Consider the following 134873-nt stretch of genomic DNA (forward strand, 5'->3'; position numbering starts at 1 on the left):
CTTCACGGATCCACTTCCATGTGCAGGTATCCTCATGGTGGGAGTCCAGGTGTGTATCTCCTCCTACGACCAGCCGCTGTGATCCGAGCAGCTCAAGAGCTCCGAGCTCACCGCTGTGACTGAAATCCTGGCGCAGTAGAAAGTGCGGAGTTCGGTCACCACGGTGATTCCAGCGAGTCTGCTTTGACGCACTAAGACACAGGATGACAGAAAACAACCTCTGCTGCGCCCCCTACCGGTACTAATCCTAATAATACTCTCCCTCTCTGTCTCTCTTCCAATGTGTGAGACACTCAGCGAGTGTGTGTCAGAGAGAGTGAAAGTGCAACAATAGTTAAGTCTCTCTCTCTCTCTCTCTCTCTCTCTCTCTCTCTCGTGTGTGTGTGTGTGTGTGTGTGTGTGTATGGGTGTGTGTGTGTGTGTGTGTGTGTGTGTGTGTCTGCGTGTGTGTGTGTGTGTGTGTTTAGCAGTCAGGGAGTGTTTGTGGAAGAGAGAGAGTTAAAGATGAAAGAGGGGGTTGGACAGCTAGAGTTAAACAGTTTTTCAGAGCCTCGCACACACACACACAGACACACACACAGACACAGTGACTTGTTCAGATTGGAGTCACCTAAGCCGACCTAAGTTATTTAATGTATTACCTTGAGTGAGGACAATGTGGACAGCTCCAGGCAGCAGCTACGAATGTGGACACTAAAGGGACAAAATCCCAATTATATCACTATTGTCCATATTTTATAAAATCAAAGTTGGGAGGCTAACAAAGGTGACTGGAGTGAGTCCAAGTCATACGGGTGACACAAAGTTAAAGGCGTTGGTAAAAAAATCACTCAAACTTCTGAGTTTACCTTATCACATGAATCACCTGTTAGTGGGAAGCATTCCTCGCAAAAGAAGAAAAGAGATTTTTAGCATTCAAAAGGACAACAGAACAATGAACCCTAAACATTTAAGTAAATCTACTGCATGGCCTCATCCTAAGAAAAGCCACCTTCTGGAGTGGGCGTGTCAAGAGCCTAAACCCATAGAGATGCTGGGGTACTAAAGAGAGCCGAGACATTTGAAGACTATTACAACATAGGTCATTTTTATTGCCTTCATTTATTTCATGTTGTGCAGGTCTGATCCACAGTTAGAGAAAGTGCTTGTTTGAGGTGGTTCGACCAATTATCAAATTCAAAGGGGTTGCTAATTTTTTCTACTGCCACCGTGAATGTTAAGGATGTCTATTCAATACAAATACGAAAGATATAAACATTATTGTTCATCATAAAGGTTTTTCACATGATGGCTTTATAATGGCTGATGAAATTAGCCCACTGACAATAATCTCCTGGAAAGACCTGATGTAGGAAGGTAGTCTACAATGTTCTATGTAGTGGTTTTTAATCTACAACCTAAAGTCCAGGCTAAGTTCACAAAGGTACATTTAATTAAGTGGGTGCATATCACTCAACAGGGACAAAATTGGATAAGGTAAAGGCTTTTCTTTTATAATAGAAAGTGGAACATGGTTTGTTTGAAAGCCTCCTAATTTAAAAAAGTGGTCTGAATGTTCTGCATGTACAGCCTAGAGCAGCGGAGTGTAATTATATGTATAGGCTGAGATTTTTGACAAAATTAATTAACGGGAAGAGTTGGTGCATTGTTCTCTTTCGCCTCTTTGTTTCATTCAACAGAACAAAACAGATATATGTGTAGTGCAGGGGTTCAAGCAATGCCATGATGCATACAGTGTCGCACTGCAGCTCATTATAGCCATTGTCTAATTCTGGCTTGACAGTGGGTTCATTATGAATCTATCATCATTGTAAAACCTGTGTGTGTCAATATGTTTCCAAATGTGAGTGTGTGTACTAACTTATAATACAGAGGGTATTTTATATAGCGTATATGTGTGTCTGCATGTATCTGTAGACAACTGGTCCCTCACGGATCATCCTAACTGGTTTAACCCCAATGTCGTCAAACAAATCTCAAATCTCAGAATTCATTACAACGTTAAAGTGTGTTATGAACTCTGCTTCATTACATGATGAATGAACTATGGTCTCACACTGGACATCAGACGAGATATGCATTGATCTGTCACTGGACGTCTCACACAGGACAAACTATCCATCTATAAGTCACTTCAGCTGAATAAGGTCATTTTCACCAGTGCTATTATTGAAAGAGGATCAGCACTGCTGCCTAATCTGATGGTATCTTATCAACACTCATTCCTAGAATTGGCTGTTTTATTAATAAGGACATTATAATGGCCAGGGTCAAAGGTCAACTTCAGTTTGAGCGCGTATTATTCTGTAAAAAATCTCTTCTGGCCACAATTCAACACCATAGTTTAGAAACAGAAGAGGTGATTGTGACTGGTTGGCAGAGGTGTACGACCGCAAGGCAGTAATTACATTTTTATGTTAAATAAAATCCAGATTTTGAAACCAGGAAAATAAATCCAGTTTCAGGTGGTTATGTTTTTTTTTTTTTTTTGGAGGGCATGACTCACAATAAACAATGCACTCTGTTCATTCCAGGAGAAAGTAATAGTTGGTCCTGTGAGGTGGAACGAACTGGCAGCCACATCTCACTCAGGTTTATCAGAGGGGCGAGCACGTCAACACTGCAGCCTCCAAACCAGTGCTTGGGTTTATTGCTTCTCCTTCAACCAAACACAAATTGTGAAGATAATATTGCTCAGCCATCATCACTTGGTAAGTGAGTATTATTATATTATAATAAAGCTGCTCTCACACACTAACCTCCTCTATGTGAACACAGTTTATAAAACAGCTCTTATCTGTCTGCCAGCTCCTCTACCAATCTGCTCATTGGCCCGCTTTGTTCATTAATGGTCGTGCCTTCAGTGTACGTGTGTGTAGGGTTGCAAAATTCCGGGAATATTAAAAGTTGGAAACTTTCCATGGGAATTAATGGGAATATATGGGAATAACGGGAATAAACTGGACATTTTTTGGGTAATTTATACTAACTGTATTTACCTTGTCATATACAGACATTAATATAAACATTTTATTTGTCATAGGCTGATTTGAGCCCTGAGGAAACTTTAGGCACTTGACTATATGCTTCTGCATCTTAGTGTCATTCTTAACACAGGTCTTTGCATCGTATTTGCAAATGTATACAGCCTTTCCTTCTACATTGGCTGGGGCGAAATGTCTCCACACATGAGAGGCACGTGGAATTGTTCTGTAGAATAAATTGAGCAAAAATCTTGTAAAAAAACATTAATGCAATGCCAGTAGATAAATAGTGGGCAAAACAATTGGAATGGTCTTATATTTTACAATTGATGGATAAATTAATATAAATAGGCTAGATGGACAGATGAACAGTCCTCAATCAGCATGTTAATATATTTTCACCAGTAATACCATCAAAACTTTGACCAGACTAGTCCTGCACACTACAGCAGCCCTCAATAGCTCTGCTGAAGTGTGCAGGATGCTGGGAATTATCTGCACATGTGATGGAGAATTGCACAGTGTAGGGTTTAAATTCACAGAGCAGTGTGTGCTGCATTCCATACATCTTTAATATAGAGTTTTGAATGATGTTTTTATTACTCAGCGTTTAATTAGCGTATTATTTTCTTTTTTTTATTATTTCCAAAATTCCCAAGCTTAATATTCTCATGGAAAGTTTCCGCGGCCAATTAATCACTACATTGCATGAACCATGTAGACAGCAATATTTTGCAAACTACAATATTTAAAGATAGTCAAAATATCCATTCTTTGAAATTGTTGAATATTTGTTACCATACAGTAACTGAATTAAGATCTCAGGATCACAAAATCCTGATCATTATCTGGGTCTGCACCAGAAGTCAACTGTTTCCATACACATGCTTTATTATTTCCATAAGGATCTTTGCATTATATCTTAATTAATCAAATAATCAAATCAGCATGGTAACATGCTTGATTTTGCAGTGTCCATGTAAAGTATGAAAGGTTATATATATTTAATAACTTAACAAATATGTAAGGTAGAGAAATAGATCATAAGCCGAGATATTCTCATGCACCTAGATCACTGCCCTCCCTCTTTATAATGAACTAAAACAAATATTATAAACTATAATTGAGCAGTAGCTTTATGGTGGACTACTACTACTACTGCTCGCCAAGACATAAGGATTTCCTGTTGAAGTGTTTAGCTTTGTGGTTTCACACTGTCCAGACTTCTTGACTTCTTTCCAGCGATGAGACACATTGTTCTTGCGCTCTCCTTCTCTGCTTCTGCAGGCAGTCACCAGTTCACGGAGTCCTTTGAGACCAGACTCCCCCCCCCCCCCCCCCCCACGATGTTGACAGCCACAAAACAACAACATGTGTCAGCACTAAGCAATGCTGTTTATGAGAGCTGCTAAAAATACATTTGTCAAAGTGTTTTTGCACGAGATCTTCAGGGGAAACAACCTCCATATAAGCTGACTTCTGCAGTAATGCTCTCTGTACTGCATTCAGCTTTTTGTCCTCTAATTCAGATAAACTGGTTTGATGAAGAGATATGGTTTTTAGCTGTTTTGCAGGAGCAAAAAACATATTTTGTTGTGGGAAGACCTGCGAGATTATGGCCAACACATTTCCAAAAGATTGAATTTTCTAATGACAACCACCATCCAACTGAAATAGGTTGATATTGTGGTGTAGTGCTAATGTCTGAGCAAACTGCTGAAAATACTGAAATAAGGAAGGGGACCATCCAAAAGTCTGGTTTGGGTTTATCGTTTGAATTTTCTTGAGTTGTTCTTGAGTTCTTTAAGTTGATGTCTTTAACAAAACATTCACTTATTAATGGAAAAATACATTGAGAGTTACTGGTCACTGATGCTATTGAAAACTAGAAGAGTAGAAAAAGAAGAAAGAAAAACTTTTAACATACAACCTGATGTTCTTGTCTTCTTCGAGTTTAGATTCCCTCGAGCAAGGCATTGATCTCCAGTGGAGTGGATGACATTGGACAGAAGTACCTGTCAACCCCTGAGCATTTGTGCATGTGTGTGTAGCCACGTAACACTTCATCCCTCTGCGGTTACTCGTCCAGGCCGGTGCTGTGTTCTCATGCCTGACTAAATAAGGGTTAAGAAATTCTTTTCCGGTTGGTTTGAGTGAGGGCAACAGGGACAGGTGGTGAGGAACTGGTGCAGCGTCTTTGCCTTCAGGGACATTCCAGTCTGAGCTCACGCCCCCCCAGAGGACCCTGCATGGTTCCTGGACCTCTGATACGCACACAAAGCCTTGGCATCATGGGAGACCAGTGGCTGTGAGGTGTGATAATGTTCTAAGTCAAATCGCCCAAAAAAGGAACCAAAAGAGATGAAATTACAGAGTTTTGAGTTGGACTCATGTTTGGGGAACAGGAGGATTCTTGGACAGAGGGAAAAAACTGATTTGAAGCCCGATTTCTGCAGAAAAGACAATTCTTGAAGTAAAAATGACTACCCTGCTGTATTCCTTCACCAGCAAGTGGAGTCTCAGTCCATTTACTTGTCCCTGATATATTACATTAACAAAAATATGAGGTCACTGCAACCTTTGTCGTCTGACGACTGAATCAATTCATCTTTAAGTGACAGCTTGAAATAATTTGAAGAAATTCCTTACAGACAGATTTGAGATATCATTTCCAAGAGGCCAAAGACATAATCTGTGAGGCCATCGTGACCTTGAACTTTGGACACCCAAATCTAATCAGTTTATCCTTGAGTCCAAATATAGATTTGTGCCAGATTTGAAAGTATTCTCTCGAAGCATTGTTAGGATAACATCGTCACAATAATTTTTTGTGTGCTTTTTAAGGTAAAAAGCTACGTAGAATTTGGACTTTTGATGTAAAACATCTTATCAGTTCATCCTTGTGTCCAACTGAACGTTTGTACCAAATTTTGAGAGATTACCTGAAGGCCTTCTTGAGATATCGTGTTAACAAGAATGGGACGGATGGATGGACAATATAAACCCAAGTCCCTCGGCGTCGAGGCATAAAAACAATCATATGAATCATATACACAACCTGTGTTATTACAGAATCGTTTAATTCTAAGTACAATACAGAAAATAAGTGGTAAACAAGAAAACTCCTTGTCCTCGTTTGTGCGTTTCTTTTTACATCAAGCAGGAGAAAGTGAGAGATTGATTCATAACACAAGATTTGAGACAGGAAAATCATTCTAGTCTCGACAAAAGAGACACTGGTCATTTTCAGCAGATGACAGTCATGGTGAGGAGGGGTCATTCAGAAGGCTTTTAAAGTGCAGAAGATGCTCCGGGAGGACCACAATGCACAGTGAGTCCTTTATTCACTTTCTTCAAGTATGTCGCTGCACTAAGCACAGAAGAATCAGACCGTGTTTTTAGTGAAAATCTACATTCAAATCAAGACGCCTTTGTCATCGCCACTTCTTTAGACATGTTTAAAACAATCGAAGTCTTAAGGAAGAGTTTCCCACACACCGGGCACCCTAAGCTTTCAAAGATTTTAATAACTGATAAAGTCGCTAAGTGATGATGTGTTAGAGATGGCGTATTAAGAGTGAGGGCTGGAGGCCCCGGGTACAGCTATGTCCACGTGTTCATGTCTGTGTGTCTGAGTGATCTCAGAGTGAAACTTTGGTCCTCTTCACTTGGTGTCAGAGAGTTTTGCAAGGCTGGCTTGGCGGAAGGCCGCTCGGTCCCTCATCTCCAACACAGAGTCTCTCACCATCTCTGCAAACATGGAGGGCCAGAGCTTATGAAGAGCTTCGCCCTTCAGGTTTGTGTCTGATGCCCTTTGGACCAACTCCTGGAGGTACTGCTCTATCATGGTGGAGCGCTCCGACGACTCCGCTGTGCTCTCCTGTCAGGGAAGGAAAAGCAAGTCATTTATGTTGTTTTGTTCTGACCGTTGTTATAACTTTACTGTAATAACAAAAAATATCAACTTTTTCCACAAGTTTGGATGAAGAACATTTGATCTTATTGACAATGGGTCAAATGTGCACTTATCAGATTAATCATTGTTTAAATGAAGCTATTACATGTATATTAAAGTGGAAAAGTACGATATCAGTTCTTTAAGGTCAGATGATGTGTGTTCAAGATTATACATTAATGGAGTGAATGATGATAAAAGTTCTGTCTATGTTGAGACTTGAAACGACTAATCCTGGTCAAGACAATATAGCTTAGTTTTGTTTCATGTTTCCCTTGAAATTGGCCACAACTCTGGTCCTACATGCTCTGCATTAAGTAGTTTCCCCTCTTTTTCAAAAATATAGCTTCACCTTTTATCTTCATTGAAAAGTTAGAATATGTCAGCCTGAAAATGATCATCTTCTGGCACAAGCAACATCTTCCAAATATTGTACAACATAGAGAATCCTGAGAGTGGAAATTAAATCCGATTGCAACTGCATTAGCTCTGCTGATGCTTTCCATCTTAAAAAATGGCAGAGGTAGTATAATGCATACCACTCATTTAATTTATTAAAATAAAAATCTCAGATATTAAATCAACCATAGTCCCAAATCCCCTGGAATTATCGTTCCTATCGTTGTCGGAAAGATTTGAATCATTTTGGAACAAGAAGCAGTAATATCAGCTGTATTCAGTCACTGAAAGTGGGTAAGAGATTCCCAAAATTGGTGTCTGGAGTTTATTTATTTGTTTTTGTTTTGAGTGTGTAGTTTCCATTTGTCAGCCAAAGTTCAGTGGCATCGATGGAAGCTTGACTTTCAGGAAATTCACGCAGTAAGTTCGATTTTGTCTCTTTGATCCATGAGGATATAATCAAATGATTAAATACATAAAATTCACATAACAATATAGTTTGCTCAACTGAACTATTCGCATAAGGAATACTGCAGGAGAAACATAGAAATGGTTTTAACAATAAATCACAATGAGGTAGTATAGAAAGCGAAATCCTGCGACACTGGGCACTTCATTAGGAACACCTTTACACCCACTTATTCATACAATTATCCAATCATTAAAACGTGATGAGTCAGTGCAGTACATAAAATACTGCAGATAGAGGTCAGGAGCTTCACATCACACATCAGGACAGGGATATGTGAGCACAGTGGTTTTGATCGTTGCATAATTTGGGCATCTGTGGATCATAAGGTGGAGAGGGTTGTCCACTAACCAGAGGCATCAGGAGTGATGTGTGATAGAAAAAGCGTTGTATGAATTTGAGCTTGAATGGGTTAATGTCACTTGTAACTAGTAAATTGCTTTGAGATGTTAATAAGACCGTTTTTTTCGACAGGCTAATTTTCGTGTTTTACATAACTCTATATCTTGTTTACTGAGAATATTGCAAAAATGAAAAAACATCCAGTGAGTGGTGTTTCTGCAAATGGAAACACCTTGTTGATGAGAGCAGTCAGAGGAGATTGGCAAGGCTGGTGGAGCTGAAAGTCAACAGTAACTCGTTCTCTATAACTGTAGATAGCTGAAGAGCATCTCAGAATGAGCAACGTGTCGAGGCAGATGTGCTAAAACAGCAGAAGAGCAAGTCAGGAGCCGCTCCTGTCAGCCAACAACAGAAATCTGAGGCAAAACTGGACAATTGAAGATTTGAACTATGAATCTAGATTGGTTGGGCAAAATTCAGCTTTAACCCATCAACATAAACTGCCTGGTGCTAGGGTTAGGGTTAGAGGGACAGTTGAGGCTGGTTAAGATGGCACATTATTATGAACGTGTGCTTCCCTTCATGGCCATAATTTATCAATCTTCTAATGAATTCTTCCAACATGATAATGCTCCATGTCACAAAGCAGATGTCTCAAACTGGTTTTACAAACATGACAATTAATTCAGCGACCTCTGTGCCCTCCCCAGTTACCAGATGGGAATACAGCAGAATCTTTGTGGTAGAAGGAGAGATTGGCAGCTTGAATGTGCAGCTGATAAAATCCAGTTAATGATGAGATGCAGTCGTGTCAACATGGAGCAAGATCTCAGAGGAAAGTTTCCAGCATCTTGTGGAATCCATGCCACCAAGCCAAGGGAGGCCCTACCCAGTGTCAGTATGGTGTTTCTGATTAAGTGCTTTGTGAGTGTACGTGGTGTTGACAAAGTAAAATTCTGGTGGAACAGCAGCCGCGGGGAGAATACTGTTCATCAACAGTTCTTTACAGGTCCATCCATCCATTATCTATCCACATATCAGGGCTCGGATGGTGGATGTGGCCAAGTTGGGTATCCCAGACATCTCCTCCACGTTGGGAGTGCCCTGTAAACCTCCCAAGGAAGACACACAGGAGGCTGAACCACCTCAACTGTCCCCTTTCGACGCGGTGGAGCAGCGGTTCTAACCCGACCACCCTACTGATGTCTGAACTCCTCATGCTATCTCTATGGCTGAGCCAAGCAACCCTATAGAAAAGGATAATTTTGGCCGCTTATATTCACGACCTGGTCCCTATCAGCTTGTGACCATAAGCAAGGATTGAACATAGATTGCTCCTCTTCGCCATTACAGTCCAATCCAATGACTGCATTACTGCTGACACTGAACCAATCCATCTGTCCATCTAGTGCGACATCATGTCCTCACTCCTGAACCGGACTGTGATTTGTTGTACGAACTAACTCTAGAATTTGTAGAGCACAATTTTGGTTGATGCGCCAATCGAACTTGTAACTTAAATCTGTTTCAAGGGTTGTTGCAGTCTCTCAAACCACAGGGGTGGTGTGATTAACACAGGACTGACCTCAGGGCTCTCTGCACTGCAGTCTCTGCTGGGGTAGTTGAACAGCGCTCTGCTCAGGCCTTCTCCCAGGAGCTTCCCGTTGTCTCGCAGATCCTCCGGACTGAGCCCCGGCCGCCGCCCTCGCCCCTCCAACAGGAACTGCAGCTGACGCTTCCTTGATGTAGATGAGGAGAGACCGGAAAGATTAGTGAATCAGACACAGAAGAGACACACAGACACCTGGGAGGAAACAGTGGCAGCAAGTCAGTAACAACAAAATAATAAAGGTTTGTTCTTGTGTCCATCAAATAACACTCTCACTTTAGGGTCAATTCTTCCAAAAAAGATGACAGCAATCAAACTTTGACCGGATAAATATAAATCATTTTTCCTCAGAAAACATTTCTATGTTGGTCTTTTAATTGCAGGAGCAGGATGTGAACACTTAAAGCAGTAGTGTCATCTCCTGTGATACACTACTGCACCAACATGTTCCACAGGCCGGTGCCAAGATGCTGAAATAGTCTCTCTGGAGGAGGCTGCAGGCAAACATTCCATATGGGATAAGACAGTTTGTAAAGTAGGTGTGTGTGTGTGAGAGAGAGAGAGAGAGAGAGAGAGAGAGAGAGAGAGAGAAAGAGAGAGAGAGAGAGAGAGAGAGAGAGAGGCTCACACATTACACTGACTATCAAGGTGAAATGCGCTTATGCAAAGCAGAACCCTGTGTGTATATGTGTGTGTGTGTGTTGTAACACTTCACAATGTCTGATGCAAACCCTGGGACTTGTCTTCCCTGTGGCTTTGAGCCAAGACTTAACATGATATGTCACTTGCTGACTGAGCATTGCAGACAAAGAGCCAATGAGGTCTATTTAAAGGTCCTGTGCAATATAGTGGCCTTTTGTATAATATGATGTTATAAGCACCATGCGCATTGAGCGATACAGTGGGAGCATTCAGTAAAAAAGATCTTGTGATGTCTTCTCTTCAGTGGGGACGGATGACATTTGAGATAGAAGTAAACATTAGCTCTTCTCATTGACATCATGTGAACAAGGTCAAGACATCAACTGAAGTAGAAAATATTTCTATAATGAAAATCCCCTCCACCAAAGAGATCATGTTTTCATCTGTGTTATTTTTTTTATATCTGCAAATAAACTGAAACCAGAGAACAAAGTCTGCAGCAGGAAGGTTTTATAGGAGTAAGACTTCAAATCTAACAGCATTTAGTGAGACAAATGGATATAATTGACTTTCAGGGAGGTAATTCTGCATGCAGCAAACTGTGATTAAGATTTCAACACTGATGAAAATAATCCTTAGCCTTGGGCTGTTTGTGTATTATCTATTCATAACACAGTGTCAATGAATCAGGGTGAGATACAGTCAGGAATAAGATGTCCATGTGTTCACAAGTTCATTTTCAACATGATTCTGACAGTAAGCGAGGACACTGAAGCTCAGACACTGCTGTACTTTTCAACAATAAGTGGTGAGAGGGTTTAATGAATTGTGTTTATATTCCATGGAGCATGCACAATCTTTCAGTAAACTTATACAAAATAGTAAAATATTTTTGTCTTTTTCTAAGATGCGCTCTTGTGCGTGACAAATTCAGTGGATTTTTTTGCTTCGTGAGGATGTTTTTCATTGACCGACAGTGACAGCTCTCAATAGTTTTTGGCTGGGGAGAGAGAGGAATGTTTGTGTAGAAGTGCCAAATACCCACCCTTACCCTGATTCTCCTGGCTCATCAGTGCCAGGCTCCGTTTCGCTTTCTCACACACACAAACGTATACGCACAGGCATGCACATGCATGCACAGTAGCATACGCACTCATAAGCTGTAACTCTTTATGAATCCCCACATTCTTTAAATATTTAACGCGAATACACACAGCCCAGGACCCAGCACTCACCTGTCATTAAATTGTGGTTAATGTTACATAATGCTTTAGAGTCTCCGATCAAGTTCTCACCTGGACTCCTCCAGTAGCAGCAGGAGCCGATAACGCGGCGTTTCCGTGGCTGCTATGTGACCCAAGGTTCCAAACACACGCTCAGCAGCGATCACATCATTCATGGTCACCTGAGGCAGACACACACATGGATTAAGAGGCAAACTCCTCAGATGGGTCATTCCAAAACCTAATGGCTCCTAGTTTAAGTTTGGAAACAGTAGAATATTATAATGCCATTTTGAGAGAAACACTTTCTGACTTAGATGAAACATTCAGTGTCATTCTTTATGTATACTGCCAGTTAGCCAAGTGGCAAGCAATGGACACAGCATGAGTGTCTGTCAGACTGCAGATAGCAAAATCCCCCTACCAGAAGTGCTAAAGCTAACACACCATATTTAAATGGTTTAATCCAAACAAAAACTTAAGTGTGATAAAGAAAATTTGCCATTCCAGGGGAGGTGCTGTGTCCAACTATTAATTGGCCGAGACCACTTGCCAGGCAGTCCAATAAGAACCCTGGAATAATTCAGCACATAAACTCCTATAATTTAACTAATGATATATAGCATGCTAATTAATCATAAAAAAAAAAGTGCTGTGACAAATGAGCATACTTTCAAATCATTCCTTGAACCTCTACATTTGCATTTAAAACATTTTTGCTTCAATTAAACATATTAAACAATCAAGACAGCTTTATGTAAGACATGTCAAAATAAATGTAACATCTATAATTAAGAGTGAAATTCATAGCTATATTTGTTTCCAGCATGCCAGCAGGAGGCCTGAAGAAATGATCCATCTGCTCCTCACCTCCTGGCCATTTATCTTCAGCAGGTTAAGGTGGTGGAGGCGGTAGATGACGAAGGAACGCCACAGAGCCAGACCGACCACGGGGTTTCCCTCCGGGTGAATGGTCAGCTGATCCAGACGCCTCACCTGAGCCAGGGCTGCCAGCTGCGCCAGGCGGCTGATGTTGGTTTCCAGGAAGATCAGGTGCTGTGGCGGAAGCAACCAGTCAGTTTTCGGAGGAGCAGAACAGCAGTATATAGTTCTCTTTGTTTTTATTGTCTGAGTTGATCATGGTACAGACTGTCACAGTGAATCGTTAAAGTCATGGATGCTGCTGAACAACTGTGAGGGGCTTTGGAAAATGTCCACTTAATTGCATGTTACATATAATTCCAAATTCTTTCACTACTACTTCTAGTTGTGGGATAAATGATATTTAGTGTGTGAGAGGTGAAAATAAAAAAGCACACGAATTCCGGGGGAATTTTAACATCATGCCATGGGTAATTCTATGTGACTGGTGCCCTCACCGATAGATTGGGGAACTTGACCCTTATACGTGGCAGTGTCGGTACGATGGCGTCAAGGCTGATGTAGCGGAAGGTTATTACGGTGACAGCACCGGCGGTCTGAACTCCCCATCCCCTCTCCAGGGCCTCCAGGGCTCCAAGTCCAAACAAACGCAGGGTGTCTCCATCCAGCTCCACTAGGTGACAGTCAGATAGGGACAAGCTCTGAACGCTGCTGCTCCCTGATTCAACAAGCCTGCAGAACACACACAAAGAAGAATATTTAATTCAAAAATAACTGCATAACTGTGGTCTAGTCAATGTCCTATTTGTGTTGCTTAACTGATTCCTTTTCTAAAGTGCCCTTCATTGATAAGAGAGTCGCGAGAGTTGATAATCTTGGCGAGTCTCAAGGAGACATAAACTCCTCGGCCGGGCCCATGTGCTCAGCCTTCTGGGTCTGCTGACACTCAGAGGACTTCTCAGCATAGCAGGGCATCAGATGGCTACTGGCTGTGCAGTACCCAACGCTGATCATTTTGGTCTCAGACTGCCAACTAACTAATCACCCCTATTCATATTTCACACCCTTCCAATCTCGCTGCAACAGAAAGCCATAGTGGTTAGACGACTAATCCTTTGATTGCAGAACTCTAATCCGAAATTCTTGTTGAGACCAATCTTTATAAAGTATGTGTGTGAGTGGCGTAGTCGGAGACGGAATTCTGAGTCCGGGACAGAGAGAGAAAGGTGCATACCTCCACCAGGGCCCAACCTTAAATCATAAAATGCACCAAATTCCACACACTCAGACTGAAGGGTTTAGCGTGGAACAACTATCAATTCACAGAAAAAATGAAATTCCTGCATTTCAAAACTTACCTCAGTAAAAAGAGGTAAAGAACTGTTTTTGTGCCTCTGAATAATAAATGACTATACATGACATCATTAGATGATTAATATTGAAGCATCAGTGTATAAGCAGCATGTTACTGTTTTAGTTACTGGTGGCTGAGCTGGTCTGAACTACTTTTGCAGGGACACCAGATAACGCACATTGACCAATGAGCTGTAATTTAACAGCTGGTATTAAATATTCAAGTTCAAAGTAACTAATATGTAAGAATGTAATACATGAGTTGGTCCAAACATGATGGTCCAAATGTGGTTTTATCCCATTTTATTATAAAGCAGCAAACCCTCCCAACTGAGAAGCAAAAGAGTTTGGTACGTCAGATTCAGGTGATTGTCTTGTCTTTAACACCTGTAACTTTGAAATGTTTGAGCAGAAGGAACGTGACACAACACTGACATCTGGGTTTTGGTTGATGATAATTGGCCTCAAGTCAGTTTACTTATTCAATCATGTGTAAAAGACAGGTAAATGGTCCTGAGCCTCAGGAGATGGAAGAGTGAAGGACCACAAAGCTTTTTTGCGAGTGTGTGTGTGTTTGTGTTTGTGTGTGTGTGTGTGTGTTTGTGTTTTGTCGTAAGCAAAAGTCAATAACTCCTTGAGGCCGTAGTGCGTTTTGTTGTGTACTGTCAAGATTAATTTGTGCTCGTTTTGATTTGTAACATTTCCCCCGAAGATTATTTAAAACTGACTGAACTCTGAGGCACAAAGTAATCTTGTCAGTACACAACAACACATCATCCAGAATAACCATGTGATAAAGCCTGAATCAATCTAAACGGACCAGTGACTGACAGGGAAAGTCCCACACAGTCTTAGTATTTGTATCTAGACACACGTTACCTAAAGTGATGCACCATGTATTCAAGGCTAATGTCAAAGGCTGATCACAACTGACTGCACGGATCCCATGGATATATTAAAATAACTGGACACACCGTGGCAGAGTCTTCCCTGCTGTCATTTTTTTCCAAAGGTCACCCTCTGAGCTCCAACTAAAAATCCTCTTAAAGTCCAGATTGCCTTTTTCTCCATAGACTAAAAACAGTCTATGGGGAAAGGACAACTTAAAAAACACACAAATCCAATGATCCCAAAGGTTCAAGGCTTCACTACCACTGTCTAACACTGATACCAGTATTGACACATATCTTATCAGTCAACAGAATAGTAAGCGCTTGAGCAATGACCACAGCTACAAAAGTAGATACACAGATACATGATTGAAGATAGATCCAGATAATGAAATGTGCATTTCAACGGAAACAAAAATGACTAAGAGAATGGAAACCAAACCAAGAAATGTTTCCTGTTACGAGCAAACGCGTGGACAGAAACATGGTACTTGGCTGAAACTAGAGGAGGAGGCATCAGGCACTGAAAGGAAATTAACTCGTCAGGATATGCCACTCCTCCGAGATGTGGAACTGGCAAAGGGATTGGGAGCCGTGCAGGACATGGAGGGTAACATGTAGTTAAGTCACATAAAGAATGGGAGTAACTTCTGCTTGCCTGGAAATGGGCCATCAACACGCTCTGCACAGTGTCGCACATTGTTCTCAGTAATCACAACTGAAAAGCTGCCAGGTGGCCCTGCATACCCTCCTGACAAGAACCCATTAACAAACACTGAGAGAAGAAGTGAACACGTGGGGAAGACAGGGCAAAGGTTCTGTCACATTACATGGATCCTGCTGCGGCCTATTGGTGTCAGGATGTTATTCAATTAGAGATCCCTCACCTAATCCTACAGCCCTTAAGGATTGCTGCCTGCCTATATGTCGCCCATGAAAAAGAGGTCGGCCATCTTTCGACAATTTAGTAATAGCCTTAATACTCCATGGTGGTGATGTGTATGAAACATTACTCACTGAGCTGAAACAGAATTTCATAATTTCTGCATTAAAAAGTGAAATGGTTCAACTGATACAGATGTAATATTATCGTACAATCAGCATACAAGAGGGCAGCAAAATAAACCGGAATCATAAGATAAACAATGGAACCAATTCAGTGATACGAGATCAAATGAAACTTCAAACTGGGGATTTAAACTTAATACCAAGACAAATAAAGTATAAACTCAAAATTAGAGAGGATGAGCGGATGTTAAGAAGGGATTTCAAAGAGGTTGCTGACTCGGGTAGATCCAGAGCTTTGGGGCCATGACAGCAAAAAGCTGTATTGTAAGTGGAGCTGTGAAAAATAACGCGTTAACGCTCTAATGCATTCAGACGGCAGCTGCTATTCAAACAAACAAACAACATGGATAATTCTGATGAACCTGAGAACCTTCTGGACGGGAAGATCGTTTTCGAAAAAACAAAGATCGAACATTCAATAAAACCAAGGTGATATGTACACTCTGTGGGAAGACGTTATCGTTTCACAGTAGTAATACTATACCTCAAGTACCACCGCAACACGAAGCATGCGTTGGTCGGCGAGGGGTGTTCAAGTGCAATGCGCCAAACCAGCTTCACTCGCAGGACACATTGGGCAAAAGAAGCAGTCAGCTTTACTGTCAGAGAATGTGAACAAGTTAGTTTGCCTCACCAACTGGCTAAAGAACGACTAGCTAAGAGGACCTTTAGAGGCATTAGATTGTGTCATGGTGTGGTTAATGGTTGTTTGACAAAAAATATTAAAAAAATCAACCATCCAGTAAAAAAAATGGCTAAGAAGCTCAAATAATTTCTGTTTAATTTAAAAAGGAAAGAAAAAAGTTTTATTCAACCAAACAATGGCTAAGAAGCCCGAATTCTGTTTAGGATGAAAATTCTATTAATGTTCCATATGGAATAGCAAAGAGAACTGATAAAGAACTGCTGAGTTGCAGAACCATTGTTTTGTTTATTTATGATTATTAAAAGAAAACATGTTAAATATATATATCCGTCTTTTGTCATAAATTGTTTGTTTTCACAAAAATATACAGAGAAATCTGTAATTAATCCATAGAAACCTGTGATTAATTTGATTAAAAATTTGAATCATTTCACAGCCCTAATTGTAAGTAGTGAGCATTGCAAATTGACCAGCCTGTTGCTGTTAATGTGTGTTTCTGAAGTACATGGTTTCTGAAGCCGCTGTTCTCCATCTCAAGCACAACCCTCCGTTAAATGAATGAATGAAAACTGCAAAGCCCTCTCCATCTCCCCACACAGTGACCATCTTCCCTCAATACAACAAAGGAATAAACTTGGGCCTGAAACACGGTCAAAGTTAGGCAATGACACAAGCTTAATGTTCTATACTTCTCTGTAGGATGACAGTGATTTTGTCATGGTTCCCTTTTTTCTTATTTGAATGTATCACCAAACTGAAGCTGCTAATGGTTAACACAGCTATCATCAAATATTTCCGTAATACACAGCCACCCAATTAATCCCATCTACCCAAGTGGGAACCCGCCATGACATCACCCATTTGTGTTGATCGTGTTGAAGCCACAAGTTTGGCATTGTGGCCAGTGCCATCTGGATTTTATGAATCTACAAGTAACAATATTGTTGAGCAGGGGATGAGAGCTCAAGGACACTCCATGCATGCACCCATTGGACGGTATTGTCTGTCAATCACATGGTATCCGCACCCTAATGCATACTTTAATTTATCGACTCGTTATTGAGACCATGAACTCCTTAAGAAAATTTTATAAATCAAATATGAAGAAGGGTCATTTCCTTATAGACTTCTATAGAAACTGGTTTCTCTTTCACCCCCTGCCCCTGCTGGCCATTTGAGTGAATACAGATTTCCTGCATTTCCAAATTAGTTTTGCTTTGGGGGCTTGAGACTACATCTATATGCAATGAGGCACCAACATTTTTAAAGCACAATTAGCAAAGCTCAACCACTCATGTAATACAGTATGTATATCGGTTCTTGTCTAAAGAGGCCTAGGAGATAGTGACAAACATCACTTTGAGTCTGTGCCCTGAAAATAAGCTGATTCATGTTAACTAACTTTTGAGGCAGCGATGTTGGGTCAATGTGTGAAAAGTTGTCAGATTTGCAATAAACCTTGTATCGTTCTAACAGAAATACAAAAAAACATATCACACTGATCCATTCACAGTTTTTTTTCATGTCATGTCAACTTTTACCTTTTACTGCATCTCTTCGTCTTTTCACATCACTGGCCAGTTTTTAAAGGCTACATTTCTGAGACTATTATAGAAATTATAAATGAAAGTTTACAGCAGCAGTAGATTCCATCAAGATCCATGTTTGTCCCAGGCCTCTTTAAAAATGATTCATCAAATAATTTACCACTTCATATTTACATTACATCCAACCATACTCCAGCAAAACTTGTTTGAAACAACAAGCACTTAAAGAATTCCCAGAACGTGACAATAACCAGATAATTCAGACTTTTCTAAATGTGTTTTACTCATAAGTTGTCTCTCAGAGTTTCAAGGGCAATCCCCAGTTTGCTACTCAGAGAAAAACCCACAGACATGCTGTACATTCACACGAGTGCCAAGAAGCTGCTGTCTTCCCCTGCTTCCCACTGAGCAGATCCAGATGTTTGGATGGGTCGGGGTCTGCCCCTGACCTGTCTGCGAAACCAAGAATCTGTGGAGATTCTGAAGTAGCAGGATTTTGGATGACCGATAACAAACCATACTCTGTCTCTTCCGGGTGCGAAAGAATACACATCCTCCCGCTGTAAGTATTTTCCTGAGGGTTCACACCCCCGTCGACCTGATACGGGATGTCACGCAACAGACAGCGAAGAGTGTTGATACACAGGCTTCACAAACAGAGACAAGGTCATCCATCATCTGTCCCTCCTTGCTCTACACGGGGGAGGATGATGTAATACTTCAACAGATATCTGAGTAACACTGGGCTACACTGTGTAGGCGTTACAACCTTTCTATAAACCCAAACAATGTAGAATGAAACAGGCTTTCAATCTACCACCTACTGTACATATTAAGACATTATGAAGGTGTTATCCTTCCTTTAACCTTTCAGTCACAAGTCCAGATTTTATTTTTTTCCTTTGTAAAGCCCTTTTCATAAAGCACCAGCAACCATGAATAAATTCCAAAGTTATAAGTGTGTGGGATTCTGAATTGTCTGAGTCATCTTCATCACAACAACCTGTTAGACCACACAGAGTCTAAACAGACCACATGAAATTATAATAGACGCTGTACAGGAGCAGGATACAATACTACTAAAAGTGATGCACTAGAATTCGTATGAATTGCATGTAATCGTGAGTCAGGCGGCGGGGGGGGGGGGGTAGGAAGGAAAACCTAATATCAGTCCTTGACACAGCCCCCGCTTTCATCTCCACCCTCCCCCTCATCATCATATTCTCTGAAGGGAAGGTATATCAGAGCTCTATACTCATATTAGACTCAGCACAGACTGATGATACACAGGGCTTCCAACATCACTTTAGAAACAGTAGGTAGGGGAGAACAGACTTTAGACAGAGTTTTTCCACAGATCTCATAGAGCTCAAGTGAAGCGGCTCTGGTGTAAGTACAGGTGTCACTGCTTTGCTCAAGATGCGTTTGATGAACCAGCTGCTGCAGGGATCACATCTATAATTTGGATGATCTCTCTAAATGCCCTGTCTGTCTATCTGCCAGTTGAAAAAATTAAGAAAAGAAGGGATAGTCCAACTGCGAGAAAAGTTGCATAATCAAAATAAATACACAAGGACAAGAAGGTCAGGTAAGGAGGAGCTAACCAACAGCTTGGATTATTGGTGGAGCCATGTACAGTGCAGGGTTTTCCCTATTATAATAAGAAAACTATGTTCTCTACTGCTCTGAGGTGAGGTGTTGTGTTATATTTCAGGGCCAATCAATTATGTGTCCATTCATTACAACGGATTTAGACAATGTACCAGTGTAACTCGGGTATTTTACAGATATTATTTTCCGACAGAAACTCTGGAAAAAGCAGGTCATTGGGTCTGTACAGATTGCCTTTCTGATAGGACATTGTCAGGGTCAGAGGTCAACAACAGGAACATTTCCTGAACATTCAGGTGAGGAGTGGTGGCCGGCTAAAGCAGGGAGGAAGAAGGACATGGCATACTGTGGAAATCCCTGTGTATTTGTTTACAACACATTGCAGACGGTGGGAGACGAAGCTACTGACTCATCCGTAATTATTAATTTGGGGTTGACAACAAAACTACAAGAATTTGGAAGCATCTGCAGAATCAACGAAAGAGTCTAAAGCCACATATAGGCAGGCAGCAATCCTTAAATAGTCTACCAGTTTTGAGTCCATCTATAGTGAGTCTTTCAGAGCTAATGAGTCTTATAGGTATTTAATTTGATCAAAAACATATGATGAGCTCAGAAAGACTGAGATTTTTAGAAGGAGCCAAATGCTGTTACATTTTCAGATGTCTATCGAATGAGAGTAGATCAGTTCAAATCCATTCACAACTCTCCACCTCAGTAGCCACAGCATCTAAGTCGTCCAGAAAATGTGGAGCCCTCACATCATGAGTTTACTGAATGAGAAAAAAATTGCAATACATAAATAACACTGGTGAATAGTTTTGTGGGATGACAGTGTGGGACGATATTTCTACATGTGTGAAAGTGAGAGGCTCTGATCTAACAAACAGAGATGTATGACTCTTGCAAGGATGAAAGAGAATTGCACAAAACAGTATTAAATTTGCTCAACTGAAACCAATTGTTTCCTAAGGAAGGTGTCAAAATGGTTTATGGCCAGGAGGCATACCTCATGTGTCAATGACAGCACTGTAGACCTGTATTGTAACACAGTTTCTTATGTGGTGATTTTTGTCTTACTTGGGATCTCGCGGGCTGTTTGGACGGCTGTTGGTGCGCAGTCTGGTCTCCGTTCCCCCTAACGGCCGCTCTGATCCTGACCCTGGACTTACTCGTCTACAGAGAAAAATAACATAAACTTCACCAAAAGAGCAAACAACTCATTCCAGAACCATTTCAGTTGGAAATGGAAAAAGAACACCTGAAATCTGAACACAACATACATCACTCTTATTTTCACAGGTTCCCATCTCAGGGAATCCGTGCACAGCGTGCAGCTCTACCATTAAATAAGTGAGTGACTACAGGAAACTGTAGTGAGTCAGAGGACCCCAGCTGAGTAGACGGTCCTTCATATGTTTCCCAGGACACATATGTGTTCACACAGCTAAAAGAATTTGGCTACATTCATCTCAGACCACCTCAGAGTGCTCATTTGGGTGCGTTCACACATGTACTTATAACTGTTTATCTTGACAGAAGTCTGAACTGGGTGTGATGAAGCCCATTAACAAACACGTATTTGAACAGTGGCTTGAAAAATTTAAAGGAGCAAACACATTCAAATGGAGATTCTCATTTGTCACATGTCTGACAGCAAATATTTAAGATAAAACTAAGATATGTCAGAGGCCCAGTAAGGCTGTATCTAGGCACAGTGGTCCTCTGAGCTAAATGCTAAGAGCTTACTGTTTACCATGATCCAGTACTACACCACAACCAATAACAGGTACAGGGAAACAACAATTCACTGTGCAACATAAACATGAAGTGACACCAAGCACTGGTATCTGTCATGTGTTGTGTACCTTGGCTCGTCTGGAGAGGGCTCCTGTGCAAGACCATTTGTCTGGGCGGGGCTGTGGGCGGGGCTGTTCTCTGGACTCACTTCTTCTTTTGCTCCTTGTGCTGGTGGCAGCTCCAGGCAGGCCCTGACACCCTCCCACTGCTGCGCTGCATTACGGATCGCCAGACGCCGCTTCTCCTAGATGAGCGTAACACAAACACACACACAAGCTGAGGACAGAGATGGTTTCAAGAAACAGTTATCCAGGGCAGAACACAGAGGGGATAAACTAAGCTAATGGAACCTGTCTCTTTAGATTTGGTCACAGCTAAAGCTATTCCTCCTGCACTGCATCTGGTTTTAATTTGGCAGATATCAGCACCCATTAGTCTGATCTGATATTGTGCATGAATGTGTACCACAGCATTTTATTTTAACTATGATTTCCTGCAAGGAAGAAAATGTCTCTACCTCTGCTGTCCTTTTCTCGCCATGCTGCAGTTTCACTATGCTTTCTTATGGAATGTGCCACTCCCCGATGCAGGGGTGAGTCAGTATCTGTTCATAGTGAATCCTCTGCCCTCATGAACCCTTGGCTGCAGCATTCAATATGACATTTTCTCTACACCAGGGATTAGCAAGGAGTTCGGTTACAGAAAGACAATCCAATCTGCAGGGACCACCTCTCAGCAAAAGACAACCATGCAGGGCAGACACAGCAGGAACACACATCAATATTCAAACATGCAGACACACAACCCCCCCCCCCACACACACACAGGCATTACCCTTAAATAGACGCCGTCAATATCTTTGAACATATTGAAGAAATAAAGGATAATTACGAGCCATTTACCGACACAGTACCACTGTGCACTATAGACTCTTTAACTTTATACATTCACAATTTCCCAGATGGTTTTATGTCATGTAGATAGATTGGAAAGGTTCAAAGTTCATGACAGCATATGAAATGTGTATTCAAGGTCCTGTAAATCAGTACTGTGAAAACAAATTCTTACCATGACCTAATATTTTCTCATCAAATGTTTTATGATGGAAAAGCTGAGCAAAAAAAATGTGCAGATTAGAATGTACCATCATGAAGCCAAGGAGGTTGCTTATTGTCCAAGTATTTAAACAACCCTACTTCAGATTTGCCACCCTCATTATCTCAAGTTATATGGATTTGAGCAGGTTCATGAAAAAATTAAAATTTCATGTGAACATGTGGTGCTGCATCTGATGCTGTCACTAACCTGTCATAATCACTGAAAGGGTCACATGGAGGCAAAGAAAGACGGCTGAGGATTATCTGCATGATTTTAATTTAAATTAGATCGTGCTATTTGTAAGTAGTAGTAGTAGTTGTGGATAAAATATGATTAAATATTATTGAATTGTTTTTAAATTGTATTAGACTTTTAAAAATCCTCCTTCCTCTAGTGACCACTGGCTTACTTAACCATGAAAGCCACAGTGATAATGGCTTCTTGCTGAAATGTGTGTTGAATTTAAATTACATACATTTAGCTGATGGTTAAAATAAGCACACACAAAACCTGTGTGATTTGGCCCTTCACAGGACACTTGTTAATCTAGGGTCTGATGTACAGGCCATCTTTGCTTATTTTCTGTAAACTTAAACTCAAAATCCCGGCAGACTAAGACAACAAGAAGAGATCAGAACAGAGAGGTACCTTATGAATGGTCTGCTTGTGATTCTCCCTCTTCTTCTCCTCCTCTTTCCGAGCATGCACACTAGCCATTCGCCGATCCTCGTCCTGAAACAGAGAGCCAGTGCAATCAGAGTGCCGCTCCATTCAGGAGTTATTCTGAATTACTCATGAGAAGGGGGAACCGCAAAAGACGCCGTCAGAGAGACTGCTCCCTGTGTGTGGAGGATAGGAGAGAATTCTCACAGTGGCCTGCAGCATCACACAGGATTATCTGTCTGATTTTCAGTCTCGGATCATCTGAGCCCAGCTGTTAGGGGAAAGCCAAAACTCCCAGAATGCAATGCTGCCAACACAATCTGATTGTGCCAGCGGAGACGACGCTTCAGCCTGATCAATACAGACCACATGCAAACCTCACTCGAGTAAAGGACTGATGTCAGCTGGTGGGGGGGGGGGGGGGGGGGGTGAAAGATCGACATGAGTTTAAATAATTTCATGAGGAGGACTGGTTCTAATGGGAAACATGACAAGAGTGTATCCGCAAAATCGATCAATTGATAACGGTGAGGGCTTGATATCAGCAATAACAATTTCCATGTTTGGGTAGCTGCCACAAAGTTCATTAGACTGTATATAAGGTGCAATATGTCCATTTCAATAATACAATTAAAACATGATTTATTTCCTATCAAATGTATTTATAGGATGGTAGATTCCCTGTTTGTTGTCTTTGATAAAGAAGCTCTGTGTGCTATTCGAAATTGCATCTACAGGTAAATGATACAATCAAATAGGATGAAATGATTAATTAGTTTTAATCAATTTCATAAAATTAAATTACTATAAGCCACCTGATAATATCTTTGTCAGTTCCAGTTTGCTGTATGTGCGTTGTTTTAACTTGCTCTTTTTATTGTTGTAAATAATTCAAATGCTGCTGGCAAATATAAATCCCTGAAGGAGACAGAAGAAAGGCATTCACTTTTCTACCACAAAGCACAACAGTACCATTGTATCTCCTAATTGGTGGTATTAACCTCATTTTTCAATTTCATTCATTAATAATTGCCAATCTTCCAGCAGTCAGGCACAGATCTTATCTCAGATCATCTGATCTCATCTCTACTGACAGTATAGTGCACACAGGCGCAGGTTCTTTCAAAATTAGTTGGAGGAGATATAAATCCATATCCTCAGTGATTACAACGAATTTTCCCCCACAGCGATATATATCGTGACACAGTTTAAAGAGATGGAAACTGCAGCACTCGGCTGACTTTTCTGTTCTCAAATCAAAGCTTTGCATCTCCCTTAAGTAAACTCTCTGTTTTTAGATTTGACAGCTACAGACAGTAGTTCGTTGGGGAGATTTAATGGACCGATGGGTCGTGAAACCTGCCTGTTCCTTAAAATTCAAGTAAAAACATGAAAACTGTTGAAATTGGAGTTATGAGTTTGTTTTTTTATTATTTCAGCAGAATGTTCTGAGGGCAAGGTGTGTGGTGCTCTTTCAGATTCCTTTAAAATACAAGCTCAGACCTGGGTGCTCCCTGCTGACAGCCTCTAAAAGCAGGGAGATATGCACTGTATCACTTTGTTGACACAGTGTATAATAAAAGATGACTTCACGTTTATATATAGACACATTGTTTTTATGGATCTGACATGCATTATGTGTTTTAAGTGCTTTATTCAGAATCTCAGTTTAGTCAGTGAAACATTTTTTCCTTTAATATGCAACCAAAAGCATGATAATTGCTTTGCCAATGACAGAGAACAAAGAATAAAGACTATATCGTCATCACGATGTACAGGAGCTTGGCGACGCCCCACTGACAGTGAATGGGAGGCTGCCTCTTGGGAATTATTTAATTTGTTTGACCTGTGAAATCATAAGAACATTTGTTTTCAGTGACATATTAATTACATCAACTATAACAATATACAGAGCCAGACATCTGCCTCTATCGCTCATATGCAGCATGATGAAAACTGTCACATCACATCATGGTCGCCCTTAGCAGTTGTGTGATCACTGTATTTAACGTCCAGAAATAAAAAATATCTGGAAGCAAGTTCAACTAAGTTTACAACAACCTCTAAACCTACCATCCAAATAGTATTTAGAACCCATTGGCCAGTTTTCCTCTTGTAAACACACACAGACACAGTTAATCAATTCGGTCTTACTGTGATACGCTTCATGTCCAGCTGTCTCAGATGAAGCACACAGCGCAGGACGGCCTGCTTGTACCATGTCTTCAGGGCTACAGGATTCCCATCCAGGGTGAGCTCAGAAAGGGAGCGCAACTCTCCGACGCAGGCTAGCTGATCAAAACTGGAAACAAAGAAAGAACATTTTAAATTAGACTTTTTTTCAAAAAGGAAGATGCTTGACAGTGAAAGAGAGGCACGCTGACCTAAATCAGTACTGGGAAGCTTGAGTCATCCCCTGGGTAAGTCGAGAGAGACAACTTCCCCCCTTTATCCTCAGATTGTTAAACTTTCAATCTTGGCTTTTACTGAGAGAATAAAGCCAAGCTAAAACAAGTAGTAGTAGTATTTTGAAAGCACACTGGCAGCCTGACATCACTTAGGAGGCAGCGAAGACAGATCCGCTACACTGCTGATATCAGCCTTTGGCAAAAGGAGGCATGAAAAAGCGCAGTCATGCTATGTCAGGTGGTGGATATATTTGTATTGCTAATTTAGGATAATAACTTTGATGAATCATTTGCTTGGATCTTCTACACTGCACCGTGCCTGAACCTAGCCAGAGGATTGTTTGGATGCCCAAGAGGACCGGATATTAACCTTTGCTGAACTATTAAAACAAGTACAACCATCAGGGGACAATGTTGAAGCTCCAACAAATAAAGAGCACGTTTTCACAATTCAAATATCATTAGGAGAGTCATTGGATGTTTTGTCTTCCTATCTTCAGGGTTTTGCAGGTTTCAATAAGTAAAATGTAAGACTTTTTAAAACCGTAATGAATGCAATTCACAAACTATTTTCAAGTATTACTGATATGAAGGAATATCAGAGATCCAGGAGTTTAACCAAAATTAAAGATAAGATAAAGTAGAAGTAGAAAATAACACTCGAAACGCCAAGTCATGAAACTAAAGGCAAAGACAGAAGGGAATCCGTCGTCTTAACCACAGACGAGCTGGGGGTACGGTGATGAGTTCTGATCAGGGTGTTTGGAGGCTCACTTATCAGTTCTTATGTTCCATTACAGAGTGCTAATATCTGTATCATTTAGAAATTCAGATTGTACATACTGCCAAAACACACACAAACACACAAAAAAAGTACAGTCAGACCATATATAATGTAGGGTGGAAATACTATTATAGGTCTAACACATCCAGTAACCTAGATCAATGTATTTGTTATATGTTTGTTTTAGATAAGCTTTATTTGGGATTCTTAGGGCCATATGTGTATCAAAATAAAATAAAAATAAATAAATTAAAAACTACAACAAAAAATATGAACACAATCATCACACGTACACATAGGGATTAAAAACACATATAGACAAGTTGAGTAGTGTCGTCTCAGTTAAGGTCCTTATGACCACGCTTTTTGAGTCAGTTAAACGAAACATTAAATTATGCATAAAGGTCCTCAGCGAAGCATGAGGGAGTCTTTAGCCACAAACGTGTGGCTTGCATTTATGCACTTGTTATTAATTCCCATGCATGTTTCATACATTTTTTCAATAAAGATTAATTACACTCCATTATAGCAAAAGTGATGGGGTTGTGTTTTCTACAGCGCTTATGAGACTTCTTAAGAGATCCAAATGGTGCATCTCATACATATTTGCATTCATCACTGTCACTGATGCCTCTGGGAATTGTAAGTCCATGAGAATTGTTCAATAGTAATACAAATTCTCTCCACACCAGTCACTTGACACTATCAGAGGTCCAATGAAAAGTGAATTACAGTGTGTGTGTGTGTTGTGTGTGCAGATTGGGGTTTGGTCAAAAACTGTGTCGCCTCCAACTTCATCTATAGTGGGACTACAACTCCTGCATCTGTTATTTACTGACTCACATCAGTTCTTTTCTACCTTCAAGCAGTTTAAATAAAAAATGCAATGTCATACTGAGGGAAAAAATAATGAGGGATTTTTCAACCCCAACATCCTCGACTGACCAAACTGACTGCACCACGTAAACGCATGTGGGCTGTCCCTCTACCTAGCAACAGAGCACAAGTCTTTTCCTATCAGCATTGACCAGTTTCAAAAAGGTACCAGGTTTCTATGCTGCCATTTAGACCATAAATTCAAAAGAGAAGCTATTATTAACATTACATTTACTAAATGTACAATACTACGGATAAAACAAAAACTTTTTTTATCAGGGTTCTCTGTGTGACAGCATTTCAGATACTGAACCATAGCGCTTTATTCACTGATATGTCTATGCTGCTTCAATAAGTTACCTCTATGACATTTCTTTTTCATGGATCAGAGAGACAGGGAAGCTAACAGAGAGATATTGGAAAAAGTGTGTCAGGCAGGTCTATGTTCGCACTGTGGAACAAAACCGAGCTCTCATCTCTTCATCCTATCCACCCTTATCCAGCAGTGCTGCTCCTGAACTCACTCAACCCTCTAATCTCCCTTTAATTTCCTGTGGAAATTAACCACCTTCACCTTGTCCTGCAGTGGCGTTGTCTGCAGAACTTTAACAAAATAGTCACACCCATTTCTTAGGTTACAGCATGTTAATTACTAATAACAAAGCACACTTCCAGGATGTTCTTTTCTAGGTTACAGACACTGCCCACTAAAGCGAACCTGTGCGTGTCACTGCATGATTCAGTGTGTGTGTGTGTGTGTCTGTGTGTGTGTGTGTTCTGCATGCATTTTGTTGGCCAGGCCCAGCCAGAAGCCAAGGGAGGGGGACGTGGCACTGTCCAGCCACCATCCCTGTCCCTGCACAGCGGGCAGGAGGGAGTTAAGCGCTGTAAGCTCTTACCTGGTGATGTTGTTGCAGCTGAGAAAGAGGCGCTGCAAGCAGGGCAGGCGGTCCACCTCTGTCTAGAAAGAGAAGGAGAAAGAGGGAGAGGGGAGAGATAGATGTGGAGGGATGTGAAAAGGTGGATATGAAGAGGGCACTGCATCGTCACTATCGTCAGAGCTCTGTATCCCTCTCCATTCCCTCAGTCACCTTGCAGCTCTCAGTACCAGCATACAGCATCCCCATCCACCCTGCGCATGCACACACATACACACACATAGAGCATGCTGCCTTGTCTCCACATGGAGAGGAGGGGCAGGGGAGAGAGAGTGTGTGTGAGAGAAAGGGGGAAGGGAGGGAGAGCAGAGCCTGTGCTGCGCTAATGCAGAGATCCCCTGCTGCAGGAGGCTGACTCGAGAAGCTCACTGATACACATATACATACAGACGAACGCCCACTAGCTGCTGTACCTCGTCTCCCAAGAACAATGGTGAGGATGAGATGGAAACTGGCTGGGGTTGGGGTCGTTTCTTTGTCGCAGCATCAACATCAATGCAGCACTTATTGAGGTGTAGGGGGCGATGAGCAGCAGCTGGCCAGCTGGGAGGCTACGGGGCAGACACATGGGTGTGGGCAGTGTCCCCACCCAGATGACTTCAGCTAATCAAATGGCAGTGTGAGGGAGATCATGTTAGGTAGTTTCAAGGTCCGTGCTGCGTGTGCATCTGTGTGTGTGGCCAGTGATGCACATGGAAGCAGAGAGGACACGCCCAGCAGCAGCCTGAAGGAGCTGCGTCGACATCCGCCCATATCGCAGCCACCGCCCCACAGCCTTGTCCAGCGCTGTTGCCAGCCTCGATTAAAATTGGATATTGGCTTAGCATTTAGGCTATGCTAGCTTCTCTGCAATGAACAGTACCAGTGTAACATAAGTCACACAAGTGCAACAAAGCCAATCCACAGATCCAGTTACTCATCCTAGCAGCCAACTTGCTGTCTGTTGATGGAATGATCAATGATGGAAAGAGACATTGGTGTTTCAGTGTTTGAAGTTTGACCTTTGGAATTAATGTGATTATATCATTATAGCTGATAAAATAAAGATAAATCAATTCAATCAAATATCTTATAATAAGCCAGAACAGATTGAATTGTGTTTTCTTTTCAATGTGTAATTCACTTTAGCCTACAGCCACTGTGTAGATTTTATTTCCGAACCTTAAATGAGGAGATTGATACCAGTCTTGTGTGTGAATGGTGAATATGCAACCAAAAGCTAGTTAGCTTAGCATCAATAGTGTAGAAAACAGCTAGCATGGCTTTGGCCAAAGCTAACAAAATCTGCATCGCACCTTTAAACCAATCAACACATTACAGAGGAATATGTTGGCTAGACGCAGGCACTAACACAGGAAACGTGTCTCAAATTTAGAAGATTAGCGATAAGCTAACAGTGAGACTGCCTAAAGCCAGAGCTTAATGCTAGTATGACTAATAAATTGAGAGTTACCCGCGGGTCTCTTTTTTAGAGATGCAGCTTTAAGTTATTAAGAGCACACTCTAATAAACATTTCTTACTTTTCTCCAGAACAATTCCTCCTGTACCGCTCCAGAGAGGAGTTCTGCTGAGGACTAGTTTACAATGTATGTTGAGTTCACAACACAAGAACAGAAACAAGTGACATAAACAATGAATACTGTATTTCTGTTTCGATGGTTTTGTGGTTTGGAATTTATTTGCTCCCTAGTGGTCAAACAACATCACTGTGTAAGGCAATAATAATTCTTCTCAGGACAAATAATTGAACATAGTGAGTAAAGTTATTATTTACATCAAGGCTACAGTTGAGTGTTGATTTTTTATATTTTTCTTAAATCAGCTGCCTAATACAGGACTGTGTTCTTTCCTTATAAAAAAACTAAACAAAAACTGCAAGTCACACCATCTAGTCCTGGCAAATCCTGACCCTCCCTACCAGTGAGTCCCCTCCCAACCCTGTGTGGATGCTGGTGAAGAGGCAGCCGCTGCACACTGTCTGCGACTAAATATAGCAGCCCTTTCTCAGACAGGATGATGTCATCACTGAGCTGATGTGCTACATAACAATCGCCCACCAATATGGTCTCATTTAGAAAACCTGATTGATCAGAACCATTCAGCGGACAGTGTCTGATGTGAGATTGGGCACAGCTTTGTAGCTGTGTGTGTGTGTGTGTATGTGTTTAAGTGTTGCCTGCAGGGGTGTATTTATGTGTCTGTGTGCCCGTGCCTTCACCTCTTTAGTCCTGCTCCACCCTCTTCTCACTGACAGCTTGCGTGACTATGTTTTTCACACTCATACTTAGCTCTGGCAGATGCATTACTCCACAAACATACATCTACCTCTCATCACTGTTGTCTCCTTTGCATGCAACAACACACAAAACAAAAGGGCAGGGAAGCTGCTCAACTAAACCCACATGTGGATGCTGAGGGGGTTTCAAACATTGTATTCAAACAGAGACTTGAGATGTCTGCTTGTAAGCCTCTGCTTTTGTGCACTAGAATTGTAACACACGTCACATAGATTTCCTCTTGGACTTCTGGTTAAAGAAGATTGAGTTTCTCTTTGTAACATCTTCCATGTTCTCTGCCTATAAATAGTATATCTACAGCTCTAAACAAGTTAATTGTAAGACTTATTAAGATCACTTATTAATACCACTTGAAATTAATCTTAAGACTTAAAATGCGATGGAAATACACAACAAAAGTAAAATACTAGTTCCAAATATACACATTTATGTCTTTTAGACTCAAACAAATTGATCCCCAGTGTGAGCAGAAACACACAAAACCAAAACTAATAATTATTGTTCTACATTATGGCAGAGTGGTGTTTTTGCATTGTCTCTTGGCAGTGATGTGCCAAAAAATTAAGAACCACCCAATTTGAGATTTTCTACTTCTAAGGCCTCTTTTCTGCAAAACTTTTAAAAACTACTATTTTTGCATCTCAGGCATTATTTCATATTGCTGTAACTGTATAGTGGCAAATTTGTTTAAGTTGAGTTAAATTTGATAATTTACCTGAGAACTTTGAGGTAGCATGTTTGTTCATCCACATAAATCTGTATGTGACAGAATATAAAATGTAGAACAGACAGTCTCACTATTTTCTTTACATTTTTAACTATGATGCTGCTTGATCCACCAGAGTCTCTTTTTACTTTTAACTTTAACTTTTGCTACTTTATAAAACTAACTGTTGCTGCTGCCAACCGATGTCAAATGCATGACTTACCGCCTGCCACATGATCTCTAGATGTGGAGACCCACCACAAAGTGTAAACAACATTTTCCCGTGGATATGGAATGAATCACTAATGTTTTAGCGTGTTATAATTATTGTGAAAGTTTAATTTATATGCAAATATGAATGATATAAATAGAATAATTTTGGATATAAAAATACTGTGGATTAGATTTGAATTGTTTGAAGTGCATACAAACCAGTCAAACGAAATAGGTTTTTAAAAGTAAATAATAAATATAAATAAATAAGTATTTTTATGCATTAAATAATCTGAATAATGCAAAAGCATGTCTGATCAAATTTTGCACCTACCTCTTTAAAATGTTCACTTAAACGTAGATATAATGCATTCACTTAATAACTGGGCCAAGCAAATTACCATCTGACAGTTGTTTTCTGGGACAGCTTTTCTTTTGGTTTCTCCTTTTTATCCGACTTCTCTTTCATATACGGAAAAAACTGGACACCTGGAGGATGATTATTTATTCTGCGCACTTGGCAGCAAATACCACTAATGACAGAGACTGAAGAATCTGCTGAGAGGTAGTATTTTTTTCCGCCCATGTATCAAATAAAAAATTGTATCCAATAATTAGGGTTGGAAGTGGTTGTTGATCAGAACTTGGAGGCAGAGCACAGGCTGAGTGATGGGAAGTGGTTTCACACAACACAATGTTGGATTCACTTCGTATTTCTACCCCAAAAAGCAGGAAAGGGCTGAGGGGATTTGCATACAAATGAAGAGGCTTGTTTTGGCTTGAGCTGTTCTGTTTATCAGATTAAAACTGTAGTAACCAAGGGAAGTGAATTTCCATGTTAAGAATATCGAGTTTCTTTTTATCTGCGCCAGAGAGTCAGTGGGAGGTTGTGGATAATGAGCTACGTCTCTCTAGGTAACGCCAGTGAGATGCACACACACTGTAGACTCCCTGACAAAGATTCTATTGAAGTCATTTCTCTGTTTGTTTTTTTGTGACAGCAAGAACTGCTACATGTGATCCCATAAGAAAGGAAACAGGAAACCATCCAGAGGAATGGCATTAACTGAAAGATGAAGCACGACACCAGCACCTTCATCTTCTTGTCAGGACCAGTTGTCAGGATCTGTGTGACTGTGTGTGGCAGGAACTTAATTGGCGCAGAACTGAGATGAGCATTGGCTTGGCTCTTAAAAACCACTGGATATTGTAATATATATAAATATATATAGTATAATTATATGGATGTTCCTATAACCAGAAGGTTGGGGGTTCAATCCCAGTCTTCGAACCCCAGTCTTCCCCATTCTATGTGCCGTGTCATGCAATGCCAAGGGGTCCTCGGGCAAGATTGACTGACGGCTGTGCCCTCCTCATCGTTCATGGATGAACTGTTGGAATGTCTGTGTGAAATGGTGAATGACAAAACCTGTGCATCTCTGTGACTGACTAGAGCGCTATATACATACAGACCATTTAACATGTATACAATCTTGGACTAGATTTGAATTACTGACATTGAGCCAATACATGTGAATGATGCATGTGAACAGCTGCCTCAATGCACATCATCACCAAAGACATTTGAAAAAAATGTGTTAAGTCCTGCTATAGGAGCAGCCAAAACAAAAGTAATGTAGTCCATATCTACTGTATCCTGCAAATATATTGTGGTTACCTTGTACAACATTGTTTTTATATTTCTGAGTCTATCTTACACTTTCAAATAGGAGAAAACAGAATCTGCTAAATGTAAATTCAGCCTTGATTGAAAATGAGATTGTGTTCACTGAAAAGATGGTGCCCTTTTCTCTCAGGTAAAGTGAGCTTGAAGTGAATAAAATGCTTGAAGCGGTCAGTGATTGGAAACGAGGCCTCTCACCACAAAAGAGATGCAGTTGTGCCCCAGGTTGAGTTCACTCAAACAGTCGAGCTTCTGCAGATTTTCCACTCTGGAGATGTTGTTTCCTGCCAGGTTCAACACCTGCAGCTCACTCAGGTGAGAAATGTTCTCGATCCTGCAGATCTGCAGGAAAGCACAGTAAAGACAGAATGTTATGTCAGAGAGCAGATCTAGATAATCCTATTCTACATGTAGAGTGACACCGAGGGAGGTAGGAGCGGCAGAGCATAATACAGTTGAATTGTATACATTCAGTGCTCCCTCTCACATTCAGGCCATGTATTTGAGGATAATCAGATTAGATCCGTTTAGAATTTGTTAGCCTGCAGCAGCTTAATGTTGAGGGGTGAAAGAAACCCAAAAAGCAGTGTTCTCCCCTTTCTTTGCAATGCTCGAGGCTTTTCCTTTCTGCAAATTGACACTGAAAGAGAAATGGCGCTACCATTCCTCTCACATACTGCAAGTGAACCCTATCACATGGACTATCTGTATCACAGATTTGAAATGATTGATTTAGAGTAAGTTACATCAAGCCCTGACTCCTGTTTGACTTCTCAAATCATAATAACAAACAAGGAGTGAACCCTTCCCCTGCCTTCCCCCTTCCTCTCTCTTTCTCTCTCTGGGGGAGATTATTTAGGGGGCCTCTGTCATAATGACACAGTTCTTGTTCCAGTGGCTGTTCCCCAAAGGGGATGATGTGTTTACCCTCTGTAGTGCACATTGTACATGTGAAGGTCAGGTCAAAAGATGTCAAGGATTCAAGGATTCTGTCAAAACATGATGACATTTCACATGATGCAAAATAAGTCAAAAACAATAGCAATGTTAATAAGAATCCAACAATGACATCTAGTTTAAACTAGAAACAAAGATTAGAATTACCAATAACAGCTTTTTGCCTCCATCAACCAGTGGAGTTTCAGATAATACCATTTTATTTACTGATATGAGGTCAGTATGACCTTGGCCTTTAGCCTTCAACTCAATGTTAAGAAAATCCCTCAAGTTGTTCATGAGGCTTGATTCACTAGACCAAAATCATGTTTGTAAGGTCACAGTGACATTGACCTTTGACCTCCATATTGTATAAGGTCTTTGGGTCCAAGTGAATGTTTGTCCCAGATGTAATTGAATTTGGATGTTTCTAATACATCACAGTTAGTAGAACATTTGCTCACTGTGACCTTGACCTTCGATCTTAAACCACCAAATTATAATCAGTGGTCCAAGTGAAGGCTTCTACTAAATTTGAATTCCCTCAAGGTGTTCTTGAGAGATCTTGTTCACACAAGTGAGACAGTCGGACGGACAATGTGAAAACATTACGCTCCGGTCTCTGGCTGTTGCGGAGGCATCACAGGAAGCAACACAGACACATACAATACATTTGTGTGAACTCAGTAATGGTATGTCTCCTCCCTGCCTGATAAATCCACCTGTCTTTCAAACTTGACAGGACGATTTCTGCTATAAATATCAAAAGCTGTAAAGTAACCACGAATGCTGCCATCTTGGCTATGAATCCAAGATGGCAGCATGTTAGGTTGTATGTGAGTTTGTCTCTCTGTCTCTGTTCATTTTTTGTTCATTTTTTGCGCTATTTTGTTTCGGCTACTCATTGAGCACACTGGATTAAGGATATTATCATTCATCACATGAAATGAATGCGGACCTGGACTCTGAAGGGCTAGAACAAAGGCAGCAGTAACGGTCTTGCTAACTCCCAAGGCCTCAGCAGCAGCAGTAGCAGCCTTGCTAACTCCCAAGGCCTCAGCAGCAGCAGTAGCAGCCTTGCTAACTCCCAAGGCCTCAGCAGCAGCAGTAGCAGCCTTGCTAACTCCCAAGGCCTCAGCAGCAGCTATAGCAGCCTTGCTAACTCCCAAGGCCTCAGCAGCAGCAGTAGCAGCCTTGCTAACTCCCAAGGCCTCAGCAGCAGCAGTAGCAGCCTTGCTAACTCCCAAGGCCTCAGCAGCAGCAGAAGCAGCCTTGCCAACTCCCAAGGCCCCAGCAGCAGCAGTAACAGCCTTGCTAACGTCTCAAGCCCCCAGCAGCAGCAGCAGCTAATTTAAAGACAATGGCATTATTCTTAACTTTAGTATGTTTGTTGACATTTTGGGACCTGACTCCAAGGAATTGCCCCTTGGTGAGTAGCTATGTGTCGAGCATGCAAGACACTCACTATAGTGGCACTAATGCTAATGTTGCTGGGTATTTTCAGCAACCACAGTCTGATTTGGTCTGGGCCTCAAACCTGTGGTCGGACCCACCTAGGGACTTACCTAAACTTCTACGTTTTTTTACATTATATAATCTTACTCTTTCCCTTAAGGAAAGGCATTGCCTGGCTTTAACACATAAAAAAACTGCTTCAAAATGTAATGTGAGACGAGCAGTGATAATTGTACTACTCTTACTTCTGTCTGGAGATGTGCATTCAAACCCTGGTCCTGAATTACAATGTATCCAGACTCCCGCTGATTTTAAATTAATGTCTGGTCTCAAATGTATTCATCTTAATGTGCGCAGCTTAGTACCAAAGATGGACATGGTCAGAATTTGGGTTAGATCAACAGATGCAGACATTGTGGTCATCTCAGAAACTTGGCTGACAAAATCGATTACAAATGAAGACATTAGCATACTCGGATACAATGTTTATCGTAGTGATAGGCCCAAGAAAGGCGGTGGTGTAGCCATTTTCGTTAAATCAAGATTTGATGCTTCAATTGTTCTGTCTGAGTCTATCTCTAAGCAATTTGAATTTTTGGCATTGAAGGTGGAAATAGCAAATTCCCACTCTATGACTGTTGTCGGGTGCTATAGGCCTCCATCTGCCACAAAGGAGGCATTATCGTCATTGCAGCATCTTTTGTCGAAATTAAATTATAATGAGCTTTTAATGGCTGGAGATCTGAATTGGGACTGGCTAAATGCAGTTTCGGATGAATTTAAATCTTTCTGTGACTCTATTAATCTTATCCAGCTGGTCAACCTACCTACAAGGCCAAATCTTAAAAGATCTGAAAAGTCCACTTTGATTGATCTAATTCTCACAAATGTTCCTCATAAATTCTCATCCTTGGGAGTTTTCTGCAATGATTTAAGTGATCACTGTGTTGTTGCTATTTGCAGAGACACAAAGATCCCCAAACGTAAGCCACGCATTATTTTCAAGAGGAATTTAAAAATGTTTAATGAACAGGCTTTTCATCATGATTTGTCTTTGGTAAATTGGGGACACATAGGTCTTTTGCCGGACGTGGAGTTAGCTTGGACATTCTTTAAGGAACACTTTGTGAAAATTGTAAATAAACATGCCCCCATCGGGAAATTCAGGGTTAAGGGACGAGATAATCCGTGGTTTTCCCCAGAGTTGTCAGATACCATCCATCGACGTAATGTGGCATGGGCCAAAGCCAGAAAAAGTGATTTTGCCTCGGACTGGTCTATTTTCAGGCAACTAAGGAACAAATGCACTACTCTTATTAAAAAGGCTAAATCTGAATATTATTTATCTGTCACAACTGAGAACCTTAATAATCCACAGAAATTTTGGAAAGTAATTAAATCTATATCTGTAAGTAAAAGTCCCCCGGCTCTTCCGATATTTGTTCTAAAAGACTCGGTCCCAGTCTATGATAGAACTGAGGTTTTAAATTGTTTTAACAATCATTTTGTATTATCTGGTTCTTTGTTTGATTCTACGAGAGCTGCCCCTGTGTTTCCCTGCATAGAAGCTCCAAGGTTTTCAGGAGAACCCTTTAATTTCTTACCTTTTACTGTGCAGCAAGTGCATCAAGCCCTCAAATCGTTGGCTAGCAGAAAATCCCCTGGACCTGATTTAATAGAGCCCTACTTTTTAAAAATAGCAGCTGATTTTGTAGCACAGCCTCTTACAATCCTTTTTAATCTCTCAATTGAAAACAAAGAAATTCCATCTGTTTGGAAGTCAGCTTTTGTTACCCCCTTATTAAAAGGAGGTGATCCAGCAGCTTTAACCAACTACAGGCCAATATCAAATCTGTGTGCCTTGTCAAAAATTCTTAAATCTCTTGTGTGTGATCAGTTAAAAGAGTTTCTAACTTTTAATGATCTTCTCTCAAAACTGCAATCAGGCTTCAGGAAAAAACACAGTACCATCACTGCAGCTACAAAAGTGATCAATGATATATTAGTTGCTCTTGATAAGAAGCAGCACTGTGCTTCACTTTTTATTGATCTGTCAAAGGCTTTTGACACTGTGGACCATGCTGTTTTAAAGCATAGGCTTTTTTGCTTGGGTTTGTCAAATCATGTAGTTTCCTGGTTCACAGATTATTTGAGTGACAGGACTCAGTGTATTAAATATGATGGTCTGTGTTCTGAATTTGTGAGTGTCCACAAGGGCGTGCCACAGGGTTCAATATTAGGACCCCTGTTGTTCATTATGTACATTAATGATTTGGGAACAAACGTGTCAGATGCTAACATGCATTTTTATGCAGATGACACAATTATTTACTGTTTTGGATCAACTTCTGTTAGAGCTGTTGAATCTCTGCAGAAAGCTTTTGATGCAGTCCAGCACACACTCCTGCAACTAAAATTAGTCCTCAACACTGAAAAAACTAAACACATGTTGTTTTCAAACTCTAAGAAAGTACCTCAAACTGTCCCCACAGTGTCCACTCTTGAGGGAAATGTCATAGAGGTGGTTCATATCTATAAATATCTTGGTGTCTTGATTGATGATTCCCTTTCCTTCAAACCCCACATTGACAATCTTGTGAAGAAACTGAAACTTAAATTGGGCTTCTTCTTCAGGCACAAATTTTGTTTCTCTTTTGAGGTGAAAAAGCGGCTTGTCACTGCAACGTTTTTATCCAGTTTAGATTATGGAGATTTGATTTATATGAATGCATCAGCTAAATGTCTATGTAAGATTGATGCTGTTTACCATGCTTCTCTGAGGTTTATCACTAACTGTAGAGCCCTGACCCATCACTGTGAATTGTATTCTCGAGTGGGTTGGCCCTCTTTGTCCACCAGGAGGCTGGGACATTGGTGCACTTTTATTTATAAGGCCATGCTTGGGCTACTGCCATCATATATTTGTAATTTAATCACAGAGAAAAGTGTTGCTTCTTACAGTCTGCGCTCAAACAATCAGATGCTTTTGTTAGTTCCATTGGCCCGCACTGAATCAGGAAAAAGGGCATTTGTCCACTCTGCTCCCACCACATGGAACTGGCTTCAAAAAGATTTTAAATTAACCGAAATGATTTCTTTGAACGCTTTTAAATCTACGATGAGAGCATTTCAGACCACTTCTTCTACTTGTAGATGTTTTTTATGAATTTTAATTTACTTGTAATTGTTTTTATATCATTTTTAATTTCTGTTTATATGTTGTGAGTGTAATATTGTGAGTGTACATATGTTATTTGTTGCTGCCCCTTGGCCAGGACTCCCTCGAAAAAGAGGTTTTTAATCTCAATGGGACTTTCCTGGTTAAATAAAGGTCAAATAAAAAAAATAAAAGTAAACTATCCCTGTATATAGTAATAAGAGCAACGACACTAGCAAAGATTGAAACAACATCATCTTAGAACCAGACTTGGGCTTTCCTGACGGACACAGGACAGGCGTCTGTACACGGACACAGTATCTCTACTCAAACTAAAAGATAGACTTTGGATAACCTCGTCTGAAGACATTTGAGGACCTTATGTTTCACATCATGAATTCCTATGGTGTAGGTCGGGCTTGCAGAATATAGAAAGGTAATGTTTGATCGGTGCTGCACTTATAAGATGTCATTTGAATAAATCCTGTGAGCAGAATTTGAGACAGAAGAGGATTTATGTTGAGATCTTTGTGAAACATTAGTAGAAAATCAGAATGTGAATAAAAAAAAGGTTATCCAACAAGGTCAGGTCACTTTGTACTATGACCTCATCACTTCTTCCAAAGACTGTGTGAGTTGGATGCACACTCCCAAAGAGGATATCTCCTCTTGAATAGTACTCAAAAATTGGAAATGAAACGGCATTCCTCCTACAGATATAAAAAACAGTGAAAAGATTGTGAGAAAGGATGACAGTGATGTACTACTTGTGGTCAGAGAGAGCAAACCAAAGGTAAGAGGACAAGCAGCTGGTGTTATGTGGACGACAGGAACTCGACAACAACCTGAGTGGGTAGAATAACCATGAATTCATTATTTTAATTCATTCTCCTATTGAATCCCCTCGCTGAATTCCCTAACCTCATCGCCTTGTATTATCATTGCATAGTGATTCACATTACGTTTGGGTGGTCAGGTCTCTGGCGAGTTCGGAAAAAGTTGAATATGGCCGATTGAACAGTTGTTTAAGTGCACGAACCAGAAGGCTTTGGTGTAAGTGATTGAAAAGAAACCTGTCCCGCTCGGAATAATGGCTTTATCATCTGCTCCTCAAGGGGCACCTTCCAAAAAATGGCTACCTGCATATACAATGTGCTTTCATTACCAGCGAGGACAGCACGAAAGATTATATTTATTACCTATTACCTATTCTAAAGTCACTCACTTAATTGTCACATTATCAGTAATGTTTAAATTGACTGTGCAGATGTAGCTGTAGGAAAAAGAGCCAATGCACGGGGCTAAGGGCAACAAAGCGTCCTGTGTGAGGGAAAATAACATATCACTGAGCAGTCATTGAATAGTAATTGGGACGCCTGCTAGTGTAAAGAGGAGCCAACATTAGAGAGGTCTGGAGTTGCTCTCTGAGGAGGGGGCGGAGTCAGACTGCTGGCAAAACACGGATTTGACCAAGGGAAACTTTTCTAATCTATCGTATTGTTTTCTTTCTTCTATTTGTTTTGCTAAAATCCTCAACTAACATCTGTGTTACTTGGATCATTTCAATTTCTCTGGCTGTTGACATCAGTGAGCCAGGCGCTGCTGTGGTGGCTGAGCAGACAGCACCTACTAATACATGTATACTCACATTAATTGCAGAATAGTGTAATCTGCCACAGCTAAAAACCTCTGCCAATGCTGTGAGCACACACTCTGTTGGCAGCTTCTTAGAGTCACCTACTGGAGCTTTAAACTAATGCAGTCTCTCACAGCAGCCCTGAAACAAATCCCACATTCAAGGAGTTAGAACGTTCAAGTTTGATTGAAATTGTTTTATAAAGGTTTTTAATTTAACCATATGATCGTTTTTTTTCGAATGATTTTAAGCACAGGTGGATAAGGATTCCGATTTTTTGTCTTAAAATAAATATTTTTAAGGGGGCGAATAATTTTTTTCAGTTACTGTATGGCAACAATTTTTTTTAATATATATGAAAATATCTATTTAACCTATATTTAATGTGAGCAGTTTGCAGATCATAAACTGTATAAATGGTATATATATGATCTCAATATGCAATATGTTCATATAACAAAATAGAATTTAAGAAGCAGTGCCAAACTGCAGCCTCCAAAATGACAATAAAATTAAATCATCACTTCACTAATAGGCAAAGTGAACATTATAGCTCTCATGGATGCAGGACTTATTGGATTTATTAGACTGCATTTGTAATAGTGAGGTGTACCTGTGAAATGCAAGAGAAAGACAATGTGCCTGTTGAACGACTTATACTGGGGTCACTGAGAAAATGGATGTGGGAGTAGACCCTGATGATTTACAGTCCTTTGTTCTCTCACTGTGCTGGGAAATAAATCACAAGCTGAAGACAAGTCCCTAGGTTGTTAAAGAATGATCATAATACCAATATGATTTCTGGCATAATATGGCACAGTGTTTCCAAGGCATGACCTATGTGCTCCCAAGAGTGTTCAGGACACCAGATCGACAAAATAGAGATGCACTATTTAAAGTTTCATTTGACAGTGACAACTGGACAATTCAGCTAATACCGATAGCCTGGGTAGACCTCCTTTTATAGGTCAGTGAAATAAGAGGACTATATAAATTCACACGCCTGCTTGGTTTCCCGCTGTTGAGTCTATATGGCTCTGGGATTCAGAGATCTGCATCTCACATTACAAACCAGCAGTTATCAACAGTGTGGAGGAGGTGGAGGAGACAATCAACTTCTACGGAACTATGGTTACAGTTTTGGTGACTAAACGAACAAGACTGAACACACACACACACACACACACTGTAAGTGGGAGTAGGTACCTGATTCTCATGCAAATCGAGGATATTCAGTTTGGACAGGCTTCCCAGGCCACTGATCTTCTGGATTCTGTGAAGTATCAGGAATAATTGATTGTAAAATGTACATGATAAACAAATTGTCACAAATCAATCAACAACCTTTCAGCTCTCACGACTGTACCAGGTGAAGACACCTGGTAGAGAGTGTGTGTGTGTGTTTGTGATCGTTTGCTAGTGGACGACAGCTGGCAGCGCAACAAGCGTATCAAAAGGTTACATTCCCCAGGGAAACTGAACTTACAGTAGTGTACAGTGACCTATTGTTCAGGACTGTCCTTATAGATTCAGATCAAGTTACAGTTCACGATGAAAGGCTGCGGTCGCTTGAAAAATGCCAATGGAATATGAAGAGAATTCTTTTCTCTTTGGAAACTGCACCTGACCGTGGAAGTTGGTCTAAAAAAATGGGTCTCATGTTTTATGGCTGTGGAAAACATGTGCATCTGTAAGATCTTTGTAACAATCACTGTGTAAAAATGGCCAACACTGAAATAAAGATGCTGGAAAAGTAAAAACAGCTAGTTTATTAAATAATTTAAACTCTAAATCCAAAATGTCTTAAAAAAGATACAAGCAACATCTACTTTTAACTCAGGATGTTTCTTGACCACTTTGTAATATTTAAGTGTTGCTGAATTTCACATAAAACCAGGGACCTCCTTTAAATATGTTACGTTCAAAAAAGAAAAATTCAAAGTCGTTTTTCAACATTTCCTCTACTGCTACAATTTTAAACTACACAGTTATACCTTCAACATATAACAGACGTAGTTCAGACAAATCGGACATGTTTTTGTATTCCTGTGCTTGTGAATGTGTCTGTAATGAAAACCAACCTGTTCTTCCCGAGCATTAGGATCCTGAGAGAACTTAGAGCTTCGAGTCCAGTCATTTCAGAGATGTGATTGTCGTACAAGTTCAGGAAAACAAGATGCTGCAGATGAGACAAATGCTGGATTCTTGTGATCAGGTTGTGCTGGAGGTTGAGAAGCTGCAGTTTTTCCATGACGCCCAGCTGAGGGCATTTCTCTAGACAGCGCCTGGAAAAGAAAAATATTTCACAATGTAGGCTTTATTCAGATCATTACTTCAACTTCATGACATGCTACAGCTATTAGAGATGTATAATAAAACAATATGTTTACAGGAAATCATTTTTAACATGTGACTTGTGATTATTTCCATTACAACAATCAGTCTTGTAGAGTTCAAGTGGGAGGTTCCTGATCTCTCAATTATTTGTGTGCAAACACTGATCATTGGAGACATGGGTTGGGTTTCTATTGAGACTTTGCTGCTCCCTGGTGGCGGCCTATAGCACTCGCCAATTTAGATGAAGGGCTTGTGGTTTCTACTGTAAATACTATTAACAGCCGGACTGCGTTCATTAAACTAAAATAAGGATGACATGAGAATAGGAAAGACACTGCATGTAAACACGCAGCGAACTGATATGACTCATGCTTAATTCATACAGATTTTTGTCCAGTTTACAGCAACTTCCAGCTAAACCAAGATGTTCTACAAGACCAAAAGTAAATAAGAGGTCAGAGGTACCTGTCCAAGTCAATGCGTTGAAAATCGGACTCAAAACTGTCCCAGAGCAGCTGGGTGAAGGGCACACCGGGAGCAGCACTGTTATATCCTCCAGAACCACCTGGTAGAGACATTACACACTGAATTAACAGCACAGGTTATGCTGTCATGTATTAAATATCAAAATCTAAAAAAAAACTAAGGTTTACTTATGTCAAAATATGTGTTGAGTGATATTGCAATTCTTACCAGCTGCCTTGGGAAGGTTTAAAACATTGTGATAGTATGCGGCTTGAGCGCTGTTGATTGGTCTCTTAGATTTGTCGCTTGCTTCTTGAGCAGCATGTGAGAGTGCAGCCGAGCCACTCAGAGCGGCAGCTGCTGGTGGTACATCATGATGTTCAATATCTGTAGAGTCACTGACAAATGATGGCACGGGTGGTGTTGTCTTCACAAATATTCTCTGGCTGCACGCAGGCAACCTGGCTCCTACAGAGATGATATCATAGATGACGTACATGAGCATGGATGTAAAATACTGGATGGCCCAAAACTTCCTACGACCTCACCTTAAATGATCGTGTCAACTCGGTTTACCAATCACATTTTCTGCAGCTCGGAAAACTCTAAAGATCAGCATGTTTCCATCGATGGGAAACGGCACGCTTTCATTTCCACTCGCTTGGATTATTGTAATTCTCTCTTCACCTGCCTGAGCCAATAGAGTCTACATAAATTACAGCTTGTCCAGAATGCAGCATCCACACTCCTCACCAACTCTGCTAAACAGAGCATATAACTCAGATTTGAGCTCCTCCTAACTGGCTTCCGGTAAATTTCCGAATTGATTTGATTGTTCTAATTGATTTTATTGATGACTTTTAAAGCCCTTACTGGACTTTCACCTAAATACACCATATATGCCAGGTTATAACCTGAGGTCCTCACCGAAGGCCCTACTCAATATTCCACAGTCCCGGCTGAGGACCAGTGGTGACCAGGGCTTTTCTGTCAGGGCTGCCACTCTTTGGAAGAATCTCCCTGAGAAGATCCGTCTTGCAAACTCCTTATATTTTTATAGGTGTGCTTAATCCTTGTGTTAATCTTAATGTCATTTTATATTGTTTTATTATTTTGTTATTACTCTTTTCTAATCTTCAACATTTTTTATTTCTGTGTCTGTGCTCTGTGTGATCTTCAAATTGCTTTTAAATTGTTTAGTAGTGATTGCTTTTTAATTGTTTCCTATATTTGGCCTTAATTCTTAACTGGTAAAGCACCTTGTAACTTGGTTTTGAAAGGTGCTTTATAAATAAAGTAAATTAAATAAATGAAATATGAAAACAATCAAATGTAGAATCCATAGGTTGAATCACACAAAAACAACCTCCCAGTGGGTGTGTGAATGGGTGGACTGGGTTATGGTTACCTTGGTTGGAGCGATCCATTGTTGGGTTCCAGTTCATGTTTATGTCTTTCCCAGTGGCTTGAGAGTCGGCCTGTAAAATGGCGAACACGCTAAACAGTGAAGCAATGGAAATGAGCCCTGAACCATTAATGTGTGGTCTGTCCTGACTCACCATTGGCTGGGCCCTGTCCGGAACCAGTGACCTGTCAGTTGTGAGGTGCAACTTGCAGCTGTTGACCTGCACATCAATTGTGTTACATTGAATAACACACACAGACAACATTAAGTATCTCAATGTCGTGTATTTACACTGTGACACATAGGGGTGTTCAAAGTTATATTTACCATGGGGGTGGGGAGCATCCCTCTGTCACGCACGCACGTGTTGTGTTTGTGAGCGCGCATCGTTTTGCCCTTTAGCTCCATTTAGCTCACGTGTGCCGGAGTTACCCGTTCAGAGCGACGTCAGCGGTAGAACAGCTGAGTCAGGATCCGAACCCACTTCCGTACTGTTAATCGTCGTAATACAAAGACTCACTTGCTGCTGAACTGCTCATCGCCCCCGAACCGACGCTCATCTTCACTTCTGGCAAGCACTGTAACCATGGTGACGACGGCGTTGCTTGGTTACGCTCACTTCCCGTGTTACCCAAAAAAGGCTCCGTAGAAGAAGCAGCTCCTGAAGGGTTCCTCTCTCTAAAGGTGACCTCAGGTTATCTGGGACTTATTTTTCAATCTTGACTTTACACATTAGATCCACATATTATACCTTTCTGTAATCCTGCAGATGTTCTCTAACCCCTGCAGGAGAAAGAATGGAGATGTCACTCTCAGAGGAGACATAATACAGCTTTCATGTTCTTTGGGACAAAATAGAAACGTCTGGCTTGATTTGTTCATCTGGGACGGGTCACTTTGTATTCTGAGACACTTGTACTTTCTAAAAACAATTATTTTACATGTATTTTACATACATTACAGAAAGCTGCGTAAGAAGATATATATTATTCATAGAAATGTCATTGGTTCATTTAAACTATTTTTCATAAAGAACCCCATCTTTAAGAAACTATCATATTAATTAAAAACATTCTAAAAAAGTGTAAAAAAGTATAAATTTAAGTTTAATCAGCAGTAAACAACAATACCAATAACAGTTTATTCATTCAGTAATTTGTCTATTGGGAAACAGACAGTCTTTGCAGTTGAGAAAGCATCATCATTGATCAGCCCATTGTCTTCTACACGTGTTTGGTGAAACCAGTGGCTGCAGACCAAGGGGAGGACTCTTCAGTGCTTTTTGGATCATCTCTGTCCTAGAGAGCAGACTGATTATGTGCTAGTAAGTTCACCAGACGATCAGTTTAAACAGACAGGGACAGATTGTCTTTACCATTATCTCCTGTCTGATAACTGCAGATCATATGCTACTTCTTTGTGGATCATTGTTTTACTTCAGTCCCTAAAAGCATATTTCCCTCATTTAGATACTGTTGAGATATCTATGTTTCTCTGTATCTTGTGACTATATTTTACCTATATCCTGTGAATAAATATTAGCTGCATAATCTAGATAATCAATAATGCTTATGCTACAACTGTTTCTTTTCTTGGGATGATGTCTATCTTTTTGACTCAGACACAGGGTTTGCACAACAAGCACAGGTTCTCAGGAAGAGAGAGGTCATGCCAGAATTAATACAAAGAGGTGTTTCATGAAACGTGGTGAGAAAAAGATATGAAATCCTCCTCTCTGTCTAATCTGTCTCTCTCCGATGTAGCAGGCTCCCTGTTGGCCAAGGCCACAGTAGTGGGACACCTGGTCAGTTGAAAGTGATGTGCTTGCAAAAAACTGCACTTTGAGGAAACAGTATACATCTGGCCAATAACTGAATTCTCTCAAAGAAAAAGAACCGCCTCTGTGCTGCCCCCTGTGTCTGTAAAAATACTGTGGACTTAGGATGTGGGGGGGCTTCTTCTCGACATGATCCAATGAACCTGGTGATGTGTCCGGCAGAACCCCAGAGACTCTCTGTAAGTATTTCATTGTTTTACAATAAATGTTCAATTTCCAGAACTTCATGTATAAGTGTCTAATTATTCCTTCTCAAATCCTGGATCAACAAACACGCTTGTCCAATCGCCGGAGGCGAGGTCAAATTTAGTGCCTGGCGACGACAAGATACCTTCACTCACTGTTCCAGATTACCAAAGCATGCTGTCCAACATTATCAATCATGTTTTATAATATGGGATGGCTAAAATAATATTTTAAAACACATTTTACACACCTCGATGCATATATTGTTGCTTGAATACATTACAAACATAACTTGATAACAATTAAGAGCATTGTCAAATTTATGACAGACTTACATAATTAAATTAATCTTGTCAGATTCTTTTGTCAGTGATCTTGTCATGCTATTCCAAGGGGGAGCTTCTGATTGACATTTGCCCCTCCCCTTTATGTAACATCACCCCCATGAAGACATGTGCTTTCAGTCACATGATGTCCATGCTACTTTATAGTCTTCTCATCTCATCTCATTTTCATCCGCTTATCCGGGGTCGGGTCGCGGGGGGAGCAGCTCAAGCAGGGGGCCCCAGACTTCCCTTTCCCGGGCCACATCGACCAACTCTGACGGGGGGATCCCGAGGCGTTCCCAGGCCAGTGTTGAGATATAATCTCTCCACCTAGTCCTGGGTCTTCCCCGAGGTCTCCTCCCCACTGGACGTGCCTGAAACACCTCCCAAGGAAGGCGCCCAGTGGGCATCCTTACCAGATGCCCGAACCACCTCAGCTGACTCCTTTCTAAGTAAAGGAGCAGCGGCTCTAATCCGAGTTCCTCACGGATGGCTGAGCTTCTCACCCTATCCCTAAGGGAGACGCCAGCCACCCTTCTGAGAAAACTCATCTCGGCCGCTTGTACCCGTGATCTCGTCCTTTCAGTCATCACCCAGCCCTCATGACCATAGGTGAGGATAGGAACGAAGATCGACCGGTAGATCGAGAGCTTTGCCTTGCGGCTCAGCTCTCTTTTCGTTACAACGGTGCGGTAAAGCGAACGCAATACCGCCCCCGCTGCTCCGATTCTCCGGCCAATCTCACGCTCCATAGTACCCTCACTCGCGAACAAGACCCCAAGGTACTTGAACTCCTTCACTTGGGCTAAGGACTCATTTCCTACCCGGAGTAAGCAATCCATCGGTTTCCTGCTAAGAGTCATGGCCTCAGATTTAGCGGTGCTGATCCTCATCCCAGCCGCTTCACACTCGGCCGCCAGCCGATCCAGTGAGTGCTGAAGGTCACAGGCCGATGATCCAATGAGGACCACGTCATCTGCAAAAAGCAGTGACGAGATCCTCAGACCACCGAACTGCAACCCCTCCCCACCACGACTACGCCTCGATATCCTGTCCATGTATATCACAAACAGGATTGGTGACAAGGCGCAGCCCTGGCGGAGACCAGCATCCACTGAGAACGAAACTGACTGGCTGCCGAGGACGCGAACACAGCTCTCGCTTTGGGAGTACAGGGATTGGATGGCCCTGAGGATAGACCCCCTTACCCCATACTCCCGCAGCACCTCCCACAGTTTCTCCCGGGGGACCCGGTCATACGCCTTCTCCAGATCCACAAAACACATGTAGGCCGGATGGGCATACTCCCAGGCCCCCTCCAGGATCCTTGCGAGAGTGAAGAGCTGGTCTATAGTTCCACGTCCGGGGCGAAAACCGCATTGTTCCTCTTCAATCTGAGGTTCGGCGATCGGCCGAACCCTCCTTTCCAGCACCTTGGAGTAGACTTTACCAGGGAGGCTGAGAAGTGTGATGCCCCGGTAATTGGCAGACACTCTCTGGTCCCCCTTTTTGAACAGGGGAACCACCACCCCGGTTTGCCACTCCTTTGGCACTGTACCCGACTCCCACGCGATGTTGAATAGGCGTGTCAACCATGACAGCCCCTCAACACCCAGAGCCTTTAGCTTTTCTGGCCGGATCTCATCAATCCCTGGGGCCTTGCCACTGCGGAGATGTTTGACCACCTCAGTGACCTCCACCAGGGAAATTGACGATGAAACACCATCAACCTCGAGCTCTGCCTCCAACATAGAGGGCGTGTTATTCGGATTCAGGAGTTCCTCAAAGTGTTCCTTCCAACGTCCGACAACCTCCTCAGTTGAGGTCAACAGAGTCCCATCCTTACTGTACACAGCTTGGATGGTTCCCCGTTTCCCCCTCCTGAGGTGCCGGATAGTCTTCCAGAAACACTTTGGTGCCGACCGAAAGTCCTTCTCCATGGCCTCTCCGAACTTCTCCCACACCCGCTGCTTAGCCTCCGACACGGCAGCAGCTGCAGGCCTTCGGGCCTGTCGGTACCCTGCAACCGAGTCAGGAGTCCTCCAGGATATCATATCCCGGAAGGCCTCCTTCTTCAATCGGACGGCTTCCCTGACCACCGGTGTCCACCACGGTGTCCGAGGGTTACCGCCCCTTGAGGAGCCTAAGACCCTGAGGCCACAGCTAGCCGCCGCAGCTTCAGCAATGGAGGCTTTGAACACCGCCCACTCCGGCTCAATGCCCCCAACCTCCACAGGAATGCCAGAAAAACTCCGCCGGAGGTGTGAGTTGAAGATACCTAGGACGGGGGCCTCCTCCAGGCGTTCCCAGTTCACCCGCACTACTCGTTTGGGCTTACCAGGTCTATCCGGAAATTTCCCCCACTCCCTGATCCAACTCACAACCAGATGGTGGTCGGTTGACAGTTCCGCCCCTCTCTTTACCCGAGTGTCCAAAACATGCGGCCTCAGATCAGATGACACGATCACAAAATCGATCATCGATCTTCGGCCTAGGGTACTCTGGTTCCAGGTACACTTATGAGCACCCTTATGTTCGAACATGGTGTTTGTTATGGATAATCCATGGCTAGCACAGAAGTTCAGGGAGGCCGTTCCTCACCACCACGCCTCTCCAGGTGTCTCCATCGTTGCCCACGTGGGCGTTGAAGTCACCCAGAAGCAGTACGGAGTCCCCTACTGGACCCCCATACAGGACTCCATTCAGGGTCTCCAAGAAGGCCGAGTACTCTGAACTGCTGTTTGGTGCATACGCACAAACAACAGTCAGAGTTTTCCCTCCTACAACCCTTAGGCGCAGGGAGGCGACCCTCTCGTCTACCGGGGTAAACTCCAACACCGCGGCGCTCAGCCGGGGATTTATGAGTATCCCCACACCCGCCCGGCGCCTCACGCCCTTGGCAACTCCGGAGAAGAATAAAGTCCAACCCTTATCCAGGAGTACGGTACCAGAGCTGAGACTGTGCGTGGAGGTAAGCCCCACCAGATCTAACTGATAGCGCTCCACCTCCCTCACAAGCTCCGGTTCCTTTCCCCACAGCGAGGTGACGTTCCACGTCCCCAGAGCCAGCTTCTGCCACCCGGGTCTGGTCCGTCGAGACCCCTGACCTTCGCTGCCACCCATGTGGCTGCGCACCCGACCCCAACGGGTCTTCCCACAGGTGGTGGGCCCATGAGATGAAGAGAGGGGGGGTGCCACGTAGTTTGTTCGGGCTATGCCCGACCGGGCTCCGTGGCAAACCCGGCCACCAGACGCTCGCCATCGAGCCCTCCGTCTGGGCCTAGCTCCAGACGGGGGCCCCGGGCTTCCTCCGGGCTGGGTCCCATCTCCTCTTTTATCGATATTCATTGAGGGTTTTTGAACCATTCTTAGTCTGGCCCCTCACCTGAGACCACTCTGCCATGAGAGACCCTACCAGGAGCACAAGGCTCCAGACAACACAGCCCTCAGGTTCACAGGGACACACAAACCTCTCCACCACGATAAGGTGACGGTTCAAGGAGAGGCTTTATAGTCTTGTTAGCTAGATTTGTTAGAAAAGGAATGAAGTTTAGGTGTCCCACATAACCCTTAATGTCCCAGATTACCCAGATTACCCCTATAGGTGGCCTTATTATATTATGCTCCTCAAAAAAGTATCAGTCAATAGAAATTATTGCCCAATATTGTAGCACTTTAAATAATTTATTTATTATAATTTATTTAACCAGGTTAGTCCCAGTGAGATCCAATCAATCACTTTTACAAAAGAAACACAGTTTCAACAGTAAACGTAAACATCTATCACATTAAACACTTGCAAACTAGCAACCTGGATTTTACAAGAACTTACACAAGCTAAAAATCAGTCTGCCAAAAACCTTCAAGTTTTCTTTCCTAAACTTTGGAAAAAACAAATTGTAACATGTCCATAGATAAAGTGACTTGTAGAAGAGAGACATTTTTTTTTTAACTTTGAGCATTGTTAACAGTGCTACACAAATTAAATGTATTATTATCATTCTCATCATCATTATCATTATCATTATCATTATCATTGTTATTGTTAGTAGTAGAAGTATTAGCAGTTGTAGTAGTGACAGTTGTAGTTTGTTATTGTCTTATCATTGTCTGTATTCCACAACTACATTTTCTTAAGTCAAATTAGGATAAAAAAAACTGGGGATAGCATCCCACAATGATCGGACCCTTGTGAATGTAGCTTTCTCAACAACCATATGGTGTCTGCTGCATACACTGTACTTGACAAGTTGCAATTGTTCAGAGAGCGAGAGGAACAGCAGTCAGCAGGAGCGCACAGGTCACACCATGGTCCCCCTTCAGCATTTCACATCACACTGCAGATCTCTTTGCCAATTACACATAATAGCGTCAAATTAGCATGGACTTCTTTCATCCTCATTCTAAACATAATTAAAACAAAACCTTTCCAAAAGCAAGTGATTGCGTGTGCTTGCACCTGAGAACATTCTATTTGGGCCTGTTTTCTTCCTGACGCTTTGTGTTTGCCTGAGATTGCTGCAATAATGACCACAACAGCTCTGATGACAGACCTCTTTCACCATGGACATCTTGTCATTACATGAAAAGAGGCATAGGTGCATCAAATAACACAAATGATGGCTCCACTTTAGTTACAGTAGGCGTGTCAGTGCAGCCACAGCAGGGAGCCATACACAGAACTTGTCTTATTATATCCTGGTTCATCCCTGCCATGAACCTCCTGTTCTATATAACAGCTAAGTGTACACAGAGTGAACATTTCCATGTAGGGTAATCCACACTTTAATTGCTTAGAACTTTTTGACAAATCAGAAAAACCCTGAAAATGTGAAGAAGTACCATTTGAGTGCCTATGAAGTTAGAACAGGCTTTATTTCATGGAATTTATTGACATTTTTAAACTCTTTGTCATGTTGTGAGTACATACCACTTTGGAATCTGTCTACCCACATGTTGGATGCTCTTTCTTTGCTCTATATACAGTAGGCTATAATCCAGATGACATTTAATCTCATGCAGTAACACCTAATAGAATGGCAGAAACTTGGACTATGGGCAGAGAAGGTCTCTGGTTCTCTCTGGTTCGACTCCACGGAGAAACAACAAAAAGACGAACCTGGATTGTTCTGTCCAAAAATCCAAGAGTCTCCCTACCCTGTCTAGTGCCCCTGAGCAAGGCACCTTACTCCCCCAACATCTGCTCCCCAAGCGCCGTACATGGTCGCTCACTGCTCTGTGTGTCCTGCACCAGATGGGTCAAAAGCAGAAGTAAAATTTCCATACCTGCATGAGTGTGCCTTTGCATGTCTGTGCATGTGTTTGGGACTAATAAATGCATCTTATCTTGAATAGATGGTGCAGAGTATTTTCAGCCTTTTTACTCAAACAGTAATAAGCGGTTTCTCAGAGAACACAAGTCCAGATTCATGAAAGGGACATCCCACACATTGCTTGTCACTGTCTATTCAGGAAGCACATTCTGACACATGTTATGGGAGGCGAGCATCAACAGCTTGTGTGACAGGCCATCATTGAAAAAACACAATGTAAATTCCAGTTGTATTTAAATTTATAGCTTGTATCTTTATATATTTCTTAATGTACATCCCAGAAGAAACACAGACACCGACCCAATAAAATGTATTATTCCTGGATAGATAGAAACCTCTGCTGATTACATAACTACTGCTGTCCTTTTAAATTGGTGCTGTTTCTAGTGACACACAAAAGAAGTCAGCTGCCCTGATAACAGCTCTGTGAGGCTGTAGGCACTAGGTGCTAACATGCTCACAATGTCAATGACGTTAACACACTGATTTGAATTTCATGCCATGCCTCCATGGGGGTTTCTAGGGTCTTGAGGGGACCCCAGGGGAAAAGGTAGCAAAAGGGACCTGTGATTCATAAGTGTGCGTTATGGTTCATACCATAGAATGTATGGTTAGATCTGTCCTTGCTGGGGGTTTCTCACCATTGCATTGTTGCAGTCTAACAAGCGGTTTCTCACAAATTGCCATTGCTGTTGTTGACTAAGGTAATCAGCTCGTCTCAGGGGGCCCCTCTCTACTCAGGGTCTCAGGCAGTTGCTGCTTTGTTGTACTCCAATGTAACATCTCTGCGAACCAAACAGATGTCAACCTCATGCAGGTTCCAGAGAAAAAAAATCTCTAAAATAATAATAATTCTTCCTCTGGAGACCTTGAATATTTGTACTAAATTGTATAATCCATCCAGTGCTAGTTGAGATAATTTATCGTGAATCATCAACATAAAACAATTGGCCTCGGCATTATTTAAGTAATTAACTTTTTGTACCTGCAAGGAAAATTTTACTATTTAATATGACTTAATTGGTCTTCTGCAAATACGAGTCCCTAGACTACACCTGTGAAGATACATGAAGACTCCCACAGTTCGAGGGCAGCATCATCCCAGTCTCATGGGAAGACAAAGGGATGCAATCTTTCACTGTGAATGATAGAAGTGATTTGTAAAGGTCCGATTCAGCAGTTCAAGCCCTGCCTGCAAATTGAGAGGTACAAATCTTGAAAAGCATAAAATGGACAGAAAAATCTGTCTGTGTTCGTTTTTGGGGTCGTCCTTAGAAATATGCTTAGGGGAGATACTTCAAAGAGATATTCTCCTTGGAGGTTTTCTGTTGCAATAGGAGCCAGAGGTGGGAAAGTGGCAATTATTAAAAATGAATGAAAATGCTCAGGAAATGATTTCATGACTGATATATGAACATGGCGTTTCTAGATTTAGATGCACCCCGCGCAATTTGATCCAACTCAACCGAACAAACCTGTAATAAAATCTGTCTCCGTGTCGCTAATCTTATTCACAACAATGTGTCAGAGAGGTGAGAGAAGTGAGAAAATAAGCAGGTGAAAGAGAAGAGGGCCATCTGTTTAATCAACGATGTTTTCTGAAAAGAGGAGGTGGTCTCAATTGTGTTGCTCCAATAATGCTGATATATTTAATTAAACACGGCCTGATAAGCTGTGAGAAATGGTTTATTCACACCGAATAGTGGAAATGACTTTCAAGACTTTGCTCTGAGAAAAGAAAAATTCTCAATAACAAACTATAAGAAACTGAATGTCTTCAGAATAATTGTTAGAACCCACCCCCATCCCCCACAGCAGGCCCCCATGTTGCATTGTACACAAACTGGCATGTGGTGCGGAGAGTGAGTCAGACTGCTCACCAGCTGTGAGCCTGGCTTGCAAGTGGGGAGTATTAAAGATATTTCATGTAGGGATGGCAACAGCCCACAACACTGGTGTGGGTGATAGCAGGGTTATTAGAACAGTCCGGCAACAGGCTGCAAAAATGTACTAGGGCTAGAGCTTACAGATACATTTTTTTAGACGACTGTTATTATAACTCCCACATGACAACACCCACATGTACTCTTGTGCTATAAATCACCTTGAATTCAATCAGTGCTTCTAAAGTTAACTGTGTGCCTGTTTACCCCACCTGTACAGGAAGAGATTACAATTTACTGTTAGTCTTGGTCTTTCAATGCTGATTACAGAGAGCGGTTTGAACAACTCACAAATACGAAGGTTCCACTTTACTGTAACTTCTGCAAGAGTTTCCAACAGCTCTGTAATGTCAACTAATACTGTAAGGATGCTGAACAAAAACATTTGAAACTGTCTTAAACACACAGAAAAGTGCCAGTCAGCATAATGCTTCTGTGTGTTTAGCTGACACAAGCAATGGATTTTGTGTGTAAATTAAAAAAAAATGATAAGGTCCACGTGTGATCAGGCAGACACACAAACAACATCAATGAAGGGCCAGGCAGAGTCAAAAAGCTAAGCACAAAGGAGCTTAAACACAAGGATCGACTGAATCACTGTCACAAGGAACAAAGACCAAGTAGCACAGAGAGAAGGCAGCACAGAGACTGGATACAGGAGGAGACACCGAGACAAAGGTGAAAAAAAGAAATTCACAGCGGTCAGCAACACAAGGACTGGATGTGGAATCTGGAATGAGAGGGGGTGTAAGAGAAAACAAAAGAAATACTCTGAATAAATGAGGAATAAAGAAAACATGACTTATGCAGACACCGAACATACCAATAACTCTGCCTGAATGAAATTACAGGACCTAATGAACCTGTTTGGAATAGTGAGTAACCGTCAAGGAAATAAATGAAGTCAATGTCTCATTTTACAGAAATACACAACTACAATTGAATCCACCTTAAATTACCTGAGCGTGACCTTGTTCAATAAGACTAAAGCGGAGGAAATGTGTATTTCAGATATTTTGTGCTTGCTTCTCTTACTACATAAATCTGTCTGTCTGCCTCTTGAACACAAATCTCGAGAAAGATCTTTCTTTAGTTCGCACTTGTATTGTTAAGGCAGGATTTGTGTTTTTAGTAACTGCAATTTGTTGTCAGTTTCACAGGGTTTAACAAACTGAGATGAATAAAAAGTGCACCGTGTCTCACACTGCAACTTGACAATGCCGACATGTGCCATCATTCAAATGCAAAGGAGCTATAACCCGGCAATTGGCAGAGAATTGTCTTTAGGGCTTTTCAGCTTTTTTTTAAATAAAAATATCAATACTTACCCCTATTATATCGATAATTGTATCTCACAAGTCTGGACGACAAAATACTGTTATACCCACCCCTACAATACCCAACATGCACAGCAATTAAGTAAATCATTATATATAAACTCCACCCATGAACAGTCATAAAGCTAATTCATTTCCATTTAAAGGAAAACTATGTCTTATTAAATCTTCAGTGCAGGTAGGATGAACAGAAAGTTTTCTAATTCACTCTGCACCCTATAAAAATAGTGTTTACAACATCCAGCACTAAATCCATAAAAAGTGACAGAATATTGTAGAACCGTTGGAGGAGGACTCACTAAGGACAAGGAATCATTCTGATGGTGCAAGAGAACAGCTCGGGTTAAGAACACTGCACTAGTCTAATCTGATATGGAACCCTCAGCCCTGGCCAGGAATCACCACACACACTGTATCAATTGTCTTTCAAGAACGAGACTACTAATTGTTTGTAATCCTAACTTGTCTTCCATGACACCTACTACTAATGTATGGGTTTCCTCCACGTGCACCACTTCCGTCCTGCGTGCGACAAGGAGCCCAAAGCCAATCATCCACTTAGCAGCGTTAGAGGGGGGTCGTCCTTGGCACGGCCTTTTCCTAATTAGAAGCGAGTGGAACACGTGAATTGGCTCTCCTACTTAGACCCGTGCAAACGGGGTATTCGTGTCCTCGCGGAAAATAAACAACACTCAGAGTGCATGTGTGTGCGCGTGTGTATGTGTGTGTGGAGGGCAAAAAAAGCGAGACAGTAGTATGCACGCCTTGGTGAACGCCTTCATGCGCTGCCTGGCCTTCCTCCTGCCTCCCTCTCGGCTTTGTGTCGGCTCCTGCCTGTGGGCTGGGAATGAGTGCGAAGACACGCTGCTGCCGCGGCCCAATCCGAGAGCTCGTCTCAAAAGCAGAAAGCCTCTTACATTTGAGGAAGTAGCAGCAGTGGCAGCAGCAGCGGCGGTGGTGGAGGAGGAGGAGGAGGAGGAAGAAGAGGAAGAGGCACAGCGCGGAGGCTCCAGCCCGTCCGTCTCGCCAGGTCCAGGCTGCGTCTCGCCGGCTGCCACAAGCCCCGCTGTTCCTCAGGGCCCTCCACCGGGTCGGATCTGGATCGGGGGTCTCTGGCGAGCCGTGGAGCGCGTCTTCGGAACCCCCTGGGTGCTTCTCCGCCATTACTGGTGCCCGGAGAAGAATCGTCGACCGGCTTTACGCACCGCGCATCCTGCCTGCGCCTTCGACTCGAGCCCAAGAAGAAGCGTCCAGGCAGGCGCTGCTGCTGCTGCCGCTGCCCCTACCGCCGAGGGAGGAGAGCAGGGAGCGGGCGGGAGCAGCCCGGCTCACTCGGGGACCATGAGCGGGTCTGTGGACGTCCCCGGTGCGAACCCGGCGGCGTGCGCCTGGGATGCGTCAGAGGAGCGCGGCTTCGATGAGGTAATCACCGTGGATCAGCACATGCAGGAGATGGGGACGGTGACGATCACGGTGGCCATTCAGGCGGCGGAGGACGAGGAGCCCGAGGTGTCGTCCAGCATCCTCGACTTCCTCGGGGGAAGCTGCAGCGAGGACGAAATCGGAAGAAATGACAAGTCCAGGTTGGTGTTGCACAATACTTTTAAGTTTTCTGAAGAATGTCCGATAACTAAACAATTAAGTCCATCCTCCCCTGGGAGACAAACTGCTTCCTTTGTTCTAAAATACCTGTGCTTTAATCATTGACACATTGAAGTTCCATGATTGCAAGTCAACCGCCTCCCCGAAACACCAGGGTTCAAGCTGGGCTAAGAAACACTTTCCTCTCGGTGGCAAGGTTACACGGTGTATTTCTGCGTCTCTCTATTAGCCATAGCTTCACTCGCTGCTCATGTGCTGGCAGGTCCCCAGCAGTAGGTACAGTTGGATTGGTTTGTTCCACTGGAAGAATACCAGTTGTGTACACAGATGCTGTTCAAACAGAGCTACAATCCAAACAGAGACCACAAGAAAGGGAAGAGCATCGCAATGTGCCCAGGAGGACAATAGAGGCTTCCAACCCGGGAGCGCAAATCCTCACAGACAGACATACTAGAGGGATATTATTATTATTATCTCCTGGGTCGGACAGCAGGGAAGTGAAGAGTGTAACCACCTGCAGGCAGCGCAGGTGCTGTTCAACCAGACACCTGTGACAGAGATAAAGGATGGCACCTTAACTTGACTCTAATTCCCCTGCGTCATGGCGTGCTATTTTTAGCCTTTGACCTGCAAGCTCCTCAATTGGACAACATGCGAATAGAGTGAGTCAGTTGTAGAAAAGGAGAGGGAAATGCATCCCTCTCTTGTTTGCTTGTAGGTCACACCTTTAGTGACTCACCGGCACAGACACCTGTGAACATTTCTGTTCTCCACAGGGCATGACGTTTTAAGAGCATCAAACATCTGATGGCATGCTGGGTACTAATAGAGGAAAGTCTAGTCTATCAGCTGTCTTGTCATGTGGCTGTTGCAGCCAATATTCCTGCTACACATTGCGCCATAACAGTGATGTGAAAAGTGTGGACATTTGCCAGTATCTATCATCTCTGCTGTGATTTCTATGAATGCACGTGCTAACATCTCTTTTGATCATGCGGTGACAGTATTTTCCTCTGAATGCTGGCGGTTATCCTGTGGAAGCCGTGGGCTTGTGCCAGCTGTGTGGTTAGTCGGCTGGAAAGCTGTTCACTGAGGGGGTGCGAGGGAGGAGGCTGGAGGAGGTGATGAGTCATCCACAAAATCTCATTCAGACCCTCACTCTTAATCTGCAGGGCTACCCGACTGCGCTGCCTCACGGCTTTGGCCAAGTGCCTGCGGGAGATCTTTGTGCTTTTTGCCTTTTTAAAAATCTACCGTAATGGTAGCAGTTTTTGTAAACTGTGCGAATTTGATTTGGTGAGCGACCATATTATGTGTGGGAGGAGGAGCCTGCGACTCTGCGCCCTTCAGATGGAGAGGTCTTGGCAGTTTCGGGATGGGGGCGACACTGTGGGTCGAGGTCTGGCAGCGAGGCACGGTGACATGGCTGGAGACGCAGCTTGTCAACTGCTGTGAGACAAAATCTGAAAGGAGGAAGACAGTCCATGCCTTCTCTCTCATGTTGCAGAGAGGCATGGCAGGATAATGCTGCCAAAATTCTGGCTTACTGTATTAATGAAAGTGAGACGTGTAATGTTTGCAGTTTTAGGGTTTGAAACATATTTTGTAACAATGTCAGACAACTATACATTTAAGTCCATCATACTATGACTGGGTAAAAAACTGCTTCCTTTGCATTAAAAGAGCAACTGCCTCCTCTAAACACCAGGGTTCAAGTTGGGCTAAGAAACAGTTTCCTTTAGGCAGCAAGGTTACACTGTATTTCTGCATCGGATTTGTCTCTGTATCCGTTTGCAGTTTTCGGGAATGAAACATTCGGATGTTTCCGTGACGCACTGCTGACCACGATACCTGTTTTGTCTTCCCATATGCAGCGGGGCTGGTACCAGTGGAGGGGAGCTGGAGGAGGACAGCTGGCAGCCCCCAGATCCAGAGCTCATCCAGAAGCTGGTCACTCAGATTGAGTACTACCTGTCCGACGAGAACCTGGAGCACGATGCCTTCCTGCTCAAACACGTCCGACGTAACAAACTGGGATTTGTCAGCGTCAAGTTGCTCACATCATTCAAAAAGGTAACCATGGCTGCAAAGCAAGAAACACAATAAGAAGTCATCTGAACCCACTGCGCTAATTGGGCTGCATATTGCTCACACAAAGCCTTTCACCATTATAGGCTAAAATATATATCGTCCACTCTGAAAGCTGAAATGTCCACTGGTGGCTCATTATGGGCTTTTCATCTTGTCTACTGATATCCCTGAGCTGAGTCAGCTGCATATAGTATACAAGGAGAATCAGATTTAGTATTTTGAAGACTGATAAAAAAATTTACAAATATAACCTCAATAACAAATCTGTTTTCAAATAAGAACCAGGCGCTTGACATTGTAACTGCAATGATGCAGAGGCTTGTGAGAATTGAATAGTAATGAATGTCTCCAATATCAACATGACTTGTTGGGATGCAACGGTATTCTCTTATTGATTCACAAACGCTGGTGCTACTCCAGGTTCATGCATACAGATTTGCAGGCCTGCGTGTTTGTGTTTTTCTGTTTATGTTGCAAGTGATCTGCGTATCCTCACACACTAATTTTTAATAGAAACAGGGATTCAACTGTGAGCTTTGCAACACTGAGATGACACATTTTAAAGATGAGACAATTATGCAGCGATGTGACTAATGCTGTGAATTTTGAATCGAATTGCTTATATCCACAAACAGACTCAGCCATTGATTCAGGACCTATGAGTTAAAGGAAGGCACTAATCATTCATCATGCTGGGCTGGGCAGTGAGGCCAACAATTGTATCAAGATAAAAAAATTTAATGTAAGTCGATATTGATAATTATCACAATAAATGTCACATTATATCCTAAGTTTAAAGAAAGATCTCTGCTCCTGAGTGCTGTGGCTGATCTAGGATATTTTTGTGCACTATTCCTGATTCAGTAAGGTGCAGGTTTAAGTCACTCCTTGTTTACTGTTTGCTCTATAGCTTTGCGCAAAGCCACAAAACAGTTTAAACTGTTTAAAAGATAAAATTCTATGACAAACGAGAATATATTGTACAAATCTGAGGTATATCAATTTTGTCACGCTGCTTACACAATGCAAAGGCTTTATATCGATATAAATATTGGAGTTTTTTATGTTGCTATTGATGGGTATTATTACATTGGGAGAATTATTGATCATGAATTAGTGTGAATCATTGCCCAGCCCTAATGCTGACAAGCCTAAGTTGTTGAGCCTTTTATTACTTTAAAGCTGTCAAAGTAGAAACCGTTGCAGAGATCAAAGGTGTGACCTGGTGGTTTAGAGATTGCAATTCTAAACCATTTAATTTCACCCATGTAACACAACCATCATCTCTTTGCAGGTGAAACACTTGACTCGTGACTGGAGAACAACTGCTTATGCTCTGAGACACTCAAAGATACTTGAGCTGAATGAGGAGGGCCGTAAGGTGCGGCGTCAGTCCGCAGTGCCGGTCTTTGCCAGCGAGTCGCTCCCTAGCCGCATGCTGCTGTTAAGTGATTTGCAGCAGTGGCCAGAGCTGGCTACTCTCACGAAGGATAACGGAGGGAACGAGGGAGGAGCGACCCAGCAGGAGCAGCTGATGAAGCTGTTGCTGAAGGCTTTTGGGACATACGGCGCCATTGCTTCTGTCAGAGTCCTTAAGCCTGGGAAGGACCTGCCGGCTGACCTGAAGAGGCTGAGCGGCCGCTACGCTCAGCTGGGCTCTGAGGAGTGTGCCATCGTGGAGTTTGAGGAGGTGGAGGCTGCTGTTAAAGCCAATGAAGCTGTGGGGAGCGACGATGATGGGGCCAATTTGCTAGGGTTGAAAGTGGTCCTGATTGGCACCAAGCCGCCCAAGAAGAAGGTGCCCAAAGAACGACCACGTGAGGAGGGAGGGATGCGCAAGAGTCGCTCGCTCAACAGCAGAATACGGGAGCTTCAGTACCACGGGGACGACTCCGCCTGCAGCTCTTCAGATACTGAGAGCAACCCCACATCCCCAAGGCTTGCCAGGAAGTCCCAGTCCTGCAACAAGCTCAGCCCGACCACTGCCAGCATCATCATCCAGAACAATCACCTGAGTCCTGGAATCTCCCCGCGTAACAGTCCGTGGTCCAGCCCCCGCGGCAGCCCCTGTCCCCAGCGCAAATCCCCACACTCCCACAAGTCTCCCCTGGCCAGTGAGGGCAGACTGAGCCCTGAACCCGGGCGTCGCTGGGCAGACTACTCCTCAGACAGTAGCCTCACCCCTTCAGGGAGCCCATGGGTTCAGCGGCGCAAGCAGGTGGCATCTCAGGAGAGCAGCCCGGTCGGAAGCCCGATGCTGGGCCGAAAGATGCAGAACGCTGACGGCCTACCACCAGGCGTAATGAGGCTGCCCAGGGGTCCCGATGGAACCCGCGGCTTTCACTGTGTCGCTATTGGCGAGAAGGGAAAGACTGCTGCTACTCAGACTTGATGGGGAGAGTCCTTATGCATCCCCCCCCCCCCCCCCCCCTGCCCCCGGAAAACAACATGAGAGATTGGAAATTCAAGCTGTTCTTAGCCACGTCGCTCAGCCCCCACCCCACATTTGAGACTGTGTAGATATACTTTTGTTGAGTGCATCAGTTTTCAGTATTTGTTATATTTTTATACGACGTTTTGAGTTACCATGGTAACATTAGTGGTTTACTAATGGAAATTTGAGTGAATGTAAATTGATATTGCTTTGAGAGAACACTTTGCAAACACCACGCTCCATTGCTGTCAAACGTGATTTAAATGGGGTGGGATTGAGAAGGATTTTTTTTTTTTTGTGTGTCCCGTCATGTGTGTAAAAGCTCCCACCATTGGTGTGTCTATGGATGGTGTATACATGTGTACGTGCTGTAAGTGTCATAGGGGCATTGACCTGATAGAGATATCACCATATGCCTTTTTCTGTATTCGTCTACTGAGAGTTCCATTTTTACATGCTATTTAAACTGAGACCATAATCACCCCACTGCCATAAAGGTTGGAGAGGTAAAAGTGGACATGATATTATTTTTGTAGGTTTTATTTAGCCTTTTTTAATTTCTGTATTTCAGTACGCTTTGGCACTTAGTTCGGAAGGAAGGGTCTCTTCTTGCCCCGTAAATGTTAATTTTTTTTGGCTGGCAGATGCTTTATTTATTTTTTTAGCTTTATTTGTATTATCATTGTTTTCTGTGCATATCTGTTTCCATTGGTCTAAGCTCACAGTGTGGTTTGAGGGATGTTCGGGTCAGGCAGAACAGAGCAGATGCTGACATGTTCTTGCCTTCACATCTGAGCTGGGGTATTTGTACAATGCAATTCCTATTGTACAAATAAATCACTAAAATGCAGTTGGTTTGACTTTGTCTTTATTTTGGTTGACACATACCGAGGCAGTCATGTTGGTGTGAGACAACAATGATCCAACCTTATTTAGTTGTTTTTTTTATTCCAATATTTGAGTCGATGGATTATGAACTATTACATTTTACGTAAGAGATACAAGTTGCACCAGTAATGTTTTCAGGTTGCTTGTAACTTGATTATTTGCAAAGGCGGATCTAGAGGTGGGGTCAGGGATGGCACTGGCCCAAGCTGAAATTGGATTGGGCCCTGAAGTGCCCCTCTACTGTCAGTCTTTTAAAAAGTGACCTTTTCACTCACAAAAAATTGTGATATTTGAAGATTTGGTTTATTTTCTAAGCTTATTTGAAGTACACAATGTGCTCAAACATGTCCTCAGGCCGGGACTCTTGTCTTACATGACTAGATTGGACGATGTATGTCCGAGATACAGAACCTCGTGTTTTGATGGTGTTTAATCCAACGTTGATGCCACTGTCACACCGTGAGACGAAAAATCTATTTTTTTAGTTAGTTTGTATCTCCGTCTTGTCAAGACACTCATCAATTTTAAGTTAATCTGATGAAAGCCCTGGGACAAATACGTCAAAGTAAAAATTTGGAATATGGCCAAAATGGCCACTTAATGCAAAAATGATGGCTTCCTGTTGCGTTTTTCATAATGCACTGAGATACTTTTTTTTTTATGACTGGTCATGATACACCTGTGTTCCAATTATGGTGCAGATCGGTCAAAGGGAAATCTAGGGGCTGGTTTCAGGGGGCGCTGTTGAGCCATTTTGCAACGCCCATTCCAAATTACTCCAGAATACAAAAAAAAAACGTAGACCTTGAATTTCCTGCAAAGTTCCATTACTTTTTGAGCATATCTAGGCCCTGAAAAAGCCCCCTAAAGGCAAGAAAAATCTTTAAATTTCAATAGGGCCTCCCACAGTTCGGTGCTCGGTCCCAAATGATCCAGATTGACTTTATTCATATAACTCAACAACATAACCGTTTGTGTACGAGCATTGGGATTTAAAGAGACAACTTGGAACACCTGCAGCTTAAAGTTGATGTGAATTGCATAGAGATTAAGTGAGCAGTGATTTTCAGGTCTCACCGGATTCTTGAGGTTTGGATTCTGACAGAGACTGCAACAGGTTTTTGCTGCATTTATCTCAGTAGGATGTACAAAAAGCTCACTTTTGGAAGACCCATCCTAGATTTTTTTGTGTCACTCTTCCACATGCCTTGTGGTTAGCACTCCCCCAGTTACGGCACTCGCACAGTTGTTGTTCATCTCAACTCTGCAACCCTGTGGATCCTTCAGTGTCCACAAGCCTCTATGTGACTGCTCTCTAAAGCTTCTATCACATAGACCTGTAGCTTTATGTAGGGCAGTGTGTGACTGTGTGTGACTCTGGGAAATGTGCTGGTTTCTTCCACAGATTGCTACTTTTCAAAAGCTTTGTTGCATGATTTCCTGGAATATTACCTTCTTTTTTTTCGTAAAAAAGACATTTTACATTCAGACGCACTTATCTTGAAATCACTCCACACAGATGAGCTCTATTCAAGTTTTGTGACCATAAAAATAAAAAAGGCTATTCATGTGAAACAACCTTAACCTCTGCCAAGCAGATTATGTTTTCTTTATCTGTAGTTGCCAAGGTTGTGCGAGAACTCCTGAACAGATGACAATGAAACTTGGGTCAGGGACGAAACCATTACATTTTGGTGCATGACCGGTACAGGGGGCCGATCCAGGAATCTTTTTTCACTTTCTGCAACATTGTGAGATTGGGCTCTTTCCCAAATTATTGATTTATCTAAGAATATTTCATGGATTTTAATGAAAAACAGGTTTGTTGAGGGGACTGATATTTATGAGTTTGCAATCTGAAACAGATCCAAATAAAAACCTTTTCATAAGGAGACTACTCAGTATAGGTGGATGTATGTACTTCTAGAGGTTTTCTAGTTTCATATTTGTTCTTAATTTAGATCAAATGTAGCTTTGTTTTCACTTTGTGTCATTAACCATTGTGATTCAGTCACAGCTAAATGGAAAAAGTCCATGGGCTGTGTGTACTTTTTATCCGCACTGTAATTTGTGCTAAATGCTCCGTCCAAGTGTGAGGGAGAGGAGCACAGAATGCTCTGAGTTGTCACGCCTCTGGATTCTGATTGTGCACTCTTTTCAAGAAACCCTCTCCTGTGGGAGTGAACATAATGGATGGACACAGTCTGTCGGGAACTCGCTGGACACGGAGGGTCAGAGCCCCCGCTGCAGACTCCACAGCAGCGATGGGACTAAGTGGGATTGCATAACAGAACGTTAGTGTGAATAAACCTTTGTTCTCTACTACGCATTATTCAAAACCAAGAATTCGTGACGACAATATTTGGGCTCTCTTCCCAAAAAAGAACAGCGTATGGATAATGACTGTGGAATAATTGACCAAATTAAACTATTATTCTGATGAGAAATACAATTTTATATAATTACCATTAATCACAGCAAATTAATATCATAAAGCGAGAACCAGAAAGACTGGCTATTATTTGTAATTGGGCAGTGGACATTGATGTATGAATGAGGTTATTGAGTGCAGTAATTTACCTCTATTCAAGATATAATTAGTGAGATGAGGTGATCAGATTATTTCTGCTAAAGAGTACAACTGAGTTTGAAGTTAGTTTGTCAGGTTATTATTCCATCATATTTATCATGCAGTTGCTGGAGTTTGCATCATCTCAAAACAGTTCAGTGTATATATACATATAAACACACCCGCTCCATGTTTTAAATGTCATAAACTAAAGATTACAATGTATTCCTATTTATTCTATCAAGTTTCCTAAAAGTGCAAGAAATATTGTGTCTTATTTCAGAATACAGTGTGTAGGAGTTTCAAGTCTTCTCCTTGAGCTGCACCGTGTATGACAAACACTTGCATCAGTCTGTGGGAGGGAGCTGGAGTGCTGGTGTCAAATTTGAGGAACTAGAATGAGGGTGGAGTACATTTACAACAGCCTCGGCGAAGCAGCCAATCGGACAAGTCGACACAAACTAAGAAGTTTCTTAGAGAGAACATATGTTTTTTTCCTTCCTGTAATTTTTTTCTTTTTCTACTTTCACATTACTTAACATGAGCAGATATACTTACATAACTTTTGAATTCACAATGATCTTGTGCAGGCCTGGCTTCACTGAGTGAAATGACCAAAGGTTGATGCCTTGCAAAAAGGCCCTATAACAAGTTTGGGAAGGACGTGTTCCTCAGGCTCTGCATTATCCTTGTGATCTCCTCTATGTGACACATGCTTGAGGGCGACACAGGCTCCTGGCACCACTCCGTGTGTTTACTGTGAGAAAAAGCACAGACATCTGTGAAAAGGACCTCAGCTAATAATGGAGCTGTGTTCCTACCAGAGGCTGCAGGGGAACAGCGAGGAATCAGTGAATCATCAAGTATCTGTTCTATTGAGATCACACTGAATTGAGATGATGCTTGAGGTTGACACCTGAACTCTTATTGAAATATTGATAGAACTTCAGACATGAAATGACCAGGCTTTGTTCAGTGAAACTAAGGAAGCTTTCAAAATTGCACACTGTTTTATTTACATCACTTAAAAAGTAATTTACAGTGTCCCAAGAAATTACAATGACCTGAAACTGAAAACATATTTACATGAAGTGAGGTGTGCCTCCGAGTCTAAAGCTCAGATCTTACAGTGTTAGTATACAGACAATACCTTTCTAAACAATGTGAAGAATGAGATGATGAGTTTGAGGGGAAAAATGCTGGTTGAATGCACAGGATATATCTCCATCATCTCCAACACGGGAAACCACAAGAAACTGCAGTTTGCCAGTGAAACACATTAAAAGGTGTTGCAATATCTGTTGTGTAATGTGCAAACAAGTTCTGTTAGAGATTGTTATCTGTGCATTTTCAATCAAATCAGACTGCGTGTTGAAGCAGGTCAGGGGGGCGTCAACCCTTGGGAGGGAACGTTGTAACAGTTGTGGCCTGCACTGTGCGTTCTGTGTATGATCAACATTGAACATGCAAATTAACCATAAAAATCCTCCAGAGGAGCAACTACTGTATCACCTTTCAATAAAAACACTTCACATATTCCCTTCTGCATATTCATGCACTTTTAGGACATCAATATTACACTTAAGCTTGTCAATTGTGTCTGGTGTCACCATAAAAAGCTCTGTGGCCATGGTTACCATTTGACAACCCCACCAGTGAATCTTTCACCTGGCAACAAGGGAGGAGCAATGAGCGACTCCTATGTGACAGGATGTCTATGAAAGTAGGCCTCCACAGGAAACTCAACCTATGTATATATCAGCATGTCAGAGCCTAACCACCAGTTAAGTCAAACCAACCATAGAGAGGTAATTAATTGCTCCTCATCCCCCCCGCACAGCTTCATCTGCAGAAATCTCACAAGGAGACAGACGCAGAGTGATTGGGATTGATCTGATGGTTGTGTGGGTAGAGTCATCATTGGTGTGATGAGGAAAGCGCTTCCTGCCTGTTAGCAGATGGGATGAGGACGTGTTGCGCAGCAAGCTGGGTCAGGAGAAACGTGCTAAGGACACAGCATCTCAGATCTGCACTCTTTTGAGATTGAAGCGGAAGCGATATCAACCATTCAACCACGTCTCCGGGGCTTCGCCTCAGATGTAGAGAGAACCGTCAGCGGGTCCTACATAACCAACCCCAATCAGAAGAACATCGATCAAAGTCCAAATACCCAGGCCTCCGAAGCTGAACAGTTTGCCCAGACCCTCTCTCCACTGGCCCAGATAAAATCGGTCTGCCCCAAAACCGCCAAGTGTGATGCTAAAGAAAGACATGAGAGAAAAAGAAACACAGATCAAAACAAACAGACCTGCAGCCAGAGCAACACATGCCACTTAAAGTAGGAATTTGAATCTTCACAAAGGGGGTTATTTTTTTTTTATTGTCTGCTCTTTGTTTAACTATTAGGAGAATTACGCAAAAACTACTGAACAAATTGTATTGAAACTTGGTGGAAGGGTGCGATATTGGCCAAGAAAGAACCCATTAGCTTTAGGAACAGATTGGATGAGGCGGGCAGGTCGAGAATCCCCCATAGTTTAAAACATTTTTTAAGCTAATATCTATGAGCAGGTCAAATTTAGGGCAAATTTGGGAAAATGACCTGGATGTATCTGATCTGAATACATGCAATATGGTAATTAACTGGCCAATCAGCCATGCCCTTCTAGTTAAGAACTGTATCATCATCATTTCTCTGATGGTGGCAGGTTTACCTGAGTGCTAAGGCTGTGGACCATTTATATCCTCCAGTCCAGTCACAAAATAAACGTTTCAGGAAACGCCTTTTACCTACGGAGGGAAAACACATTTAGTGGACAGAGTACAGCAGCTCTGATGTTCATTGCAGTTCTCCAAAGAAATAAGAAAAAACCGAAACACAGGAATATTTCCGGAAAAAAATTTAAAACAAATCTCTAGGAAGACTACAGTTCAACTGCAGCCACTTCAAAACTCATCTGCTCGGGGGTCGACTGAGACCAGAAACAGAGAATTACACATTACACCAATTTGAAGGTCTCTGCACCAGCTGCTTCAGAATTAATTTTAAATCTCTTTTATTGGTATTAAAACTCTTGGGATTAACCATGTATCAGATTTTCTTTTACTATTTTATCTCTCTCGGACCCTCAGGTCTTTTGGTCATGAACTTTAAATTTTATCCCAAGATAGAACAAGAGCCCACAATGAAGCATCTTTTAATTTGTATTATTCTCTATCTATTCTCCCTTAAAACCTGAGGACAGAGACTTTGGATAATTCAAAAGGCAAATTCAAGCGTAACTTTTAATTGGGCTTAGGGTTGATTGCTTTGATTCTGTAAAGCACTTGGTGGTACATTGTATGAGAAGTGCTATACAATACAGTCTGATTGATAGAGTCTAAGTGGATGTCCTTCAGTAAACAAATCCTTTTCTGCTTATCTATCTTTTCCTGGCAAAGGGTGAGTTTTTTTTAACTTGCATTGAATGAGAGAATCTGCTTTTGACTAAAGGCAACGAAACATCGCAGACGTTATTGTACCTAAACAATGTACGTGGTCTAACACGTCACACGTGGCATTGTAGCGCTTGCGTGGGCAGGACACTGTCATACAGTTGGTGGAGTTTGAGCAGCGATACTGGGACGGATCCAGCTGCCAGCAGAACTGACAGATGATGGAGAGGGAGAAGTTGGTTTGCTGCTGTCCTGACTCTCCCTGGGAATACAAAAACAACAGGAAATCACTACACAGCTATTCCTAAATTTAAGGAAGCTATTTTTTTATTATATCTAATTCCATCAACACACTATGCACAAAATAAACCTCTACTCACTATACAGTGAATCCCTTTCTTGGGTTTACAAGTGAATGAGGCTGGTTTCCCATAGGTGCAGTTGTACTGGTAATTGCACTGAATGCAATCATCTGGCAGGCGACTACACAAACCCCCACTTGGACAGTTGGAGGTGTAGTTCTCTTCATCAGAAGGAGACACTGCAAAACAGCAAACATTGAGTTATGGGAATTAATTTCTGCAAGTATTCAATGTTATGTAACAAAGCTTTGATGCAGGATAATTTAAGACTTGGCGCCTGGGATCCCTAATGGGTGTCAACAAACTTGTGACTGCTTCCCTCTAAACCTCTTGCTAATCTGGTAAAATGCTGTGGGCGGTAAATTACACTCTGGCTCCAACAAAAAGGCCTTCAAAGAATGAGTAAGCAAGGCTATTTTCTCCTGATTGCACCAGTAAGACTGCGGTGACTGCATGGCTATTGTCTGGTATAGTTTTCCCCTCATAAGTCTGTGTCATCAGGGCAAATTGTGGTTCCGAAGACATCTGCTGTAACAGGAAGTAACTCAGAGGCCCTTCTCAGCACTTTGGCCGTTTTTTTATGTCTTTCTGTCAAAAGATTCTGGCCCTTTTCAGACCTGGAATTAACATCTTTCCTGAGGTCAGATTTTCAGCTCCGGGTTTTTGGTTGTTGACACTGTGATCAGATCTCACTCTCAAGATCTGTATGCAAATAAACAAACCGACCGAATTATGTTGTTTTTAGCCAGTCTGACATTACAGGTGGATCCTTTGTCAATGTGTGTGTATGTGTGTTGGCGTCAGAGAAAGAGAAAGGATGAGAGAAAGAGAACAGACCCAGAAGAGTAAATTAATGTGAAATGTGCAGTTCTAAAGAAAAAAAATTCTAAATTTCAACAAAGAGAAGTGTAAAAATTATTTTGGTTCACTGTCAGCTATATAGGCCGTTCTTCAAATGCTACAAATATTTTTCCGTTGCAAACATAACAAAGTGGATATACCGTCTCAAGACAAACTCTGTTTCTCTGTTCATTTTTACTATCAATCAACTAAATTTGATTTTAGAAGGATAACTACATTTTTTTTTTTATGCACCCTGGTAAATAATTTTGATAACACCTCACATGTGAGTCATAGGCCTGCGTGTATGATTTAAAGAAATCCAGTCAGGTAATTTCAGAACCAACACTTTGGCTGCCATCTACGTTTAAATTAGAAATACAAATGTTCTGCAGTCATGTCCTACTTAGTTTGACCTATATGTTGCCACAGTAAAACGAACCCTGGTTCCACGGTTGGGATTGACGTTGATTATAGACTAGTGTGTGTTCACCTGAAGATGCAGCAGGGACCAGTGGGCTGGTGATGACAGGACCATGCTGGGCATCTCTGGTGTAAGGGGGCTCCTGGCCAACATGAGGGGAGCTCAGGTATCCTGACAACAAACCAGTGCGACTTAGTCTTAGTTTTCTGTCACGATGATGGTCACGCAGTTCAGTAGGTAATGGGAAATGGGTATTGGTGTCAAACGTGTGCTGCATTCACGTGCCATGAGACAGACACGAAAATATCGTCTCTAGCTTTAAAATACAGTAGCTGTATTAGTAACCGGATGCAGGTCTTTGTGTAAAACATGCAAGATAATGTCTTACAAGACGTTGACATGATGGTGACCCTATTGTCAATTTATTATCAATAGATGGCTGCTAGCTTTTTTTTATATAAATGTAAAGCTCTAAATGGATAATTTACACAAAATGCCTGTTACATTAGAAAAACTTTCCTAAATCGGAGCCATTCCCTGCATCCTCGGTATTGCTAACTAGCTAGCTAAGGCCAGTTGTAGCCTGTTAGCCAACCAATCAATGCTAACTCAATGGGAGGAAGCTAACGCTGTGGTGCTAAAGCGGCCCCACATAGCCCGAGTGAAAGGAAAATGAGCCCCATGCAGGAAGCAGAGTGGTATTAACACGTGCCTGTCTCCATAGACATACCGTTCACACACTGTAAGACCAGGTCCAGGACCAACAGAGTCATAATCCCGCAGGTTTTGAAGCATCGTCCTCGGTCCGGTCTCCATGTTTGACAGATCGTAGCCATTGTTGCTGGAGAGCGGTGAAGGATGCGTTCAAGTCAAGTAGGAAAAACCCAGTGTCAGCGATTATCTGATGGTGTGAAGATAAATCTCAGGCTGTTGTGAAATAATCTAACTAAACACCTATATTATTCCACAGGGCCTCACACGAAACTAGTATAACTATATATTTATTGTATTGCTCTAAACAGAGTCTATCTATTCCATTTGTATTAATTCTCCTTAACTCATTTTTATTTTGATATAGATTTATACTTTGTATTTCTTTAACACCTTCTCATTCCTTTCATAGTACTTTTTAAAATATTTTTCTTTGTGCTTCAAAGTTGTTTTAAACTGTGCTTTCAGATTTTGAGAAGTCCATATTTGTCTGTATGTACTGCACCTTGAATATACCTGTGTATGAAAGAGGCTTAATAAATAAAACATCCTTGCCATGCCTAATAATCAAGCAGCTAAAAGGACATGCAAAATAAATGAAATGCTTACAAGTATGCTTGTAACACTCATCCAGTCACACACTTCTTAGATCAGCACTTGTTAGGACTTCGTCTTTGTGTTAACATTTATAATCTGTAGTTTTGAGAATAATTTGCTTAACTTGCTCTGTGAAAGGTGCTACATTAAATAAAGTTGATTTACTCAACTTTACGCCATATCAATATATTGTATATTACCAAAAAATGTAGATAAATTGCAGACAACCTGTATACTTATTTTACTATTGCCCAAAGTAGCCTTGTGTACCGTGCCCTGTATTACTCAACAGCTAAATTACTACCACTATTGAAGGTTGTACTTTTGTTGTTGAGGACTACAATTCTTTACACCTCACGGAAACCTACTGGCTAAAAGCATCTGCTCAGCACCATGTTGTTGCTTTGGAATGAGTAAAATCATTAAGCATCTAGGATGAATTCATGGAAGGCTGTGTGTCTCTTCTGCTCCTTCTTATGGATCTCAATTTTTCTGAAAACATTACATCACTTATGTTGTGAAAGAACAAAACACACATTTGGCAGATACATTTTATTTTTCGACTGTTCTCCATTGATACAGACCTTTGAGAAAATAGACCAATGCCAATTTCATGTTCACAAACTTTCTGTACTACATTTCCCAGTACCACCTGTTTTTTTTGTGCCACCACTTCTCCTTTACCAGCTCTATATATACCATAATGTACTGCTCTTGTGGCTATAGTTCACACAGTGAGGTATTTAAATGCAAGCCTTCGTCTTCATCAGAACTCTTCCTCTGCGTTTCGACAGCGGGATTGTTTGAGCATGGTCAGGCGAGCCAGCACCTCAGCCACCGACAGCTCTCCGTGGACTTTGTTGTCCCTCGTGCGCACATTGACATTGTTAGTCATCTTCTCCTTCTCTCCGACCACTGCCAAGACACAAGATGATACAACAGCTTGACACGGCCCAAGTCACACAACACACACACAGCTACCCTAACACATTCCCTGCTTTGTACAACTGAATTCAACAACTGTTGATGGTGAGCCAGACTAGACACCCATTCACTTTGTATTCAAACCAGTTAACAATGCTATTTCGACTTCTGAGTTCCTAATGGTGAATCTGCTGACAAGCCAAAAATGAAGAACCAAGTCAGTTTTTTGTAGTTTGCTACAAGTCACATTTGCTTTACAAACACAAACATTGTATTTTGGACATCTAGAGTTCTCAATGCAGATGGATTTTCTTTTTGTTTTTTTGGGGCATGCTTTTCTAAACAAGTATTCACCACTTATGTGAGGGGGAATAAAGAAGGGCATGTCATGCAACAAGATCCTCTAGACATTCAGTTCTGCAGTGCTCACCTTTACCATTAGGCTGCTGGACACCATATAAATTGCACACAATGTTTCCCACAATAGTAAAAACTCTGAAAAGTATTGACCTAGGTATAAGGTATGCATAATTCCTGGGAAGAAGGGTTAAAGCATGTGGAATAAATGCATAGTCTTTGTGTGTTTTCGTGTGGTGTGTTCCTTTAAACCTGCAGCCAATGAAACCACATGTAGTCCACCTCTTGTGTCTTCATTGTGGTGATTGACAGTGACAACAAAATTGACCACTTCGATACACTTTTTAGGTAATTGCAGGAAAACCTGAGCGCAAGGTGGTGAGAGTGCTCGCCAAACCAGTGGTGAGTCAGTGTTTACCCTTTTCTTACCAAGAATGAAGTTATATTGGGCCAACTGTGCATTTCGGATTTTCTTGTTTAGAAGACAACTAGAGTCCAGGTCAGCCTCTGCCATGAAACCAGCTTCTGTAAAATGCTTACACACCTGACGGATAGAAATGCCATTAATTAACCACGTCCCATCTCTGTTTTACAATTCTGAATGCAGTCAATAATTATCGTCTGTATTAACATGATGGTACTTAGATGTGGTTGAGATGTGGAAACTGGAGACTCACCCTCTTGGCGTAATCCTCGCAGGACGGGTTGACAGGCACTAACATCACCTGACGTGGAGACAGCCACAGAGGCCTGGTGCAGGGACAGAAGGGCTTAAATGAAACTTGATGTGAAATATGTGATTATATTACCAATGCAACAAACACACAACACAAATTACAAGGAAAAAAAATGACAGAAACCATCTGATTTAGTCGTTGAACCATCACTGACTATATCAGACAGATCCCAGTGGTGGGCCACATCAGCATTGGGCACAATGGTTAATTGAAAGGTTTGTTTTAAGAGTAACACAATTTTAAACATAAGCTACCAAATGCGAGAGCAGGCCGAAAACAACTCACCATTTCCCTGCGTAGTTCTCGGTGAGAATGGCAATCATCCTCTCCACTGAGCCCAGGATGGCACGATGGATGATAACTGGTCGGGCTCTGTCATCCCCATCCTTCCTGTAAGACACAGCAGAAGAAAGACTATTAAGGATTCTTGTTAAATAGGTCAGGAAGTATGTAAACTACAATGATTATTGGTATCATATTCATTATTTTTCTGTATTATTTGTCTTGAATCCAATTTCCATTACATTTGTAAAGCACAATTTCTTACAAAAGAGGCTCAGTGTTTTAAAAGTACAATAAAACAACTGAACAATGTTTCACCATTAACACTGCACATATCACTCAAATTAAATGTGTGTAACCGATATTCACTAATCACCACTCTTCTCATAGGGCTTAACGAGGGTCGACATCCTCTGTCCTCAACAGGATTGAGAAACAAAACAAACCCTCTTACCAAGGGGACCTTTTTTTAGTGAGGGATCCCGTTCCCAGGATGGACAGGAGTGTAATAGATGCTGGTATATGTGTATCTACAAACCAGATGGCCCTAAACCTGACTCTAAAATGTATCAATTATCCACCACTTTTGATCATTCTGCTGATCTACTCTACCCATTCTATATGTCACACTGGCCTGACATGACCAATGCACAAGCCACGTTCTCTCAGCTGCTGTATGTGACGCGTATTATTTTGCCATGTTGTATTTACAGGTTGTTGCTGGTGAGATGATAGATGAACCAGTCATCTGCTCTGTGAGTTCAAATTTGCATGTGACTCTTCACCTCTTAAGTGCACAGCTCTGGGGAACAGGGCACAAGCTGAGGTACCTCACTCAGAAGGAGATTCACATACTATCCTCTGTACAGGAAAGCACACAGACTCAGCAGTGTGTCAATGTTTTTGATTTGATGACTCACCCCACGAAGGTCAGGTTGAAGCGGATAGGCAGCTGGAAGTCCAGCTGAATGGTTGCACACTGGTGGTAACGTCCAATTGCATCTTTGATCTTAATGTCAATCTGCAATGGCACAGAAAGAATTACAGCGCTTTTCAGGACCCGGGGGAATTAAATTGATTTTGCCTTTGGCAAGAATTATCAAGACATGTCCTGACCTTGGGTCCATAAAATGCACCGTCTCCGGGGTTTAGTTTCCATGGCTCCCCAAACTCATTCAGGCTGTTCTCCAGTTGCTGTCGACCATGAGGAATAGGTTAGCATATAATTTAAATCCAAACAATGAAAAGCAATTACTAGGAGGCAGGCCAAGTTGTACTGAAGAATCAATTATTATACTACAAAGTGAACTGTGTGTCCTGCGGCTTGAAATGCACCTACAAAATGTAAAAAAAACTTCATAATAACTTACACAGCAGTGAATGCTCTTTCATCCACAGAGCCAACTCATTTCTTTGCTACAAACTATATTTTGACAAATTTGGATCTTCAGCTACATTTTGTTATTTTATGCCACCAATCATAATAATGCATGACACGGTTTACCTTCTCTGCCTGGTTCCACACAGCGATATCACCCAAGTACTTTTCTGGACGAGTGGAAAGGTGAAGCTGGAAGGAAAAGCCGAATACATCGTAAACACAGCGGAGGAAGTCCAGACAGCCCTTCATCTCCGTCTCGATCTGGAGCACAAACAATAGAAAGAATACTCATGATGTTTTCATTATTTCGAAAAAGGCAGCATTCTGATTTTGATTTCTTTGAACGCTTTTAAATCTACGATGAGAGCATTTCAGACCACTTCTTTTACTTGTAGATGTTTTTTATGAATTTTAATTTACTTGTAACTGTTTTTTATCATTTTAATTTCTGTTTATATGTTGTGAGTGTAATATTGTGAGTGTACATATGTTATTTGTTGCTGCCTCTTGGCCAGGACTCCCTCGGAAAAGAGGTTTTTAATCTCAATGGGACTTTCCTGGTTAAATAAAGGTCAAATAAAATAAAAAATTCTCTTCTATTGTCCCGGAAATGTGTACAACACTCCAGCTGTGGTCACCTGGTCCATTGTGCAGAAAATGTGGGCGTCATCCTGCTGGAAGCGCCGCACTCTGGTCAGGCCGGTCAGAGTTCCTGACAGTTCGTTCCTGTGGAGGACCCCAAGGTCTGCCAGCCTCAGAGGAAGCTCCCTCCACGAGCGAGGCCTGTGGCTGTACATCAGACTAAAGGACAACCACAGACAAGGAAGTTAATGAAATGCAACATGTATCAAATATAACTACATCTACAACATTTGATAAAACACACCAGTGCCCGGGGCAGTTCATCGGCTTGAGAGCAAAGACGTCATCTTCCACAGGGAAGGAGAACATGTTTTCGCTGTAGTGCTGCCAGTGGCCAGACGTCTCCCACAGTTTACTGTTGTAGATGTTGGGGGAGGCTACTTCCTGAAAGCCCCTTCTCCAGTACTCATCCTAGAAAAATAGTAAAACCACATAAACAGGCTGAACATGCCAGTTGGATTGCACAGGTAATCTGAGTTCAGCTCCATCATGACTTCTGGCACAAAACCTGGAGTTGCTGCGACCGAAATCTGAATTTATGGGCTTAATCAATTTGTTGTCCTGAGGCAAAATATTGTCCAGTTGATCTGTTTAGCTGTCAACAGGAGAGGAGTGATGTCAATAGGGAGATTTCATCTGTAAATGTTAATTAGGAAGGTGATGAAAAGAAACATGCACGCTCAGTCAGCTTTTATTGACTGTATATATGATTCCCTGGATGCCATGTGCTAAATGGCAAAATGCTGCAGCTGCTGCAACAGTGACCATTAATGCATTAAAACCAGCCTCAAAGAGCGGACATTAAGGAGATTACCCTTCACCGTGCCTTCTCACCATTGAATGTTTTAGTGGTAGAGTCATAGTGGGAAACGCATTGCATGCTGGTCTATTTTTGTTTCACAGCATCTGAAGTGACGTGATAATTATCTTGCACGACTTCTGTGTTATGTATGCTATGTATGAGAGGCCTTCTTGGCTATGTCTGGTGTGTTGGTGTATGCCGTGAAAGTCTTCAAGATGTCAACACATCACAGAGACATGTTTCTGAACAGCCACTGAACGTGGCAAAGGAGTCGTTAAAGTTGCTCCAAAACGAAGCGGTTGTTCAAGAATGTGGTTTGCTCATGACTGAGAACTTCTGTGTACGGTTTACTATTATTCCCCAAACACAAGTTCCTCTTCAACATAACAACCATGAGACCACTTCCAAATTATCTCTCCATGAGGCCCAGGACACGCAACACATTGTTTTAACGCTGGCGGGCTGCAGACAAATTCATTAGCACCATAATGTGGTTCTGTCAGTTTAGACTGGAGTCTGAATGGGGAACAAAGCCATAATTCTGAAAATGTGCAGCAGTCAGAAGTGGATGCGCTTTTGAGGAACTCTGAGCAGAGTTCTTCAAAAGTAAACTATTCAGGTCACTTACACTCTTTGTCTTTGAGCTCCTTGGAGTTAGCAAGTTTTTCAAAAGTCAAGGGTTAGTGGTTTGCATTGTGAGCAGGATATCATCCCTAGTATGATAGCGATGTGAAATGGGAGATTTGTTTCACAGACATCTCAGAAGTGCTTTTTTTTTATATACAATATAGATGCCGGTTAAAAAAAAAATGTACTTATGGATTTTGTTTAAAGAAGACACTTTCCCCTTTCCGCTAGTGCGTTATAATTATTTTTTTTGTGCAAAAAGTCTGTAAAGTAAAAAATAAAAAACTACAGTAAAGGGAGCTCCTCTTTACCACAGAAATCGGGCAATGATCAGGTTACCTTGATGAACTCGATGAGCGTGTTGTAGATGTAGGCCCCGCGCGGCATGAAGAAACAGCTGCCAGGGCTGAGATCATGGAAGAAGAACAGCTCCTGATCCTGTGAAGCAGACAAAGGAGACTTATTAATGACTTTCGGTCTGCAGGTCGAACAAGAGAGAGGCTCGACTAAGCACTGCATGGAGTTATCCAATCATCAGGTAATAGTCCATCTATCAGCACCTGACCACTGACAGAAAGCTCAACTGAGTCAATGGAGAGAAAGAGACTGTATTTATGCATGTGTGTGTATTTTAAATATGAAATGTTGACCCAAGACATGAATTGAAATCAATCCTCAACAAAGAAAATGGATGTGTAAAGACAAATCTGTTGCCTAAGATGAAACATATTTATATGTTATAAATTAGTTTAAGGAAGTGGCATTTTCTAGAAACTGAACTCCAATCAACTATCACCACTATTATTTGGTTTTGACATGTCACCAGAATTGCCAAAGTAGTTCTAGCAAGCTTCCTTCACTTTATTTTTAACAAATTGATTCATGGCTCTGTAGTTTAGATAAAAAAGATATATCAAAAATGAACACAACTAGTGCAGCTGGTGCAACAATGTGATTAATGTGTGCAATTTGACTCATTTTCAGAGTGCAGCAGTAAAGAGGAACCTTCGGGGCAGAACAGAATGTTTCTGCCTGATGGACCAGCGGTTTCACTGGTTAAGCCTGGGATCAAGCTCAATTCTTAAAAATAAAAACAGACCAGGAGCACGCTAGTCTGGAGGGAGGATACCCAACAGAATTTATTGGAAATGAGCCTGAATTACAGAAAGAAGCCTGATTCTTGTGATTTTACTTTAAGAAACACCCTCCATGAGACCACTTTATACTCACAGAGCAGTGCTAATATTTCCTCATGTCAAAAGTAGTGAGGTAAACAAGTTGGATCAGTTTTATTAGACTGACACGGCCGGATCCCAGCTGGTGCACCTTAAGGGACTTTATCCCGCCAAGAAGCGATTGGGTAACGCAACTGCATCGCAACGTTTCCCGAATGTTGTGGGTTGACTTGGGATCACACCCAGGAGTGCCATCTTTAAAACAACATGCCACTTCTGTCACCTCCCTCCAACTGGCTTCGATCGAAATAACCTGACTCTTGCGTTTAATATGGAGCTGTGTTGTAATCATTGCGGATTGAGGTGCTGCCTTCTGCGTCTCCCCTCCTGTGAAACCAGCTGGGGCCCACAGATGACTCACATTTGTCTCGAAAGAGAAATTACAAAAAGGAGCAGAGTGCCCTCAGCTGGTGAAAGGCAGCAACAGACAATTTAGTGCAGTACAACGTGGTTATCATGTGGATCTTAAGCTCTTGAATCTTGTTCATCTGAGTTTGGATTTTCTTTTAGATGAAAACATGTTTGGCCTGAACCCTTTTGGATCACAGAATTATGTGGAGTCAACATAACCCTTTTGGGAAAAAGGCCTTTACAGTTCATGTTTCACGTTCTTTGTCCAGGGTCATTTCAGCCTTTCACCACATCTAAAATACCACAAAGCTACTCGAATGAGGAAAAGCTCCGCCACAAACCTCACGGGAAATGTGTCAGCCGTCACATTATACAATTACGAATCAAAATCAACTTTGTACTGGGTTTCAGTTTCTGGTTTTAGGTCTTAGCCAGCTGGGTGGGCTTGAACATGACTGCCTGGAGTGACTAACTTTGCCAATCTTGCGATGGTCTCTATTCTTGGCCTCCTCCTGAAAGCGCTCCCACTCCTTCAGCATCTTGGAGTCAGGGAAAGAAATCCCATAGATCCTCTGGAGTGTTTCCATATCGGAGCGGCCTTCCCAGTAGGTGCTGGAGTTCTGATGACAGAGGATGGAAGGGAGTTGAATATTGACATTTTTAGACAAGATTGCAAAAGATTACTTTGATACAAACTATTAACATTAAAATTAGACCCTGTGCGTGTTTTCAGAATACCTTGTAGATCTTCATGGCCTTGATCTTGCCTGTGTGCCGGACATGGGGACCTCTGCACAGGTCAATCAAGGGCCCACATCTATCCAGCATTCACAAGATACAGATAGCTTTTCAAGGCCCAGAAATAAACATCCAAAACAACAATAACAACAATTTAAATGAAAGGGATCCAGTTACTATCTCTTATTTTCACTATCTCACAAACTAACCTGTAGACTGTAGTTGTGGGGGTGGTGACTTTCTCATTCAGAATGCGGCACTTGAATTTATTGTACTGAAAGATATAAGTCAGACGTCATTCTGGGCAGTAGGAATAATTACCATACACACACACACAACATTGTCTGTCTTGATTAAAAAATTCAAGCAAGGTGTTAGGATGTAGTAAGACTGGGTCGATCTGTAGAAACAATATCAGTTTTTGGAAGCAGGATATGTTTTAGGTTCAAGAAACAGTGGCAGGGAAGGATGATAGCACCTTTGGGGTTTCTTAATTCTGCCAGACAAGAAGAGAATTCTTTGCCGTTCTCACCTTAAACATGTTGAGCAGTGTCTCCTTGCTGATCTCCAGCCGCTCAAAGGGCTGTTTTTCCTTCACCACAGCCTTACACATAGTCTCCAGGTCGCCAAACTCTGTGCTGGACACTCCCCTGGAAACAGCAAAACGTGCTCCACTCATTATACAATAAGTGCTCATGGTCAAGGCTACTCTGACAAGTAACTTGACATGTTGATGTTGTGTTGAGAGTTTAAAAAGAACAGCACATCTTCTGTTGTAAACCTTTTTAGCTCTACAAAATTAAGACTTAACTGACACACAAAAAGCACCAAAATACACAATTAAGTATAGAATGTATAAAATTGAGCCAGTTCATATATTCCATTGACTTTTTGAAAAGTATAACATATGTCTGATAATTGACATTTACAGTGAAAATATTTGCTCACTTCTGTCCATCCAGGAACATATCATAGTAGAAGCCATTCTCGATCGGGGGTCCATAACATAAACAACCTCCATAAAAATGCTCCATTGCCTCCCCCAGGATGTGAGCACTGGAGTGCCAATAAACCTAGGACACCGAAGGAAGGTTGATTTACAGATCACACACATTTCTGTTCGACAAAATAAATCTCTCTTTTTCCTGTATTTGCACTCACAGCCTGAGCATCGTCGTTGTCAAAGCGCAAAATCTCAAGAGAGCAGTCCCGCTCGAGAGGTCTGTCCAGGTCCCAGAGCTCCCCGTTCACCCGGGAAATCACAGCATTGTCTGCCAGGCCCTGGCTGCAAGATCAATGCAATGATATTTGTCTCAGCCATTCTGTATCCAATTTCTACAGAATGTTTCCATTCGTTACATGAAAAGGAAGATGTGGGTGGGGTCACCTTTGGGACACGTAAGGTAACATGCGATATTAACATGAGAACATGAGATTCTTTATCGGTCGCACGACAGGGATATAAATGCCATTCCTAAGAGAGTCAGGTCTATCCCTGAGTTTTATAGCTAAATCATTTGTTCTATTGATCAAACCGGCAGCCACTAGCTGTCGCAGATCGGACATCGGATGATTGTGACCAGCTGTTGTTGTACCAACCTGATATCACAGGCACACTGGTACGGTGTGGTGATCCAAGCCTTGCCGGCCACCTTCCGTCCGTCTGGCAGCTCCACGGTGATGGGCTTGCTGTCTGCGGCTTTCTTTGCCAGCAGGGCATCGCTCTCCCTCTTCAGCTGCTCATAGAGGCTGAGACGCTCCGCAACATATCCAGGCCAGGGCTTCAGCTACGGTGGAGAAGAATAATAAAAGACTTAAGATTTTGGTTGTGCAAGTGTTGGAGTAGGGGCCAACATCGATTTATTTTCTGTGAGGAACTGTAATATGACGACTTGTGTCCATGTTAGTACAATGGTTGACCAGTGTGGAGAAGATCTCCTCAGGGTCCTGTGACAGTCACCTCCTTTGTGCCTCCATCTCCTTGTTTCTTCTCCTTCTTGTTCTTCTCACCTGATTTGGTATCAGGAGCTGCAGCCTGTTAAGAAAACCAGTCTTTAATAATAAATATGCTTCTCATTTGTAAAGCGCTTTTAACAATACTTTATAAATAACCAAGCGTCCATTATTACACATTAAAAGCAGTTCTGAAGAGGTATGTGGGTTAGAAGTAACGTTTTGATGGAGGCCACAGGAGGTGGTCCTCAATGAAAAAGGGGGTATGGGGAGGGGATAAGGTAGAGCATGTCAGTGAGGTAGGGGGTCTGGTTGTGGAGGGATTTGTGGGTGAGAGGGACTTTGAATTGGATCCACAGAGAGCCAGGGAGTTTCTAAAGGACAGGGGTGATGTTTAATTTGTCCTCTTTGTAACAGCTGTTCTCCTTTCTATATAAATAAAGTTGCACACACGCACACAGAGATCTATTTGTGGAGGTGCGCTGCTTCCAGGCCCCTCACCCTGTAGCAGCACTCTTACTACCAGACCTCGCTCCCTGACTATTTAGCATGTTTCACAGTCTCTACAACTACCTTGTGCTCAGCTCGGTTGTTTGTCTGCGGGTCTTTGCGGGTGTTTTTCGCCGGAACTGTGCCCCCATTGGCAGCTTGCTGTCTCCTGCCCTGCGCCCCCTCCAGCTCCAGCTCCGCCTGCAGACCCCGGCGGAGGTGCAGCAGCCGGTACTTGAGCTTCTCGTTCTCGGCCCGCAGGGTCTCCAGCTCCGGGGAGACCACCTCGACACCGGTGGCGGCCAGACCTTGGCACAGTCCATCCCGAAGAGTGGATATATCCCGGTTGAGGAGCTGAATCTGCTCCTCCTGTGCGGTCAGACGTTCAGCCAGGCACGCTGCCATCTTTAAAAGACCACCACGACCACAGTAAACTTCCGGGGAGGGCTGCTCGAAAAATAAAAGACCCCTTGACTATAAAAAATTATAATAAAATTTTGATTCAGTTAATTTAACATGAATTAATACGAATTATAATGTTTACATATAACACTGCCAGTAACCCTTTATATGTTTGTGAATTGAAAATCAGACGATCTTAAATTATTATTCTGATTGGAGCGGTCAGGTGGACTGTGATTGGTTGATTTCTTCAAGGCGTCTGCTAACTGCTAGCCTGCTAACCTTAGCCTGGCTGAGGTGCTAACCATAGATATATATATATCTATGGTGCTAAACCCAGGGCTGGAGGAGAGGAGCTCGTGTTGTTGTTCCGGTTTGACGCAGCTTCCGGAGGCAAGATAATGCGAAACACAACAGCAAAACTCCAGCTAAAGCAAAATAGATTAATTTACAACAACGAGATTTAATAATGCTATATAATAATCAGCCTCTTGAATGTGAATTATACCTTTCCGAACTTGACTAAAAATAAGTGGTAATGTCTTTTGCTGAACGAGTCCAAAATAATGAGTCCTCCCATGATCTGCAGTAACTCTGAGCGACGCCAGGAGGCAGTGTCATATTTCCTCATCCACTCTGTGGTCAGCTGATCTCTGCCGTGCAGCGTGGGACCAGCCCACAGCTCGGTGACATGTAAACACTCAGCCTTCATTCATGCGCTTCATCTGGTAGCTCACAGGTACGTTTCAGCTGCTTCCACGGGTAGTCTTTATCATATTTAAAGACATCAGAGGGGTTTATCTTCTTCAGGGTTCGGTTTTTAGTGGACTAAGGTTGATAGCTGTGGTAGTTACAACAAGCTAACTGTACTGTACAGTCCACCAAAGCCCAGCGAGTGCTCCATTAGCTCGATTCACCTTAGCTGTGAAGCCCTGAGAGACCCGTATGTGCCTGCAGCCTGACAGCCTCAGCTGGAGCCCTGCTGGCTGTTCCAAAGTCGAGGGTGAAAACGAAAGTTGACCGTGCCTCTGCCATCAGGGCCCCTCGGCTTTGTAACGGCCCACCTGAGGAGAGGACTTCTTTTAAATCACTTCCTGACACTTGCTTTCATGTGATACTGAGATTTGATCGTTTTCTCTTTATCTTTTCTTTTACTTGTTCACTTATCTTTATTGTCATTTTAGTGCTTTAACATGTTATTATTAATTATTATTATTATTGGTGGGACAAAGACATGTTACAATACAGTTTAAGACATTTAACGACTCTAGCTTCAGGACACATAAAGCTAAAGTAAACACTGGACTCATTTAGTAAGCTTTGAATTTGTTCAAGCGAACAGCATCCGAATGAGTGTCACAATTGGACGTACTGGACAATGTGACCCGCTATATTCGAAGCGGTGCATTTAACTGCTGTGTCCTGAGTGATCCAAATGTCAGCTTGATTTTTTTTAACATCTTTTTAAAGTTGAATAATAAATACTGTACCTTAACTAGGATGACGTGTTGTAAAGCATCATATCCTCGTGCAAGGGTGAGAATCATGCAATGATTTGGTGCCAATAGCTGTTATCTATCTTGTATTACAGCCCAAGACCTGCTTGGGAAATTTGATTGATGTTGTCGACATGGCCTCGGGCTCAAGCTTTGCTCCTCCAAAACTGGCAGACTTCATCCTCACAGAGCGGCTGGGCAGTGGTACCTATGCTACAGTCTATAAAGCCTACAGGAAGGTGGGTTTGTGCAGTTATGGGAAACTCCATCATACGCCGAATGTTAAATGTTTGATGCCCAACACTGAGGTTCCCTGTACTTCATTTATTATGCTACATTAACAATGACATTTCAGTGGATGTGCCATAACTACCTCTGCTTTCTGCCATCCCAAATGTTGCCTTTATGATTCAAGAGAGTGGTTTGCAATGGGTTTATAAACAGTAACCACTTTCTTGAACTATTAAGTTAGTTTTATTGGTTAATTGTTGAAGTTGAAGTCTATTTTCTGAATGTGATGTTGCAGGGCGACAGTCGAGAGGTTGTGGCAGTGAAGGTAATTGGGAAAAAGACGCTAAACAAGGCATCTACAGAAAACTTGCTGACAGAGATTGAAATCCTCAAGACTGTGCGTCACCCTCATATAGTTCAGTTTAAAGACTTTCAGGTAAACTCATTTATATCTTTTAATTTTGCTCTAGCTCATGCAACAGATGTGTTGTGAATAAAGATTTTATTTGCATTTCAAATGTCCCATGGTGCCACACTATTTTCACCATGGTAACAATGTTGGGCATCTTTCCATAAAAGCTACGTCTTAATTTATGGCCATGGCAGAAGAAGTCACTACAGAAAATCCACCTACTTTGAAAGATTGTCTCTTTTTTAAAAAGGAAATCTCTTTCATTAGTGGGATGCTGAGAACATTTATTTGATCCTGGAGTGGTGCTCTGGTGGAGATCTCTCCCGCTTCATCCGCAGTCACAGGATTTTAACCCAGAGCGTGGCTCGACGCTTCCTGCAGCAGATAGGTGAGTAATTGCCAGACCTGTTTTAGATGATGGAGTTAATTTAGATGACTTACAAATAACACAATTTTAAGACTAGTAATCAGACCTGAGTTGAAAGTGAACCGCAGAGTTAGTGGCCTGTTTTGATTTCTCTTATTTCACTGCAATATACACCGTTACCTATTTCCATAACATGTGGGAGCTGTTGCACCTTTTTACTGATGTTAGCCTTTAAATAACTTGGAAAATGTATATAAATAATATGAACTTTCAACTAAGTGTAAATTAAGTTAAGTTTAGGGATTTGGCAGGTTCATGTAGGTTTGAATCATATACTCAATAATTTATCGCAAGTATGCCCTCAGGTAAAATTGTAGGAGTTCACTGATACAGGCAGATTTTAGTATCAGTGTTTTCTCTCATTGTGTATTTGTATGTTTGTCTGTATAAACAGCCTGCGCTCTCCAGTTTCTCCATGAACGAAACATTTCCCACCTGGACTTGAAACCTCAGAATATTCTGCTGAGCGGCTCAGCCCTCAAACTAGCAGGTGATCTCATGTGCCAGACACAGGACAAACACAACTGAAATGCTATTTGTGCTGTTATGTTTACAGAGTTAACAAGAGTTGATACAAGTTTCTTTTGGAAACATCATACTTGTGCACATTGCATAATGAACATATATAAATGTAGAGCTATACAGGAGTTTAAGGCATTTTTAAAGGATTGCCTCCAGTGGGACCTCTCCCAGTGAAAATATTCTAAATTTGCTTTCAGATTTTGGCTTTGCCCAGTACATGTCACCCTGGGATGAGCAGAGTGTCCTGAGAGGTTCTCCCCTGTACATGGCCCCTGAGATGGTGTGCCGACGCCAGTATGACTCCAGGGTGGATCTCTGGTCAGTTGGAGTCATTCTCTATGGTGAGGACTTTAACTTTTATATCTACCCTTCATATAAATTGCACAATACTTCACACAGATACCAGGCTGATAAAAAATATTTCGATGCCAGTTTTTCCACGGACAGTATCTATTTTTGGTCCCTTGTGTGACATAGCATGAATACCCATGATTAATAATTTCCTTTATGCCCCCTTTTTCATTAATGAAGAGCTCATCAGTTGATTGGCTGAGGAGATTTGAAAGAGCTCACCCAGTAGGTCACAGTCATATTATCAATCATCAAATGGAAGCCTTTTTTGCTGCCCCTTTATTGTTACAGTAATTGTGAAATAGTAGTACAATAGCACTAGTAATTGCACTGTGTTGAGTGACAATGCACCATATATAATGGGAGAAATTACAGTCTCTGTCAATCACATGCGTCAAATAGAACAGCATGTTATTTACTGAGAATGTCTCCCTAGTCAGTCATGGTTCCTACGTTATTTTATGAGCATTCATTGGTAGACCACATGCATTCACAACTCGGCCTTCACTTTGATGAAGTATTGGGACTGTATCTTTGCACAGTTTTGGTAAAATCTGTACACAGATTTATAAACCTTCCACTCACAATACTCAAAAATCTCACCCTACTCTGTATCACTGCTGATTATATATTGCAAAAATAAATTTCAACTATGTTTGTCTGAATGTAGAGGCGCTGTTTGGACGAGCACCATTCGCATCAAGGTCTTATTCTGAGTTAGAGGAGAAGATCCGGAGTAACCAGCCCGTTGAGGTAAGTGTCAACAAGTAATGAGTTCCTAAGCCGTGACAGTGATATAGTGAGACTTCAGCTGTCCTGCTGAATAAGTGACTGCTCACACTGTGCTACATAGTTTTGTGTAAAGAAATTTGACGAATGACAAATATAGGGATTAATAAAAGTAGCATTAACCTGTGAAAGACCATGAGGAGTTACATTTTGTGAAAATGAATAGATCACAACCAAACTTTAAGCATAAACTCCAGTCAATAATACATTTAGCTACAGCTTCACTGTGCTACCATAGGGAGTTTGTATTTTGCTGTTATTTTATGCCAACATATGTCAATTGTTTGATTGGAACATTTGTGAATGTTCACTGTAAAACCACTAGATGTCAGGCTTTCTCAGTTTACTCCCACTTATTGCAGCAGGAGCAGTGGAGGCGCTCAGCTGAAATGGTGACTTCATGCTCCTCGCCAGTAACCAACTCATCATTTACACGAACATGTCTGGTTCATGTGTTCAGTTAAGACTTGAGCTATGATTTAGCTACTTTAATGATTTATGTAAATAACCTCTATGGTCTAAAAGTCTATTTTAATGTTTAAACACATCAAACAGGTGTGTCTAGATTTTAAAACTGCTGCTGGGAGTTAGACGTTGTTGCTGTGTCTCTGTCCTGATCTGCCTGCTACATCCACAGACTACAGTTTGATTACCATAGTGACAATAAAGGGTAACTGTACTCCTAATGATGGAGGGTTTTGCAAAACACTGGGATTCTTGAGCCAAACATTAGGCTTGCACTTTGGATTGCATAAGCACATGGTCCATTACCCAGGGATTCACATAGACAGTGTTAAGGTCATCTTTTGACAGGAGGTAGTGATGTGAGACTAGAAGTCTCCTGGCAACAATCTGCTGTCCTTTTCCCGTGAATTGAGTGCAACTTAATAAGGTCGTGTTTTGTGCTTGAGCTCCCTCCTGGGGCCAGGGTATCCAAGGACTGCAGGGACCTTCTGCTGCGACTGCTGGAGAGAAATCCAGATGTCCGGATCACCTTTGCAGAGTTCTTCACCCACCCCTTTGTGGATTTGGAGCACATGCCCAGTGCAGAGAGTATCGTGAAGGCGGTAAGACAAGAAGAACAATGGGAAGTATGTGTTGGCATGTGTGTGTATTTTCTAGATGACTATGGATGATGAATGTGCGGTAGACTGACTCTGAGCACATGCACATATGTGTGAGAAGGTTTGCAATCATGCCTAACCCTACGTTCCTTCACTCTGGAGAGCTGCTGTTGTTTGCATTCACTGATGCCAGTTCTTATTTTGTGTTTCAGAAAGAGTTGGTTCTGCAGGCCGTTCAAAAGGACCAGGTGGGGGAGAGGTCTGCTGCTCTGTCTCTGTACTGCGCTGCCCTCGAGCACTTTGTCCCCGCTATTCACTGTAAGAGCAACAACCTCTCTCATATCCTGTCTGTGGCTTAAGCCTTAAAACAATGCACAAGACGTAAAACCAAGTGTAACAACGACCTCTCCGCTACACCCTTTTGCAGACGAGACGGATCGACAACGTAAAGATGCCATCAGGCAGAAGGTAGGCCTGAGAACACTCCCTGCATTCACATTTTGATTACTTTCTATTTTCAATTGGTGTTTTTTTTTTAACTCCAGTGGCTTTCACTTGGAAATGAAATGTCCTCTATATGTGTATATATATATGTGTATATGTATATATGGTGTGAATGGAAAGCAAATGGCATGGTTGACGTGATTGAGTCAATGTAAGAGGACTTCCTGCAGGTTAGCCAGTATGTGTCCAGAGCTGAGGAGCTGAAAGCCCTGGTGGCCTCAGAAAACAGGCTGAGCTTTGAGGAGGCCCGAACCTCCAGGGATGTCCTCCGAGGTAACGCACACAGCTCAAGGCAGAGGCAAGGCCTCCACATGCAGGCATTAGACTTGTCTGGTTAGGTGCTGAATGAGAGGACAACCTGAGATAAGATGTGTGTGTTTAAATCAAACCGTAGTACACTTCCCCCAGAAGTATTATTCATGTAATTTTATAGTAATAAAAACTCACACCAAACTGCTCTAAACAAGTAATCTAAGATTTCTGATCCTTTTATCTTTATTTCAGTTTATCCTCTCACAAAAAAAATATTTTCCATCCCTTGCCTCAGATCAGACAGCAATGTAGTCGCTCTCTCAAGGGATTTAGTTTTTTGTTCAAACACACCCTGCTGCTCTGAAATAAATATTAAGAAATCTTAAACAATCAAAAGTATCATAAATACTGGAGTCTTAAGATACTACAATGGCCATGTGGTAAAAAAAGTATGACATGTTACATTTTAGTATTATATACTTTCCAGACAATCACACTGACTGTACTCTGACCTTGTTAAACAGTAGAGCTGAAATGAGTTTATCTGTTCTCCCAACTCTTTCAGAGATGTCTCGAGGATCCCCACGGCTGCTGGCTGCTTTGGAGATGGCCTCTACTGCCATTTCTAAGGTGAGAGGGGTTTAGTGCTGGATGATGCCACTGCTATGTAGAAGGCAGGGTGAATCAGATGTTATAAAAAATAAAATGGAAGGTCATGTTTTTTTTGCCACTGTTTTTTAACGGTCAAAAACTGAGGTGTGAAAAATAACTAATAGACACAATTGTTGAACTATATTATATACTGTATATATATATATAGTATCAGGATGACCCAGGTATCTCTATCTTCTTGAACCTTTAGTGTTGTGCTGCCCTGCCTAATTTGGATTACCTTTTAGGAAGAGATGGATGAACACGAGGCTCTGGATGTTTACCAGCAATGCTTAGGAGAACTACTGTTGGTGCTAGCAGGTAAAACCAACTCCTTTCTAACATTTTTATACAAGATGGCTTTATGCATTCATGCCACTCCACTGTAGCTCAAGATTTGGCAGCTTGTGACATTTAAATTTGATTTGAACCATGATTTCATCCCATGTCCGATACTTTGTTATTAAAGATAGAGGTGCATGAAGATACAAAGTGAGTTAGTTAGTGAGATAAAGTACAGCCAGAAACTGAGACAGGTCAAGAAAAGCCTGAAGAGAGAGAATAATACACAAGGGAAAGGCTGGAAAAGAGAGACATAATGAATTGGATATCCAGTTAAAGTATAGAGATGCATTAAGGGAGACTTAAGTGGAAACAGAGAGAGACTTTGAACAGACAGAGAGACTTTGAGATGGATGTAAAAAAGAGTGGAAAATTACATGGAGAAACGGATTTCGACAGAGTGAAAGACGAACTGACAGCGTGAAAGTAAAGTGAAGCAATAGGTTTGGACAGGGACAGGGACACTTAATAAGGCAGACAAACAGACAGACAGAGGCACTACAGAGGAGACTCCAGTGACTCTCACTGTGGCCTGGCGTTCATTAGCCTGGGCTCATGAGCTCATCTGGAAGATCGGCCTAATGGAAGAGGTGGGATAGAGTGATCCACATGTGGCTTTGAGTCGGAATGAGACCTGGTGCCAGCTCCCCGTGTGTGGTATAAGACTCCTGCCATCTGCTTCCCATTCAGGCAGCACACTTCATTTCTTTGTGTTATTGCACACTCGAAACAAATAAAAACTATTATCTTACAAATGGACGAGAGTATCAGATCACATCATTCAGCTCAATCCAGCCACAGTCCACTTATTATTAAGCGTGGAGCCCAAGAAATAGTTAAAAAAATGTACACTGGAATAGTTAAATCAGATTTTAAGAAGAACCTGCATCTAGTTGGTGGATCCCACGCCATCCCAACCAGCCTCCCTCTCTGCTTTCAGGGAGCCTTGCTGTGTGGCACGTAAGATAACCACCAGGGGGATTGTGGGGAGAAAACATTGGTTCTTTGTTTGGCTTGGAGCGCTTTGTTGTGCAGCTTCCCCACATGCCTTCACCAACAGAGAACCCTCCTCCTCCCACCCCCCACCCCCCTCTTTTCCTCCCTGTCACTCTCCCCTCCAGGATAACTGACTGTGAAAACATTGGCCTACATTAGAACCGTTTCCATCCCTGAGCCCCCAGTCTGCACGCTAGAAAGATCCAATCTAGTCGTTGACCTCTTCTAGAGCAAACAAGGTGATTAGGTGGTGGAATGAGTCCGTCCTGCTTGCCCTGCTCATTATTATTGTGTCTTATTGTCTTTCTCTCTTGGTGAGCCAGCTGAGCCCCAGGGCCGAAGGAGAGAGCTGCTCCACGGTGAGGTGAGTGGGCAAGGAAGGGCTTCTGGTTGAGTGCTCACGGTAGGAACAACTTATCTGTCACCTCCAACGAGCCCCTCAGCTGTTCACCTAGTTAGGAGAGCACGCTAGGCGCTCCATCACGTAACCCATGAGCTTTCATCCTGTGGTCATATGTGCGTGTGTTCAAATAATGTAATCCGTCATCTGTGGAACTATTTCATACACATAAATCACTGTCCACTTTATAATTGGATACTTAAAGCGGCTATAAGCGATGGATCACATGACCACTTGGGTGTGAAAAGAGTCCCATGGAGTGAAGTGGAGGAATATCGCACAACTCAGTCTATCCCTTCAGCGCTGCTAACTTAATAACATCTGACCTTATTCATCTAGTCGCTGTGTTCATACTCCAAACTCCAAAGCAAATTCATTGTATGTGAAACATTCTTGATTCTGTTTCTTTAAGCTCTAAGCAGAAGAGAGACTGAGTTTTTAGCAACTAGTTTCTCAAACAAAAGCTCAAACTGGAAGGTTGATTCGCCGGTTTACCATCATATTTCAAATACTTGTATTGCCATCAGATAAATCTAGATGTTTTTATCCACATTCAATTTCACATGATCTCTGCATTTGCTGAGTAAGTCACAACAAAAAAAACAGACTGTTAAATGAAGTGGAAAAACCCCACCTTTCCACCAAGTTTCAAAATCAGGTAGGTCAGCAGTTTTTGTGTTATCCTGCAAACAGGAAGTCAAATAAACAAACAAACAGCAATGAAAACACAACCTGAGGTAAAGACAGTAAATGTTCTATTCATTATTTCCCATCTGTTTGGCATTTAGGCATAAAAGGGGACGTTAGCATACGGAATGTGTTGTCTTGACAAGTTGTTGCAAATCAGTTGATAATGAAGTTATCTGACAAACATAACTTGATAAACAATGTTGGAAAAAGCATTTTTGGTTTAGACTCCATAATATATTGCAAATATACATAATGTTCCAATGAATAAATAGATTTAGATTTAATATACACCAGTAAAATCCGTCCTTCTCTCTTTTCTTGCACTAGTAAGAACTTCTCTGTAGACTACGTCCTTATGCTTGTGCATCAGCCTTAACGTATTCTATAAACCTCAAATTTTGATGGTCCAGTAAATCTGCTCGCTGTTACTTCCAGAAATCAAGACCTTGAATACTAGCATTGATATTTTCATCTGACAAACACATGTCGAACACTGGTGCATGCCTGACATTAATGCTTCTAGCCCTTTTGTTTTTGTGCATTATTAAACCAGCATCTAAGTCTATAACAGACAACAGAATTTCACCAACAAACCCCACAGGGGGATCGGGGTTTGAGTGGGCCTCATAGACCTCCCTATTTGAAGTTTTATGGGTGCTTGTCTTAAGTAAATTCAGATGCGGCTGTAATAATCTAACACAGCATTAGGCGGGTGGGGGGGGGGTGTAATCGAAAGCATGTGTGTATGTGAGAACCCGAAAGAACCAACAAATGCCGCCATGTCTGGCCTCCATCTGCGTTCATAACAACTGTAGAGCTCACTTTAGCCTTTCAAAGCTGCAAATCAGTATCTTGACTTCTCATGTGAGACACGGGTTGGATTGAACCAGCGTATGTCAACATAACACATGTTGTCCTGTGTTTCAGTAGACGTAACAATCCTGAGATGATGGTAAATGGTCTCAGACTTTTTCACCCAAATGATGTTCCATGTGGCTCTTTATGTTATCAATGTGTTCTGCACTCGTGGATTTCTTCCACATTGATTGTACATGGTGATTAAAGGAGTTGTGATTAAAGGAGTTGTGATTAAAGCGCTGTGGCAACATGAGGTTGGGGTCAGGGCTGGATACTTAAAACATGTGGTCACAATGAATATTTACCACAAAGGACGTGTTGTTAAAGGGACATTCAGCCATCAGTTCAGGTCTCCCGTTATTACGACCTCAGAAGTCGCTGCAGTAATACCCAGAGAGGGGTTTGCTTCATCCTGTGACATAGGAGTGATACAACTAGGTATTAAGTTCAGCCAAGAACCTCCATCATCACCAGAGTACTGATTAAAGTAAAAAGGGCAGCCTCAGGCATATGATGACAGCAGTTACTACTTGCAAATATGTACCATATGAAATGGTTTAACAAAATTACAGAAAGAGCAAGAAACAGAGCTGATTTTTTTAATCTGATTTGGATGTGGAATTTATGTCAACATGCTTCTTAAAGTTTTTTTGTTCCCTGCTGCACGATGACAGTTAACAAACTCAACTCAGAAAACACATCTGGCGATTTCGACTATTTAAAAAAGGGAAAATGTGGACAGAATAATAAAAGTGAGGATTGCAAAGCTACTTTTATTTAATCAACTGCATTCAATATTTGATCTGACCGACTCTATGTCTTCAATACAAACACTGTCATCACAATACTTTCAGGGAAGCTTCTGAATGTGGTCTGCTGTGATCGGATCCATATCCAATCAGAGTGTGTTCACACCTGTATTTAGAACTGTCCACTTGAGATCAGATTACAAAACCCACATATTAATACCAGGTGTGTACAGGGCCACAGCCTCCAGTTTGCAACACATATACAGTAATAGAGATTGATATTTCACTGACTAAAGCAGTTGTTACAACCTGAGAATGTCGGCCTTGAATTGGCACAAGAAAAAATCCGAGAACCACGAATATCTGCATCATGTCAATCAGTCCAATAGTAATGGTAGGAAACATATTGCCAAAGAAAGCCTGAGCAAACACTTGAAATTGTAAAATACCATTGAATTTATTGGACTTTTCTGTCTCTCACCAGATTAAAAGTCTTATGAGCAGAGCTGAATACCTCAAAAAACACTTCAAGGTAAGCATGTGTCCCCCAAGTTGTATCTAAGAACACACAACTAGTTTTGTTTGAAAAAAGATGTGCATCTAAATTAGGACTACTCTTAGGATATGACTCTTCCTAAAATATCAGGGATTGTGATATTCAATGTAAAATGTTGTTACCTCTTTGTAAATCTACATCATCTTAATACCAATAGTCTTGAAAACCTTAAATCCCAGGCCTTTGCTTGCTTGTTAGTTATAGGTGGATTTACTTGCATATGTTTATTTTAATCAGATGCAGGAGACTCAGAGGGACGTCACTCTGGATCGAGAATCTCTCGCTGATTCCGTCAGAAGCTGTGAGTTTCTCTACTGTTCAAACTTTTCCTCTTGCGTGCTGAACCTTGCAGGCAGCTATGTGACTAATATGTGGAAGTCTGGGGGAGGTTAAGTGAGGAATTGTCGTCTAAAGTCATAATGAGATGTCATTTCAGGGAAAAATTTTCCACTGATAAAATATGAGCCATTCTCTTTCTGTGGCGGCCCCCCCCTGCAGGACTGTCTGGCTCTTTGATTTAATTTCAGTGCAGCCCGGGGCCGCTCTGTCCTCTGCCCTCTTGTAAAGGCTACCTTGTGAAAGTGAGACGTAGAGTGAGCAAAAAGGGACTTAACACAAAAACAGCACACACTGACGCTTTATTCCTTTCACATATACACAGCTCATTATTTAAACAATATAAAGTGTATCATTAATGTAAAATGAACTAGAACTTCCTGGTCTATGGACTATAAACTAAATACTTAACTGTATTGAACCCATTTTTGTTTATATGAATTGCTTTTTTAAACCTTTCCCTAGTTGTAACCGTTATACACATATTCTTGTTCCCAGTGATTTCTTGCCTCAGCCTCTTGATGGTTGGAGGATACCTAAAGCCCAGACAATATCCTGTTCTCAGCGAGAAATTCCTGGGGAATTGTGAATAAAAAAAAAAAAGGGTATGGGGGAAGGGCACCAACGACTCTCAAGGCTGCTCAGGTTTCCTGAAGAACGTGGTTTCTTATTCTGCTGCTGTTATTTTAATAAAACCACAGAACAGTCAGCCACGCTAGCTGGCACTGATCCAGCAGCAGCCAGACTGGAGAGAGTCCCAGGCAACTGGTCACCTTAGACTACACCAAAACAAGATGATAAGTTATGCTGAGAACATTGACTCTCACAGTGAACAGTGATTCTCAGACCACGTACCTTTCTGATGTTAAACTGCAGGCCATTAAATCCTCCCAGACTTATATCAACATCACTGTATGAACAGTTCATGGGCCTGAGGAGCAAGTATGTATAGTATAGTGCACCTATACCACATGCTGTATGCACAACATAGCAGGATCCTAGTAAATACATATGAAAAGGATGAAAACATTAAATTTCTTTATAATAATGATGACATTTATATAGGAAATATTTGTGTTGAAAATATTCTTAAGAGGGCTACTTCCTTATGTTAAAGAAAGATATAGTTAATAAGAATACATCAACCTGCTGGTATCTTGAGTTCAAAATCCAGTTGGCTTGCCGGCCATGTTTATATGTATTTATGTTCAAATTAATAGAAAGTATGAAGTTAATGCTCCTCTCTGTTTTCAAATGGTACACTGGGAAATATACAAAATCACTGACTGAATTTGAATAAGTTCGATAGAATAGGCTGAGAGAAAGTAGGTTAAGAGAAAATTTCAAACAGTTTTAATTCACATTATATGTAGAGGAACACAGTAATATAACAGTAAGTATGATAATGTTGAGTCCAAGGACTGACCTGCCTTTGAAAGGAGTGGGAGATGTGTCCTAAACTAATCAAATATTGATCTGTACAACAGACAAACACAGAATGACTGGTGTAGTTTCTGGTTTATACCTTTTCTTCACTATTTAAAATATAGTATGAAATTTGAAATTGTCAACATGTAACAATCTGTTTAAAAAGTGAAACCTAACACACATCAAACTCTTCTGTGTCCTCAGCCTGTTGTTTGCAGTGAGCTTGAAGTGGACCATGGGAACCAGCGGGGATGCTCATGGTCTCAGAACTTCCACCTGACCAGGTTTCTGTAGGAGCAGAATCAAATCTGCATCACACCTCACCCTAACCAACTCAATGTGTGCGATAGGGATCCTGCAGTCATCAGCCAAATGTGGTCAAAGTTGCCGGAAGTATTTCTACCAGATTATTATTGTTCATAGGAATAAAACTGTTTAGCTGGTAAATTTCTGCAAGTAGCTTTTGGATTCTGGATTTGCACACTGAGGTGAATGTGAAAGTTCCTGGCTCTTTACTTTGTACTGGTGCACTGCCTCGCCTCAAATCCCTCCTCCTGACACCATTCATATGTAAATGCTGGACAGCTTGTACCACAATACCACACTGTCATGGTAAACATGTTAAACTGAGACCCTTGCATTTAGTTTAAGGGTAGAAAATTAAGTCAGTCAGACAAAACTGTGAAAACCCTGATGACACAATCAAATATACATTGTGATGTTAAGTACCATGAGGTTTTTGAAATGTAGTATTGAGTATATTATATTGAGGCCCCTGCAAACATGCACACACTCCCTTACGCCCCCTCTCCCCCACTGCCTTTACTGTGGGTCGACCACAGGCTCACCATGCTCTCTCCGCTGATGGAGCCCTCTCCACCACTATGAGGGGAAAACTGGAGAGGTGCGGCATCTGCCTTATTTACACTAGACTTGCATTTTCTTAGGTCTGGCAGCGGACAGGGATTTGAGGGATACAGTGAGTTGTGGCGCTCAAGGAAAGCTTTATAACTGGGTTTCTGTGAAATGGTGAAAGGCTTAACAGTCATTGCAGGCTGATGTCGGTCTACACGCACTGTTTTCATTTCAGACAGGTAAAGTGCTTGAAAACTGTGAAAAGGGAGCTTTACATTGTGAAAATCATTTTGAGGAAAATACCTGAAGCTGAAGTCAAATGAGGAAAGGTATAAATACTGTGTGTCACCTGACAAGACTTCCACCCTGCTGTTTACTTTAATTTTGATTTGAATGTTTATACAGCTGTGATTTTATAATGTATTTATTAAATGAGAAATTCAGTGGAAAATAAAATGGCAGTCTCTGACGTCTCTGTAGTCTGAAACCTCTTCAGACCTTTTGTCAACAGCACAGGGCAAACGCTTTCAGAACCTATGGAAAGATTTATGTGCTGCCGTGGGAGCAGCGCTGCTGTTCCCTCGCCATCGTCATCATCTGGAAGGCCGCTCTGCAGCAACAGCTGGCTCGGCCTCATGAGGGGAGGAGAGAGGAAGGCACTCCGGGGAAAGTAAGGACATTTTATAATTATATGATTTGAATGGAAGTCAGGAAAACTATGGAAACTAAATTTGAAATTGTCCAGGTCTCAGTTACTATGAGGAAAACAAAGAATTTATTGAAATAATATAATCTTGTTTCCCTTTCATTGCCACTAGCTCCTCTGCTGCTCATGACGGATCCAGCTCGTTTTAATGCACCATGACAGTCACGCTTCTTTCAATGATCGCTCAACATTCGCCAATACTGTATCACTCAATGGATGAAGAGTAACTTTGTATTAAGGGGTAGTTAAGAGAGATATTAAAAAGTATACCATTTTAAAATGTCAAAGACAGATCATCACTGGATTAACATTACCACAAATATGAAAAGGATCCAGTATAAGGTCAATTTAATTTCTACACTCTCTACCCCTCAAAGTTCTTGACCTCCTAAATTAGTAAGTTAGAGGAGATAGTAAAACCCTCATGTGGACGTAGATCTTTTTTTCGTTTTGAAACAATACATATTAGTATGGATGTAGCCTCAATACAGACACTGTCCAGCTGCATTATGGTCAATGTGCGATAGTGTCTGGGGAGCTTGATCCACACTCGGGACTAAAATCCAGGATAGCTCTGCTCTGTGGTTTTCCATGTGGAGCAATGTTTTTTTAATCTCTTTCTTGTGAGTCTCTCTTGTAAAATACTTCAAAGACAATAAAATCCTGTGGAAAATCATCACTGATTTGGGGTAAAACACATCAAGTTCTCCTAAAAGCAGCAAAACACTGTGTTTTTTTTTCCTCTGACCAGGACCCGGAGTAATGTTAGTTTTGTTCCCCACCATCTGGGTAATCACATTCACCTGGCATGCCAGGTGTAAATCACTCCCAGACTGTATGGTTAGAGCAGAGAGCAGCGTGGCCTCAAGTCCTGGAACAACAGGATGGAGAACCGCTGGGTGCTGCATTTGTGGCTGCGCTGTGGCGGGGGCTCTAATTGGTTCACGGAGCCCACGGTGTAATGCATGTGGCTGCCCGGAAAACTTTGGATGCAATTTTGACCCCTGCGCTTGCTTTGTTGCTTGTTTCCGGGAGCACCGCCAATTTATATTGCCCCCCAAAAAGTGCACAGAATATCATTACAGTAATGCAACCCAGACAGGGGGGGGGATTCTGAGATGGAAAACTTCACCCACCTCCTCCTCCAAGACACCCCCCACTCGCCTCATCCGAACCGCAACCTACAGCATTGTGGATTTAATCAGCCCCCATCTTGTTGCACATCCAACAACACTTTCTATCAGGCTTTCCCTCTTCAGGCTCTTCCCTCTCTCTCTCTCTCTCTCTCTCTCTCTCTCTCTGTTGATGCTCTTAATGCGGTGCAGTGGTCTACAAAAGGGGTCTCTGTGCTCTAGACCTGAGGGAACCCTAGTGGCCCTGACTCCAGCACCCCTTGCCCTGAAAACAGAGAGCAGGTCAGCCCATTCACTGATGGCTATCATGAATGGAACATTGTACCTACGAGAGACAAGAGCCTCCTAAATCCTGTAGGGTCACTCCCACTTTGGAGCGGTGAAGATAGAGTGAGGGGTTTGGCGGAGGGGGAGGTTGTTTCAGCGAAATGTTGAATAAAGATAATTTAAAAAATGGGCTACAGCACAGTGCTGCCTCTGTATCCCCCCCTCTCCTCCCTCAGGCTGCTCCACTGGTGCTTGTTTTGATTTTGCTCCCAGAATCTGGATGTGGAGGTGGGGTGAGGGGGTTTGACGGGGGCAGGTTGGAGGATTTTAAGGTGTATGGAAGCGGTTACAACAGATTGGAGCAAATACAATCTCACTAAACTAGATGGAATCCAGCTAATCTATAGCTGTAGGCCACTTTGTTTACATTGTATGGCACAATGGACGATTGGAAATGGATTCCTGTGTTTGGCTAAAAATCAGGAGAAGCTGTGCAGAAGTATGCTCCGCAGCTCCTGCCACCTGTTTACTCAAGTAACATATTTCTAATTGACAAGCCATTGGCCTCTCTCATCATGCAAGGCTGGGGACAAACACACAAGTATGATTCACTGTAATAAAAGAATAGCAGCAGCAATCTTTTGTTCGTTTTTCAACTCTTGTCACTGCACTTTTGTTCCCTTTTAACGTGACTTAAGTGTGCACCTCACATCTATCAGCAACACTAAATTACTCTTTTACAATTTGTTTATGACTTCCAAATAACCAAAGTAGGTGTGGAACAAGTCCCAAATGGCTTCTGATCATTAGCAAAGTTTGTGAACACACAGAAGGTGAAGTTGAGTCCTCTGATTACAGGAAACTCCTCCTGATACCAGCTCAGTTGGATGAATTGAGATGTTTCCACAGCTGCCTGTACCTGGCTCCCCACTCGCACTTAAAATTCCTCACTAGGTTTTAGTTCCACTGACCTAATCCGCTGGATATTAGAGTGAGACTTGGTCTCATGCAGAGCTCACTATGGAGACTTTTTTAAACAATCTTCTCTCTAGTTTGGATTTCAGTCAGCAGTCGTAAAATGACGTCAACTAAATATTTACCTCTTCCAAGGAGGTTGGGATTTTCATCTGCGTTTCTTTGTTAGTAGGATTCTACAAAAACTAGTAAACCTATTTCCGTGATGTTTTGTGGAGGACAGGGTCATGACCCCAGGAAGAACCCGTTACATTCTGGTGTGGATCTGGATCAGGGGGCGGATCAAAGATTTTTCTTTTGATATTTCTTTAGCAGTGCGTTTTTGCAACATGTTCATTTATTTCTCACTCAACTGAGTGACATCCTGGTTTATGATATACAATTCATGTAAAGAAATGGTACTCGATTCAGAACGCCAATAAATGAAAAAGCTGTATGTTGTTACGGGCAGGTACAGTCCGATATACACGATATAACCATAATAATCTACTTTCCATGTACCACTGAAGCATGTACTGAGCTCCTTCATCAAATCATGAGACATATTCATAGTTTCACAAGTTCTTCAGAATTAAAGACGTATGATCAACAAAAATCGAGCTCAAATCTTAAGCTTCTTATTGACACATTCTTGTTCACATTTCTTCCTTTCATTATTTCTCTGAGCTCAAATCAAACCATCACACAACTTTAGCTCATAAACATTTTATTATAAAACGTACCCTCCCACTAGAGAGACACTGCTCTGAGATGGTTACTGCTATGTCCCCACAAGATGAGTTGAACAATTTGAAACTCTAAATCATGTCAGGCATTGTGGACAAAATCTGAGCTACATTACAATTGTGTGTTTATTGTGCATTTAATGCATTTTGCTGTAACAGTGGCCATGCACAGGCTTCATTTTACTGCATATAACTGTGAAGTATATAAACATTCCTTATAGTCTAGCTTCATAATTTAACATGTATCACTGTTCAAGAATTAAAACCAAAACCAGAAAAATATTAGTTTTGTTCCATAGGCAGAGACACAACAGGGCAGCTTTGTTACAGATGTGATGAAAACTAACAAATAACACTGCTTACTTTCCCATTTTGCTAAAAAGCTTCACATGGAACAGTAGAAGAAAGATATGAGACTGAAAGGCTGCTGGTTTGAATCCCTGTACTTGGACCAGGTAACATTAGGCCTGTTCGACACACAGAACATCTCCACAAGTGAATGTCAGCAACAGTTAAATCTCAAAATAAAAGCCTTCGTAGAGTTTGAGGAATTTCTAAACTGTACTCAATAACATTTCAATCCTTCTGACCTTCATTTGTATTTGTGCACAAAAAAGCACATTCATTGATTGCACGAGATTCTATCATGACCTTAATAATAATCTTTAATGTGTATAAAATTACTTTTCTTTGTTCACGTAGTTTATGAAAACTCATTGCAACGCTGGAAACTCACATTCATTTAGAGCTGTATTCACACACGAATATGAGCAGAGTGAACAAACTTCACGCATGATGTTTTCACACGTTGACACCAGCAGCCGACAGGTTTCCCTATAGCGTCAGTGTCAGAGCAGTAATAAAGACAGGGGTCTTTTAACGGCGTGAAAGGGGGCAGGCAGCAGAGAGGAGGGTGAGGAGAGGGAGGGTCGCAGGAAAAGTTCAATAAAACAATCTCAAACAGGGGAGGGGGCCCAGACAGCGTGCGACAGAGGCACTTCAGTTAATTTAAGGAGTTGATCCCACACCCTTGCCTGTCCTCAGACCATTCCCCACAAATATTTGAAGTGTGCTTTTGCTGCAACAATGCATGTGGCCCCTGGAATTGAGAGCAGAGCAAACAGAGACTGTAAGGGTCCAATGTTTGCCCAAGGTCTTAATAAAGCCACACACTCCAAGTGGCATTGAAACCAGACCAAACAAACAGGAGCTTTTTTTAAAGACATACAAAAGGGGAATGGCCCCGCAAAAAAGGAAGTCTGGGTTTGGTTCATTTCCTCTCATTATCTCCTGGATGTATGTACTTCATTTTTGACAACAGGCTTCTTCTACTTAGCAAATGAGCAGTTCACTCAGAGAACTACAAGGCCATCCGTGGCAACACGAGAATCACCAATCAAAAGAGCCGTATTCCTGAGGGAGATGTGCATCAAGGAGAATTGCTATGTAAATTGTAAATTGTAACATTGTGGAAGGCCTACACAAATCACTACTGTGATCTTTGTGCTCCCTGCAACTAAACTGGGATGTCCGGGAGTCCTGCTGTGGGCCAAGTTCCTTATCCAGCAGACCCAGGTTCAGGTTCTGTGTTGGCAACACAATGAATGTCGTAGATCAGTCATTCATAAACCCAACAAGTGTTTGGAGAACCCACCATCTCAGTAAATAATCCGTGCTAGAGGAAGGAACAGGAGCACCATGCAGCTGGATAACCTCTGGGCCGAGGAGTGGTCCGTATACACCTCCTCTCTGTCAGCTTTAGGGTCATAGTCCTCATCCTCGTACATGTCATCCACATCAGGCTGGTCTGAATTAACATTGTGGTCTCCTATGGAGCACAGTTTGCTCATGTTCTCCTTGACCACTTCACAGAAAGGCCGCTCGACCCCATCGCAAACACAGCGGTTGAGCAGCATGCCATTTGGGATGAACAGCATCTGCTGAATGGTGGCTTTACACTTGGAGGAGCACTTCCTGCCGTTGAACAGCTGGCCGCAGTATGACAAGTAGGCCGCGAGGGAGGTGTGGCAGTTGCTGTCCTCCTCGCAGCGCTGCCGGGCCTCCATGCACCCGATCCCGCCGGCGTCGCTCGGGTACCTGCGGGGCAGGCACGGCTCTATGGTTCGCTTGGCGCTCAGACACTCCTGGTCCTTAGCGCAGTCGCAGGTCTCCAGGTCCGGCCCGCTTCGGGTGTGATTGAGCCTGATCAGCGCGTTGATGCAGTGGCTGGGACACTGTCTCCGCGTCCCCCTGATGTTCCCCTCACAAGCCGCTAGGTACTGGCCGTACGCGAGATCACACTCGGGTTCGTCGTGGCACCGCAGCAGCGCCTGCCAGCAGATAAACTGAGCGTCTATGGCCACCAGCACCCATGGGAGAAGTGCCAGGGCGCTCCACCAACATTTCATGCTTGGATGGAGTTCTAGTTCGGCGACGTGCACTTTCTCCACCAGCACATTAGGGGAAAGGGGCAATTCACACGGTGGATATCTCAGAATAAAGTTCACACAAGTATTCCATGAGTTTCTTTTGTAATCAGTTTGTTAAAAGCGCAAAACACACTCGACCATGTGATCCACAAACTTGTGCATTGGTCGTGTTTCGCGTGCTCCTGGTGGCGTCAGGATCTGACTCAGGGAAACCACGCGTGGCTGCAAAAGAGAGAAACAGCTCAGCAGCCGCAGTGACTCCGGGCATGTCCTGTCGACAAGAAGGAAACGTTATCTCCAGTCCGCTGCAGATACGAGGCAGGACACCGCGACGCGTCACAGCAGCGATATCCGAAGTTTACGCGCAGTCCGACCATCGCAGTTGTCCACAACTTTGCACACTTGAACTCCTCTCTCCTGCCATTGTTAACGTTCGGATCCTCGTCCCGTGCAGATCTGCCACTTGTATAAACAATCCATCCGCGCATCCCGATGTTTTCTTGTTGTGGTTTTTTTTTAGGTTTCTATCTGTCGCATTTCGTCCCGCTATGTCCGTCTTTGTCCCCCTCCTTTGCTGGTTACGCTTCACGGTCCGCCGAGCATTTCCCCCCGCACAACACCCCTCCTTCTGTCGAGAGAAAGAAAAGTTTTCCTTCCCCCTTTCTCTCCCTCCCTCCCCCGTCTCTCTCTCTCTCCCTCATTTACAATCCTGGCCACCGGATTGGTCGTCATTGAAGAGTCACTCGTGGGACCCATCTCCGGGCTAGCTGCAGCTTTACGCACAAATCCTCACGGGTGCACGAGGGACGGGACGACAAGTTGGTCCAGTTGGGCTGGATGAACATGTTGATCATTTGCCTCGCATCGTGCATCTGTGTGGTCCCCCCCCCCCCCCCCCCCACTTCTCTGTTCTGTTGGAGCAAAACACAAGTACGAAAAGAAGAGGAGGGGGCTTGCATTCCTCTGCAAGGAGCTCACATCTGCAACTTCACGGCTCAAATTTTCAGCGCGAAAAACAAATCTGTTTCTTTTTAGCCATAAACTGAGCAAAGACACAGAGAGTGTGTGTGTGTGGGGGGGGGGGGGGGGGGGGGATTACTGCCATCGTGGAGGGGTTCTCTCTCCAAGACCCTCGCTAATTGTCACTCTCTGCCCCTCTCTCTCCCTCTGCACCGTTTTTAAAGCCTCGATTGATGGAGGAGAATGGGAGAGAATAGTATTTTCTGGCCCGTTTCACCCCAATTGTGTCAGCTTGTCCATGCAACGGCCCAGTGTGTCTCTCCAGGCTGGAGATTGTTCACGCACTGCGGCCTATGAATGGAGAGGGGTCTCAGCATCAATATATTTTACAGCCATCCCCTTTCACACAACACTTGAAGACTACCAATAGCTCAGGCTTCCCTTCCATTGAAATGGTAACTAACTTGATTTTTTTCTTTTTGCAAAGTAACCCCCTCCACCCCCCAAACACCAAGGCTGTGCCAGTTTATCTGCACACAACCACATGTATGCCCAAACCTGGAGTCTATTCATGAATGCAATAGGTAAGACAGCTGCGTTCTTACTGTGTTTTAGAATACAGGGCGTTGATGGAGTTGGCCAAAAGGCTTGGGTGTGTGTGCAGTATATTAACAAAATAAAAGACACATTTGGGTGTATTCGATATTACACCCATCATCTCCACTTACATACATGTAAGCATGTATAATCATTTCACTTTATGAAGGCTTTGGGCACATGCTATGCATATTGACTATTTTACTTAGTCTGTCTCTGTTCTCACAGAATTAAAGTGTTTCCTCCATATGACAATATATATATATATATTATTTACATCTTTTACAAATACTTATTGACAACAGCATCCAATCTTTGAGGGTGACAGTCATATCAGTCAGCTTCTTGATACATCACTCTACAGCCTCTCTCTTGGATAACTGTCCTGACTGTGTTTTTGTCTCCACCTGGTGTTCAAGCCTCTGCAGATGTAACAACACTGATACGTGAGTGAACACAATCTGAGGCTGCTCCTTGTAAAAACCACACAACACAGAGGAAGTACATTATACTAGAAATCTGTTTATTGCATTTAAAACTTCACTGAAATCCTTTCAGAGAGAGAATGACAGCGATAAGCAAAGAATGAGGAGAGGCTGTGTGTCGTTGCAGCCATTTCCTGAAAGAAAAACAGATCAACTGCTCAGTATGACAGCACAAACGTACATTTACATATCACTTTTATTAGTAGTAGTATTATTGAGTTTCTGAATTCCTATTTCAAGTTATACACACTCATACAAAGCAAACAGCTTGCTTTATGGCTTCTGCTCCACCCACTAATTTTATCTTATCATGAAACATGATAGTTTATCATAAAAGGACTTATTGCAACTTTTCCTCTGCTTCATATTATTGAAATGTCATGAATATACTGTTGAAGTATCACAGGGCGCTAACCACTGTTCTGAAAATGTCGTAATCAGGTTGCCACGTGTTTCGTTCAGTAGTTGTGTGGCATCTACAGAAAGGAAATGGCCAACAAATTTAAAAGAAACAGGCAAGATCTGATCACATTTCCTTTAAAATAAAATATGTAAAAAAAATTAGGGGGCAGCTGACATCACCCTCTACACCACTGCTACGTAAACTCAAACACTGGCAAAAATGTATATGAACGTAACACGACACCAACGACACCCCCTCTTCAGTCGCCCACGCCGTCACGCCCCGCGGTCGGCAGGGAAAGCAGCTCAGACAGAACACCTCCCGGACTGTGCTGCATGTGTAACACGACCACCAGCACCCTCAGCACACGGGACCAGGTTGGTTTTTTTAAAAAGACAGCACTCGACATATCACATCGTCTAAACATCACAAAGTCCACCACCACGACAACGGAAGCCACCGAGGACACACAGGGTCGGTGAGATGGAGGACAGGGTCAAAGGTCACACGAGGCGATCTACAACACTACGAGACCCAGCGAGTCGATGCGAGAGCAGTGGATGATGACCCGCTGTTGACATTATAGGCAAACAGGAGATACATTTACATCTTTTACAACATAAATGTTTGTATGTGGATTTATACACATAAACACACACTTCGGTTACACAATTTGACATATTTACGCCATATCCTTTGGCATACAACTACAAGCATTTACATTTCTCTCATCTGAGCAGCCATCGTTTCTTTTCTTTTTTTTTACTGGATGCAGCACAAAACTGGTTTACTCATTATGTAGTTGATATTGCTGCCAGGTTAAATTCAGGAACGCAGTCATAATACACATTTTGCTGTATTTAATTACAGCAGCAAACCTACAACATCATATGTGCCTGACTATATATTGTTGGCCTTTTATTCAACTTAAAAAAGACTGAAATTCCCTAGAGGAGCAAACAATAAGGCCTGTTTTTGTAAAAAGTAGCTTACAGATCTTGAAGCTGTGACGACGCCAACCTTGTACGGACGTCAGAGGCACACCGAAGAACGGAAAAGGCTTTAAACGCCTGTAAAATGATATGTTCAGCAAAATATTGAAAGTAAGATTAACGCAGCCCACAGGGAGCTTTAGTCTGGGCACCAGGGCGCCGACATTAGTAAGCTACTTACAACAAAGATCTGCCTGAATTGTTGCTCTGAAATGAATATTGCCTGTTTTAAGATTTTGTGCTTTTGTACGTGGAATGTAAACAACCCCACTAATGGCTCTTTAGTTTTACTCACTCTGAAATGAATCACCAAATTTCCTACATCCAACTAAACACACATGTATGACTTCCTGACACAAGCCAGAGTCAGTCTTGTGGGTTATTTTACTGATGAGCGCCGTCTCCCTCTTGTTGTTAATGCATGAGGGAAATCGGCCGCTGTGCTGTGTGTTCGGAAGCAACAAAACCCTGACAAATACCTGAGCACTCCGCTGCAGGATGGTATCGTGTTATCACCGGTCACGTGAGGTACAGACACCGAGGGAGGTTTGGGAACGAAAGGATTTGATACACAAGATAACGTTTTCTCAGAGGAGGAGTTGTTCTAAATGCAGAAATAGTCTCATGTGATAAATCAATAGGAGGAGCTCAAGAACCACAGTCCCTAGAAAATTCCCTAGATGACACTGTAGCTATAAACTACTTTCTGCCCAGTTTGTAATATGAGCCCAAGATTTCAAAATATCAGCTTTTCCTTTCTTTTCCGCGGGGGCGTCTGTCCAACTTTGTACAGCTAGAAAAACTGTTATTATGTGGCTCTGCCAACTGACATTCCACTGAAGCAACAAGAATATTTCTATCTCTAGAGCAGCTCTGCCTCTGAAAAATATTTGTACAAGTCAAACTCTAATCTTCTGGGAGTTTTGCAGGATCACATGAGGCTGCAATTCTCCGTCTGCTTTTTCAGGTCCTCCAGCGTGGCCTGGGCTTTGTCTTTCAGCTGGTCCATGTCCACGTTCTGGATGTTGGAAAGCTGGCCCAGCACGGACTGCTTGTGCGATTCCTCCTGGTTGTCTTCAGCGATCATCTTGGCCAGCTCCGTGGGCAGCTCCACGTCATCCCCCGCCTGCTGGATCTGGGTCTCATCCAACTCGTTCTGAGGTGGTCCACAAGTTTGTAGACACACAGAAGACATATGTATACATGTATGTCAATACTGAAACAAAGGACTACAATTCCTCCTTTATACATGCAGTTATTCTGTTTATTTTTTTTAATTTTCTTAGTGACTTAACATTTCTTTACAATAGAATAGCTGAATAAGTTTACCTTTGGTAACCGGTACTTCTCCCGGAAATGAGTTCTAACTGTAGCTCTCTCAGCTTTCTTCTGGGCAAAGTTTGCTTCTCGTTCCTGTCTGCAAGAAAGGAGAATACAATTCATTTAGATCATCTCAGTTTCCAATCAACCGTATGACTTGCATCACCTTGCACCTACGCTAAGCTTTGATGTAACGGTCCTAACTCCGAGCACCACACATTACCAAAATCAGTTTCCCTAATTGCATTGCTCATGTGCAGTGGCATCTCCTTTTTAAGGGCATCATAAGGCCTTGGTCGGGACCCTGGAGGCCCTTGAAGCAGAGCATTGCCATTTGTTCTCATCCTGACTCAGCTCCAGCAGAAGGTGGAGCAGCAGTGATGCCATGGGGTCAAAAAGCAGAGAGAGATGATCTGCTCATGTTCAGGAGCCCCAGATGCAGCACTCTGTCAGTCCAACACTCCTCTGAGGGATTTCAATCCTTTTGGGATGTGGACTGCCGGAGGTGACCAACTAACTGCTGACTCACTGCCGCTTATACAGCTGCCCCATTCCACACAAATCCTGGACTCAACTCCCTTTGTGCAGAGCTAATATTAAACGTCACTGTGTTTTTCATCCTTTAATCCTGGAAGTCCTCAAAATAGCGGAGGAAGTATCTCTCCAACATGGGCAGTGTGAGCTAAGTGAGTAAACCCGTAAGTCAATTTTTGGAAATTTGTGTGCTGTAATTTGTCTCATAAAAGTCACTTGTGTGAAGACACCAGCCTACAGTATGTGATGCCTCCAGCAGAGGGCAGGCTGCCGGAAGTAATCTCTACCGTCAACATCACTGGAATATTTATTGCTTCAGTGCGGTTCGTAACTGTTCCTCATGAATTGTTAAATTTGCTGAAATCAGAGTCAACAACATGACATAACGATGTTTAAACTTGCTTCAATGGCCCGAGGCCAAACATGTGGTATGATGTCAAAAGGCCACAGTTTTAATCTCACACACCCTGGATGCTGATCTTCAAGGCAGACCTACGGTGGCAGCTCGAGGATACACTGTACGTCTGCAAGGATCAGATCAGCAGCTGGGAACACAGGCCTGGTCTGAAGTGCTTGTACCCAATGTGTCAGGGCAAGGTCAAATTATGTGAGGATGCAGTATTCATGGTGCCGTCCGTGTGAGCCTGAGCTCACTTTGTATTAAACTGAGCGGGCCGAGCACCAAAGAACGTCACACAGCCCCCGTACAGCGCTCACTGATGCAGCCAATGAGCTGAGCTCTGTGTCTTCCCCTCTCAAGGGCATCAGATGACCTGGGTTGTCACTGTTGCCCGAGTGCTGAGGGTGATAAAATGTATTTTCTACATGTGACATGCCAGTGTGAGCAGTACACCACCCCCCACAACTCAACCCCCCAAACCTTATTCTGCTTTAATCTGAGCAGTATGGTCGTCTCGGTGATCTATGCTCATGTTTAGCACCTCTGACTAATAATTCACTTCCACCGAAGGTCACATTACAACACCAGAGCGTTAAGCATCTTGCCAAGCCTCCCGTGGAGCTCAATGGGCCGAGCTCAGTCAGTGTTAATGCTGCTGGAGTTAGGACTTCACTTCCCACTCATTCTTAAAGTGCACATGGTGCAGGGAGATTGGCTTTAGCCACCTAGTGAATGGGACTTGTCATGTAAAGAGCTTTGAGTGATCAATAAGACTAGGAAAGGGGGATTATAAATAGACATCCATTTACCATTTAATAAACCTAGGTTGGGTTTATTAGCTCAAGGGCATATATCGATTAAATTGGTTCCTATCTCATGAAATCATATCAAACATATACTCGTTACACACAAACATGTTGCGACTTAAGATACAATTCAGACCTTCTAAATTTAAATAGTTTTTTGATGACTTCAATCGTAACATAAGCAAAACAAGGCCTATTGCAACCTGGGTCATCATCAACACTAAATTGAAAAAAGCTGTAAAATACTAAACTGAAACCTACGGTGGCCCCAAGGGTCCAAACATGACATTTCAGAAAATACATTTCTGAAAACACATTTTACACCAGACAATATGAAAAGACAACATGTCCCAAAATACAACATTTCTAAAGGTAACGGTTGGACAGATGGTACGATTAGACACTATAATCTGAATCTACTGTTTTTTTCTTCAAAACTGGGAGATTCTGTTTTTCACATAATTTATCAGTGCTATCTTAGGATGGAGAACATCTGATATGGGATGTGGAGTCCTGCTGTAAGGGAAGCGTCACACTAATCAATAGTGAGTTATGTCTGCTGGGTGAAGTCTTTGCCAAATTACCTTGTTGTTGTGTTAAATTAACCTCCAGTTTAGGCTCAGGGGATAAACACCATAACAAATACATAAAATCTAAATTTATGTTGAAATATTCCACTTTTATACGTCGTATAGAGAGGAAAGAGTTAAATGACTTCAAGAATAAAGAATTGAAAGGCTCACAGCTGTGAATATATGAATGCAATTTAGATATAATAGAGGCAATGCCAATCTATTTTTAGCCATTTGTTCATATAATAGCCTATAAATTGATTGCATCACCTCAAAAGACACTTTTGAGCGAAAGATGAAAGCCAGTTAAGAAAGTAAAGCCAGTAATCAGTTCGTGTTGTTTTTTTTGCCATCCTTCTCTATCCAAATTTTTTTCACACAAAATCTGCTTAATAATTTTGACGCATGCACAGCAATGGGGATGTATTTGTCCCCAGGCTCCAACCCCTGTGGACATTTACATGGAAGAATGATTCCAGGAATCCCAAATTAAAAACGACTCTCAATAATTTGCCGGAGCAAAGAGGAAGCGAGCTCCCTGGGCGAGAGGAGCAGCTGTGTGTGGAGCGCCCGCGTTATTGCATTGATGCGTAAAGAGAAGCGCACGGCGCACTGGGAGCGCTCAGCTATTTACCAACGAAAACACACAGTTTAAATATGATGCCGAGCGTCCACCGCTTCACACACACACACACACACACACACACACACTCTAGATGTCCATTAAAACTTCACAATCACAAGCTTCAATCATCGCCTTACTTTTCCTCCTCTAACTGTTGCTGATATTGTTCAAATTCCTCCTGGGTCATCCCCTGCGCGGCGGCATCTGTCTTCTCAGCCTCGGGTTTCTCCTCCGTCAGTCCGCCCGTCAGGTTCTTCAGCTGCCCCCCCACCATGTGTTTCACCATGAAAGACATGGCTGCGCCTCAGTGACTGCTCTCTGTGAGCGGCTAAGAAGAAGTTGAGGGCTTGGTGCGTTGTTGGCGAGAGCGGTGACGCTTAAGCGAGTCGTCTGGACGTGTCGCACAGAGAAAACATATAACTTTTAACGAGCTCGTTGAGTGCAGTGACACCGCGCGGAAGAAGAAAAACAAAAGAGGAGATAATTCCTATGTTGCGACGGGAGGTGAGGGTTTCAGCACCACTGGACCCCGGACAGCTCCGCGCCGTGAAGGATGGAGAGCTGCGCGGTTATGAGTCAACAAGTTTGGCGGTGAACTCCACCAATCCCGACCCTGCGTCCGCTGCAGCCACCACCCCCTCCACCCAATCCCAGGCACCGCCGGACTGGGTGTGCGCTCGCAAGGCGCGCGTCGGCATCCGCGGGCTCGCACGGGATCCCGTGATTCGCCGTCTGATTATAACTCGGGATGGAGTCAGACAGGACTCTGGGGGGGACAAACAACACGTGACGAGCCTCAGCGTCCCCTGGCTGTTTCGGTGCCTCTGTCTCTTCCAGAGTTGTGTGCGCGCTGGGGCCTAGCAGTTTGTCAACTCACAAAAGAGCCTTCCAATTGCAAATGAGTCAAATGGCTGTCGATGAACTCAGGGCATGAATACATTCATTAGCCTAGTCAGTCGGAAATGATGTGTCTTCTCCATAGGAGTTCATTTCATGTACATGTACAAGCTCATTTCCAGAAGATGAGAGGAGACTGAGATGATGAAGCATCTCTAAAACTGAAAATATCCATGCTTCAGTCGTACTCAATGCCCTTGTAAATATCCATTGCCCCTTTCAGGGACCGGAGCTGACATCCTAAAATTAGAAATGCTGTCTCCAGTTGCATCACTTTAATACTCCTACAGTGACTCATGTGTCTGCTTACTTGGTCTCCAAGAGGATTCTTCTGTGCTCCGTCCTCTCATGTTACCGTGTTGCTGTGTCTTCTAATGAGGAAGGTGAGGTGAAGAGTTCAACTTTAATCAGCAGGAAAGATGGTTAATTAAAATACCGGGTAGTACTGGGTGACATTGGGTGACGCAGTGTTCATCTGAAAAGCCTCACTGCCAGAAAATATGTGTGTGTAGAATATTTAAAATCTCTCTCTCGCTCTTTCTCTCTATGAGATTCTTGACATCCAAAGTGGGAAAAGGAACTTTGATCACAAGTCAACAACAACTGCAGCGTCCTGATCCTCACAGCAGTCTGACACCGAGCTTGGCCTACTTTTCCCCAGTCCCTGTGGATCGGGAGTGACACTACACATCTCTGTGTCTTCTTTGTCGCAGGCTTAGCGAGGCCTTGTTAGCCTATACCTGCCGCACGTTGAAGCCCCCTTCCCACTTCAAAGCTGCCAGCGGTAAATAGATGGAGACGTAACACGGTGAATAAGATCAAAACTGTAATCTCTGTGAAATTGAATGATAAAGAAAGAATTTGCCCAACCAGCATGTTTCAACATCAGTTTCTCACCTTTTTTGCTTTTCGATGTTCAAACCTATGGGATTTGTTCCCAGCAGAGGTTTCACTCACTTTTTCATGAGTTCCCACTGAGACTTGACTAAAATTGCTTTAAGAGCTACACAGCAGGAGGGATGAAATCCAACATGATGTATATCACACACATCATTTATAGCAAAATCCATACATTTCAATATAGAAAATTACAAACTGCATGTAGTGACATCTTTGACAACTTGTCAAACATGTCTCACAGAACAGAAGAATCAACCTTCAAAAAAAGAAGGGGCCCCCATCTGAGCTGGAATTGGCTCAAGCTCCCTTTGACCCACAAGTGATAAGTGGTATTGATGATGGATATATGAATTGTATTTTGAATTTTTGTTCTTACAAACAAATTCACTCTTGGAAATAAGACTAATTTCAACTGCCCTGTAATTGCTTTGTCTAATTAAACAATATGTAACAGTAAAATTATTCCACATTATGATATATTTTTGAGTCTTTGAAAAAGTGTAACATTAGAGTGAATGCAATCAGTTGTATTTATTAAATAAAAACATGTGGCACTGAAAAGATTAAAAGCAAAAACAATTCACACCTGGTCTAAAAATAGCCTAATGTAAATGCTCTGTGCATCTGCTCAGTTAATTGCACTGCCATTCGGTTTTGAATGATGCTGCATTGGAGTGTGAAAATTAACAGTTGAGGTCTCGTTGAGCATGTATAGCAACATATCAGCATGCAAAGTATTCACCCAGATCTTTATGGAAAAGGTCATGCATGGCTTTACATGAACCTGGCACGTTATTCTGCCCCCATGCACAAACATCTGTGTTTACTCCTCAGAAATATTAAAGGTTTTAACTGCTTCAATTCAAATATCTAATGGGAGAATGTGGGAAAATAATTCAGATGAAGGAAAAACATAAAAATCCAGATTGTGCATTTGATATAGTCAATTTCATATTTCAGTGAGATAAATTTCTGTGGAAAAAGGCTACAAAAGGTTAGACAGGCATGACGTGTTGAGTTTTTCGTGCGTCAGGAGTGATCACGTTGTGAGTCAACATAACCAAAAGCATCAAACTGGCTCCCGCCCAGTCACATTTCCAGCCTGGCTTCACTTGATCTTCTCGGATTAGGAGCCTGTGTGGGATTGGGAGAGATGGGCTGCTGTACGCCATCACTCACACTGATCCTCAGCACTTTACACTTCACACTTTTTGTTTCTTCAGACAAGGGATTAGACTCATCAAACCAATGTGCCCAGCAGCACACAATATCCACACTGTGGGAGTTTTTTTTAAATTCACACGGGCGGAGATGACGCTATTAGCAAGTCACTGGGATGCCTGTTTTAAGGAAAGCAGCATGTGTGTGTGTGTGTGTGTGTGTGTGTGACGACCCCCTCATGAGATGACAAAATATCACGCTAATCTCATTAGAAGTGAAAAGTGCTCTGTGCACTCGAGGATGAAACTTCTTCCTCTGCATCATGAAAGCATTGGAGGCCCTTTGGAGATTCTGCTGATTCGCTGAGGTAAATTTCTACCGTAGTCAGGTCCTGACCACGGATCAGACAGACAGCTGGGGTCACTGCGGAATGGCACCATATGGTGGCAAGCGTGTCGCCCCAGCAGAGGTGGTTTGATGCCCTGCAGGCTGTCCAGGAGGTGTTGAACTACACCACTTATCAGAATGGCAACTGTCCCCCCAGCTAACATCAGTTGCTTCCCTGTGACCTGAATATTACCGCCCTGATCTAAAGGGAAAAAAATAGAGGATTTAAAGGTCATATATATTTAACCAATTTCTCGTCTGGTTTTCCACAAGAAGATATAAGTGTGCTTTTGAGATGATGTTGTTTCACATCTTCTCTCCCACATCTCTCACTGGAGTTTAAGTAAGAAAAGGTCAGTTATCTGAGCGACACCTGCCCAAGCTGACCACAGGTAAAGCAGTGTAGCCTGATGATGTGGCTGAAAAAAACAGAAAAAAACCCACTAACACATGCTAATAACTGACTTTTGTCTGCAATGGGAATGGATTCAATTGGCATTTACTGGTGAATCTGCAGAAGAAGGGTTTTAATCTGCTCTGATCGGCGGGGATGGAAAACCCCTGAGTCAACGAGCTAATTTGGCAGGACAGTGAGGTGTGCCTCAGCTTTCTGTGCTAAAATGCCCCGGTGGGATTTGATGTGGAGCATTGGAGAACCAGACCTTTGGGTTTGGTTCCAGTTTGGTTCCCCCCTTTCGAGATGTGGTGGTAGAGGGTCCAGGTCCAATGCAATAGTGGCAGAGCCCACTGCCCCTGCCACCAGCTTTTCCAGACAGACCAGCACAGTGCCAGTGTGCACGGAGGACAGCCAGGGGAGTGTGTGTTATCACAGATGTCACAGAAACCCACATCATCACCATTGTGGACATCATGGAGGTGAACAATCAGTCAGCTGGGACAGAGTGGAATATAGTGAGCGGGTTACCAGAAGGAAAAGGAATGGTTTCCTGGCCCGAACATGTTGAGTTTTGAATGCGATTGATTGGAAGTAGTGTCGTGAGACTGACGGTGAAATTAATGCAAGTGCATGAAAGGTGCTGGTATGTAGGGAAATGATCAGAAATATGCTTTGCCTGGGCGGCAGCTACGGAGACAAAGCCGTCAAGCAGCTTAACCATTTTTTCAAAGTCGTGACTCCAGGCGATTGGATTTCATCCCTTGAGTAAGCAAGATTTCATACCACACACACACTGTGGTAATGGCAGCTGGTCTTCACACCATGTAACTCACTGTGATGGGTAAAACAGAAAGATCTAAACAGCTAAATGAATGCGATCCACCAATCAGCAGAAGAATAATGATAAAAAGATTGGAAGCTGAGGAGATCATTTAAGAGGCAGAACGAGACACAAATAAGAGACAATGAGAGACAGAGATCAAATAAAAAAAAACTCGTCCTTGCAGCCCACTGGTGATATGTCAGAGTGAGCGAGAGCGAGTGGGCGTGTGGTTGACATTTCTAATACGCGCTGGACGTGAAACTGGAAGAATACTAATATCTCAAAATGAAAAAGTAGTGCCACACAACGAGAAGACACTAATGAGATTTCAACTTGCAAAGAAAACAACATTAGGGAATTTATATGTTATGTCCTGGCTCCTGCAAGGCTCTGGTGACACTAACCCCTCAACTGAATGTTCAGGAGGTTTTCCAGTCACTGGGAACAGCATCTGACCGGACCGTCTCCCGGTGCATTCTTCATATGTTGAAGACAACCATTTGGACATTTCCAGAGTTCATGTGTTAAAACGACTTCAGTTACAGCTCTTTTTTAAAGCAGTTTCTGAATATGTGCTCTGTATTTAGCACCTAGATGTATTTTATAATCAGATTAGATGTGGAAATCACACATTGTTCAATGTGGGACCTTTAAACTTTTGAACTTCATGCTCACCCAGATTACAGAGAAGCCAACTGAATAAGTACATGTGAAAGAACCATCACGTCTTTTTAAAATCAATGTCTCCACGAGGCTGGATAATCCACAGCCCTCACTGCAGACCATTTTCAGAGCAACTATTTCTTCAGCAGAAAATGGTTCACATGAAAACTGTTGACAGCAAAGTCTGTGGATTATCCACAGTAATTGGGATGACGTTTCTGGGAATGAAGGGTTGCTGCGAAATATCATTTTTTCAGTTTTATTTGGTTTAGCACATAAACCAATAAAAATACAATAAAATAATTCACTTTTTCTGATTCTCTTTCAGCTCATTTCAGTAAACTTGTATGAGAATTATCGACTTGTTTCTGTGGATGATCATTTTTTCCTCAGAAACCTGGTGTCATTTAGAAAGGCACCAATATGAAATTAAATGATGTGAGACTATGAGAGCTTTTCCTTTTCCTCATTATCCATCCATCGACCCATCCATCCATCCATCCTTCTTCCATACAAACCCATTATCCATCCATCCGTAGTTTCACAGCCCCTCTGTGAAACTTTGGATGGATGGCTGCTCTGAAAAAAATACATTCACAGGACAATGTGGGGACAGTAAACAGGGATCCAGACTGGGATTCAAACAACACATTGGCGTTGTTGTACGTGTGAAGAGAAGCTGCTAAGAGACACATTCAGCGACAGCATTCACAGCCGATCTAAAGTGAGAAATATGAAACTGAAATGTTCAGAGAGTTGGCTGAAACAGACCTGTCCGCCTCAAAAATGGCAATCAGGCTGGGACGGTAACGCACAGCTCGAAAAGACAAATCATCACTGAAATAAACTGAATGTGTGAACTGCTGAAGGACGAGAGTCAAGTGTTGTCCCTGATGGCAGCAAAACAGAGAAAGCTCAACTTATTTGTGTGCCTGAGTCGGTTTTTGCATTGATTCAGTTATCTCACAGGCTGCATCAATATGTCCAGATGCCAGATGTTCCCGGACCCTCCCATATTGTGCACTTCATTTTTCTACAATTATTAATCAAAGTATATATATACATATATATATATATATATATATATATGTTAATTTCAAAACACTACTAACAGTAACTGGTATTAGTGTTGTGGCAGTCATGGCTGATGAGTGGTTGATGGTTTACTGTGATCATATTCCTGACAGGTAGTTGTACCATGTCAATCTTTAACTACTGGGATCACCACGGTGATTTGGGTGTTACTCTAACAGCATGAGCTGCTCGTGCTCTAGCGACAGCGAGCAACATCCACTGTCACCAAAGTTCAGACATTTTGTTTTCACTCTCCTCCAGTCAACATCTGATATGTTTTTACATGCATGGCTTTTTACAATGGTTGTGATGTTTTTATCTGCAGATTTGATTTACTTCATTTAAACCTGAATCATATCGATACAAATATTGTTTAATACTTAATGGCATTACCTCAGTGTGCGCATCAGTACTTTTCGGCACATTTTAACAAAACCACGATAGTACTGATAGCTGTGATAATTTTGATTCATCTCTACATGTGATCTCTGGTAACTGTAATAACGCTGTTCTCAATCCAGTGTTATTTTTTAATCCACATCCTGTGCATTAACTGTTCTTTCTTTTCGGCTCCCATCCTGTAAATCTACTTTAAACCAGCTCCTTTCTCCATGTGTGCACAGACGCTCCACTCTTCTACATTCAAACATCCGACTTGTATTAGTGCAAGTAGCTGTGGTGGCTTTTAAACCTCATAAGCACTGGAGCTTTGTAGGATGCTGCAAAGTGGGCTAAGTCACCGCACAGTGAGACGGTCTGTGAGACAGTCTGTGCGCTGGATGTCAAGTGATAAAAAACATGAGAGCGGATTTTTATCCACAACTGATATTCGAGGAGGACAATTATGCGTAGTGGTGGAAAAGAGAGAAAGGGAGAGATATTAGCATTCAGGAGAGACAGAGGATGGAGAGCAGCAGGGGTCATGGGACAAACTTAAGTTCACTTGAGCATATGGCTGCTGAGCCTGTCGGCGCTGTAACATCTCTGCTTATTTAGCTTTTCTTTCCCCTCTTAGATCTTTTACAACTCTCCCTCTCTGCTCTTCCCTTCCTCTAACCCTGCCTTCTTACCCAATCCCCCCACCACTCGCTGTCTCCCCCTGCCTGATTTAGACCTCTTGCCTGAGAGGAGCATCAGAGCACAATGGGTTAGTGCTGGCTGAGCTTAAATGGAATGAGAAAACGGGAAAATTCTCTCTCATGAATAGATGCAAACAATTGGCAGTGCGAGGGTGAACGGAGGAGAGAGGGATGAGATAAATCCGACTGGGGAAGTGAAGAGGAGAGATACAGGGATATGTAGAGAGAGAGAGAGAGAGAGAGAGAGAGAGAGAGAGAGAGAGAGAGATGGCTGCTAAAGGGTTTGGGTGGAGATGGGGTGAAGGTCAGTGGAGGGGTGGTGACCGAAAAGGATGACTGTTTTTAATTCAAGAAGTCATTTCCACAACAACTTGTTAGCTTAAGTTTGTGGCTCAACAATCCACTGTCGATTGTGCATGTGATGTTGTACGAGCAAGGTCCTCCTTTTCCTTATGCTTTCAATAACTCTCTGCTTTGAGTATCACATGGAGCTTTGGGATTTTCTATGTCCACAAGACTCTTGCCTGTTTCTCTACAAACACAGGTGCTGAACGTACATCAGATTAGTGATGAATGTTCACTGCCCTGAACGTGACCCCTTCACATGGTCGCGTAACACGCTGTCATTGTGCAAGGCAATTCTCAGTGGTCTCGTTACACACCACAAACACTGTATGCTTCATATTTACTTCATATTTCCCAAGATGCAACATGCCACATATTATCCATACATCTTGCCATCTTGTTGTGACCCTGGGGTCTGCTAGAAGCCGCCATCTGTTTCCTGTGTGTTAGAGAGTTACAGCTTTATTTGTGTCTCTCTCTTTCTCTCTCTTAAACACACGCACACACAGACACACACACACACACACACACACACACACACACACACACACACACACACTGACAGATAGACAGACTGAGAAATAGTGACAGATGCACGCAAACAAGTCTCAAAAACATCTTCTGGCAACTAGCTACTTAAGCAACGGCAGCTCATGTTTTCATCTGCTGCCATAACTAACAAACTCACACACATACACATACACACACACACACACACACACACACACACACACACACACGCACTCACACACACACATTGTCAGTGAGGACACTTTGGCTGGAGCTGGGTCAGCGTGGCAGACAGCAATGGCTCCCAGCTTTGCCATACCGGTCTGAAACAGTACAGAAAATCACTGACGCTCCCTCTCCTGCCCTCTTTTGATTTGAATCCTGGTGTCGAGCCACTTTAGGGGAGCAGGCCGGGGTAGAGACGGGTCAGGGGGCCGGTGTCTGAGGTCAGACTGTGGGAGTTGGTGCTCACAGTGTAAACACACAGAGAGCGTGTTTATTTGAACGTAAGAACAAGCCGAGCTCTGCTATGACTCAACTGTCACATCAGCGAATGTGTATTCAGTGTGTGTGTGTGTGTGTATGTGTGTGTGTGTGTGTGTGTGTGTGTGTGTGTGTGTGTGTGTGTGTGTGTGTGTGTGTGTGTGTGTGTGTGTGTGTGTGTGTGTGTGTGTGCGCGCGTGTGTGCGTGTGCGTGTGCGTGTGAGTTTGTTTGCAGTCACGTGAAGCCTCTCTGTCCGTCCACTCACTGGAAGCTTGTGAGCGCTGATGTTTGCATGTTTGTCCCAGTGGACGCAGCCCATCTGAGAAACAGCTGAACCCCCCCCCCCCCCCCCCCCCAAACGTGAGCCCTCAGATGGGGGGGGCATGTTGCCTATATGTGCCATATAGTAACAGCTCAATGGTAATGCTCTCTTATGTGCCCTCGTGCACTATAAATAGGTGTTCATTTGTTTTTCCACTCATGCAAAATGGTGCTCTGTGAGCTTATTGACAGCAGCTTGCAAATTGTGCATTTCAATTCAGTATATTCTGACGCATGAACACTTTGACCTTTTTCAATTGCAAGGGGGAAAAAAACAGATTAAATGTGCATATCCACTCGTTTGAACTGCCAGATTTAAAAACATCTACTTTGTTTTAGTTGTTGCTAAATTTGGACAAATGTAATCATTTCTATGGTCAGTTGACGCTAAAATCGAAACATTCTGACATATGTTCTGACTGAGAGCTTCCCCTCTACTCTTAACACACACAGCTGACTCCCTCTCAGCGCAGACAAACTCCTCTGAGCTCGCCATCGCTGATGACCTCATCTGATCCCGGCCGCCACACATCACTGCCTCTGAATCCCTGTTATCCTTAGATAACTCATATCTGTAAACACAAACACACACACACACATGCACAGTAATTTGGTGAGAGGCTGTGTTGCTCTCCATGTGCGGAGGAAAGTGTGAGTCAGTGTGTGTCTGTGTGCACGTGCAGAAGGGTGGATGGAGGTGGGGCTAATCGTCCTCATCCTGTCACTTCCCCTGTTCCTCTGTCTGCTCAGGTTGTGGAACGACTGCATGGATAAACAACAGACGACGGACAGAGAGAAGGTTGAGGAACCACTGACGAATCCGTCAGCTGCTCCTGCACCCGACGTTGTTTTTCCTCAAATAAACACATTTGTTTGATACATCAACAAGTTAGAAGCTACAAGGAACCGAACTACAGAGCAGGAATCATAGCTACTAACAACCATGATCAAAAACAAAGTTGTCATTTAAATTTATTATAATTAAAAATACATATGAAAAATAAAGCTTAACATTTTTTTATATAATGCATTAATTGTTATCAAATGCAGTAAACTTGATTGGAGACAGCTACCAAAGGGCCAGTATACCTGGGATATCTCGACTGGTATTTTACCAGGCAGGAACTGCAGTTTTTCCTTTATTTTCTTTGTTTACTTGCTCTGGTTCATCTAGATTTGATCAATTGATTTAATGATGACCTTCAGTAATGATGACCTCAATCTGGCTCCTGTGATTTGAAATAGTCTCCAGGCCCTGTCTTGTAGAAGGTCTTCATCCAAATCTACAGTCTGGTGATACTTTTAAGATTCAAGTTGATATTATTCTCGCATGGTGTTAAACAAACGAGTGTTTTATCTAGTTATCACAAACTATGACACATAGCAAAGCCTGGGTCAAGTAGTATTCCAGCACAGAAATACTAGTTGACTTTTTGGTAGAATGGAATGTGACTGAGGATTAATATAGTTTAAATGAGATGTCGCTTCAGTGCTGTGAGTCTCACAAAGTACAATCTGTTCAGCCCCATTGTGTTGTGGTGGAGGCAGAAATCTCACAACCTGGACAAAAATGATAAAACAACATTTTTTGGATGTATCGTTCTATGTAGATTTTATTTTGTAGGGTTTCTCTGAGTAATCCGTCTTCCTCCCACAGTCCAGTGACATGTAGCCTGGAGACTGTAAATCTCCTGTAGGTGTGAAACGTGAGTGTGAATTGTTGTTGTCTCTGTATGTCCCCCCCTGTGATGGACTGGCGACATGTCAAGGGTCTCTTGCTCAAAGTCAGCTGGTATTGGCTGCAGCCCTCCCATGACCCCAAAAGGACAAGTGTTGATAGATGGATGGAGGTAGATACCAGCGGAGGTTGTTCAGAAACTGTGTGTTTCTGCAAATTGAGAGAGCCGACTCTTTCAAATATGATCACTCCCTCTCTCCCCTAGCAGTCAAACCAGGTTTCTCCGCAGCCACTGACCCAGTGCAGCACGAGGAGGGGTTACATAAGACCCTGTGTATTGGTAAATGTCTCCATCCAACCTCCCATGCCCTCTACCCAACCAAGCCAACATAAGGCCAGCTCTGATGAAACCCACAGAAACCGGCTCATATGCTCTACTGAATCAAGCCCTCACCCCAAAGGCAAATTCATCATCTTCGTCCCTGCTGGAGCGCTGGCGTCCCTCCCTCTTCCTCCCTCTTCCCATCCCTCTTCCCCTCCCTCAGACCGTTGTTCACCAAATTCAATTAACTCGGGCTCAATCAGAGCGGCTCTGCACGCGGCGCGGCTGAAGGTGAAGGTAAGGGGAGCCAAAGTAGGCCGTTGACATCGGAAAAGTCAGGGCCGAGCGGTGGAGTCATCAAGCTTCCGGAGGCAGGACAGGATGTTGGATCTATGTGACAGGCTGCCCGAAGACGTTAGCATTCCGGGGCGTCATGGACCTCACCAGGGCGATGGGCCCCATGCCACGTGACACATGATGCATATAGAGAGCCTTGATGTTTCCCTCGCAGCCAGGAGCGTGTCCGTCACGGCCTGTCCCCGCTAACTATGCAACCTGTCACGCTCCAACACGACACACCTGGCTGACACATCACACGACACCCATCAGAGGAGGACAAGCTTCAGAAATAAAGAGCATGATACAAACCATTTAAAACTGGGATAGAGACACACTTTGATCCTAAAGATGTAGCACATTATATGAACATGGAAATATAGTTGGTAATCCATGAGAGCAGGTTTCACTTTGAAAATAACATTCTTCCTATACCCCTCCCGTCACCTTGAATAAAAAGCGTTGTAGAAAGTAGATCCCCCCCAGATGCCTATGATCACTTTTCATCTAATGAATGCATACGAGTGTGTGGACGTTAAAAACCAGAGATGTGGAGTGGTCGGCTTTAGAAGTTATTATTTTGTGGATATACATGTGCTGCAACATCTTGAACCTGATGCATTCACACACAGTCACAAGCAGTAACATAAAACATGAATAATTAGAATAGCAGTCAGTAGAGAGTAAACCGCAACCAACGCCCAACAGTGCCCTTAAATGAAATAAATTCAAATAAATGTAACCAGGCAGCACCAAATGGTACACAGCTACCTAAATGTGCCAGATTTTCTCAACAAAATCCATGAATTATCCACACATAATTCAGTGAGCTCTTACCTGACCCACGAGTAATCTTGCAACCAACAAACACACAACAAAGGGACAGGGGTGAAAAAATAACCTCCTATGCAGAGGTTAATACAGTCAAGGGATGGGGGAAATTCGTTATCACGATATATACTTCTACATCACATCTAGGACTTGTGTGTCTGTCCTCTGCACTGGTTTGTGTTTGTTGTATAATTTGTATGTTATTTTATCAAGCACATTTTACTTGTTCGTACCGGTGTAATGTGACTGACAGCAGCAGAGCTTTCACATCCTTTCTTTTCACACGTCAGTTAAGATGATAGACAGTCTCTCGTTCTTTTCCTCTCAGGGCTCCTCAGGTGTAAAGCTGAGACACTGAAGATGCCATGTTGCATTTTAAGGAAGCATCCTGTAGTGAAGCAACAATTTTTTGTGTGTGAATTAAAAGAAAAAATGCTGACCAGAAAAGATTTTGGCTTAAATATGTACTCAGTGAAATTGTTATTAAATTTTAATCTAATCTTGCTGAAAGCATGTGTTTTACCACTTAAAGGGATAGTTCACTGAAAAATGAAAATTCATTGATTATCTACTCACTGCTATGCCATTGGAGGGGAGGGTGAAGTGATTGAGACCAAAAACATTTTTGGGGAGTTTCAGGAGTAAACAGCGGTGCAACCATATTCAATACAATTGAAGTAACTGGTGAACAATTCTTCAAACAGAATTTTTATTTTCATACATACTGCTCATGTGGTGTCATGCAAGTGTCCTTAAGCCCTGACAATTAAACTATCCATTTAAAAACCTCCCTGGTGGTGCTGGTATGTGCCCACTCGAGAGGATGTAAATATGTAGTATTGGGTTACTGTCATTGTTGACGTATGAGTGTGTTTAGGTGCTGCTGTACATCTGTGGTGACTTAGATGAATCTAACTCATATACTAACCAAGTGACTGAATGTATCAGGTCAAGGGGTTAACCTGTAATGCCTCCCCGGTTCACTCAGGAGACTTTTCTAAGTCACAAACATCTTTCATTCACCTCTACGTTTTTCACCTCGGCCACAGCTAATGCCAACGCCTCTTTTTTAAGCGGTGCGGTGCTAAAATCAACACTCTGAAGAGCCATGTGAGTCACGCTCCACGTCGCTGCCCACGTCTGTGTGTGGGCACTGATGAGTAATCCAGCTTGGACTGAGGCAGGAGGCTTTGAAGCTGAGGCTCAGCAAAAAAAGGGGAAATGCTTAAGCACAGGCTAAACATGGCGCTAATACAAATCTGAAGCCAATGACATTGAGGCAGTCACCCCCGTCAGAAATTCCGCCGTGCTGTGTAGATTTGATCCTGTTTAGGTTTCACAGCTCACTGTCTCAGTCTCAGTGAGCTAATTATATATTAATGGGAGGGACAGTAGTTTCTTTATTACATCAGGCTGAGCAGGGGAATGAAGTCCTGACTCTTGACTCACTGAACCAGACGTCAGAGTTGTGCAGGAATGATCCGGCGCAGAGCAGCTGCAGGAACACGGCAGCAGTGATGTCAAGTTGGCCCCTGGCTGCATGAACAACAAAGGTTTGCACGTAAGTCTTACATAAAGTGTATCAGCGCACTGAGCTCGCTGCTGATCCAGGGTCAGACGGCAGCCGGGTCCAAACCACTCAACCATCTGACGTCCACCAGCAGCAGCGGGCATCACTTAGCACAGGCTTGGATGAGACAGTTAATAAAATACAGCAGCGGTGAAAGGATACTGGGGGTTTGGGTGTAGGTCTTGTGAATCGTTCACAGTAGAGCCCGACCATTTCATTTAAGTGTCTGCGTTCCTCTGCTGTTATCCATTGCTATAAATACTTTGATTTTACAGAATAAGGAGCGCAGATGTAAAATGTATATTGTCTTAATACTAGTTCTATTTGGTTGTATTTGTCTTTTATTTCTATTTATTAACTGTAAAATGTCACATTACATTTCTTTGCTGTAAGTCTCTGATTATGACATATTATAGGAATCATATTCTATAATTATATTGACCGATATATCAGCCCTTTAGGTTTTTTATCCTCAGACATTATTATTGGCCTTGGCCCCCGAAATCCAGATTAGTCAGATTATAATTCCTCCGAAACAAAGTCTCCAGCCACTGAGAAAATTGAACAACAGTATGACAGATGGAGATCTTTTGTTTTTGTAAACAGATTAGATTATATAGATTCGTCAATAGTAATTGGAGCAGTCGTTATTTTTATTTTTTAAGGAGTCGGTTTCTTTCTGCCTGTGTGCTGCTGACTGGCCGTGGCCCTGGTTAGTTGTCTCGTCTCCACCAAGCCACTCACACACCTTATCCTTCAAGATCAGCAGCCACTGCAGTGTTTCAGCACTAAATATTAATTAATTATTATTTTTCTGAATGTCTAAATAGGTCTCAGCTCCTGTGTTCTACTATCAGACTCCTGCCATACTTCCAGTGCTAACATGTATCAGAATGTAGTTGAATTTCATATCTGCTTAATCAGGATTTCAATAGAATATTGTTACCCAACATTTACCTGGAAACACACACACACACACACATTTGCAGTGAGGGTGGCACGCCCTCATGATCAGTATCATGATTTGAAATAGTTCATTTATTATGGTCGTAACATCAAAGTTTCCACACAAAGCGTTGTCTAATAAAACAGCAGCAAGGCCCAGGCAGCAGCACAGAAACACATCAGCATCAGGAGCTACTGAGGCAGTGATCCGTTAACATGAGAACACAAAGGGACGGAGTGAAAGGGTCAAGCTCTGCCCTGAGTGGATAGAGGATAGTTCATGTCAGACCCACACAGCAGCGTCATCTGTGTTAACACGAGCTTTCTTACGCTGCCCGTCCAAACGGCGGTGCTGTGTGCTGCCTTGCTCCCCGGCCATGACGGAGAACGCGTGCGCCTGCTAACAGCTTGCTTTGCTGCGGCTATGTGATTATACATGTCTGCTCACATGTGAGTTGCCACAATGCATCAACTTAATTAATGTGAATATGCTCGGAGCAGCCCGGGGTCATTCCTGCCCACGGTAGAGAGGCTGTTACATCACTCACACACACACAGCTATTTTGGGACATGCTTTCCTGCCTGTATATCTGTAATCATGTTCTCCGAGACAAACCTCGGCCGTGTGTGTTGTACCCATTGAGCCATGAGCCACTCCTTCCCATTTTGAGTTTATTTCTTTTTCTTGGCGCAGCCTCGGTGGGGTGGTCTGAGCCGTGGAGCTGCAGCTGCTCAGCCACTCACAGACTTCTGGGTGCACTCATTAGCTCCTGTGTTTCGAAGAGGGGCTGGTTACCAGGCCTGCGCAGCCTTCTAGCCCTGACCTGTGTCTCCATCTCCTCCCCCTCACCCCTGTGCCAGGCTACAAGATGCATCTCACAGAGCTCGACCCGAGCTCTCTGGGTGGGTGGGCAGATGGAGGCTCGGTTTTTCTCAAAGCCATCAAAGCTCTCAACAAATCAGGTTACCTAGTTCCCTTAGGCTCAGGAGCAGGGCCACGCCTCAACCACACCTCCAGACGACATCTACCTGGTCAACCCATCACCCTCTCCCTTCATCCTCCTTCCCTCATCTCTAATTCCTGTACCCCTTTATCCTTCATCACTACTCTAGTCCCTTCATCCATCTTACCTCATCCCTTTATCCTTCCTTCCCTCGTCCCTTCATCTTCTCCTCCCACATCCATCCGTGCTCTTTCCCTGGTTTCTCCCCTCATCATTTAATCCTCCCTCCCTCATCCCTACACATATCACTTTATCCCTCATCCCTACCCACATCCCTTCATCCTCTCTTACCTCCGTCCCTCACCCATCTTATTCAGTACGGTGCGTACACTTGCATGTCGATTTCTTGGTACTGTCTGGGGAAGTGGTGTGTGTGTGTGTGTGTGTGTGTGTGTGTAATATATATCAATTTCCATTCAAAACCTTTAACTCACATATAGTTGTGGTGTGGACCTTGCTTTTTAAAGGAGAAACAACTGTTGTCCCAATGTAATTGTGATATATTTTCTACTGAAAGCTAATATATTTTTGGTTACCTTAATGAGACAAAATCTCCCAGACCTGAAGAAATGTTGCTGCGGGGGTGTGATAATGTGCTCTGAGGCAAACCTTCAATTACCAACATCTCCCCCTAAAAAACACCACAGTTTCAGAATGTGGCCGTGAACGTGTCGTTGTGACAAGCCTTTGATTTCATGGGGTTTTATTTGGAGTCTACAAGGCATTTCATGAACCTCAACATTACTCACGGTTGGCTGCAGCTCCTCATGTGTCACAACAGTTTAGAGTCTGTCCTCTGCGGATGCTCGCTCTGCGCCGCCGAAAACAAAGCCCGGCTCATTTGTGAGACGGAGCATTCATTTCTGTTTCCCGAGACAGGAAATGTTCAGACGCCTCCTCCTCTTCAGTTAATCATTACATCTCTACAACTGTCTCGCCGGGCATGTCAGAAGGGACACTGAGTCTCCGTGGCTGTTCCCACTTCTGCCTGCGAATGCTGACACCCCTGTATGCAAGGTCTTATAGAAAGTTCTGCATGATCTTAGCAGATTCGTTTATGGTGCGGTGAATAGCACTCTCGGAATAAATGGTATACAAGGACGCCATCCGCTCACACAGCCTGTCACACAGCCTGTCACACAGCCTGTCGCTCGTCTATAAAAAAGTGATAACAAACTCCTACTGCTGATTGACAGCATGACAAGTGTTCAGTGTCACACTGTTGCTCATACAACGTTATAAAACCCCACATCATCTGTCAGGCCCGTCGGGGGGGGGGGGGAGACATTCACAAGCTTTGCACAGTTGATTCTCCACAAATTGAGTCGCCCTTGGGAAAAAAACTTTTTTTAGTTTCAAAACCCTGGTTCGGCAAAATGCTACTTTTTATTTAAGCTTTGCTTCTGTCTCCTATTTATTTTGAGAAATGTCTGCATCTTCAGCTGCTAAATGATCCAATATATTCATCAGCACTTGTTGTTAACGTCGGCTGTTATTTACAGTGCAGCAGGTTCAGAGATGTTTCAGTGAAGCAGCTGTGCCCAGAAAACCAGGTCAATAAGAGAAGGCTGGCTGAAGGAAACCGCTGCAGCCTCTGAGACCACAGCATCCAAAGCTGCTACAGATCTCCATAGAGAATTAAGAAAAAATCATAAATTGACAATAAAGTCATTATCCTAGGCTAAATATTGAAGAGGCAATCTTTGAATTTGAAGTAGATTGTGCTATAAAGAGTCTAATACGAGTCTATTTTCTTTTATGCAATAAAATCATGACCTTATACTCTCGTAATATAACAACACTTTGTTCTCAAAATTACAATTTGGTTTTTTATATGGCCCTAATACTGTAAAGCTATTTTTTTTACTGGTTCAGATTTACAGTGAAGAGGATAATGTGCACAGGAAAGTTCCTACATGGAGAGCTGTGGTATCATAATGGTGGCTCCCAGGGGCCGCGGGGCCCTTCACCATCTCCTCATTGGAATGTGTGTTGGCACAGTTCCCCCCCCCCGCCGGTGACCAGTAGGCCAGGGGCCCGGGGCAGGGGGGAGGTGAAATGTCAAAAGCAAAATGCAAATTCATGCTGACAAGCGGTGCAGAAAACATGTTCTCTGCGACTCAGGGAACCTTGATATTTCACAAAGTCAAATGAACATGTCCGCCAACACTGCAGGGCAACTTTTGGGTTATTTAAAGAGGAGGTTCAGAAAGCCGGCTGGCGTTACGTCACAGGCAGCGGGGACTGTGTGTGTGCAGCTCAGCGGACAAGACTCGCCTTTGTTGTGGTTGTTATCCTCCTTCTCCAGCCTCCCTCTGTCTGTGAGCCACCACCGACTCTCAGAGTGAGACGCAGCGAGGCTGGGCCAGTGGAGGAGACACATACCGGGTCACATTACGTTTCATCATGGCATCACTGCTGCACACTCTCATCTGCCAGCTCCGCGGTAGGACCCAACCCGTGTGTTGTCTGCCTCCAGCTCGCCAAACCAAATGTGAGGCCCACAGCGGTAGCTCTGATTGGCAGCAGGACACCACGGATTCTTAGGTACCACATTCAACCTCCAGCTTTAATAATTCAAAATATATTTCTGACTACAACATGTCATTGTGTGAGCATGCTCAAAATGTACAGCTCTTGTTGCTGTGCTGATTGCTAGCCCTTGGACAGTTTGCTCCTGACCTCCTGCAGCGTTTCCATGCGGTTTGGACGGAAAAAACAGTGCAGCATGTATTAGTGCTATAAATAAATATAGTCCATTTATCATTTGCCATAATGAAACTCTGATTAGCATTGTAAATATCACCAACTGCAGAACTCAGCATGCCTCCGCCAAGGCCCAGCAGTACCTGTGGTGTTAGAGAAAGTCAAACATATTTCCTGGATCTATCTTGGTCCACACCATACACAATGAGTTATTCCATGACTCACACCACATCCTTCCACCAAGTTTCATGGTAAACTGTGCGGTAGTTTTTGTGTAGTGCCGCTAACTGTCAAACAAACAAATGCCTATGAAAACATAACATCCTTGGTAGAAGTAGCAATTGTAGAGACATTGATGGTCCTCAGAAGATGAAGAACACCAGTGACTCTCCCCTCAAACAACATAACCATGAGGATGACATTTCTAATCTATCAGCAAACAAACAATAGGCTGATGTTTGCATTTAGCTCAATGCACGGCTGTGCCTCACAGAGCTGCTAGCGTGCCTGTGCACCTTTAGTATGTGGTGTCATCACGTGTCTGTGTCTGTGTGTGTGTGCTCCTCTCCCTCGGCTGCAGCTCAGTCAGGAGCCAAACTCGATGAAAACACAAAGTGCTCATAAAAAGAGGATTTTGGAAGATCTCCATCTAGTTTGTTGAACAAAGGCTGAAGCTGAAGCCTCATATTGGGTTTGGCTGCAGAACCAAAGACTGTAGATTTTGTCCCTCTTCCATTTCACAAAGCTGGGAGGAAGTGATCTCTATACACAGATAATACGCAGAGGAGAAATTATGACGAGCATTAAAAACTGTTTCACTGCAGATGTAGACATACTGTATATGTACAATATTGTTTTGACAGGGAAAATTCTAAATCTTTCCTGTAATTGAATAGAATCAGAATCAGGTTTTATTGGCTAGTAAGGAATTCCACTTGGTAACGCACCAAATTTAAAATGAAATATGTATATGAAAAAAAAAAGTTAAATATCCATACATGCAATCAGTAGCTTCACATTCATTCCCTCTGCTGATCAGGATGACACCCTCTGTCTCTCTGACGCTCTGTGCATCTGTCGCTCTGCGGAGGAGGAGCTCAGCGCACGAGGTCATGCCTCCTGCAGTCTGACATTAAAACACACGCTGAGTTGTTGGTACAACTGAAAGTCATTAGCTTCATTATATCACTTAAATATCAGAAACTCATAAACAAAACAGTGACTGTTCATATATGTGGAATAAGCTCTGCATGTATATGACAGATGGGGGTGTGATTCAGGCACCTACATCACTTCACTGCACAATTAGGCCTAACTGCAAATGACAGAGGACAAAAGAGTGTTTTCCATGACTGACAAACATCTAAGCGAATATTACCAAATACAAGCTACCTGCAGCAGGAAACAGCTCATTTATGGTTTGCTCAGCGAGATATTGAGTGGCACATCCAGAAAGAAAAGAGCCCCTCGTCTCTCAGGGCTTAACAAGGCACGACATCCTCTGTCCTTGACCCTCCACCGAACCCTATAAGCAGGGGAACAAAACGTAGAGACTTCCGACAGAGCCACATGTGAGCCATCCCTCTCCCAGGACGGACAGAAGTGCGATAGATGTCTTGTGTAACTGAACACGGCAACAAAATTACACAACGTGTCCTTGTGAAAGGATCTCTGTCACCGAGGCTGCGTGCACGTTGGCCTGATAACGTCAATGTTGTTTTCCTTCGGCTCCACGGCTGCTCCCTGTCAGCGCAATGGCCTGAAAACGGAGAAGACCCCAGGTCACTCAGTAAGAGTGGTGGGGCTGCACAAACAAAACCCCTCAGTGGGCGTCAGTAGCTCCCCCCTGCAGTCTGCTGCATCACAGGGTCCAGCCTACGGGACATGATTGCTGTTTGACTTTTTCGATGGGATGATTCCGCTCTCTCTGTCTGTCTGTGGGGTGCATGTGACACTACCACCAGCAGCAAGTTAGCTTAGCATAGCATATAGAAACAGCTAAACTCGGTTGGAATGGTGCTGCCGATGTGACCCCCCCCCCCCCTTGCACTGAATCTCCCTCCGCCTTGTCCCCAGTGCATCCTTCATGACCAGCCGACATCACACAGCTTCACCTCAACTTCTTCCCTCATAGTCCAGTCGATTGCCTTAACATCCACTATATTCAATTCAAACCTTTAAATCACATACTGTTGAGGGGTGAATCTTGCTGGTGAATAATTTCCCAGACTTGCATTGAAAATCTTTCGTGAACATGTTGGGTGCGAAACATGGAGTTGGTTTCTCGGATTTACATATTTGTCGGAAATGTAAAATGCCAAAATGACTCACTTGTGTTATCATCATGCACTGAGGTACTTTTGATCATTTATTGTATAATCCAGTTTCTGCGGGGAAACTGGTCTTAATGGCATGTTTCTATCGGTGTGAACATAAAGCATGGTGGTGCCGAGATGATTCTGCTATGCTTGGGGTAAAAAATATGTCCCTCAAATCAAACTAAGGTAAATGCTGGTTGATGAAGGCCTGACTTAGCTCACAGATGAGTCATGTGGCGCCGAGAAAATAAGCCATCACATTACCCAGCAACAGCACATGAAGCCAGGGCCGAAGGTAAATAAATAAATAAATGAAAATCTAAACTGCCCCCCCTTACCCTCATTCTGTCACACATGTACATCTGTCAGGTCTGGCTTGATGTGCAGGGGGACAATGCAACATGTCAACTCCATAAAAATGTGCATCGCCCTTCGTCTTCCTCGGACTTACCCCCCAAAAATATTGTGTTGGCATAATCACATTAATACGTGTCTGGCTGCCGTCAGTAGCAGATTCATAACTCATCAAAAGCTGATTAACACATCAATCTCCCTGCTGAGAATGTGGAGCTGTGTGGTTGTCAGGATTAGTTAAGTGTGAGCAGAGGAGCGAGCCGTCCAGACGTGGGAGCTGTGCATTAACTCTCCCTCCTCTCACCACAAGCCTCAACTAGGGCTTTACATTTTGAAATGTACTTTCATAATTCCTCATATTTCATAACATTAGAATGGTTTAAATGGTCTGTAAATGTGAAAAATAAAGGAGGGAATGTGGTGAGGTGGAGGCAGAGGATCTTCAAAGCATCTTTAAACCGGATGCCACGACCTTTGACCTCTGCCTTCAAAAGTACCCATGGCAAGATATAAGCTGTGTTGCACTTCAGGGGCTGCATCCTTCGAAGGCTGCATCTGAAGACTGATCGCGTCACGGCCATACCTATCCCACGGTCCATTGCGCTTGAGTGACAAACCAGTATTCAGAGAGGTAATGGCGCCTGTAACTGGTGAGATGTCCAATGCTTGAATGTCACGCTTCAACTCAGCCCAACAATTAATGGTAAATATGTGAAAAAAACCAAGGCGTCTGCTCTTTTGCTATGGAACAGCAGTACGGGTAGGACAAGCTGGTGACGCAGATCACGCAAATCCTCTGTAGATCAGATTGGTGAATTGGTTCGGCTTTCGCTGTCTATGTGGTCCATCAAGGAGGCTGTCTCCGTGGGCTAAGTAGACCTCGTCCTTGGAAGGATGTCCTCTGAAGAATGCAGCCCCTGAATGCAGACACAACTTTAATGTCTTGTAAAAACCTCCAATTTAGATCCAACTCAAAGCTCCTTTTAAGCTCCCCCGGGAACCTCGCCTCCCAGTGGTGTCATTTGGCCGCCAGGCGACATCCAGAAATGTTCCCCAGAACACCCAATGAGCTGTACTTTTTTCCAGTGAGCCAAAGAGACACACATTGTGTGTGTGAGGGGTGGGAAGTCGTCTCTCTGCAGCAGGCCGCTCTCGTGCAGCCATGGCGGGATGGTAAATCTGTGCTGGCATGATAGGTCCTGACAGCAGCACAGTCTTGGCCATGAGCACAAACTGCCTTGCTTATGTAACCAGGCCCAGTGCTGCCGCCCTGTCACTGCCATTAAGATCCATAGGAATCTCATGATTATGCCCCACACAACCGTGGTGCTGCAGCGGCAGCAGACACAGACAGGACAGGGTTTGTCTAAAGTCTAACAGATGAGAGTAGAATGAGTTTAAATTGAATCAGAGGGATCAGATTCAGGATCCCTCTCAGCCTGTAAGTCACTGCACAGGGAGGAAAGTGGACAGACTTTACCAGAGCAAAGGTGGGTGAAGCCAAATCTGTGCTGAGAACAGTTTAAAAAAGACATAACGCGAAAACAGCTCTTCACGCCTAGGAGGCTCCGCTGACACTTCCCCACCTGTTCACAGCACTCGTGTTCTCCAAAGATGATCACAGCATATTATTTATAGTCTGTGAAGAGATTAGGAGACAGATGCAGGACGCACGTCTTCAAATCAACGGTTGACACGCGGTTCATGATTCTTGTCACAAGATGATGATGTAGTGTTCCATGGCTAAATCAGGTCGCTTGGTGGTGTTCTACAATGATCTTTCACAACACTGAAGGGACAGACACTTAGTTTGAGAGCTATAGAGGGGGCTAAAAAACTATTTTTATTGTATACTTAAGTAAACATATAAAGTAGAATTACCTCCCTGCAGTTCTATGCCACCAAAAACCAGCAGTAAGAATGGGACGGACAACCCAAAAAACACAATGCCTTCAGCCACTGGCTGTCACAGAGGCATACAACTTTCATATCTCCATTCTATTCAAGACTAATGTCACCTGTGGGATAGGGTCTCTATTTTAAAACCATGATCGGGCCAGAAACATCTGGTGGGAGGGAATGACCGTTCCCATGATATGATGGATGATAAGGACGGGAACATCCATCATATCATGGTGCTCTTGAACTCGTTGAGCTGCTCCAGTGGATCTGCCGAGTGACCTGTGGTTCTGACCGACAGCTGTCGAGCTGCAGTGTGGATGTGAGGGATAATGTGAGTACAGTAAAATCAAACATAGAAACATAAGTGTTTCATTTAAGCCAAATATTTAGTGTCCTACTGTCGCTTTTCAGTGGTGTGCATGTATGTAGTGATTTCAAAATCTCAAAATTGCCATTATTTTTATTATTAGTATTTATTATAAAAGCGTCATCTTTTTAATTAAAATGCCACAGAAGAGGCCTTGGATTTCAGGAGAACTTTTACTAAAACGAAAACTCCCACTTCCCCGTCTGTTGTCTTTGGAACCTTCTCTTATGCAATTATCTTAACTTATTTATAATTTAGGGTCAGAGGGGTTAGGGTCAGAAAAGGGTTAGGGTCAGAAAACTGTTCCCAGTTGCCACTTGCCAGTGCCCCTGATAGCACTGTCCTCACTCCACAAGCTCAAAATCATCGTCCCAGTACAAATACACACATGCACGAACACACACACAATCATACCCACACACACAATCGCACACACAGTTCAGATGGAATGATTTATTCATAATCATGATAGCATAATAAAACAATTAACATTGAAAGCACTGACAGTTGAACCCAAGGCCTCTCACACTCAGCATGCACCACCCTGACCCCAGCATTCACAGAGACACTGAACATTCCTGAAGCCAAGAGACTCCTGGCTTCTTAAAGTCCTCCTCGTCTTAACTCTCTGCCCCAGTCAGTTTTTTCTTGTTCTTTTTTTTAATCCTTTAAATATATTTTGATATAAAAACAAGCCCACGTATGATGAATTGACCATGTTTGAGAACTGCCTTTCCCCCTTCTCCTCCTGGTATTGTCCTGCTGCCCCACCGCCGGCTCCTCTGGACTGTCTCGACCGGAGGACAAACATGATACTGGTCCCCACATCCTCCCTCTTCCTGTCCGCGCTCTCTCTTTTTGGACATTTGAAAAAAAATGCATACAGTCTGATGGGGACATGTTGGAGGTGGGGGAGAAAGCACTAAAATTGGTTTGATAACCTCCCTGAAAAAAAAAAAAAAAAAAAAAAAAAAAAAAAGCAATAAAAAAAGTTCTCTTAAAAAAAGTAATTAAAAAAAGCAAACCACAAAAAGTCCATTGAAAGAAGTGCTGGGGGTAGTCTGGAGCTCTGTAGACTGGAGGCACTTTGGCACAGAGCGAAGGCCCCACACCTGACACCACACCGACGGGGGGGAGGGATTGAGGATCAGGATGGAATGACAAGAGAGATGGGCTGAAATGGCATGCAGAGCCACATGGTGACACGGAGAACCAGGAATGAAGGAGGGATGAGGGGAGGAAGAGAGAGCACCTGACAAACGTGGAGGAAAAGGCCAGCCTCCCCTCCAGTTAATGCCATGTTCAGGAGAGGAGGAGGAATCAATAAAGAAAGAGGGATCTTCAAGA

At 42.7% G+C, this 134873-nt stretch overlaps 7 protein-coding genes across 10 annotated transcripts; 2 read left to right on the forward strand and 5 right to left on the reverse strand.

The window, feature by feature from the left end:
- Positions 1 to 6063: 6063 nt before the first annotated feature.
- LOC133954789 (leucine-rich repeat-containing protein 49) lies at positions 6064 to 44547 on the reverse strand. The gene is made up of 16 exons (XM_062389281.1): positions 44483 to 44547; positions 43303 to 43542; positions 43075 to 43174; positions 42354 to 42557; positions 41479 to 41545; positions 33287 to 33430; positions 28149 to 28210; positions 25336 to 25483; positions 23167 to 23250; positions 21489 to 21664; positions 20701 to 20796; positions 13003 to 13237; positions 12494 to 12679; positions 11696 to 11805; positions 9735 to 9888; positions 6064 to 6864 (listed from the first exon to the last, which is right to left on the reverse strand). The coding sequence occupies exons 1-16, from the start codon at positions 44517 to 44519 to the stop codon at positions 6649 to 6651; spliced, it is 2259 nt and encodes a 752-aa protein (XP_062245265.1). The 5' UTR covers positions 44520 to 44547; the 3' UTR covers positions 6064 to 6648.
- Positions 44548 to 56063: 11516 nt separating this feature from the next.
- On the forward strand, positions 56064 to 62418 carry larp6a (La ribonucleoprotein 6, translational regulator a). Its single transcript, XM_062389292.1, has 3 exons — positions 56064 to 57024; positions 58918 to 59116; positions 60429 to 62418. The coding sequence occupies exons 1-3, from the start codon at positions 56198 to 56200 to the stop codon at positions 61524 to 61526; spliced, it is 2124 nt and encodes a 707-aa protein (XP_062245276.1). The 5' UTR covers positions 56064 to 56197; the 3' UTR covers positions 61527 to 62418.
- Positions 62419 to 66016: 3598 nt separating this feature from the next.
- Positions 66017 to 70954, reverse strand: tm2d3 (TM2 domain containing 3). Of its 2 annotated transcripts, XM_062389303.1 has the most exons (6): positions 70817 to 70954; positions 70156 to 70257; positions 68841 to 69001; positions 68548 to 68722; positions 67740 to 67815; positions 66017 to 67284 (listed from the first exon to the last, which is right to left on the reverse strand). In XM_062389303.1, exons 1-6 carry the CDS (start codon positions 70920 to 70922, stop codon positions 67119 to 67121), a joined length of 786 nt encoding a protein of 261 aa, XP_062245287.1. In that variant the 5' UTR covers positions 70923 to 70954; the 3' UTR covers positions 66017 to 67118. The 2 variants fall into 2 exon arrangements, with proteins under 2 accessions (XP_062245287.1, XP_062245294.1); XM_062389310.1 differs by lacking the exon at positions 70156 to 70257 and having other exon boundaries at positions 70817 to 70951.
- Positions 70955 to 71931: 977 nt separating this feature from the next.
- Positions 71932 to 82663, reverse strand: tars3 (threonyl-tRNA synthetase 3). Its single transcript, XM_062389320.1, has 19 exons — positions 81997 to 82663; positions 81431 to 81505; positions 81070 to 81257; positions 80632 to 80755; positions 80419 to 80543; positions 80003 to 80120; positions 79680 to 79744; positions 79471 to 79549; positions 79206 to 79352; positions 77486 to 77584; positions 75962 to 76128; positions 75714 to 75876; positions 75199 to 75336; positions 74811 to 74888; positions 74615 to 74715; positions 73698 to 73802; positions 73353 to 73425; positions 73105 to 73219; positions 71932 to 72309 (listed from the first exon to the last, which is right to left on the reverse strand). Exons 1-19 carry the CDS (start codon positions 82315 to 82317, stop codon positions 72161 to 72163), a joined length of 2430 nt encoding a protein of 809 aa, XP_062245304.1. The 5' UTR covers positions 82318 to 82663; the 3' UTR covers positions 71932 to 72160.
- A 277-nt stretch (positions 82664 to 82940) lies between these two features.
- On the forward strand, positions 82941 to 96692 carry ulk3 (unc-51 like kinase 3). Of its 3 annotated transcripts, XM_062389335.1 has the most exons (17): positions 82942 to 83053; positions 83906 to 84049; positions 84337 to 84477; positions 84721 to 84841; positions 85275 to 85370; positions 85600 to 85743; positions 86424 to 86506; positions 87454 to 87609; positions 87819 to 87924; positions 88034 to 88074; positions 88281 to 88383; positions 88928 to 88992; positions 89262 to 89334; positions 90675 to 90715; positions 93533 to 93580; positions 93842 to 93905; positions 95573 to 96692. In XM_062389335.1, exons 2-17 carry the CDS (start codon positions 83945 to 83947, stop codon positions 95587 to 95589), a joined length of 1404 nt encoding a protein of 467 aa, XP_062245319.1. In that variant the 5' UTR covers positions 82942 to 83053; positions 83906 to 83944; the 3' UTR covers positions 95590 to 96692. The 3 variants fall into 3 exon arrangements, 2 of the variants coding, with proteins under 2 accessions (XP_062245319.1, XP_062245326.1); XM_062389342.1 differs by lacking the exon at positions 84337 to 84477; XR_009920833.1 differs by lacking the exons at positions 93842 to 93905; positions 95573 to 96692 and having other exon boundaries at positions 82941 to 83053; positions 89225 to 89334.
- Positions 96693 to 99632: 2940 nt separating this feature from the next.
- On the reverse strand, positions 99633 to 103047 carry si:ch1073-459b3.2 (growth arrest-specific protein 1). The gene has a single exon (XM_062389356.1). It carries the CDS (start codon positions 102435 to 102437, stop codon positions 101688 to 101690), a length of 750 nt encoding a protein of 249 aa, XP_062245340.1. The 5' UTR covers positions 102438 to 103047; the 3' UTR covers positions 99633 to 101687.
- Positions 103048 to 104517: 1470 nt separating this feature from the next.
- On the reverse strand, positions 104518 to 110802 carry cplx3b (complexin 3b). The gene is made up of 3 exons (XM_062389368.1): positions 110290 to 110802; positions 107225 to 107312; positions 104518 to 107051 (listed from the first exon to the last, which is right to left on the reverse strand). Exons 1-3 carry the CDS (start codon positions 110445 to 110447, stop codon positions 106827 to 106829), a joined length of 471 nt encoding a protein of 156 aa, XP_062245352.1. The 5' UTR covers positions 110448 to 110802; the 3' UTR covers positions 104518 to 106826.
- Positions 110803 to 134873: the final 24071 nt, after the last annotated feature.

This window comes from Platichthys flesus, chromosome 1, assembly GCF_949316205.1.
Source record: "Platichthys flesus chromosome 1, fPlaFle2.1, whole genome shotgun sequence".
NCBI classification, from domain to species: Eukaryota; Metazoa; Chordata; class Actinopteri; order Pleuronectiformes; family Pleuronectidae; genus Platichthys; species Platichthys flesus.

Bases quoted from the DNA above. Each gene is read 5' to 3' on its own strand.
- LOC133954789 (XM_062389281.1), bottom strand. From the start codon at position 44,519: ATGAACTGGAACCCAACAATGGATCGCTCCAACCAAG. The intron at 42,558-43,074 runs GTACCTCTGACC...TTTCTTTTCCAG, and splicing joins CAACGCATTGACTTGGACAG to GCGCTGTCTAGAGAAATGCC. The intron at 20,797-21,488 runs GTACACAACACA...TTTTCTCTGTAG, and splicing joins CCCTCTCCAGACGAGCCAAG to ACGAGTAAGTCCAGGGTCAG.
- larp6a (XM_062389292.1), top strand. From the start codon at position 56,198: ATGCACGCCTTGGTGAACGCCTTCATGCGCTGCCTGGCCTTCCTCCTG. The intron at 57,025-58,917 runs GTTGGTGTTGCA...TCCCATATGCAG, and splicing joins GGAAGAAATGACAAGTCCAG to CGGGGCTGGTACCAGTGGAG. The intron at 59,117-60,428 runs GTAACCATGGCT...ATCTCTTTGCAG, and splicing joins TGCTCACATCATTCAAAAAG to GTGAAACACTTGACTCGTGA.
- tm2d3 (XM_062389303.1), bottom strand. From the start codon at position 70,922: ATGGCTACGATCTGTCAAACATGGAGACCGGACCGAGGACGATGCTTC. The intron at 70,258-70,816 runs GTATGTCTATGG...GTTTGTTGTCAG, and splicing joins GGTCTTACAGTGTGTGAACG to GATACCTGAGCTCCCCTCAT. The intron at 67,285-67,739 runs GTAAACCTGCCA...GTCTTTCTTTAG, and splicing joins TCCACAGCCTTAGCACTCAG to CATCACACTTGGCGGTTTTG.
- tars3 (XM_062389320.1), bottom strand. From the start codon at position 82,317: ATGGCAGCGTGCCTGGCTGAACGTCTGACCGCACAGGAGGAGCAGATT. The intron at 74,889-75,198 runs GTAAACCGTGTC...CATGGTCGACAG, and splicing joins TGTGGAACCAGGCAGAGAAG to CAACTGGAGAACAGCCTGAA. The intron at 73,220-73,352 runs GTGAGTCTCCAG...TCTATCCGTCAG, and splicing joins GCGAGGATTACGCCAAGAGG to GTGTGTAAGCATTTTACAGA.
- ulk3 (XM_062389335.1), top strand. From the start codon at position 83,945: ATGGCCTCGGGCTCAAGCTTTGCTCCTCCAAAACTGGCAGACTTCATC. The intron at 85,371-85,599 runs GTGATCTCATGT...ATTTGCTTTCAG, and splicing joins CTCAGCCCTCAAACTAGCAG to ATTTTGGCTTTGCCCAGTAC. The intron at 86,507-87,453 runs GTAAGTGTCAAC...TTTGTGCTTGAG, and splicing joins GGAGTAACCAGCCCGTTGAG to CTCCCTCCTGGGGCCAGGGT.
- si:ch1073-459b3.2 (XM_062389356.1), bottom strand. From the start codon at position 102,437: ATGAAATGTTGGTGGAGCGCCCTGGCACTTCTCCCATGGGTGCTGGTG.
- cplx3b (XM_062389368.1), bottom strand. From the start codon at position 110,447: ATGTCTTTCATGGTGAAACACATGGTGGGGGGGCAGCTGAAGAACCTG. The intron at 107,313-110,289 runs GTAAGGCGATGA...CCTTTCTTGCAG, and splicing joins CAACAGTTAGAGGAGGAAAA to ACAGGAACGAGAAGCAAACT. The intron at 107,052-107,224 runs GTAAACTTATTC...GGACCACCTCAG, and splicing joins AGAAGTACCGGTTACCAAAG to AACGAGTTGGATGAGACCCA.